This window comes from Opisthocomus hoazin, chromosome 10, assembly GCF_030867145.1.
Source record: "Opisthocomus hoazin isolate bOpiHoa1 chromosome 10, bOpiHoa1.hap1, whole genome shotgun sequence".
Classification (NCBI taxonomy): Eukaryota; Metazoa; Chordata; class Aves; order Opisthocomiformes; family Opisthocomidae; genus Opisthocomus; species Opisthocomus hoazin.
In genome coordinates, this window is record NC_134423.1 from 22881405 (window position 1) to 23025080 (window position 143676).

Genomic DNA, 143676 nt, shown 5'->3' on the forward strand with positions numbered 1-143676 from the left:
TAAGTGAAGATGATGGCTTTGACATTGTTACCCTGGAAATCCCATAACTGCTCTTGGGTCCAGCTGCACTTCTGTAATATCTCTAGGGACTAAACAGGTAAACTGAGATTGTAATTTGAGAATGGAATATCTGTCTTTGAACTCCAGTTGGGTTGTCTTTTGATCTTAGTTCTTTCAAAGGTCCTCAAGCTAAGAGGAGTTTCAGTGTTTTCACACAAACTTGGATGCTGTACAGCATCATTACCTGTCACTGGTTTCTATGGGGTTGAATGTTTTTAGCACAAGTTGCACAAGTTTCCTTTTTCAGTGTTTCCAAATATTTCTTCCCCCATCTGTTTTATGTACTTAAGGATCTGGAGGGATAATACTCTGTTTTTACAGAGATGACCAGAAAACTCAGTCATTTCTGAATTTTTACCTTGGAATTGGGATCAGTAATGTTGTGAAACTCCCAAGCAGGGAGATTTTGAAAAGGTCCCAGAGTTTAACTGCAGTGCTGGAAAGATGAGTAAAACTTAAACTGAAACTCCATGGGAATGGTCAAGCATGGAGAATATAGCCTACTGTTTGCCTGAATTTTCAGTAAGCAGAGTTCACCAACCCAGCTTTTTCCTGGATAAATGTTTGAAAAAGCAAAAATGATCCTATGGATTAAATGTGAGGCTTCCTATTACACACAGAGACCTGCCACTACAAGTTTTTCAGTAAAAGATTAATGTAATGCCTCATTTTATATTCAGTTAAAGGCAATTAGAATAAAATCCATAACTCCTGTAGTATTCCTTCAGAGTAAAACAAACCCCCAGTAGGTTTCTGGATTCAACAGGGCATATTGAAATGGGCAGATGGGTGTTCTGGCTGCTAAACGGCTTGCTGAGTTGAAAAGCAAAACCAAAACCCTCTTTGTGATATGAGTGAATGCTGGAGTTTTTAGAAGAGGCCATTGCAGGGGTCATGGGCAGAGGAGGATGCCACCAACTTGAGGGGTAAGCTCTCGAAGCCTGCTTTCTATTTTCTCTTAAAAAGCACTCTGCATCCTTCTGTCAGATGGGCTCTGAATTTGAGTCTCTTGCTGCTCGTTGTGCTTTTAGTGTTTGGTAGTAACTTTCAGATTACTTGTGTGATTCCAGCACTGGCAGTATTAGAGCTATAGAAATGTCAGGCTTAAATTGTCCCTTTGTTTTTTAGACTTCAGGCTTGCTTCTAACAAATGGAAGCAAAATTATTCTTCCTTGTTGACATGTTAAGATATGCTAGCTAATTAAATCTATGTAAATCATTAATGTTAGCATTTTAATGATTTTGGTAGTGCTATACAACCATCATATTAAAGGATACAGCTTTATTTGTGAAATGTAGTAATCTCTGGGAACTACCAACGATGTTAAGTCTTAACCTCTCCAGTGTGGCTCTTTCAAATGGAAACTAGGGCATCAGAAAGCCCCAGGAAAAGCCAGAAGGAACTTGCTACAGAGGGAGAAATAGCTGAGTTTCTCTCCCGTAGTTTTTAGATACCTAGCTTACATTCTCTGAGGCATTCAGGATGTTACTGTGTCAAAGCCTACTTTCTGGGTGTACGGGAATTTTCCTTAGTGAGATGTCTATCTCAACGTTTCTGCACACAACGCAAGTAAGCAGGCAGCTAATGGACTTTAGTAGATTGGCCTGACTAGAGGGGCACATATTCTGGTGAGCTAAGGCAGCAGAATCAGGCCCTCAATGCCGTGCCACTGGCCAAGATGCAAAGGAATAATACAATTAAGGAAATATATTTCAACTGACTTATTGTTGCCTTTAAATTATAAAATGGAAAGCACATTTTGCAGCAGGTCAAATAAAGTGGTGATGTGGGCGTGTTTGCAGTACACTCTGAGCATCAAAGCTTTAAGAGGCATTTCTGGCATTCACAATAGTTCCTCTGTTTGTTTTCCCAGCTGGAAAGAGGTGATAAGACTTTTAGTGGAGACATGTTTCTGGGCTGATACCTGTTCCTTTTGGTTGTTTGCTTTCACTTGATGAATGGTCTGACACAGAGAGAGGGCAGTAGGATGCTGCTTCTGTCCTGTGATCTACAAACCAAACAGGAAAGCCCTTCCAAGGCTGGTTGATTTAAGTATGGCACAGATAATTTAATATGTCAAAGGTCTAACATCCTCTATTTTATTGACTTCAGTATGAAAAATAATAAAATGTAGCACAGAAAAATTAAAATTATTATGGTCCATCCTTCTTAGGAAGCTGGAAATTGGAGCCCAAACCCTTTAGTCTCTATTGTGGCTGAGGTGTGTACAAGAGATGCTCAGATGGAGTTGGGACTAGCAAGTTCAGTTCGTGGAAAAAAACATGTCGTAAGTAGAATATGGCTAAGCGGTGTTTCCACCAATGATTTTTACTAGGTTTAAAAGTTATGGACATGTGACAAAAGGGGGAGTGAAAGGGGTGGTGCAGAATACAGCTGCCTGGTTTAACTGAACTCTGAATAGGGGCATTTCTTTACCGCTTTGATGCTCTTCTGTCTTGTGCTAATGGAATTCCCAGATTTCTGGGGAAGCTTCACCTAAGATACACCTGGGGCTCTGGGCTTTACTATTGGCTACATTTTGGAAATGCTGAGTTGTCTTTATCTGCTCATTCCTTGTCATGTAAAAAGTGTGGAGTGGATTACACCAAATGAACTTACTCCTTCAAAACTATAAAATCATGCAGGTAACTCTCAGACAATAAATAATGAGGCTTGTGACTATTTAGCCCTGTAGTTATTTAACTAAATTAGTATAGTACAATGGACAGAACTGTGATCATGGAAAAGTAAAATTTCTCAGCCACTGGCAATATTTTAGATTAACTCAGGGCAGAGGCAAAAAGCAGCCTGTGTTATTCTCTACAGGAAATTTATCAGAGAGCACTTAATGTTCTTTCTTGTCAGAGGCTGCAAATAAAAGTTAACTACAACAGACTATTGATTTATGTAAACGAAACCCTTGCTGCATTGTGCACAGAGCTATTAAGGAGAGAAAATACCAAGTTAGGAACAACTGAAAACTCTCTGTAAACTCTTCCTTTCTCTCCCACGTTCTGAGCATCAAATTATGGCCATAGAAACTATGCGTATCAAGTTTCCTTGGTCTGTTTTGCTCTATCTTAATAATGTCACCCAGAATACCCACAACTTCTGTGATGGAGAAGAACATTGGAAATTCACTTGACCATGTGTCAAGTTCTTCAGCTGCCGTGGCCCCAGAAAAACTTGGAGTAGTCTATTCCATCCCGACAACCCAACACCAGTATCACAGAGATGCTGACGGAGCAGTGGTGTTGAAGCTGACTATAGGAACTGTGTCAGGGGACTCTCCACCATGAAAATACGACTGCTGGCAAGCGCAGTATGTCAGCTGCCCAGAACTTCATCTTGTATTAAATTGGCAGATTACTTTTTGAGTAGATGTCAACTGAGTCAAAGCTAATGCCTACCGTATTTTGGTTGCGAGACATTCAAAACTGAAAACTGGTGTTTTACTATTGGTTTTATCATGCACATGAATACTTTGAGTGAATTAGGAAGTTCATGGTACGATGGTAGTTAAAGATGTAATAATACGTCAGTGTCGTACAATAGGCATTGAGTGCATCATTCCTGTGACATGCAGACATGCTATTCTTCTTTAAGGATGGGAAATGAGGCCTGCAGATGCAAGAATTTGCCCCAGGACATAGAGAAAGTGAGAGAGAGAATAGTTATTTACTACAGGGTTCTCAAGCTCACAGCACCAGTCCATCTGTTATCTTTTAAAGTAATTCTCTGTGTTAAATACACTTTTACTATCTACTAAATTAATTTTGTAATAAAGTTAGTTAAGTAGTAGAGCTGAAGAAATGGGAAATGAGCATGAGGTGGTAATGTTATCCAGTGTTCTAGCTCTAGAAATCCCCATTATTATGATCAATAACCTAAGCAATGCTTATCATAAATGTTAAAGATTATACAGTAACTAATGGAATTGAGCATAATTAAGATATCACAATTCTCAAGAAAAAGTGAATTGCTTGGTAATCTGTACTCATCTGTATAGCAGGTATTTTGATACCTCCAAAAGAAAAGCCGTGAATTTAGGAATAACAAATGGAGGTCATGTGGAGAGGTTGGGGCTGCCCAGGAAAGCAGAAGCCACACATTCTGTCAGGGCGAGGATCCACAAGTCCCGCAGCAGAATAATGTCGCATTTTTCTGTTAGTAAAGGCCAAAACGCAAACTTTCTTGCTTTGCTTGATCAAGACCTGAAAATCAAATCTAGAAAAGGAGGCAAGAGACCAGCATGGATGAACAAGGAGCTTCTAGCGGAGCTCAGGTGAAAGAGAAAGGTCCACGGAATGTGGAAAGAGGGACAGACCACTTGGGAAGAGTACAGGAATGTGGTCAGAGCATGCAGAGATGCAATGAGGAAGGCCAAGGCCCATATGGAATTGAATCTGGCAAGGGATGTCAGAAACAACAAGAAGGGCTTCTTCAAGTACATCAGTAGCAAATGGAAGACTAGGGACAATGTGGGGCCGCTGCTGAATGAGGTGGGTGTCCTTGTGACAGAGGATGCAGAGAAGGCAGAGCTACTGAATGCCTTCTTTGCTTCAGTCTTCAGTGCCAAGGCAGGCCCTCAGGAATGCCAGGCCCTGGAGGCAAGAGAGGAAGCCTACAGAGAGTATGATCTGGACGCCTACAAATCCACGGCCCCCGATGGAATGCACCCACTTGTGCTGAGGGAGCTGGCGGATGTCATTGCTGAGCCACTCTCCATCATCTTTGAAAGGTCCTGGAGGACAGGAGAGGTGCCCGAGAACTGGAGAAAAGCCAATGTCACTCCAATCTTCAAAAAGGGCAAGAAGGAGGACCCAGGAAACTACAGGCTGGTCAGCCTCGCCTCCATCCCAGGAAAGATGATGGAGCAACTCATTCTAGAGGTCATCAACAAGCAAGTGGAGGAAAAGAAGGTTATCAGTAGTCATCAACATGGATTCACCAAGGGGAAATCATGCTTGACCAATCTGTAGTCGTCAACATGGATTCACCAAGGGGAAATCATGCTTGACCAATCTGATAGCTTTCTACGATGGCATGACCGGCTGGGTAGATGAGGGGAGACCAGTGGATGTTGTCTACCTTGACTTCAGCAAGGCTTTCGACACTGTCTCCCATAACATCCTCCTAGGGAAGCTCAGGAAGTGTGGGCTGGACTGAGTGGTTGGTGAGGTGGATTGAGAACTGGCTGAATGGCAGAACTCAGAAGGTTGTCATCTCTGCTTGGAGGCCTGTAACTAGTGGGGTTCCCCAGGCGTCAGTACCTGGCCCGGTCTTGTTCAACTTCTTCATCAATGACCTGGATGAAGAGCTAGAGTGTACCCTCAGCAAGTTTGCTGATGACACCAAACTGGGAGGAGTGGTGGATACGCTAGCAGGCTATGCTGCCATTCAGCGAGACCTGGACAGGCTGGAGAGAGGAAGCTGATGAGGTTCAACAAGGGCAAGTGCAGGGTCCTGCACCTGGGGAGGAACAACCCCATGCATCAGTACAGGCGTGGGGCGGACCTGCTGCAGAGCAGCTCTGTGGAGAGAGACCTGGGTGTCCTGGTGGACGAGTTGACCATGAGCCAGCAGTGTGCCCTTGTTGCCAAGAAGGCCAGTGAGATCCTGGGATGCATCAAGAGGAGTGTGGCCAGCAGGTCGAGGGAGGTTCTCCTCCCCCTCTACTCTGACCTAGTGAGGCCCCATCTGCAGTACTGTGTCCAGTTCTGGGCTCCCCAGTTCAAGAATGATGAGGAGCTGCTGGAGAGAGTCCAGCAGAGGGCTACAAGGATGGTGAGGGGGACTGGAGCATCTCTCCTATGAGGAGAAGCTGAGGGAGCTGGGCTTGTTCAGCCTGAAGAAGAGAAAGCTGAGAGGGGACCTTATAAATGCTTATAAATATCTCAAGGGTGGGTGTCAGGAGGATGGGGCCAAACTCTTTTCAGTGGTGCCCAGCGACAGGACAAGGGGCAATGGGCACAAACTGAGGCACAGGAAGTTCCGTCTGAACATGAGGAAGAACTTCTTCCCTCTGAGGGTGACGGAGCCCTGGAACCGGCTGCCCAGGGAGGTTGTGGAGTCTCCTTCTCTGGAGATACTGAAGACCTGCCTGGACAAGGTCCTGTGCAGCAGCCTGCTGTAGGTGACCCTGCTTCGGCGGGGGGGTTGGACTAGATGACCCACAGAGGTCCCTTCCAAACCCAAACATTCTGTGATTCTGTGACCGTTCTCTCAAGCCCATGATGCAAAGATGTCAACAGCACGTCCTGCACATCCATGGGAAACCTCGCTCACAGCGGGATGGCACTTTGAGGGAATACCTCACCCGTGACAAGGGAAACTCGGCTTTGAATTAAGGCCTGCAGCGGGCTTGCCTTTGGGCTCTGCTCCCTCGCTCGCCTCTGGGCACCTTGCTTGGAAGCGCCGTGGCAGGGGCTGCCGCGCGCTGCCGCTTTAAGGCACTGCCAGGCAGTGGGTCTTGCCAGGCTGGAGCACCAGGCGCAGGCAGCAAGCCTCCACTCCGCAGGGCTCCCCGCCGCTCGCTGCTCTGCTCGCTGCTCTGCTCACTGCTTAATGACATTTGGCTGCTTACGAGACGTCTGACCGGCGAGCGAAAGGCTTCCTTCCAGCGCAGCAGAGTTTCACCTGGCGCGGGCGGCAGCAGCCACCATGGCAGCAGCAACGGGCTCTGCTGCGGCAAAAACCGCCAAGTCCTGCAAAAAGTATCGAACGGTGAAGCGGCACGCCGGCATCTACACCTACCGGGAGCCACCCCCCAGGTAAGAGACCCCCGCTCTCCCGACGTGCAAACCTGCCGTCTCTAGCACAGGAGCGGGATCTTCTGTTTCCACTTTCATTTAGACAGAGTGTGGTAACGTGGAAAGGAGCATGAGAAAAATCACTCTTCTCTACTTAGATGCATTTCAAACCTCTTCGCTTTTTTTATTTTCACCAAAGTCACATTTCGTACTGCAGCATAAACGCAGTGTGAGTCCAGCCAGTTCAGGCTCCAGCAGGGTAAGAAACGTCTCCGTACTTTTCCTGTGTAATCATACATTTCCCTTGAATGTCCCCTGCAACCAAGGTGACAGGACTGCGCACCGATCGACCGGTGGTCTGATGAAGAATGTCCTTTGAATGTTCTTACAAGGCGTGGTTGAGGTTATGATCTATTTCTAAGTGATTAAAAGGTGTTGCTTTTTCAGCAGAGTTGCAGGGACCTTTCCCAACAAGTACACAGCAATACAATCAGAAAACTTCCTAGCTGGCAGCTGCTGCGGTGCTTCGGATCTCATCAGTTCACTCAGGGGAAACAGTCACCACAAGTTTTTAGACCTAAGGCTCTGCAAGAATGAACAGTTCTGCTGTTTCATATACAATACCCTGTTTTGAACAGGCAATTGCAAGAGCTGTAGCTTAGCAAATGTGGTGACAGCATCAGAAAAGACACTTTAATAATCATCCACAGAAATCTGCATCGAAGTGCATGAATCTTTTTACAGAGACAAGTAATTCTTGGTGTGTGGGGTCCCATGGTCCTGTCCCCCTCAGCAGGGAACAGGAACAAAGGGCCACCGTGATCCAAGCATCTGTTCCCCCCATTCTAACAAGAAAATATTTTATCATTATTACAATCAAAATAAAAGACCAACAGCACATGGTGAATAAATGAATGTTAAGTGCTCTTGCTGGAAATGTTTAGACAGCACTTTGTTCCAGAAAAATAACCCGGGTGTCTTGCTAGCATGATGTACAAGCTCTGTGGCTGGAAACGCTCAGAGAGGAAAGATGGGGATTCGTGGTGGGGAGCGGGGATAATTTATGACTGAGCAGAAAGCGGTTGGGAGGAAAAGAGGCACATCCTGGAGATGGGGACATCATCCAATTTATTCATCCACTTTAAAACAGTAAGGTCAAGCTGTTATATTGCTGTAAAAGGTTGGATCCTGTGCAAATCAACAGTTTACTGGGGGTCTGAATGGGAATAATTTGTCTTGGTTTTACTCTCGCGGGGTGTGCGCGGGGCCACCAGCGACTCGGACGACGATATCAGTGAAGAAAAGGCTGAGGGCCATGACCCGGAGCAGATCTTTCAGAACATCCAGTACCAGAAGGAGATCATGTCCAACATCCGCTGCCGGCCGTGGCCGATGAGGCAGAAGCTGAGGGCACTCAGGTAACGGTGTTTGCACAGGAGCTTTCAGGCTCACTGGCTGTGACAGTGCGCCCAGCCTCAGAAGTTGTTCAGTGTAAACTGGAAGGGATTGTGCACAGAAGTTAGTAAGAGCCGCTAGGAAAGCGTGCCGTGAGGATGCTCTGACAAGATCCGAGAGCTGGCTGAAGGCAGCAGCCCCGGGGTGGGAAGTCTGCAGGTGGAGCTGTCTCCTGTGCATGCCTGTGGCTCCCTTTAGACGGTCACTGTACAGAAGAGAGAGCAAGAAATCATGCCGTGGCTATTTACCTATTAAAACAGCGTGTCAGCTATTCAGCGGTCTAAGGCACGGCTGTTGGTAATGCTCAGTAATACGTTTTTAACCTAAATTATTTCACTCTGTCCCAAAAAAGGAAAACACTTTGCTGTTTTCAAGCTAATTACATGTGACGATTGCATGGTATGAGAACAGAAGCTGGTCGTAATCTTCAGGTAGTATATTGTAAACAGCAGTAAATACTGGGCACTTGCAGGTTTAAAAGGTATGTTCACGGTAGTAATAACATGTTTCACAGCTTAAGATTGCAATTATTACATTAATAATTCCAAACATACAATGAAAGAGTGCGTGCCCAACTCTTTGGGCCACCTGTCTAAACTGCGCCAGGTCTTTCACAGCATGAATCTGTCTGGGGCTCGCTTTATTTTTCCTTTTTATCTGGCATCTTTCTCTAAAACCCCTGTATGATGCTAGGATGGCATTTTAGTCACGAGGAACCCCTACCAGCAGCAGAGCCCTTGTGTAATCTTGGAAACAAAGAGAGATTTTTCTCTCGGGCAGAGTCTGTGACTTGCTGCCTCCCTGCTTCTGTTGATGAGATTTTGGTGGTCTCCATCCGCCTTCTGCTGAGGTCAAAGACGGAGTATGACCAGATGAATATGCACCTCTGCATCTTACAGGAGTGCTACACCATATTTGCAGAAGAAGTGTTAGTATCCATATGAGATTAACCAGGCTGTACTGGGGATATTTTTATTTTACTCATCTGGATCGCACAATTTTCAAAGAAAGACCTTGAATCAAAAGGACAGAGAAAAAAATTAGAGGAACAGAAAAACCCTCCCTGCCGTCAAACTTTTGAATGCTGAGTTTTCTCAAACAAAATTCTCAGCGATTTTAAAGTGTCAATAAAAAACACAACAGGAAAAGAAAAAGCTTTGCCTGGACAAGGATTTTATGGTGAGACAGTCCACGGTTGTATTTCAGAGCATTTGACGACTTTGCTAGTCGCTGCTTGTGCAGAATAAGGGGTGTGAGTAACGGGACCAACGTAGAATGAATTTCCACCTTCTCGTGCAGACAGGCAAAGGAGATCGTGCTGAAGTATGAAGGGAGACTCACGAGAACAAGAGGTTACCAAGCCGCTGGTGCAGAGGTATGGCTGCTTTTTCTTAAGTTACAGCTCTTTTCTATACCAAGAGTCGTCTGCAGTTTTCATTCACAGACGCTTATGTTTGCTAGGTAGTCTTGATCTCTAACTCTGGAACTCTGCAGAGGGAGGAAAAAGCAGTTAAAAGCTTTTTTTTTTTTTTCTATTGTGAATTTAATAATTACATTTTTGCAGACTAATTTGATGTGTTGAGGGATGGATGTCCTTCTATTAATGCAGTATAAGCTTACTTCTCAAATAATCTACAAATATTGATGCCTGCTAGAGGGGGCGATGGCAATGGGATACCAACAACATGCTGCCAGTATTCTCTGAAGAGCTATTTCATTAGGCTCCGGGGCCACAGTTCGATAGCTTAGTATGAAAAGTGCATCTAGCTTTTAGTTTGGAAGACAATTCTACAATAGCTTATGGTAAATACGTTGTTAAAGAAGGTTTTTACTTGCATAATAGTCACAGAGTTTGAATCTAATCTTAGCAAATCTATTTACACCACTGAAAATAGACCCTGGCCCTAATTTCTGGAAATTAATAACGTGTAGGAAATTGTTCCTAATATGCAACCAACAAAGAAGAGATCTTTAGTCATCTCAGCAGTCAAGAATATTTTTGTCATCATAATGAGTACAGTTTTAATGAGTAAGTTATTTTAATTCAGAAAAGCAGGGTTCTAACAGTAAAATAGAACACCATGCATTGTGTTCACATGAGCAAGTGAGAGGCTGCATCTGTATCTGTTGTTCTGTTATGCTGGCCCACAGCAAAGGTTAAAAGTACATTTTTCCAAGGTAGGAAAGAGTAATTTTTCCTTGTTCTGCCTTTGCATGTTTGGAAAATGCAGTGGAAGTAACAAATGCTCTTTAAATACGTACTGGTTTTTGCCTTCAACTTGAGTGGAAGTAGGATGTTACCTAGAAAGAAGTGCTAAGGGTCTGCAATACATGTCAGTAAATCACAGATCGGACTTATTACTTGTTCATATTCCCCTTCCCATAAAAATACAGTGGCTTTCATCTTAGACTTTACAATGAATAAAAGTTTGTAACTAATTTAATTGCCTCTATTGTGTGTATTTTCTTTGAGATATTCAGCACAGGCATATAATTCAGTAGTTAATTAGCACCACTCCTTATGTGTAGGGGAACTGTATTCTTTTTTCCTACCACAAATTAGGGAATATAGCTTTTACATCAGGGGTAAATTTAGCAAATGCAACAGAATGAGCTGCATTTTTTTTTTTTTTAGTTGAAAGGGGTTCATTTTCACGTATTTTCTCAGAAAATAGCACGGTGACCACAGAGTGAAAAATTGTAGCAGAGCAAAAGAAGTACATCATCAAAATTAAGAACTCAGTGGTTGAACGTGTGCTAAGAACAAAATGCAGCTGTAACTGTATATGTTTTTAAAACTGGCAAAATACACACTGTTCCTTAATTGGACAATTTATGCTATTATTTATGAAAATTGAAGTGAAAATACCTTTCACTGTTTTAACACTGAAAGCATTTTTCCTTTTCAGTTCAATCATTTTATGTTTGCATTGGGGTTTTTTACATTTTGCAATTAATGCCAGATGCTCAAACTGTGGATTCTAAGACTATAAATGACCTGTTCAGGTATGCAGTAGGCAGGAAAAGAAGTGATAGCTACCTAATTATAATTTTAACAATACAACTCCCACATGGACAGCTTTGTATACTTTATAAATCTTCACTACAACTGGCACACGCTGCTTGATTCCTTTCTCAGCCTTGTGAACTGTTTTCAAGTGAATGTAGCAATCCATGCAATTCCCATGCAACTCCCGGCATCTACAATACCTTTGTTTAATTAAAATACTTCCCATTCATGCAATGAAATACCCATAGCACCATAAAAATTAATTAACTTCAGCCAAAGAGATTGATGATATATTCAGTAATTAAAATGTTATTTACTCCTCTTTGGTTTTAGGAGATTAGGTTGCATGATATAATATTGACACTGCTGCTGCCTAAAATATAGCGGGTTTTTTACTATCTAGCTGTACTAAAAGTACTTTATAATGCACTACATACAAATATTATTTTTCTGTTGATACTGTAAGGTTATAGCTCTAATTCAACAAACCAAAAACTGCCCTCAGTTGTGCACATGCAGGGTTTGTTTCTTCTCCCACATGTGTGTGCACAGCCCACAGTGTGCAGGAAGATGCCTTCCTCTGACCATGCAAAAAATGGAGGGTGAATAAAGACTCTACAAAACACAACCACAGGTTTTCTGCAGGTGGCGGCTGTAACACACAGAGCTGAGAATATAGCAGCTGAATTTGCTGCTGTTGAATACAAAAGCTTATCCTTCCCCTCTCAGAAAAACTGGCATTATGCTTCTCTTAAATTTGAAGTTAGCTGCCTGTTCATTTGTTTGTTGTAGAAATCAGATTTATTATGCGTAGTGCAGCGGGATTCCCTCATAAATTACATGGAGGCCAGGCGTCCCAGCAGTACCCAGCTTGGCTGACTTCTGCTGCCCAGAGCCGCTGCCTGGCCCCGCTCTGCAGTTCCTCCCCTCTGCAGCCCCCAGTCATGGAGGTGGAGATGGGGAGCAGCACCCCTCGCCTGCCTTCCGCGGGCTCCTCACCGTCTCTCTGTGAGAAAAAGGCAGGGTGGTGGGTCCCAACAGTACCTTCAGAGGTGTGTGAAGGGCGCTCCATCTCATCTTTGCCGCCATTTGGCTGGTAAGCGGAGTGAAGGACTCCTGGGCCCCCCACGTTTTGTCTGTTTCTAAACCCCACCACGGTTTGCTTTCCCCACCTAGCTCACAGACATGCTTTAAGATCTTAGTGATTAATGTTTATAATATTTGTTGTCATACAAGATAAAAGAGAAAGGAGTAAAATACTCTTCATTTCTGTTTTTATTTTTTTACATGCAGCAGTGTCCTATTTCTCATTTCTCTGCTTTTTTTCCCAGCTTTGGAGGAAGTTTATTCGACTTGCATATAATTTTGTTGTAATGTTTATTCCATGGGAAATGAGAATAAAGAAAATTGAGAGTAAGTATAAAGATTCAATGGTATTGAACAGTAAAGCGCTTGCTAAATTGCTAAGTCTGCAGGGTTTTTTTTTAATGTACTGAATTAAATAAATAATATTTGGGAGAGATTAACACAATCACTTTAGGCAGTGATGGTTTCAGTTAAAACTTTGCTTTTTCTTCTTTTCCTGCTGCCTTAGACACTGCACAGTTCTCATTTATGGTCTTCATGGGGGGGAAACTTTTAAAAAGTCAAATTTGTCCCACTGCGGTTCTGAAAATACAGTGAGATTTGGTTATAGTTTATCACAGTCCATGGGGCAGCGTCTTCAGGCCAGTGTCCCCAGATCTACCCTGGGTTAAGCGTGGTTGTAACCTGCGTCACCAGCTCCTGAGTCTCGGATTGGAATGAAAGCAGCCCTTAACATTACACCAGCAGTCAGGTCACACCTCTGTGCTTCAGCGGTGAAGGAAAACGGATGCATGACGTCACCCAGCATAGCAGCTTCTTGCGTAAATATTGCTGGTAATGATGAGAATTCCCCAACAGAGTTTGTGTTGGAATTGTATTTTCCTCAATGACATGTCAACATTTTGTCTACTTCACTGTATGCCCTGCATGAATAAGAAAGGTTTTTCTTTTGTTTTATTATTCAGATAATACTTCATGAATAAATGATATGCACTTTTATAGACTGCATAACTCAGATAACTGTTTTCTGTGGTTTAAGGTCATTTTGGGTCTGGAGTTGCCTCTTACTTCATCTTCTTGAGATGGCTATTTGGAGTCAATATTGTACTTACAATAATGACAGGAGCATTTGTAGTCTTACCAGAGGTAAGAACATGTTGTTGATATTTACAGAAAAATGCTGTTGCACTTTCCTGTCTGAATTAAACAAATGCCACTCTTAAAGGCATACATCAGTTTGAAATGTACAATTAAAAATGAATTATTTAAAATAAATTCCACTATTAAGACCTTTTTTCTGCCAAAGGATAAGAGAATTTTGCTATTAGCTTTAGAGAAGATATTTTGTCGACATAGTACTAATGCTTTTGCAGAATATGTTTGTTTCTGATTACTAAAACGGAGAACCAAATCCTAAAAGCTGTAGTTGGTGCTGAGTACACTCTAGACCTGTTAGTGCCATTTGCAGGCAGAACATCTCTCTCCAGACTATGGATTATTGTCCATTAGAAATCATTTTCTAGAAGTTCTGAACAGCCACAACTGTGTTTAGTTCTTCCATGCAGGTAAGGCTATGTGTTAATGTCGTTAAATTATTCATAAACATTTTCTTGCCTCACCTAACCTGTGCTTTAATAACATTATCAGAAAACATGGGAATATCTGATTTTTCGTCTCAGTGGCTATACTAAAAAAAATTAAGTACTCCCAAAACAAAAAAAGTAAACTGAAATAAAAAAGGTATTCACTTCTATTTTTTGCTTTTTTAAGGAAAAGTAGATCTAATCTTGAAGTACCATTTTGAGATCATACACTGCCATAATTAATTATAAAATGCTTAAATTAAACATAACTTTTAAAGCTATTTTGTTAATGGTTTCAGCTGATCTCTCTTTTCATTTCTCAGCCATTTCAAAGATGTCTACAGATCACTACATTTCCTCATAGGTAGACCACAAATGGTGAAAAATTGATCTGATTTAGTGGCAAATGAATGCAGGATTTCGGACGGAGTTTCTAGTTTAGGACAAGGGATGACCCAGTACTCGCTATCCTGACAGCATCATCCGCGCGGGCAGCTCGTGAGGGGTTCTGCTGTGCAGCCCCGGGTCAGAGGGGCTCACACAGCTTCTGAGACCTTCTCTCTCTTTCCCAGATACTGGCCGGAGCGCCGTTCGGCAGCACAGTCAGCAAGACCATTCCCAAGGAGCGTATCGCATCGGCTCAGGACCTGGACACCATCTGGTCACTAGGGGCAAGACTAAATCCACTCTTTATTGTTTCGCTATCGCTGTTCTGTTGTAACCGTTCGCTATTGCTCTTGCTTACAGGCTCTGGTCTTTTCAGGGCTACCTCCAGTACTCTGTTTTGTTTTATGGCTACTATGGTCATGAGAGGAAGATTGGGAAATCTGGGTACCGGCTGCCTCTTGCCTACTTCCTTGTTGGAATGGCAGTGTTTGCTTACAGCTTCATCATTCTCTTGAAAAAGTAAGACTTCCCCTTTATTGTTCTTCATAAGCTTGTGTGTTCAGGCAGTCATTAAAGGTGTATTTATCCCATTTCCTCTTTATTTATTCTGCCTAGTTCTGTTAACCTGTTCATGTCTGCTAATATCAGGGAGGCAGACTGAGCTTAATTCTAGCTTGCTCTTTATCTTGCCACCGCTTGTCTTTGCTCTCTCTTTGGTGTCCATAAAAGGGGGGCAGCACAGAAGATGATCTGTGTTCTTTGTGTTTGTGTAGTGTGAGCTCCGACCCTCATGGAAGTCCTTTCAGTTTTCCTCTCTTCTGGTATAAATATTACTATGACAGAAATCTATGTTTTAAGTGTAATGCTTTCAGCATTATTATTCCCATCTATTGAAGTATAAATATAAAAATGCCATCATAGATGTACTTTTCTTTGGTTTCAGCCAGTATGCAGCATCCCATTTGAATGTAAGTGTAAGTCCTTTGCTGTTGAAGGGAGAGGAGTAGGAGTTACTTAGCAGAGAGAGCAAGGCTGCTGGCACTGACTGTAAATCTGGGGATGCGCAATGCTTGGAGGGGGCAAGGTCACTCTGTCGTCTCCTGATTTGCTTTCCCTTCTCTTCTTGATACCTATTTATCTGGCACAGTGCAGTGCAGAGACATTTTTAGTGCTGCCTGTAATAACTCTGTTTTGAAGCCAAACCTTCCCTTTTCGTTTATTTTTATTCCACCCACTGGTTTGTGCCAAGGGTCACTGATAGGTTTGACACTGATCTACACATCTGCAGTTTCTGGGTATGATTAGCTCTTCTCCTTCTGACTTGGCTCACCGATTCTTTGCTTAGCTGCTTACAGCTCCCCTTTAACCTTGTCCTTTTGGATGCCCTTTGTTCAATAAGCTATTAATCTTCATTTCATTTCTTACACTTTGCAATGTTCTGACATCTTGCCTACCTGGTGTGAGTAGGTGGGGTTTTCTTTCTTTTTCCCAAGGTCTGCAAAACGGCACTGGGTTTCTATTTGACAATAACGAATATTTTGAGGGTGAAAACAATACAGAAAACAAACAGATCTTGTGCATGGTCACTTGTATTGCCAGACTAGCTTATAATCACAGTAATAGTGATCTTAGTGATAGTATCTTCCAGATGGATCCAGCCTGGAGATTGTAGAACTGAAATACATGTAAGTCCACCAGCTCTAGTGAGATCTGTTTGCTTTATTTGTCAGATATAAAGAATGTAAATACCAAAATGCCCTTCCACAGTGAATCGCTTCTGCACTACAACAAAAGTGAAGTTCATGCTCTGAACCTCACCCTGGTTTATTTTCTTCAGAAAGCTGCCAACAATGACACTAATTGCTGCAAACTTTTGGTATTTCTAAAGGTGTAGGCATCTGAAAACTAGGAACCAAACCAGTGATTTCCATCATATTCATCTTCACACATTAACAACAGTTGAATATTTGTTATTTTTTTACAGAATGGCAAAGAACTCACGAATGAGTTTAGCAAGTGCCTCTGATGAAAATTACACTTTCTGTTGGAGACTCTTCTGTGCTTGGGACTATTTAATAGGAAACCCCGAGGCTGCAGAGAGCAAAGCTGCTGCCATAGTTAATAGCATTCGGGTGAGCAACTGACCTTCCAATTGTTTAGAGTTGATTTGTTTGTTCATCTGTAAGTTATATATGTCTTTCCTCTCATTCCCTTCCATTTCCTATTGGGTTTTGGTATTCATTTACACATCTGTTTGCCCAGGGGAGGGCTGGTATCGCTTCTCTGTGTGGTGTCGCAGTCATGTCACACTTGCTGACACTGTCATTCTGTCCCAGCAAGACCATTGTGTTCTTCTTCGGAAGAGTTCTATTTAATGCCACTGTATGCGTGACAAGAAGACAGATCACTAGAAATAAATCTGCTTGTGATGCAGTTTCATTGAGTAATAGAATCATATTCATGTTAACAATGTGAAAACACTCATTTATTTCATTTCTCCATAACAAATGGTCCAGGGACGTCTTACAGCTCTCTCAGTATTATACAGTTGCTTTAAATACAGATGTTTTCCATTTAGAATTGAAGAAGTATGGGGTTTTCATCAAAACTAATTTTTATCTCAAATTTGGTGTATTTTCATTAAGTTATTGAACAAAATTACTTCAAATTGTTTCAAGGGTAAGTTAATAAGCTATGCTATTTAGTTATTTCAATGAATAAGGATAACTTTTGACAGTTCTGTTATTATATTACTGACACATGCATTCTATAGGGATGTCCTGCAAAAAGATCTGGTAGTGTAAACCTCTGGTTGTACCCCACTGAACCTGCATGACTGGAAGTGCACAAGTAATTGATTTCCTGAGAAACAAATACACAGTAATCTCCTTCACTTTTTAAGCTCACTTATCACTCTTAAAAAAGCTACGCAGGACAGAGAGGTATTTATCTACTTGCCCTTCCAGGATGTGATGGTTTATTATCAGTATACTTGATAGGTTCTGTGAAAGAGACGTTCCTTATTTTTGCTGAACGCTATGATAATAATGCTGTTTTTCTTTCAAGGAAGCTATATTGGAAGAGCAGGAAAAGAAGAAAAGCAAAAACTTGTATGTATATAAGATGAGAGATGCTTTTCAAAGCACTGTTTCATTGCAGATAGCAGTGTAAATCTGCTTGTCTTGTACTTCTAAGAACTGCTAAAAAAGACCCCTGGTGTTGTTAGACAACCTGCTGTATCGGCTGTGTCTTTTTTTCTTTTGTTTTTTTTCCTCCAAGGGCAGTGACCATAACCTTAAGAATTATTGCAAACATCCTTGTGCTTCTCTCGCTTGCTGGAAGTATTTACATCATATACTTTGTTGTGGATCGATCCCAAAGGTTAGAGCAGAACAAAAAGGAATTGACTCTTTGGGAAAAAAATGAGGTACACTGTCTTTACACTACCTCTGTGTTAGAAGCAGGATTATTGTCTCAGGGCTCTCGTAGCGATAGTATGCAGAGGTGTAAATCACAAGAGATTAGCCAGGCGCAATGAGGAAGGAGAGGGCAGAGGGGTGGTTACCTGGATCTGTATTCACACCCCTGCTCCCCCTGCTCGGTGTTAGCGGAGCTGAAGCGGGCAGGGGGATGCTGCAGGTCCTCATTTCACAGAGGCTGCAGTTCTCGCTGGCCCCTATTTGGTGAGGACAAAGCATAAACCCTACTGTCACAAATCTACTTTTGCACCCACGATTGAGCTGAGCGAACACTGGGCCAATGGACTAGAAAGGACCCAGCGTGGACAAAAGCGATTGATTTCAGCTGGGGGATACTAAATGTTCTGTGAATATTTCCGTTCAGAGGAATGAGTGGATACTGACAGTAGGAAGTGAACAGGTATGGAGGAGCTACTCGCCCATTTCAGAGGAAGATGATATATTATCATGTTTCATATGTCCTACAAGTTAAGTTTTTATTTTAATTAATAAAGTAGTAACTTTAAAGCTACAACGTCTGGAGTAAAGATTCCTGAGTGGTATTCCAGATCTATAATTTTCTGTCATAACTACTGTTATTACTAATGTCAATAATGACTTTATAAAGCACTCCCTCTAAGAAAAGCAACCACCAAAGCATGTGCATAAGCACTATTTCAGTCAGCACTGAAGGTGTCGGAAGATTTACATGAAAAGCTACAAAAATGCTGCGCCTTTCTGTTCTACAGGTAAGCGTAGTTGTGTCCCTGATTACAATGATTGCACCCTCTGCTTTTGAGCTTGTGGCAGCTCTGGAGATGTACCATCCAAGGACGACTCTTCGCTTCCAGCTAGCCAGGTATGGGCATTATGCAGTGTAGAAAATGTGTGGGGAGAAAGAAAGGAGGAGGAGAGGTGTGTTCTGCTCGCATGTTTTAGTCCAACCAAACCAGAGAATGCATGAGAAGTCAACAGGATAACAACGCCACTAACACATATCTTCTTGTTTTCAGGGTCCTTGTTCTATACCTGGGAAACCTCTACAGTTTAATCATTGCTCTCCTGGATAAAGTGAACAGTATGAGTGTCATTGTAAGTTTAACTTGATGTTTTCTGATGTGTAAAGCTAGTAGACTTTATAGATAGTGTTCCATTTATTGTGATACATATGAAGTCAGGTGAAAATTTGTTTGAAATTACAAAATAATCTTTACAATCCTATCAAACTGTAATATGCTTTAGTCAATGTTCATTTACAACTACTTGTAGTTTTTTTAGGATAACTGGATCCACAGTTGACATGATAAATAGATGTGCATTGCTTAACTATTTAAAAAAAAAAAAAAGAAAAGCCATCACTTTAGGCCAAATATTTCCAGCTACCTAAAATCAGCTTTCAGTACTGTCCTTACAGTTCCATCAGACTTCATACACTGACAGCTACTTAAGTCACCTAACTGCTGCTTGAAAATACGTGAAGAAATGCCTCTATGTGTGTACATTGTAGAAGGTACAGATATCTGCATGTATGTACAGTTGAAAAAGTAGCTTTTGGGACATTTATGATTTCAGAACTCCGTCATTAGCAAAAATGCAAGTAATTCTACCATCTTCTTGGAAACCCAAACACTTTCTAAAGAAGATAATTTATCTACAACTATTCCTGATGTACAAACTAAGAGAAACGGCATCATCACATCAGCAGAGAGTCACACTCACAGTGTGACAGTTTCTGACTCACTGGTTAACAGAACAGTTTCCTCTAACACCCAAAGCCCCCAGGATCAGTGTTGGGAGACATATGTTGGTCAAGTACGTAATTGTTTTATTATGTCATCAACTTTTTCCTAACCTGCGTTTGACAAAAAATTGAAATCATGTTGTGCTGAGTTCAATTTTAGAGATACTCTTGGTATAAATTCCAGAATTTAGCTAAGGATTGTGTAGAAAGAGTAAAGTACACAAAGTAATATGGCCACAGATACAAGCTTTGGGTTTTGTTCAGTATCTACAATGTGTTTAATGTTGTCCAAGTGTTCTTTTGCGAGGCTTCGGTCTCTGTCTTCAGCTCTGCACACACAGATCTCTACAGATGTGTGATACAGATCCTATTTTAACAGGCTACATCCTGTTAAACTCATATGGAGAAATGTAACTATAAAAACATCTAAGCAGTGACACGCACCCTGTGCAGATTCTGATTGCTGCCTGCATAACGGGCATGCAGACCTGAGCCGAGCATGAGACTGTGGTCTTGGTCATTTGTACAGTATCTCTGCAGTCTCTATTCATTCTGCCTCAGTAAATCACTACACAATCAAGCGTTCTTCACTTCTTCAGAGAGAAACAGGACAACAACAAAAGATTTCAAAATACTGTCGGTTCATAAGCATGGAGCCAGCTGGGTGGCAGTGCCATGTATGTGTCTTCCCATGGTTAGGTTGCAGAAAAGCTGCAGACTTAATATGACACTTTATGCTTCCCTATGTGTGGAGCAAACATCGCTTGTGGCCTTTACTTTGAGTGACAAGCAGTGGCACCGGCACATACAGAGAGAAATTTTAACTGTGCAAAATTGAAAAGATGTCATTTGATCCCAATGTACTTTTGTCTCTGTCAGCATTGCACTTGCGTCTAGGCCACTAGATCAAGAATGATGTTCGCGCGCTTCTGACTTGCTGAGCTCCTTGTTCCAGAGTGAGCAATATTAAAGGTCTTGTTTGATCATCTGGAGAAAAAGACCCCTCCTACGTTTATTGGCATGACTTCTATTCTTGTATGCCCCTCTCCCTACTGCACAGCCATCGGGAAATTTTTACAGTTGGTGTTCATGGGGGTTTTTGAGTGTTTGTTTATTCCCCAGAATGGGCTAGAGATGTTTGGAATTGACTCTTATCTAGTTAATTGTAGGTTTTTAAAGCTCAATCAAATATAGGATAACCCCATCCATTTCTAAGCATTAAACAGGTCTCTCTTATGGCTTGGTGATCCTACTGCCATTGGGTTTTGGTTTTGTATGAATAATAAGCATTTCTCATTGTGAAGCACTTAGCAAGTATGTATTGCAACAGTCAGTATAATAAAGGATTGGGTACAAAAGCAAACCAACCCGTTTCAGTTTATCTAGACAAATTTTCAGAACAGTCATTAAAAAGAATGCTTGAAGCCATTGTGACCAGTGTTTTATTGCTGCAAGCAATAGAAGGCATACTCCAAGCTTCATTATGTTTGTTCTCTTTGGTAGAACAAAGACAAGTAAGGGAGAAGTCATATAGGAAAAGCTTAAAAGGAAATAATTTATATATTCAAATTGTATTTATCAGGATACTAAGCTTGAGCCAAAATGTAAGTACAAATGCAAAAGAGCTGTATGCAGTCTATCTGCTTCCAGAATGACTCAGTATGTGTGAACAATCTGTATTTCAGGAGATGCTAAAGCTTTCAATTATCGACATGATATTCACAGTCGCAAGCATCCTACTAATTGATTTCTTCCGTGGACTGTGTGTCCGATATTTAAGTGATTGCTGGTGCTGGGATCTAGAAAGCAAGTTTGTAAGTACAGTCTTTATTTTATCAAACTAAGATGTTGAAGAGGGGTAGGCTCTTTCCCTTAGTACTCAACGTACTTAAAGCCTTTCAACAGATAAATAATTTCTTGGTAGCACACATCTACAAAGGCATAGCTCACGCTGAGTTTAAATTAGAGGGGACAGGGTAAATGCTGAGATTAGATATTTTTCTGAAGCCTACTCCCATGGCTGTGGTGCAGAAATCTTTCTTTCCCAAAATGAGATCATTGAGCAGTCCCAGAGTCAAAGATAAGACAGAGGGCATGGAATTGCTCCCCACATCCTCTCTTGTGTAGCTGTAACATCTATCCATAACGTAGATAGTGGCCCAAGAAACAATAAACATAATCATATAGCCCTTTAAGAAAATTACGATGGGTAATATTTGGTTAGCAAGAAGCTGTTGGCATGAAAGGCTGAGGACTGTTCTTTGTCCTTAACTAAATAAATGAAGTAAATGAGAGAGAAATTTGTTTATTTAATCCTCTGCCGCAGAGTAGGTTTTACTGTGTTCCCACCGCTTGCCAAAAGTTGGTATTTGATCTGGACTTTTCAGGCTATGTGCTGCCTGCCAACTGATTCAGTCAAATACTTCTAATAAATGGTCTGAAAAAAAGATTAAGACAAGGTATTCATCCTACACTGTGTTTCTTGTAGCCAGAATATGGAGAATTCAAAATTGCAGAGAATGTATTGCATTTGGTCTACAACCAAGGAATGATCTGGTACGTAGTCCCTAAACGATTTTTCTTGTCCTTTGCTGGCTGATTGCTAAGTCAATCTGATGATTTCCAAGGAAACCTATTCAAGTAGGATATTGGTAATGCAGTCTTTTATACTTTATCATAATAAGTGATTGTCTGTAGATAGTGAGCTGTTGTTTACTTGCTTTTTTCCTATGTTCTTTTGCTATTAAAATTGCTTCTGGCAACACTGAGCACTGAAATAATTTTTTTTCCAGGATGGGAGCTTTCTTTTCACCTTGCTTACCGGCATTCAATGTTCTCAAGTTGATTGGACTCATGTACCTGAGGAGCTGGGCTGTGTTAACGTGTAATGTACCTCATCAGCAGGTTTTCAGAGCATCTCGGTTAGTCAAAATAAGAACAAAAGATAAAGAATCAATCAAAAGCAGACAATGGAAATGTCTTATGTGCATAGGAACAAAACGACAGGCAATTTTAGCTCTGAAACTTTAAAATCAAATTTGACAGTAATACTGGTAGCAATACTGACAGCAAAGGTCTGTGAAAAAAACATAGCTACTGAGAAACTGGAGGGTTTGTGAAGCAGGGTAGTTAAAGATCTGCAAGAACTGAAAAATATGTCAGGGAATATTCCTAGACCAGTATATGTGGCCTAACACAAATGCTTCATTTCCATACAAATCCGATGGAGCACAATAACCTACATGTGTTAACTGTCACAAGTCCTATTTCTTGATGTTTCTTTGTCTGAAAGCTTTGAAGTATCTGCTTGTGTCTGCATCGCACAACAGATCTCCCCATTTTTCCTCTATCATGATGAATACCGCAATCATTTACTCAAAATGGAAATAATGTAGGGTATCTTTAACGCTTAAGAATCAGTTATTTCTAACATGTTTTGAAGATGAATCAACTTCTGCCACTGTTCTTTTTCTCCCCTGACACAACCAGGCAGCAAGGTCAGTTTTTACAGATGGGTGCTAGAAACCGTTCTCTGACTGCAGCAGTGGTATCTGGAAAGCAGCGCAAACAGGATTTTGGTCATTAAGAGGCTCTGTTCAGACTTTCTAATCATAGCAGAATGATTTTGATCTTTCAGAAATGTAGATCTTGAACTTGTTTGGTAGATACAGGCTTGCACCTTTCATGTTGCCTCTGTTTTTCTCTCTGATTAGTATAATCTGAAATGTGTTACGTCTTCTTGCAGATCCAATAATTTCTACTTGGCCATGTTGCTGTTCATGCTGTTCTTATGCATGTTACCAACAATTTTTGCTATTGCCCGATACAAGCCATCTTTAAGCTGTGGTCCTTTCAGGTAAGTTATATGAAAATTGCTAAGATTTTATTTCACCTTCTCACAATAAACCCATCATGTTCAGTAATACCCAGATTACAAACTAAAAAAAAAAAGTTTATAGACAGGACAATGTTTTTCTGCTGCCAGTGTTTTCCAGTTCAAGATTTAATTAGGTGAATACGTCAACATTCTGAGTGAGGCCCAACATTTTGCTTTATATATGCATGGTTCAGTAATTTTATGTTTATATAATGTAATGTGTTACCAAGCAATCTGGCACACATCACCGTCTTGTGTCTCTATTCAAGCACCCTCCAGGACTGGCCAATGCTTTTGTACTTTTGAAAAATTTGTTAAAAGGCAAATAATGAACAAGTTGCTTTTATCCTTTTTTAATCTTTTTTTTTTTTTTTTCCTTTCACTATATCATTCCAAAGTAGTTTAGGATGAAACTCCATGTTTATTCAGTGCCAATGCTGCTTAACAAACGGATATACCTAGGATTCCTGACAATTTAATTTTACCTTCTTTTGCTTTTTTCCCCTCTCATAGTGGACAAGAAAAAATATATGACATTGTTTCTGAAACAATTAAAAATGATTTTCCCACATGGTTCAACACAGTGATTACTTACATCAGCAGTCCCGTGGTTGTCCTCCCTGCACTACTACTTTTATTGTAAGTACTTTGTTTTTCACAGGCAGGTTAAATTGACTGTATTAATACTGGTCTTATCTCTGGAGAGTCAAATGTTGATACGGAGGAACAAACACAGCATTATTGTAATTTTATTAAGCATATCTGAAAAAAAAAAATCCAACTCATTGAATACATGGTATAGGGATCAGATGAGAATGAGAGTATGTTAAAAAGACTGTCATCACATTTTCAAGAGGAATTTCTTGTTCTGGGATTACCGTGTAAAAGCAAGTTCACTATATTGTGTCAAGGCTTGCAGTGCTGCTGGTTCCAGGAAGTCTTAAGGTCTTTCTTCCTTCTCAGGAGCGCCTCAGAAATTGATTTTCCATTTCCTCATGGTCATTAGTTCAGTTTATGACTGTGAACAGGGCTCGGTCTATCACTTAAAGAAGCTACCCAGTCATCTTGATTTCTGACAAGATAAATCAATTACGAAAGTCTGCTCTTAAGTGTTAATGTAATATAACTTGCTGCAGACTTTCCAGTGGAAGTCCTTTCTTACTCTCGTTTCTAAATAATTGTTCACAGCTGGGCATTAATATCTGCTTTGAGCTGTTTGACAATCACTTTGCTCTATGAAGCATCATTGGTCTTGCATGTAGCTTTGTATCATTTTTTTCCCTGTGAACTACAGATGAACGCAGAGTTTGTCCCACCAGTGGGCTTTTCAGACAAACCAGAGTGACCGAAGAAATACTGCCTATTTGTAACTTTTTCCTCTAAGGTCCCAGCCATGTAAATATGAACATATTTACAAGTTTAAGTAGTTCTAGTGACTGCTTCAAACGGATGGCTAAGGACACATGTAAATGTTTGTGGTATCAAGTCTAGCTGTAAGTCCTGACAGCATCTGAAAGCCAGTGTAATCCATTATGTCAGGCCAGGCCTGATCTCAGCTGTGCCAGTGTAAACAAGGTGTTAGTCCAGTCAACAAAATTGCGTTGGTATCAGTGTGCAAACTCAGCTGTAATTTTGGTGTCTCTGTTCCATAACCTTGGATTGGGAAAAGAAGACAAGAAAATATTTATCAAAATATTAATGTTGAGCACGTCCAGAATTTAAACAAAAAAAAGCTAGAAATGTGCACAGGGTTGCATGCACAACGAAGAGACCTGCGAAAAACACAGGCACAATTAGAACTGCTGTTAAATCTGTTTTCAGTGTCACTTCTTTCTTTCACATATATTCGCTTAAAAGAAGGCTGTGTTCTACTACCACGGTATAAAGGAAGTGCTACAAAGCAGCAACTGAACCTGTACATCATTTTAATGACCTATAAACCCTCAAAGAGAAAGCTGTCAAGAATGTTTGATGTGACTCATAATCACCTCTTTCACTTCTAGCATGCTGATCTATTACCTACAAAGTATTGCAAGATCATTAAAATACACCAACAATCAACTGAGAATGAAGATCCAAACAGTAAGTACAGTTCAAAGCACTTTTACAGGCAATTTGGTGGGTCTTCAGGAAGTACGAGCCTAATTAAATCTCTGAAGTCACTTTCAGCATTTCATAAAGTAAAACCAATCCTGTATTTATCATGCTGACACTGCAGTGAGTTACTCTCTGATCTCTACTCACCTACTGCTTCTTACTCCTCTGAATGTATTTTAGGAAAGAACTGAAGATAAGAAAAAGGTGGTTCAGATGGCAGTAGGTAAGTCAGTGAGCTTTCAAAATGCCACTATCAGTAAGCATTTAGATGCATAATCATTTTGATTTCTCGTACCTATAGGAAAGTTCACCTAAATTTTAAAATTAAAAAAAAAATCATATTTCCTGTAGAGTCCTCCTTTTAGATAGTTTTTGAGCTCGATTTGATTTAATCATGGCAGCACTGAAAGACAAGGTGTGTAGTTTATACGTAAACTCTGATGGGATCTTTGCACTGAGTATTTTCCTGCTTTTACTACCAACAGGGCAGGACCTGGGAGGCATCTCTGATGATTCAAATCGTGTCAGATCTTGTGCAAAATTCAGAGGGTAGTAGGCAGAGGAGGGGGAAGGGAATGCCCCCCATTCTTTTACCTGAGCAGGTTGAACATTTCACAGGTGATGAAAAAATTTCAGACTTGTCTACTGTACCTCAGGAAACTTGAATCTGCACCTTCCGCTTCTCGGATTTTAGCAGTGAGAAACCACAGAAAGGGTGCCATCCTTCTAATACCTCCCAGTGAAAGAAAAAGTGAAAATTTGCTAAGCCAAAGAGAAGACATGATTCTGTAGCCTTATGGCCAGATCTTTATCCTCCTGTGACTGCCGTACGGCTCGCCAGCAGACACATAAATGGTGAAATACCTGATATATAGCAATATAGCAATCAGGAGTGACTATTGAGGGCAATGAAGTATGTGTCCTAGTTCATTTCCCTTTGTTACAGAAATCAGATTCAGCTTTTGGCTGTGATCAGCACAGTCACTGGAGCCAGTCTGGTGAATTCGGCCGCCTTTGTATTGGTAGTGGTGTACGTTGTGAACTAAAATGGGGCTCTTGAAAAGAGACATTTGCCCATTTTGGAATCCTACAGTGCAATGTCCAGTGTTTTTTCTATGTTTCCCAATACTACGTCTGCCATGTACCGTATTATGCCCATCCACTCCTTTATCCATCCACTCCTTTATCACCATGTCTCCCAGTACGACACCAGTTTCTCTTTTCTGAACACAGTGGGGTTCTGTTAGCATTGGATCCCCTGACTGAAAGGTGAATTTGAGCCACTACATTTACACAGCAGCTTCTAAATTTAGAGGCCTGGACAGTTCCTGTCATAATTTCTGTTTTCTAGCCAGAATCCAAAATCTTGATGGGAATGACAAGAGACCAGAGCAAGAAAGTGATATTATCAGCCAGGAGTCTTCTGTTTGGTCCTCAACTCCCCGAAAGAATGGCAGCGTCTTGAACTTTGAATCTCCTGTGAGCAAAGGCACCAGAATACAAACCATTTCCCAGTCTGTGCCCCAGACTGTGCCCTCAACCGGTGCTGCAAGACCTGTCAACGCAACTCCCACAACTTCAATCTCTTTAACGCCAGCTGCCTCAGTACCAAGTGCACAGAAACCAAGGAACGATCATATCGCAAACAGGCAAGATGGCTTTGGTTTTGAAATGGCATTTATTCCAGCAGCTCCATGACATACCTCTTGTTTATTTACAAAATAGCTGTGTATTCAGGCTTTCTGGAGCAGTGAAACAGCTGAAGAATTTTTTAAAAGCAGATTCATTCATGAGCACTACTCAGAGTGATTATAAAACTTTTGAAATGATGTAGTTGGAGTTTACACACACCTTAAGAAAAGGTAAATACTAAGCTTCCCCTCAGGCACATAACTAAAATAGTTTGTGTGGGATACTGTTTCCATCAACAAGACAAATACAGGAGGAGTGAAGGAACTCTGTGTGGAATGCCTGTGCAGGTCTAGTTGCAGGACAACCAGTTTTGGACATCAGCAGACTGACACTTTAAGCTACCTGTTGGTTTTTTTCCCAAGTTATCAGATAAAGAGCTTTTTTGAAACAGTTCTCAGAATAACAAGAAAATAGAATGAGAACGTAACTTGAGAGCTCAATTGCCTGCTGCCTTTTCCCAGGGAAGAACAAATATATCTCCCGATTTGTAGGGTGTTTCTCAAATTGCTCCTAAAAATTTGGAACAATGGTGATCCTGTAATATCCACTCTCACAATCTAGTGTTTGACTTCCAGAACAATGAATTTTTTAGACATTTTAATCACATTAATTGATAAGTGTGTATCTCAATATTTCCTTTTTTCTCCTTCCTAAAGGTACCCAAGCGTTGTGCACGGGAGCGCAAGCGAGCTTTGTAAAACAAAGCCCTACACACCAGTCACTTTCAAAAAGCACGCTGAAGATGCTCATTCTGAGCCTCTCTTTAGAAAAGGCATTCGGCAGGTAAATCCAGATGCTCTCGGGGCAGAGGCTCCTGTTTTTGCGGGACGTAGACCATATGCTACCAGGTATTTTGTTGTTAATGAAAATGAGTCCCGCAAAAAATCGCTCCGTTCTAGCTCCCGACTGCAAAGGCACTTCAGAAAGGATGAACCGGGAGATGTTATTGAGTTGTATCCACGCAACGTCAGAAGATACGTGGTTCGAACACCACAACAGATGTATTCCCCTCACCCCAGTGAAGATGAGGCGGATGAAGAGCAGCTAGGGAGAGACTTCATGAACAGATCCCACCGCCCCCGCTCACTGTCTGATCTTCGCCCAGCACCACGATTTTACATTGGGGAACGTGCTGATGGCCACATTCTCATGAGCAAGGACCTAGCAAGAGTGCATTACAAATCCTGGGATGACGGGTTTGAGCTAGACGCAGACAGGCCTCCATACGCCTACAAGAAAGTGCACCTGAACTACCCTGAGCCACGCGTCAAACCAAAACAAAAGCAAAAGCTGGAGCAATCTCCAACAGAATCTGATTCCATTTCCATCGAATCCAGCAGCGATCCGCAGAACAGCGGCAATGACCAGTATATCCAAGTCATTCATAGCAAGGAAAAGTATCCGAAACCTGGGACAAAACTCACCAAAAAGAAATCAAAAAATGGTGTTGATCTAAATATGTCTGAGCCTAATGAACTGGTCTGCTCAAACGTCTGAGAAAGTGCCCCGGCCTTTTTGTGTTTTGAACAGGCTACCTGCGTTTGTTGTACTTGCTGGTTGAGGTCTGTCGGAATAACGACGACACAGACTTTGTAACAACAGTGTACATAGTCATTCGAGGTGGGAAAAGCATAGTTAGCCTTGTGGTTACTGTTAACGGTACCTTGCTTTACTATCATAACTGATACATTGCAAAATTTGGAAAATTATTCCAATTTCCTGCTTATTGTTGTGCTGTTAAAAACAAAAGAACAAAACAAAAAAAAAAAAAACACCAAAAAAAACAAATCCCCACCTACTGGAAAATCAAAAGCTATGTATTTGGGGAACTTTAATTAAACCAGTACAAAAATCTGTCAGATGAGGCTTTGTCTCTTTGATGCAGTCACAGCTAAAGATGCTTGCACTGAACAAATTGAGCAGGTAATCAGCTTCCTACAAAGAGCTGCTATTTACAGTGATTTATGACATCTTGATGTGCCTAGTTTGAGTATGGTGTAGCTCAAAGAAATCAGCAATAGGTTAATTCCAGAGAATAGTGAGTTTCTTGAGAGTGTACTGCCTGGGCAGTGGAGTTATTCGATCACAGCAGTGCATGCCAGCTTTCTGGATGAAATCCCAGATCTTCTATTAATTTTCTGGTCAGACTCCTCAGCCCAGCCCGAAGCTTCACTGGGGAAAACTTTCTATCCACAGCCTTTAAAAACCTTGCTTCATTACTCCTGATGTAATTCCCTCCAGTTTTTCACACGCCGTTGCAATTTTACACCTTCTGTAGATGCTGAAGATTGCTCTTTTTTCCCTTCACGTCACTCGGATGACACCGGGACAGAAGAATCCGCGGCCTCCGGCCCTGTGCCGCCTCGCCAAGGCCCGGCGGGCGGGCGGCCCGCCACGTCCCGCCGGCGGCCCCAGGCTGCACCACGGCTGGGCCGCCGGCGGCTGAGCTGGGGGAGGCCCCATCTTCGGGCAAGAGAACAGCACCGCCTCCGCCCCGGCTCCCCGCCGTTCCTGACGGCCGGGGGGGCGATCCGAGGGACGCTCCCTCACGGCTGCCGGAGAGGTGGCCACGGCCGGCCCCAGCCCCGCCGCCTCCGTGCTGGCGGGCGGGAGGCCTCGGCCCCTCAGGTGAGGGGCGGTGCTGCCATCGGCCCACGGGGGCGGGGCGCCGCGGCGCCCTCATAGGCGGCGGCCGAGCGGCGGCTCCGCCTGGGCGCGCCATGGACTACGCGGCGCTCGCCGAGGCGGCGGCCGAGAAGATGTGGCTGTACCGGGGGGACGCCGGCGGCTGGCGGGGCTGCCGGCGCACGGTGAGCGGGCGGGGCGGGGACGGGGGCGGCTGAGGAGGGGCGGGCGCGCCGGCCCGGCCCGGCGGGGCGGCTGAAAGCTCCCCCTTCTCCGCAGAGCGAGGTGTCGGTGTCTTGGAGACCCTCCGCGGAGTTCGCCGGTAACGTGTGAGTACGGCGGGCGGGTGCTGGGCTGGGGGTCGCCCCCCGCGGTGCATCCGCGGGGTAGAGCGGCGGGTCTGGGGGTCGTGTCGTCCCGCCGCAGGTACAGGGGAGAGGGGTTACTGCCCGCCAGCCCCCGGGACGTCTGGGAATGCATCAAGCCGGTGGCCGGCGGGCGCAGGACCAAGTGGGACCAAAACGTGAAGGACTTCGAGGCGGTGGAAGCCGTCAGCGATGTGAGTCCCTGCAGAGCAGCGGGGGGCGCGGCGCCGGGCTCTGCGCGGCCCGGGACGGCCCCGTCACCCGCGGGACGGGAGGTGCGCGGCCGCTCCGCGGCGTCGGGCGGGCGGCGCTGGGGTGAGGAGCCTCGGGGGGGGGGGGCGGTTCCTCTTCTTTAAATTGGATGTGTTCTCTTAACGGCGTATCTTTCTGAAGGGAACTACTAACGTGTTCTTGGCTAAATGCATTCTTAAAACGGTCAATGTATAACATTAAAGATTCCTGCACTGTATTGTTAATGCTGTAAATGAAGTGAAACATGATTAACAAGCTGTTTGTGAGGGAAGAGAGGGTTTAGAGACCACATAGACTTAGCGAAGCAGTGGAGCGTCCACGTCCTCGGCCGTTCCCTCGGGCCCGGTCTCTTTCCACGGCAGCACGCGATGCTCTGCGCTGCGCGTCGCACCCTGACCTTGGGAGCCAGTGCTTTGCCTCAGCGTCGCTGTCGTTACAATGGAGGTGCTGCACCTGCAGCATTACAGAGGAAAAGGGCTATGTATGGGCAGTAGTTTCTGCTGCTGTTATGCTGTTTAATTTCCAATTTTTTTTTAGTTTGAAGTTTAATTTTCAGTTTGAAGTATGTCAGAACGTTAGAAGAGCATTGGATTTAGATCCCCAAATCTCAAGTCGATGTAGGTGCTTGGAGGCAGCCAGGGTACAAACACAACCAGTGCTAGGAGTGTTTGTGGAAGTCTTAGGAAGATTATTTTTCTTGGGGGAACCTTACAGGCATTTAACATTAATTATAACCTTCAACTTTAGAAGTGCTGCAACCTGCCACTTGCAATTCATAAACCTTATAGGACTTGCCAGCACTTACCAGTGTGGTAGAAACCTCTGGTTTGGGGACCCTATCTATCACTATATAGCCCCTACAGAAGGGGACAGTAGCGTTAAGGTTAATGTAACAAATCTGGATATCAGATTCCCTGGAAAGGAGAAGCATTTTAACTGTCCAATTAGCATAGATGTGCCAGTAAGCACAGATATGCCAGATTTGCTTTTTGACATCCTTTGTGGTATCTGTCCTTAAACAACCTGGAAGCAACACGTGATTACTCTGGTTTTCTCCATTAAACTGTGCTTCATCAACACACTTTAGTGCCTTTTGGCTGTGGCGATTTGCGTTTTGTTCAGCAGAGGGTGTAATAGAACACCCTGGTACAGTGTAACTGAAAGAGTACCAGAAAGTACACGGATTTTTCCGCTGTACTTTTGAAAGCATCAACTGACATAACTCTGTTTTGTGATTTCTAGACTGTCTCTGTATGCAGAACCACAACCCCTTCAGCTTTCATGAGGATTATTTCACCAAGAGAATTTGTGGATGTGATACTAATGAAGCAATATGAAGACGGGACGATGCTGTCTGCTGGTAAGAGGCTACCGGAAATAAATTTAAAAGAAAAAGTAATTAACATGCTGTTTAGTAGTTGCTGGTCTGATATTGATCAGAAGATAAAATACTAGTGGTCTCTTTACATCATTGTGCTCAGAGTGTATAAATCATGTTAACGTTCAGGTAATGATGATGCTGTTGGACTGTGGTTTCTTCCCTTGCTAGGCTTTTAATATTGAATAAGTATTTAATTTACTGTTAAATTCTGGGGTTGTTTTTCTGTGTACTTTTCTTGTTATTTTTTAAGAATTTATAGAACTTTCTAAAAGGAGTCCTGTTTAGGCTAAGTCCTGTTTTGACATTTTCTGCAATGCCTTTGGATTTTGGTGAAGCCATTGAATAAATGTACCACTCCTGTATGTGGAAATAATTATTCTTATGAAACCAAATAGTGCTGATTTTCAAGGGGTTGCCACCGCATGAAAGGATGTGGTTTTGGGGTTTTTTTGCCTTTATCCTGTTGTTTACCTGTTACAAGTCAGTGCTTTTATTGCCCCGCTGTTCAGCTGTCCCGTTTTCCCATCCTGTTCAGGAATGCCTTGCCAAGAATTTACTCACTTGCTTGAGTGCAGCTTCTCGGCAGTCAAGTGGCATATAGCTCTGTGGCACAGGTTTGCTGGAAGCAACCTGAATGACCTCTCAAGCAGAGCAGTGTCCTTGCACAACATGGGTTCAGTGAAACTCCCTCAAAGCAGCTTGCTTGAAGTAACAAATATTTTTCTCTTTTAGTGAGTTTGCTTCTCAGCTGGTGCTTTGAGTACCAAGGACTCTGCTCTTTCCCATCCTCTGTGAATTTGACACTTTTCTTAAATATGATTTCTTATAGCCACCAATGTGGAACACCCACTGTGTCCTCTTCAACCAAATTTCGTGAGAGGTTTTAATTATCCCTGTGGCTGTTTCTGTCTACCTCTTCCAGGGTAAGAAGCGATCTATTTGAATATTATGTATTCTGAAGCCCTTCTTATTCATTGTGTGATGTGTTTATGTGCGTATGGCCACATGTGATCTGTCGCCTCTGGGCAGTAATTTGTTTCTGTCTTCCTTAGGCTGGTAACCATTATGACTGAGTGCCCTTTTTGTTCTCTTTTTTGTGCAATGTATCAGTCTCTCTTCCTAGCGGGACATCAGTAATGTTACGGGAACCATCCTTATGGTAGGATTCTTGCTGACCTCTTAAGCGGAGATTCAGCAGAACATACAAGTATGGTCTGAATTTTTGAGAAGGAGTATCTGGTTGTTTATTACATTGCCATAATTCATGAACAGAGTCGTGTACCTAATTAGGGCCTAGTTTAACTGCAGTCAGACTTGTGGGGATGGCCACGTTCATTGAAATTTGGAATTAGTGTCTGTTGTTTGTTTAAAAACAAAAGTACTTAGAAATAGCTATCACCAGTCAATACATAAGAGAGTCGTTGTAAAGTTCTTAAATGTTTTTAAACTGCTGGCTATAAAATCACTTGCATTGTCTTTGCAGGGAGCCAGACAGGACTCAACTCCTCAGTTTCTTTCAGACTGATCTTGGTGGCTATCTTCCCCAGACGGTGGTGGATTCCTTCTTTCCAGCTAGCATAGCTGGATTTTATAGCAACCTGACGAAAGCTGTTAAGACATTAAGAGTGTGAGAAGACCAATTGCTGATGTCACCAGCTGAGGGTAGGAAAAAACCTGGCAGCTTGAGGGTAGGAATAAGAAGTTGGCCTTACAGGATTTTACTACCAGCAAAGATACTTATGAAAGGTAGCAATGGACTAAGTAAATTTTTAAGACAGCGTTTTCTGCTTGTCTCTATTCAAAGCAATGCATTCTATTCTAGTATGATATGCTTCTTTTTCATGATTAGAAAAGTACCACACCAGAGGCGGGCAGAATCCTGGAGGCAGCACTGCTGCCTGTCTGCGGGGAGAAGATACATATACTAGATCAGTTCTTGGCCACGCTTTGTCAGTGTCCATGAGGAAGAGCATTGCTAAAATACGCTTAGCTCTACAGTGTTATCCAGGTGCAGGTCAATCCTGTTTTGTCTCTGAAGCTCCCCGTAGACTCCTGTGGAACACTGTTCCGTCCCCAAAAGAAGAGGTAGCTCTTTTGCTGCCAGCACTCGCTGCTAAGATGCTTCAAGTGGGTCCACGCCAGCAAGTGGTAAAAGCCAGAACAAACTGGATTGTGTAGAAGATCCCACTTGTTTGTTCCAGCAGACTTCAGTACTGATGGTAAATATGCCTTAAGTGCTTTTTTTTTGAAATCAAGGTTCAGCAGTGCAAATCAGTTCACAGGTCTGTGGGTTGGCAGATAGACACTCTTCCTTTCTCCCCTCTGTACCAAAAGCAGTGATTTCCACAGTGTCGTGAAACAAACTGCACTGGCGTAGTGGCAGTAAAGAGGATTAAGCACTTTACTTGCTGGTTTTTTAACTGTACTTGAAATGACCATTTTTAACTGCACTTGAATGATTTTCAGCCTCTTGTGGTGAGAGGTTTTAATCTTTTCTGTATCTTAGTCTTGACTTGACAGGTCATAAGGACATTGCGTTTTCTCTGAGACTGGTTTGCCTCACACTTGTCTTGGGACGTCAGCTCCTGATCTTGTGTGCAACGATGTGGCCAGCCTTAGAAAATATTTATGGTGCTGGTTACTGCAGGAATGTCAGACATTACTGTGGATTGCATATAGTTAACAAAAGGAAAAAGAATTGCTAAATTAGGAATTTAAATGCAGGTTGTGATTTTAATGCTGTGGCTTGATTATTTAACAAGGTTAATATGCTTTGCTTTCTGTCCCTGTATTTGTTTTATGTTTAGTGTAGGGCATAGACTTGCACACAAATTTTTCACTGTAAATCTCACGCTATGGAGTAGATTTTTCAAGGAATTGGTTTTTAATCTAGTCTCCTTTGTATACAAAGATCTAAAAACTTGTATGAGTGTGATGAAATAAATATTTTTCTGCTGCATCTTGCTGTTTTTCCTGAATCGTCCTTTAAAAATGGTTCCTCATGCACCTGCTTTGCCATCAAGGAAACGTAAGAGCCACTTGGACCTTCAGCATCTCTGAATTCAAGGCAGCAAGGCCTTCACTCCTGTTTACACCCGCTGCTATCAGAGCATAAAGGTGTTTCAGTGAGAACACTCACCCTCTTGACTTTTGTCCTTGGTTGGTTCTTATTTCCAATGTAGATTGCTGCTTTCTGTACTTACGAAGAGTAACAAATGTGCTGAGGAGAGATTTGGGCCCTGATCTTACAGAGGCTCATATATATTTTTCTAAATGTACCAAAGTTTTTAAGGCATGAAGTTCAGTATCTCGACAAGTCTTTGCAGGACTATGGTTAATTAGCAAAATATTCAAGGAGAAGGGCTCATGTCACTGCTTGTTATTCCTGCAAGTAAAACTTTTGCAGGCAATAGGGCTTTTTCTTAGCTATTTATTATGTATTTTTTTTTGTTTTTTATTGCTCTGAGCAATAAAGGTGGTAGGTGAGGCTTTTCTTTGGAATAACTTCAGGATCCTTTTTCTGAGTGCTCAACATGTTCTGTGCAGAAGGAATTTAGAGCGCTTAACATTCAGCCTTCTGCCCTGCCAAATGGGAGATGGAAATGTCTTGGCAAAGGTCATCTTGTAAGATGTCGGAGGACTCCCCAGTGAGACATGCTGCCTGTCACAGAGCATGTTTTGACTTCTTTTGATCTTGGCAGATGCCAGGAAATGCAGAGGCATGCAAAAACTGAAAAACTTTGACAGTGGAGCAAGAAGAGCACCTCCGGAAAAAAACAAGATCAAACCTGTCTTGGTGGTTCTATGTCAGTTCTTAAATTGATGAAATTAAATAGCTGTTTCATGTGAGGACACCTTCAGCAGATGGCATTGAAGTAATGAAGGCATTCTGTGCTATGGCTGTAGCTAGTCCAGTTTCTGTTGTTGAAGTTATGAAGCTGACCAAAAAGTGTGATCTGTCTTTTACAGAAAATAGCTTTAACAGTGCCAAAGAGTTGAGGCCTGCTTTTCTGTACAGAAATCATTCATGGTTTTCCTGTATTGGTGGTATGGGCAAGTGGGTTGGAAAAAATCTTAGAATCTTAGAATATGTACCAGGCATTTACTTAGACTTTGTCAAGCCTAAGACAATAATGCAGGTTAAGTTAAATAAAAGAAATTCTACAAAAAATGAAGAATTTGGAGAGTTTCAGGTAGGTACCTGTTAAAAATCTACATAAGATTCCCTCTCACATTTTTCTCTTACGGTGGTTGCTACCCAGTTCATAGAAATTTTGTTTTGAGGATTGTTTGGGTTTTGGAAAAGACAACTCAATTGGGAAGGGGTTTGGAAGTGTGGGGGCAGATGGCTTGGCAAGAATGTTCTTTCAACGGTGAACATAGAGTTGACTGGTGAAGCAAGTTACATGCCTGGATTCAATTAATACCTTCTGCTGTCTGTCCTACTTCCCTTCTCTCAGTTGCTGTTTCTGTGACATTGTGTTAAGTGCATGGAGAACAGCTTCTGAACTCCTGCAGTTTATGGTTGGGGGAAATTCATTGTAGAAGGGTGCAGCAAAATTCCTGACTATGGGAAGGTGAACAGCCGAGGACAATAATGAGTGGCTTTTGACTGGCGAGTTGCTACTTCCATCCTGATGTTGCATCTCTCGCTTTAGTGAAGTAGGGCAGAGAAGACCAAATGGGTGCACAAGACCATCTAGCCGTAAGGACACGTGCTGCTGCTGTTGGAATTCCATACAGAGCACACTGCCAAAATGCCGATAGCAGCATCTGAACCACGGATTTATCTCAAAGTTATTTAGTGTTTCCAGAACAAACATTTGCATTTAGAACTTTCAATTCCTAAATACTCTCACTGGTATTTCCCCTTAGAAAATTAACACAGACGCTTCAAAAAATACGTGTGGTTAGAAGATAAGACTTGGTTCTAAATGGCCTTGTTGCTCTTCTGCTCTCGTCCTTGGAGGCCTCTGGCCAGAGGAGGGTTAGGAAAACCTCTGTTATATTACTCTCAGCTGCCTGCCTCACCTTTACAATGCTGTAAGACACTCCTTTCCCCCAACCCCATGTCTGCCTGCTGGAGCTGAGATGGCTCTGTCAACTGCTAGTAGGAAGTTACCCTAGACAGGTTTTGACTGTTCCAGCTGTTCTATGGCTTGAATAGAAAGGCTGGAGTATTCCAGGACACGTTGTCATTTTGACACACAAAGTTGCATCCCTCTTGCTCTGCCTTTTGCGTGTTCTCTAAGGCTTTTTCTTTGCTGCAGTGTTTAGTTGTAGGCTTGCAGACACAGTTTTTCCTCCTGGAAAGGTAAGGCAGGGAGCAAGACTTGCAGAGTAGGACTGAAACACAGAATGCACTTCTGATAGTTGTTAAGTTAATGGCTTAAAATAGGAGACTACTATAGCTGACGCATAGTTTATTACAACCAGTATATTAGTAATAAAGTCATTATTTTATAATTCTACACTTTGTAACATCTGTTTCTGAATGTTGAAGTAAGAATCATGTACATTTTGTACACATCTTATTTTAGCCCAGGCAGCTTGCTCTGTAACTGGCAGTAAGATCATGCGTACTTTTCATATGTGCTTTCTGAGTATCTTGCTGTGCCAGCCAAATGGCTGCAAGTAATAAAATCCTTTTTTGTTTGTAATATTGGCAGTAGTCTAATTCCTTCTCTTACAAAGTTTCAGATGTTTTGGTGGTATCAGAGCTTGGGTTCTTCTTCTTGATGATAGCTGTGATGGGCCCATCAGGTAATGCCTTGATTATATTCCATGCTTCAAAACGAGTGAGTCCTTGCATGGCAGTTGTGTGCACTTGTAGTAGCTCATCACCAGGCTGAACAGGGCTGCTTTGTTCTAATGCAGTCCCTGGTGAAAGAAAATGAATTTCCATTAATTCTTTGTGTGCAGGAGTCTTAAATGGATCTTTCACTTCTTAAGGATCACCAGCATGTTTGGTATAAACCACCTGGTCTCAGTAGGCAACAAATTACTAGAACTGCACGGGATAACGCTGCATTTACAAAAAATACAATTTTTGTGGATATAAATCAGCAGTCAGTTATGAACTGCATGAATTTGAATCAGCTGAGAACCTGCCATGTGCACATTTAAATATGTTTACCTTTAAATATCCTATTGATGATGATGGGTTTATCTCCATGAACAGAGCCCTTCCCTCCTTCCAGACTGAATCCTAAGCCAGCAGGTGTTTTTTCTAGAGTTACAGTGCAGATTGTGTCTTCAGTTGCTGGAAACAAAGGGAAAGTTAGCAGATGGGCACCACATAGTCTGAAAAGCTAAAATATCTGTTACAAAAAATGAACTTCTGTTTTGTTTGCAAGGAAACATAATCTGCCAAATAAAAGAGAAAACTATAACTTTTAATTCCTCTTTTTGTCATTGTAAGGCCCGCTGGGGAGAGAAAGTTGTGCCTGAATTCATAGCAGAATGGAAATATAAAAATCAAAGCTGGTGACATTTACTAGATTTAGAAAATCTGTTCAATGAACCAAATTTAAGGTAAACATATTTGGCTTCATGATAGTTATGAAATTGTTATTGACTACAAAGCTGCTAATGCTTATTTGCAGTATGTAAATAAAGCTACAGATCTCCAGATTATGCTTTAGAAAATAAAGATACAAAAATGTCTTAAGAATGTGAAAGGTTCTGCAAAAATCTGACCTTGCTATGTTTCAGATGTAGCCACCTGCTGTATCAAACAATAGCACATTGTTTGTTCAAACTGAAATTCTCTTTCACAGAGAAAAAGTCTTATAAACTAGAATCTAATAATATTAGAATAAAGAATCACTGTTCACTGAGTTGTCATTATACCTTCAATTAAATCTGTTACTACAATAATAATCTTTGTATGTCTACAGAAATCCTTACAGAGGATCACACTTGGAGTTTCTTTTAAGAGGGTTCCATTATTTCTTTCCCTTTCCAGCAAAGTTATTTCATATGTCTGCTTCAGGAATGTTTCATTAACCATGTTGTCTTTAATTCGTGGTTCTTGGATTTACACAGCCAATGCTGAGCTCCTTTATGAAGACCCAGGATTTCAGGTGATGAGTAAATACTTAGCAGGTGGGGGCTGCAAGGTAATGCTGCTGAACTTACTCACCAGACTCTCGTGAGGCATCACTTGCTACTGAAGATGTACTAGAGTTGATTGAAACATTGAGATTTTTTTCTCCCTCTTTAGTTTTTCTAGTGACAACAACAGCTTGTCTGGGTTGTCGAGCCTGTCGCAGAATTGCTGAGGCATCATTATGAGTCACACCTTTAAGAGACTTTCCGTTAATGGATAGTACTTCATCTCCTTTCTGAATAGTTCCTTCCTGAGACGCTAATCCATTGGGAAACACTTTGTGAACCTATTGAAGAGCCCATCACCACACATAAACACAAGGAAAGAGGAAAATAAGGACAAATCACTCAGTTAATACATAGTACCTTGTGCATTTTCCATTGTTTGCCAGGAACAAGTTGCTTCTAGCACGTTTTAGGACTAAGGGCTGAATAGATTTGTACAGAGTTCTTCTGGGCACAGCCCTCCTCAAGCAGCTAGGCAATCTGTCTAGCCCTGGTTACCAGATGGCCAAGGCCTTGCTGCCCATGGTATGTACCTTGCCAATGCCGATTCCTGACCCTCTCACTGCTCTGCTAGTGGGAGGGTGAAGGTGTGAAGCTAGTCTCTAGCTTCCAAACCCATTGCATGTCCATTCGCTCACCTCATTTCTCCTGACCACCCTGCATGGTCTTCTATAAGCATGTGAATCTGGTGTTGGTTACTTCCTGCTGAGGGCTGTGTGTTATTCTGCATTTGCCTTCAGAGCTGTTGGGGAGTATGGTGACCAAGCAAACAGGACACCACAGCCAATCACCTGGAGAGGGCAGCTCTGTGCACGAGGAGCCTGTTTTCACCCATTAAGACCATGATTCTGCTGACCCTATCAGTACAGCTGCCTTCTTTGATTATGCCAAAAGGCAACCTCCGTAATAGAAAGCTACAGAGTAAGTTATGTATTTTTAGGCAGAGTAGTTGGTTCTGGAGTATTTTTTAAGAAAGATGGTACTTACTGTTACCACTTTGTTTTCTAGATCAATGCCCCCAGCCAGGCTGAATCCAAGCCCGGTATCTTCTTCTTTATGCAAAATTGTAACATGAATATCATCAAATTCCTAGGCAGAGAAAGAAATAATGTCAAGAACTTCCCAATGGATATGTCAAGATAATTGGAAAATTATCATGTTTTCTTTTTGTCTGTTGTGCATTTTATAAGGAGACTTAGTGGCATAAGCATAATACCAATGCAAGTTTAGTGTTTGGTTTTGATCAAATTTATGTAACGGTTGCCTATTTTATAAAATGCTATTCTGTGTCTAAAATTGTTCTGGTTTGGTAAACAGGTTATAAGTTGGATCTGGACCATAAACTGAATTATATTAAAGAGTATAGATATGTACTGTAGAAACAGAAAATATTGTTGGATCATGTTAGAGGACCTTTTCACTGAAAAAGTGGAAAAAGAATTTGGCATACAACTCACATGGATATAAGTGTCAGAGCTTAAAAAAATTGCTTCTCAGTCTTATTTTTATTTTTTTAACAATGTTCTAGTAAGTTGTCTGTGACTGTGTTATCCCAAAGATGAGTTTTTATAGGGTAACAACCTAGTTTCCTAAGGAAACATGGCTTTCTTGGCCACAATTTCACAATCATGTTCTGTATGTGAGCAATCCTTTGATATTGTGTCGTTTCCTTCCAGAATTGAATCCACTGGCCAGCTGCAACCAGGCAGAAGGTACATGCTGCTCAGAGACTGTGCTGAAAATTGCATGAAAACAGATGTCTTGATATGAGAGGCGCTAACGTTGAGGGCACATTACTCCTAATCAGACCAAAAATACCCAAGTGGGATATTGACAGGAAACACAAATTGATGCAAAACTTTGCTTTCATAGATTCTGCTTGCCGAACATTGTTGATTGCAACATACTAGCAAAGTTTGATGCAGTCAGTAAGAATTTGCATCTGACATGAAGTAAGAATTTGTGTCTGACATGAGATATGTCTACCTAGTATTCTGAAAGGCAGACATGAATTCTCTAGCCATGCTCCATGCAGTACAGACACAAACCAGGACTAACCTGGGAGACATGCCACTGCAGTTAGCTAAGAGGCAAAAACTGTATTAGGTTAGGTTCATTGGTGCGTTAATGCAGTTACGCTGCTTTTGCACAGCTTGGAGTGTCTTAACACAGCAAGCATGTAGCTACCAACAGAAGCTGAACTGTTTTCAGTGCAGAGCTAAGGATGTAACCTGCTTTTTCTTTGAGTGTAAGCAGTCTTTAAAAGCCTTTACAGTTCTGGAATGCATACCTTTAACCTTGATTTTGACTTATTCTGAGCTTTCTCATAACTCTGGATTAATCCAGTAAGACTAAAGGTTGCTCAGTGTCCCAAAAATGAGGTGTTTGGGTATCTCAGACTGGCAACCCAAATAAAAAGAAAGACATCTGAAATATCAATGCCTACTTCTGCATACACTGACCTTACCTGCTGAATAACTGTTATCCCATTAGTTAAATGGGTATAACACTTGCTTAGTTATCTTTGAAGACTCCTTCAAGATTTTTGATCAAAAGAGCTAAACATGACTACTGGTACATATTGAGATGACTGTTTTATCTGTTCTAATTTCAAGTTGCAAAGATTAACCAGGCACTTCCACTCCACAGCTTTCTGAAAATCATGCACAAAAAGAAACAGCAGATTTACCTTTAAGGTTGCTTCATCTAGCGATTTGACTTCCTCTATGAGCTTCGCTAACTCTTCAGGGGAGAGCAGAGAGATGACAGACTGCCCTGACACACCGGATGCTTGAGGTGAGCCATGTTCCTGTTTCTCTTCCTCCTTCTCGTTGTCAGCTAGGCTCACAGTATATTCTCTCAACTCGGAGAGGCTGTCCCATTGTGACAGGAATAAAAAAGAAACGTTGAGTTATGAAAGAACATGCCCACAAAAGCATAGCACAGACATATTTTGACCTTATCAGCATTTAATTGGGGTGATAGCTCCTATAATAAGTGTTGTAAATACAAATGTAAATTAATCACATTAGCTTAACAGAACTAAGATCCATCACAAAAAAGAATAGGAATAATCTCTTGGCCCCAGCGAAAATAGACTTACATCTCCTTTATCATGGAGATGCTAGAAATATTCCTCCGTAAGCAGGAGGAAGTGTGCAATATACATGCGCTTATATAGTACAAATTGAAAACAAGTGTGACAGTCATGTGAGTCATACAACCTTTGTGCTCTAAAAAGTTCGTGCTACTAATTTAGACTGTTAATCTGTCAGCAGATCAACACAGATGCTCACCTGTGCTGATGTGCAAATCTGATTGTTAAATATGGTATCTTACTTCAGCGAAAACCCAGTGTCCAGGTGATGATTCTCACTTGCGGGTGAGAGAGAAGTCCCGTCTTCCTCCGCAGAGGACTGAGACAAGGTGTCCAGAGTTTCCCACGCACTATTTCCGGAGGAGACTGGAGACTGAGGAAGGCAGAGCAAAGATCTCATCAAAGCAGATGACACCTGGCTACTGATGGAATAGATTTTGCTACACTTTTCATCGTATGGCTTCATCATCTCACAAGACTGGGTAGCAGTAAGTGGAAAGCTTCGTGACCTTAAACTGTGCGCTTTTGCTACTGACACAAGAGGGTAAGTTGCAATGTCTTCTGTAGTTAAGAGACCTGAGGAATTTTCAGTGTTGGCATTGTTGTTTTTCTGTGAACTAGCCGCAAGGACCTCCCTGGCAGAGGAATATCTATCTAGGCTCTTTGTACCTGTGACCACAGGTGACTTGGACTGTTGTTGGCTAGTTTCACAAGGCTGGAGAAAGGCTTGGTTTAAATGGGCTGGAGTCACTTCTGACCCCGTTGCAGTGGGAGAGTGTTCTTTCTGGACTGATGGTTTCAGGCTAAGCCTTCGGTGTAACTTTTCGGGTGACTGCGGAGCACTCAAGGATTCAAATGAGCTTATTCTTTGTTTTATCGATGATCCCCTGGTAGAGACACGGGATAAGCTAGACTGCAGTTCTTTGCTGGAAATACTCTGAAGGTCAGGAGGACTTTGATTTGCCTGTGCTTTTAGATCTGAATTTGCTTTCCTCAATCCTTTCAGACTTTGGCGAAACCAGGCTGGCTTAGGTGCAACAGGAGGACCCTTTTTCACATTGTCATTTTCATCTGATTTTAGCACTTTTGAACTGACTGTTTCTGATTCTGAGTTCTTCAGAACTGTCTCTGAGCTGCTTTGATTTTGATTCTCTTTCTTTGTGTCGATGCCAGGTTGCAAATCTAAGTGGACATTGTCTTCACTCATGGTGGGATTAAATAAGCTTTTAATGCAGTCAGAAATCTTAACCCAAGGGTCTTCTGTTGTTGTATCAAGACTATAATCTACACGTGCTTGTCTTTTAAGTATGGGCCTTTGTATTGATGAAAGTGGATACCCTGTATTAGAGAAACATCGATTATAAACAAGCCTACTTCTCCATCCCTTATCTATGCATTGCTATTAATTCATTAAATTTGAATTTTAGTTAAGCCCCTAATAGGTATTTTTCAAGGTTTCTAAAAATTTTAAACTTTTTTAAAATTCACAACTCTTGATCTACAAGTTCCAATTTCTGACACTGAAATTAACTGAAAAACAAGGCTCTTCTGTGCTTATACACAAGATCCGTTTTCTGAAGGACCCGCAATTTCTATAGGTAACCTGAAATTCTGAGGTGCTGAAGTCATGATACAGGCTATAACAGTTAAAATAGAAGGCTAAAATTGCAATGTTTGCAGCCTAGTGAAAAAGCTGGTGTTACAGTGATTTTTAAAAAATCATTTTGCTTTCCTGCCTTTATAAGTATATCCCATTCTAAAAAGAAACTCCCATGAAGATCTTTGATTAATATTTATGCTTCTTTAAATTTATGAAGGCATTTCCAGTTGTATTTTTCTAGTAAGTAAAAACTCAATTCTGAAGTAGGAATATTTTTTACATCGCAGACTGATAAAGCATTTTAATGTTAGACATGGTAGACCTGAATGGCAGCAAACTTTTTTTTGTGCAGTTACACACTTACTGTTATCTGCTTCAATGTAAATAAAAATATATTTTTTAAGGTACCATTAGTTTTTTAATGATCTGAGCCAGAAATTACAGAACTACAGAATGGTTTAGGTTGTGAGAGACCTCTTGAGATTGTCTAGTTCCCTTAATACTAAGTTTCCTTCATTCTAACTAGCACAACAAGATACTAATTTATTATCAGTGGCTTGTACCATTGCAACACATGAGCCTTGAAACTACGCATAAAAATGTCCTTTAGAAATGCTAGAACTAACTTTTAATATTAAATTTTCAATATAAATAAGCAGTTTCATCTCAAGAAATACAGCAATAGTGTACCTGTCCATTAACAGTTTTTTACAATAAATCATCTATTATGGTTCTTTTGATATAGTTTCCCCATTTTTTTAAAGATTAATCAATACTTTGAAATTTCATCTCTTCACCCCAAAATTTACAAATATGGGTTGAAGTCTACTTTTAAAGAGAAAGGTGAAGTCACCTTGATACCCATTTTGGAATCCAAACTCAATGCTACGTTCAGCTGCAAAAAAAAGTTCATGGAATTAAACATACCTAAGTTTGCTTTCCTTTCTTGATCTCTGCCCACTGGAACAGCAGTTGTGTGTTCAGTATCACATGCTGCAGGAGAAGTGGTAAAGGCACCGTGGGTTACATCAGTTTGATGTCCCTCTAGCATTGGTTCTCCAACTTCCTGCTGAACAAACAGGAAGTAGAAGTGTGTCAGCATGTAGTTATACAAACCACACTACATATGAATCTGGAAAAAAAACATATTTTCATTTGGTTTTAATCTGAAAACAAATATTAAATACAAATCAAGCTTTCACTTCTGCTTGGGATGTAATCCTCGTAGGACTTTATTTATCCTATATTTCAAGAGTGCTGGCATGGTATTTTATGGTTACATTTGTAAACAGACTGAAAAAATGCAATTAACACTTCAAAAATTTAGTAATAAACTTTATAGTAAACTAAAAGACTTCCTACTATAATTTTTTATTTTTGTAAAATCAGCCGTTCAGTAGACCTTTGCAAACCAGTCAAGCAAATTTCCTCTAACTTCATATTTAACTCTCTTGCCTATTGCCCTTAAGCACAAGTTAGACAAGCTAAATTATTACTGCAGTTTCAGAGCTCTCCCTTTCTTGTTTTTGGCTGGAAATGTAGGGTGAGAGGATTAGTTTGAGGTTGCAGTAAATGTCACTCTCAACATCATGCTCTGGAATTTCTTGATTCTTTTGTAACCAATGATACCGAGTTACCATCTCCTTTGCTGTGATGCTGGAAGTGCTCTCTGCTATGCAGTTAAGCTCCAGGAATGCTAACAGGTACAAAACCAAACAGGACAGAGAGTGAAGGTCTAGAAACAAATGAGATTGTCCTGAAAAAATCAGTAACTGAACAATTTCTTAGCTTTTCTGTAGTGGGGTGGTGTTTGTGATGCCACTTCCTTGTTCCAAGAAAACCTTTCTCCATCCCCTGCTTACTAGGGTCCTTTTTGAAAGTCGTGCTTGTGTTCTGCTGCTGTTAGATGTGGACATCAGATGTTCAGGAAGTGATGTAGCCAGTTTGGAAGCACTATGAACATACAGTTTGATCTTACTCTTTACTGATGGTAGTCATACCTACCTTTTTACTAACGCAGCTTAAAGCACAGTCGAAAATATCTGTAAGCTTTCTTTGTTATGAAAAAGCAACTTTACAGTCTGCAGAAACCCCGTATAAAACTGTGGTATGCAGGCCTCAAAGTGGCTAATACAAAATGTTTGGGGGATAAAGGTTAAAAAAAAATTCAAAAGCAGTAATAAAACCTTCTCTTAATGATGTGAAATACATTCTGACAAGAAATCCTCTCTCCTCGGGACTTAAAGGAGCTATTGCCCTGAGATATACAGCCTGTCTTACTAGAAGAAGTTATCTTCATTAACAGAGCTTGTCTTTTCATTGATGTTATTGATCTTAAGTTTTATTTTTTTCTCCTTATCATTTAGCATAACTGAGTACTGAAGAATGATAAGTTCCATGCAGGGATAAGTTCAACAAATACTTATTTCCCTAAATTTCACTTCTGAACCGTGATTTCCTAGTAGCTGTTGATGAATATGTTTCTGCTGCTCTCTTCTTAGGGGATGATAAAAGAATGAAATTACATGAGGTGCTGAATTGAAACTTTCTTGGATATTAACTTTATACATGGACTTCAGTCTGAGCTGTATCATTTTATTTTAATCTCTTCATCTTGGGAACTGTGGGGTGGGGTTTTTGGCATTGTATTGAGATCTGCTCGTTTCTGCTGGTATGTTACTAAACCCAGGGGAAAGAGGTTTCATTTTTAAACAAACCACAACTTTGTTTCAAAATGCAGATCTTACAATCTCTCACACTCATGCAAATGTGGAACACTCTGTTTCTGTTCTGTCTTAGATGAGAGGGAACTGAAATTTAGTAACATATAAATATACACTCAGTTTTCAAATACTGTATCTCATCAACAAATACGTGTCTCTCACAATTTAAATAAGTTTGTTTAGTGCCTCCTGGTCTCATGAAATGTGTATGAGCCCAAGATTACCTGCTGTACATAATATTAGTGCCTTCTTCCAATAAAAATCCACTATTGAAACAAATAAATTCTGTCACAACTTCTCTACTTCATAAATTATTTGACTCTGTAAGTGTGGAGGTTAGGACCAACCATACCAAGCTGACATCAGAGCCTGTGCAAACTTCTCCAGTCCCAGACCACAGCACGTCGCTGTTCCAGTTGCGCTGGAACCAGAGAGTGCTCGATACCACCGGTGGCACATGTTCGCAAGGAACGACAGTGAAGGGTTCAAATTCATTGTTGCTGTTGCTCTCACTGGGATTTTAACTCAGATTCCTTGGTAAAGAAGAAAATTTCATTCAGATGCTTCTCTGCCTTCTGACCTTGGTTTGAACATCACGTTTTGAACCAAACTGAGATACATATGTCATTTTCAAAACAGAAGAGCCTGCTCCCCTTTCCCCAGTCCTCACATAGGTACGCACACTTTCTCTTTCTTCCTGCCATCATACCCAGTCACTTTGCTTTCCTCCTTCCCGTGTCTCAAAAATCTGCAAACGTAAGAAGAATTTTGCAAATTTTGTTTTACCTGAACACTTGCAGAAGGTGATACAGCCACTTCTGATACAAGCTTTTCTTTTCCGTCTGCGTTACACTGGTCATTACATGTACAGTCCTGCTTAAAATATTTCCTTGGTGGAGGCTTGGGCTTTGATGATTTAGGTTTTCTAACGAGGATCTCTGATGATTTCTTAGTGTTTTGCAAGGGTCGACATCCCTCACTGTAAGTAGGAGGGGAATTTCTCTCTGAATTGTTACCGGACAATGAGTAGAGCAGGCCAGGTTGTCTGGTAATTGGTACATCAATGCTATGTACTCTTGCTTTCAAGTCAGTCACTTGGTATGCAGCACCATCACTACATGAGGACCTAGGGTTGTAGCTGCTGTCACTGCTGGAGCGGGTCATTATCTTCTGTGTCCTGCGGTTGCAATGAGCAGCATTCCTTTCAATATGTTTTTCACATGGGTGTCTTCCATGCCAGCTAGTTTCTAGTTTTTTAACACCTGTATCAGGAACATGTTCAAAATGTCTATTCAGATACATGCAAAGTGCTCACTTCTAAGATTCAGCTTATTAAATTTGCAGCTAAATACTATCATCGGTTGATGCAAAGGTATGATTTATGCACTAAAGTCTTGTAAATTGAACAGTCAACAGTTACACTCTTGAACAGCAAAGTAATATTATGATTTCCCTATACATATATATCAGCAGTATAGTTTTACTGAGGATGGTTCTGTTACTTCTGGCCCTCTAAGAGAAATGAGGACACTAAAAGGAGTATCATTGCAACATGTTACTGTGGGAGGATGTCAGAGCTGAAATGGGTAAGTAGCTCTAACCATGACTTCATATGTCTTCCCTCACAAGGGGATTAACAAGCCATTTGTCCCCAGGACATCAACTGCATTGTGCAGTTCCTTGCTATCACAGTCCTGTCACCTGCTGACAGTTGTTTGAAAAGCTTTAAGCAGAAGTTATGATTTGGAAAGGATAAGCAAGAGCAAGAGAAAATTTTCACAGAAATTTTTGCTGGCAGTCAGACAGATGTGGTCTTTCCTCATCTCTCGGCTAACATAACTTAGGAGGCATGTTAGGAGCACTGTCCTGTGATGTTTCCTCCTCTTCCTTTCTGCTCCAGGTTAATTCTCTGTTAGCAAGGATTCTAATACAGCATGTACTCATCCTATATACCTTCTAGGTCAAAATTACTATGTCTCAATGAACACACTTATTCCCTTACCTTCAGTACTCCATTGGTGTCTCTCCTTTCCAAATCTGTTGTTTTCCACAGCTTGTGCAACAGCTTCTTTTAGCTGTTGCTCTGATACCTAGGAAATATCATGCCATTATACTTTCATGAGATTGCTGTGGGGTGAGTAACATTGAAACATTTGTTCCTTTCACAAAGATTTTTAAGTCCTGCAAGTCATCTAATGGAAATGAATAGACCTAGTTATATCACGTATTGCTTAATTTTAAAGCTAAGTGAGAGCACACCATTATATTTGTATATATTCCAGTATAGCTGAAGTATATCTACGGATGTGCTGTTTATATTGGTTATTTAGGTAAAATGGGATCTTTCAAATATAAATGTTCTTTTGCGTATTTCACTAGAGGTGGAGTTCTGGATTTACTGGTATAAGATAATTTAATACTCTGTTTTTATGATAATTTATCACAGAATCACAGAATAGTAGGGGTTGGAAGGGACCTCTGTGGGTCATCTAGTCCAACCCCCCCGCCGAAGCAGGGTCACCTACAGCAGGCTGCACAGGACCTTATCCAGGCGGGTCTTGAATATCTCCAGAGAAGGAGACTCCACAACCTCCCTGGGCAGCCTGTTCCAGTGCTCCGTCACCCTCAGAGAGAAGAAGTTCCTCCTCATGTTCAGACGGAACTTCCTGTGCCTCAGTTTGTGCCCATTGCCCCTTGTCCTGTCACTGGGCACCACTGAAAAGAGCTTGGCCCCATCCTCCTGACACCCACCCTTCAGATATTTGTAGGCATTTATAAGGTACCCTCGCAGCCTTCTCTTCTTCAGGCTGAAATTTATGCAACAATTTAAATTCGATAATAATTTATATAGTATTTGGTGTTAGTAAGCATTTTGTAGAAAAATCTTGCAAGAATAAAATATTTTAATTATAAATATTGACTGGGCAAGACCTAAATTTTACTTACTGAAAGATGGGTGTATAAACATTTCTTTCTTTTGTGAGACTATGTTCCCTCTTTCAAATTATTTTCTTGGGAATTCTTTCTTGAATAAGAAATGTATTTTTTGTTATTCCTTAAATGTTGCTTCTGTAGTTTCCTTATTCACATACAGAAACTCATGCAAGGCTGTCTCCAATGATCTTCAAATCTTACATAAATTTATTAAAGATAGCATGTATCTCAGGTTAGTTTGTGTGCAGCGACACTTGTAAAGAAATCAGCGTATTTGTCATCAACTTTTTTCCACCTGTTTTAGATTAGTACCTGCTCCCTCACTTAGTCTTAGTTCTCAATATGTGCTCTACTGAAAGTCAGAAAGAATACAGAGTGTATTACCTGTGGTTCAGGGTGTCTGCTAATAATGATTTGCACTGCACCAGGGTCGCAATGGCTTAGCACAGCATAAACTTCATTAAGAGTTGTATTTTGTACTGAAGCTTCATTAATTTCAATAATTTCATCTCCACACCTACAGAGATGTTAAAAAAAGAGAGAAGTTGTAAACAAAAAAATTTTCTTTTTCTCCCAACCTTGTCACCCATGTGAAAGCAAAAAGCAAACTCATGTTGTTGACCTCTAATTTGATCACAGATTAAATCATTGTGTCTCTCTGTTCCTTTTACAGAAAATGGAATGGGCATGACTTAGATGTCAAGGTCTTTTTGATCTGTCTTGTTGCGTGCAACCTTTGAGCTTTCTTTATGTTCAGCTATGCACACTTTGTGTCTGTGATCTTTCTGCTGTACACAGCTCAGCTGCTGCTTCCACCTACATCTTCCTTCCTTCCTTTCAAGTTAACACTTCACTTTTCACATCTTTATGGTCTGCCAGTGTTATTTAAGGTCAGAAAGGATGTTGTGGTTCTGCTACATATGAATAACTTGTGAAAAGAAAAATTCTAGTGATAAACCATTGTAATCCTGCCGACTGCTAGACTGAATCTTTCTAGATGAAATCCAAATGTGGCCCACATGGAAACTGAGACTGCCCTTCTCTGCTGTACTGCAAATACCCACATGCACACATTAAGAAGCTGACTGAAGGCACTGATTTGTATCATACAAACTTTCAAATAGTGTAAGACCACAGTTCTTTCAGCTAGAGTCTTAGGCATGTAGAGAGGAGGATTGCACAGCACCTGAAGTTAAATCAAAAAGCCTTCACTGAAAATGCTGTGTTCTGTTCAATTCTAAATATGTTCAACACTACTAATTGGTCATAAATTCTACAAAGTTAATTTCTATCCTTCCACTAAAGCTCATTTCTGCAAATCTGGGCAAGACAGGATAGAATTTGAGGAGCTTGTGTCAGGAAAAAATGGTGCTCAAACTATCCAGAATATGCCATGTTTGGTTTTTTTCCAGATACTTTCTCACTGGGAAATCTCCTCCAGGAAGAATGCTATATACTTGTCTAAGACCTCCAAAGCTAGCCCAGCCTAGACAAGAGACAATAATTCCACTGGGTTGCTGTATATTTGGAAGCACAACATATCCTAAATATGCATGGTCAAACCCTCAGAATAGCATATATGGTTTAAACCCAAAACTCCCAGAAAGCACTATGACGTCCTGTCCAAACAGGTCAAAAATAAACCCATAAAACAGAGCACTGAAAAACTTGTGGCAGAAGACAGATACTCTTTCTTGACCTACCTGAGTCTCCCATCCATATGTGCCACTGAACCTGGTGAGAGGGTGTGAATAAAAATCCCTGAAATACACTGGAAGTAAGGGATGCTACATAATCCAATTCCAAGGCCAACACCTGGCTCTGAAAGAATTAATAATAAAAATATACATAAGAAGCAGTTAAAACAAACTATTAGAGACACCTTTTTCAAAAGGTCTGTCTTCAATTTAATTTGTTTTTTCTATACAAAGAGAACCAGTGTGTTGTGTTCATGACTGTTTCACATTCAATATTTGCTGCTGTTCCTACTGCTTTTTTCCTTTTTTTCTTTTTTTTTTTTTTTTTTCCCCCCCCATCTTGATTAAAGTAATTGCACACCAGTATTGCTTGTGGGGTTCCAAGGTCTGGTTTGAAATTCATTACTGGTATGTCACATACACAATGCAATGCAGGTTCTTCTTACAGAAGAATTCAAATGCCTTTATAGGGAGACAGAATAGGAAAAAAAAAAGAATAAAAATTGAAGGGGGAAAAAAACAACCAAAAATTATGGATGTGTGGCTATTGTGTGCTGTATCATCTCAATCCCCTTTCTGTTTTATATAATAAAGCTTAAGATTTTTGTGAATTTACCCTCTTGGCTCTGGACAATCACTCTAATGTCAGATCCCATACCATGGGTTTGGTAAGTCATACTGTTACCTCGTAGAGACTTTGCCTTTTTCGTTGCTTTGATGTTCCCATATTTAAAAGTTTATTTTATTTTGCTAGTGCTGTTTATAAACATATGGTGAAAGTTGGAGAGGAGGTGAAAGAACTACAAGAAGATACAGATATGTATTTTATTTGTCTGTAAGCCTTTTCAAGAATGGAATGAACTGCTTGCATAATTATGGGTAAGGGTTGCATAATCTGCTTAATAATTGGTAGCTGCTGCCAAGAGGTTTACTTTTTCATGTGAAGGATATGAGTGTGACTAATGCTTGAATGAAAACAAAATTAATGGTTGGCTCTTGAGGACAGATGGTGTTCAGAATCCTGCTGTTGATAGATAGTTGTTAGCACTAAGACAGGCACCAAGATCTAATTTAATTTATTAAAAAAACTTAGTTCAGAAAAAGAATCAAGTTAGTGAGGACAGACATTCAGCGAGAAAATGAAGAGTGTTTTGTGAATCAGTGTCTTGTTTGCCAGTGCTCAGTTAATTTTAACACTTACCTTTGTTTAGGGTAACTTCCATTATGACCCTGTCATTGGGCTTTGTAGCATTTAAGGAGAATGCTGCACTTTCTGAACTGAAAGAGCTGTTTTCTTTGGTTATGCATGTACTAGAGCTCAGTGACTGACACAAGTGGGGTGACAGACAGCTGGAAGCAGAATGAGGTGGGCTGAAGCTTGTCCTGACTGTAAGTGTCAGAAGACCCTTTTTGGCCTGCTAGAAAGAAAAGATAAGGAATGAATGGGTTGAGTTCACATGCATGTTGTGTGTAAAGACAGAAATTGTGCTGGAAGGAGACTACATAACCTTGAATTTTTGTAAAGCATCATAATGCGTTAATCCATGCATGGATTCTCCATTCAATTCCAGGATTTCATCTCCTGTTTTTAAAAAGGAAAATAGTACGATGTTACTATTGCTGTATTGTGCAATAAGTTACATGATACATACATTTACACAAAGGAGTCTTGCAAATGCAATAATGGATGCAGGTGTAAGTAATTTAGGGCTCATTTCAGCTTCACTTTAATCTGCCTTTAGGTATCATTCTTTGGGAATCTGGAATGGGAAAAGGGAAAGAAGAGGAATTTCCCACCTTCTTGTAGCCTTCCATCAGCAGCAGCAGCTCCACCAGGAAAGATGGTTTTCACATAAATGCCTATTGGTCCATAGATGCTGTCTTTCCCTCCAACAATACTGAAGCCTAAACCCTAATTTATGGAAGAAAAACTGTGTGAGAGCCAATGCTCAGTTCTCATGATAATTCATTTGCAGTTTCATCTGCCTGAGCTACATGGGCAGTACTATCTAATGGAGTAGTATAATACATGAAAAAATAGTTAACCACATGCCCGTAGTAAAAGCAAAAGAAAATTCCAGCTGAATACCCTTATAATATGCTTTCTGTTTCTTGCCATCAATCCATTCACTATTATAAGCACACAGGAAGGTGTCTAAATTCTTTTAGTTTGCCCCTAAACCAATAAGCAATCTTGAGAGATCCATTTATCCTGAGAGATCCATTTATCCATTCTCCTTAATTTCCTCTCCCATAAATGAGATTGATAAAATGTTGTATAAGATCTTGATATTACTACTAACCTCAGACACATAGATGGAGATCTTATGGAGATACCTCTCTCTTACCATCTACCATACACAGTTAATATGTGCTGTAAGTTTAAGCAACACCAATAGACCTTTGTAGGTAGATACTTCTTATTTACTTATTCTTTGCCCTTCCTCCCCTTATATAAAAGTCAAACACTACCTGCTACCCTTAGAAGGATGTTACAGGACTAATTCACACCTCTGAAGCCATTTACCATCCCTCAAATGAAAAGTGAAAGTCCTGTGCTGGTGACATACTCATAGACTCCCAAAATACAGACAACAAAATACTGTTTTGTAAATGAGGATGATCATACTTCATGCAACGATTTCTGAGAGTCATCTCACAGCTTAAATAGTTATAAATAAAATATTAACTATTTTAACTTATAAAGTTATTAATGAACAAATTCAGATCCTTATTCAACAAGCTCAAAAGCTATGTGCTCAAGTTCATAGCTTCTGTATTCTATTTTTAAGCATCTTCAGTGACATTACTTTTGTAGATACAACTATTTTCTGTCTTTCTGCAGACTTTACTGTGGCTTTTGCAAACGTTTATTGGTTTTCACTGAGGTCCTGCATGTTCCTGGTAGCTTTTGTTTTCCTTCTCAACAGAACTGTCTCTATGGTTCAACTCTGACTTTAGGAAGCTCTAAGGTTGCTGTGCTAGTGCAACGTAAGGATGACACAGATCCGATGATTTCAAGCCAAAAACAGTAGCAGTGAATGTCCATGTTGGTATTGCTAGGTTGGTGTGGAAGTGTTATTAGAACCTGAATACTATGCTTCAGCAAAGAGATACTTCAGCAGGTTAAGAAGCAAGGGAATGATAACTAATCACTCTTGGTAAAGCCTGGATATGAATTGGCAGCCCAGAAGTAGCAGCCTTAATACCTGAAGTCATTTCCCTGCACTTTGCAGCTTACATTTGCGAAATGAAGTAAAACCCTCTGGTAAATCAACAGAGCTAGTCTCACCTTCCCTTGTCCTTTCATCAACACGATGTTTGAAATTACTGAAGCCTGTGAGCCACAGGAGGTGTACACCAGCTGTGCTGTACTTAGTGATCTAGATGGCCTTGAAATTGCCTGTGAACACAAAAAAACAAACAAACAAAAAACAAAACCAAACCAAACAAACAAAAAAAACCACAACAAAAAACGAAAACATTTTAATGCAGAACCAGAAATTCTTGAACATACATGAAGACAACTTGTTTATTTCAAAATTTCCTCTTTGTAACTGATGGTACTCAATTTTTTTTTTTAAATCAATTATCTCTGGTTTTCAGAAGCCACTTGTTATTCGGACAATCACTGCACACTGAAATTATCCTGCAGTAACTAAATTAGAGGGAAACTAGAATGTTGGCCCTTGAAGTGGTGCAATGGTGTAGAAAGATATATTTGTGCTCTCATTTGATTCTCCATGCTACAATCCCATTTGTGGCCATTAGGGGTCCTAAATAAGTATTATCGCATTTGCCTTTAAGAACTGACCTAAGAAACAAGACATTCTAACACCTTCTCTCATCTTGTCACTAAATAACTTTATCTTGGGACATACAGAACCTGTTTTCAGCATTTCCCCCAAAATGTGATTTAGTGCCCACAAAAGTTCTTCAGGCTGTGAACTGCCCTGCGCTGCCTCTGATAAGCCACCACATAGGCTTCTTTCTACAGCTGAAAGAGGTGAAGCACATCCTTTTTGCTTAATAACCAAGGCAAGAAATTTCTCAGTGCTTTTCCTCCCTCTTTTCCACAGACAGTGGATTTCTGAACTCCAGCCCCTGAGATTTGACCCATTTTATTGAACCTTTAATGAAATATTTCATGAAAACCTCTTGTTTGAACATGGAATTGGGTATTAGAAGCTAATTTAAGCACTGACAGAAGCCATTACCAAAAGCTAACCATGCATGAAGTTCAGCAGGGCCTGAGTTAACTGCACTCATTACGAGTCCAAGAGAGTTCAACACCTTTTTTTTTCATGCAACAAAGTGAAACTAACAGGTGTTTGAAGTGTGTGGGACATCAGCCAAAATTTCAGCTTCTGCATATGTGAGAAAATAAATCTCATTTTTGACGTGAAAACAAGATTATTTATTCAACATGGGGTTGGGAACATGATTAAGAGGGAAAAGTCTGTGCAACACCAAAAAGCATACTCTCTGAAAAGTATACCTCTGCCAGATCTGGGTGATCGCTTATTCCATTGTGGTGGATCTTCTGCATCTGAAATCGGAAGTTTTCAAATTTCTTTTGCTTCTGTGTGAGGGGGTATATTTTGTATTTCTGTGTGTGGTGGGTAACGATACCGAAAGCCAGGATGCCAGTGAAAAGCCGATGGGCAGCCTCTGCCAGGCAGGACCTTCAAGCAGGAGGAAGCCCAGCCGATCTCTGAGGGTCTGCCCATCTGCACGGCTGTTGTTTGGTTGGGGTTTGTGCTCTGGTTTGCCACCTCCTCAACCCCCTAAAGCCGCAGGTCAGGCTGTGGTGCCTGCAGGGTGAGGGGCTGGCCGGGAGAAGGCAGGGGAGCAGCGGCGAGTCCCCAGTCAGGCCTCGGGCAGGGCGGGAGGTGGCAGCTGGGGGTAAGGAGCTTCACCTCCATCTCCCCACTCCAGGCTTGAGCCTGGGGACCTTCAGCCGTAAATACACACACCCTCTCTACCCTGCCCAGCCTCCACTCTCCCAGCCTGTGGTGAATCACTTGGCATCCATCTGGAAAGCAAGAGACTGGCAGTCTCTAGGCTATGCTAATAGAGTTGTTTAAATATGTCTGATGCACTGTGGGGCAGAAAGCGGGATGGCTCACGAAGCCAGCACGGACGGGACAGCAACTGCCAGCCACGAGGCGAGTCCATACCTGCTTGTGGCCACGGCTGGGCCAACGGACGTGACTTGGGAGGCTCGAGGCGGTGGGGCCCAAAGCTCAGGCAGGGTTTTATCGGCCACGTGCACAGGGCATCCCCACAGCCAGCAGTGCGGAGATGCCTGGGAAGGGCCCCTCAGCGGTGAGCTCTGAGGTGGCTCCGGGCAGCTGCCAAGGTGGTGTGAATCCCCCAAAAGGGAATTTACACAGGCTGTAAAACCTGCTGGGCAGCGGGGACGGAGAAGCTGCTGAAGAAATGGGGTTTTGCTGGCACCGAGCCTTTCCTGTTCTCCTATTCCTCACAGAGAAGGGATGGGGTTCAAAAGTGGAGGAGGCAGGCATGGGCCATCTTCCCTGACAGGGCCTGCAAGGAAGGCAGGTTTTGGCAAGAAACGTGACTGTCAAGGTCATTGAGAGATGATTAATGGAGAGAGTTTTGTCTGTTTTTCAGGTGATTTCCTGCAGCACTTACTGGGGTTCTCCCTCCAGAGCAGTCCAGCTGTTGGGAAAGGGATTTGCGGCTGGTGTGGAGGGCATGGGGCTGCCGGTCTCTGAAGGGCAGGGCTCTCCGCGGCGCCGCGCTGTTCATCTCCCCGATCCAGTACGGGTTTGCACCTGTCAGATGCGGAGACAGAGGCTGGGTCGTTTCTCAAGCATTGGACATCTCTGCATGTTCATTTTGTAAGGTAAACGATACTTAGAAATTTTCTTCCTCTTGTAAATCTTTCTGTGAAAGGAGTGATGTTTTCAGCCCTCACTGTGGGGATAGCCGTTAATGTTAAATATAGTAAAAAGCAAACATTCCCTGCCAAAAGAGCACTGGCCTACTTAGAATAACCTTAAAAGCCGTAAAATAGAATGCTTATGCACAAAACCACTGATTGTAGGATATTGTGAATATAAAAGCTGATGCTTTTATGCATCAGCAATTCTCAGCTGAGGATCACAGACTAAATTGGACAGTCGCTGCAGTTTCTGTCAACACTGCAGTACCATCACGCAATGAAGTGCTGTGCTGTGCACTCCCCGAATATTACAGGAGACAGGATTACTTCTTTGCAACTTACTGGTTGAGTTACTGCGAGTCCGTTGACAAGCAGCTTTACCATGCAGAAAACCATTTTGTATTTCCAAAGGCCTTTCCTTACAGGCTGATGCTTCCTGAAAAAAAAAAAAAAAAAAAGAGTAAGTCTATTGCAAGAAATTCTCAAATATGTTCTAAACTTAAAAATAAAATTTCTCCTAATTTGACTTGCACAAATTTCAGCCTGAATCAAGAAACATGGAGCAAAACTAATTATTTAAAATAACTAGAATTATAAAGGAGAATGTAGCTCAAAACTTTGCTATAAATATGATTATAACTTGCCAAAATAATAAGAGAGAAATAGATGCTGCTCTTTAGTCAAAATGGACAGAAAATTAATTGAATACCCCTAGCTGGTTCAGACAAATATTTTAATGTTTGGGTAAACTGTAGCTATGCTTGTCTAATTCCTGGACAGATCTGGCACTTCTGGGTATGCCATTTCCATCACATTAGAAGGGTGTTATTTTAAAAATGAAAATGCTTAGGCCCAGCTTTGCAATGGTGGATAGGTGTCTAACTTCTGCTGATTTCAGAGGGGTCATTTTTGGTCAAAACACAGTCCAGGTATTTAAAAACCTGTGGCTTAGGCTTTAGTGTTTTCAAAAAATTCAGCCCCTTCCACTTGGAAACTTTTAGTTGCTTTTTAAAATATGGCCACTAATTCTAGCATTTAAAAACTTGTAGATAAAACACTGAGGTTTCTAAATGCAAATTTTTAGAACAGTTTGAAAATAAATAAATGTTCACATCTGAGTAAGAGTTGATGTTAGGTATAATGTCTGGATGTGTATCATTCCTGAAAGTCCTGCTGCTTTTGTGACACAGGGAATGCCATTGATCCTGAGGGAATCACAGTTAAAGAACATTGCTAAATACAGACAGCATATGGAAACTGATGGAAAGATAGTAAAACTCCAAACAGAAAAGGGTTTTTGCTTAGCGAAATTCTTCGGGGGCTAAGAAAGCCACAAGCGCAGCATCAGAGCAAGATCTATATGTTCTAATCTGTCTGGAACCAACTAAGACAAACACTTTCTTCCAGAAGCCTGATTTGGTAGTGCCGTTTGGAGATACCTCTAAGAACCAATAAATGATCATTTTCCTCTTCCACAGCAGGTGGAGCCATTGCCAAGTAGCAAAATCTACTAGGGCTTCCCAGCCACTTCCCCTAGAGAACTGCAGAGAAGATCCTTAAAGAGGCGTTCTGAAAATGATTTTGCAGTGTTTCTCTTACCAAGCTATCTAACTTTAAAAGCCTTTGATATTAACCCTTAATTAATTTGGTGCAGGCTTCTCTTTTAATGCACAGTTCACCTGGCTGCTTCTTGGGTGGTACGGTGCTACAGAAGCTTAATGTAGTTCATCTCTGGCCACTTAGGCATTTAGAGGAGAGAAAATAAACAAAAATCTTGGCAGAATCCAGCAGACATCTGGGGAGACAGTTCACTGCTGTCCTAGAAAGAGATGCACTCTACTCAGACCTGATAGCAGCTCCAGTCAGGGGTGTTTTCTCAGTCTAGGATTACATCAGAGCTTTCTGTGGGACCCTATTGCAGATAACAAGAAGTGCCTTTTTTCCTTGAGTATCAAGATCTGAAGCCTGCAACAAATCTCTGGCTGATCTCTATTGTGTTGAAAGTGGTAAATGTGTGTTAGGGGACTAACCCTGTCCAGTCATCTTCCTCAGATTTCTTCCAGAATTTGCAAGTGAAAAGCCTTTGGTGCCATCTAGTTTGGGGTGAGGATGAGAGGACAAGAAGCCTGAAATGAAATGTTACTAATCCAATGAAACGGTCTCTGTGAAAGAAAGATCAAAAGGGTTTTCCACTGAAAGATTTTGTGGTAATTCAGGGTTGCTGAGCTGTTAATGCTGCCTCCTGTTCCCCCATCTCCGTAGCAGACTCTAGTAACATTCACCATGGGAATTTCCTAGCTATAAATTCTAGACCCACAAAACAACTTCAGTACAGGGCCTACTCTCTGGCTTTTGGATTCATGGATCTTCCCTTAAATCCGTCTCTGCCTTTGCTCAGCTTCCAAATGGAAAATTAACATTGGCAAGTTATGTGTTTCTAAAAGGAGGGGTTATACAGCTCTTGCAAGAATTTCCCAGGGCCTTGGCCGCCCCATAGCCTCTGTTTATCTGGGAAAAAGCTATGCTGAAAGTCACTAGCGTCTGACCACAAGAGGTTTGGAGTTTTGTCAGGAAGAGCAAAACCGTGCACTTCAAATGTCTGATGCACAAATTTCCCTTCTTTCTCAAGTAAATGTTGTCAAATCACCCCACCGTTGTGGGAGGGCACCACAACTTGCATGCTTACTTTGCTAGCCATCATCATGTTCATCAGCCGTGTTGTTGGGTGAATGAGAGATTCAGTCTCCTTGCTGGACAGATCTTTAAGTGATTGTCCATTTAGTGTTAACAGTTCATCCCTCAGGCTCAGACAGCCATCCCTTAAAAAAAGAAAAAAGGAACATACTTTCATATTGTTTTATAAAGAATAACATGGCATTACTGTGCTACATGTCTCCCTAACTGAGGAGTTGGCTGCAGTCCTCCCTTTGCCTTGACCAGAGCTGCCATGAGATGTTTTGATATGTGATGCACCTCATCCCCTGCTAGGATTTTTTTCCTGTTACTGCTCTCTTCTGGTCAGTCCTGGTGATTAATGACCACCTTTCCACACACAGCTTACATCCAGGCTAAGATGACAGCATAGAATAGCCCAAGTCAGGCAAAATATTCCTACTCTCTCACCATCTTGCATTTGCAAGCTGATCAAAGACTACACACTTCACTCCTTTTCAGGAGCTTTGGCTCGCATTTCTTTCCCATAGCCTTGCTAGGCTGGTGACATCCTACATTGCCCTTTAATAGGGCAACTAGGAAAACACTGTTTGAAAATTTGATCTTAAGTACAATCACTCATTTTTTTCAGGGTTTATTTCTCAGTGTAATTGAGAAGAATTAGATCCCTGAGTGGTCACAGTTTTATTCTTCTCGAATCTTGACCTGTGTCTCCAACTGGAAGCGTTGTAAGAAATGATTCCCAAACATCACTGCCTTTCTCTGAAACTGAGCTTCAAGGCCTAGCTTGTCACAGAAAGCTGGTCATGCAAAATCCGTGCAGACAAATGGCTCCCTAATGAGCTTGCTGACTCCATGTGTACTGTACCTGTTTGCTGTGTCTCCAGCAGGCACAGGGCTGCCTGTGAACCCTTTCCAGAGAGATGCACAGTTCCGACTCCTAGAGAGCTTGATTCCTGAGCTGCTGTTCCCTGTGGTTGTACACAACCTGCAGATGCAGCTGTCCTGATTCAGAAGATGAAAGGTTGCATGAAAGTAAATGTACCAAGGATGTTAAACGTTACTTAGAGTTATCCTGAGCCTTTTTAAGAAATGCAGAAATTGTTCTTGAAACCAGGTTGCCTCCAAGTAGAACAGGAACAGGCCTTTTACACTGTGCAGTTATGAAAGAAGAATTGTATCATAGAGTCAGTGTTTAAAAAAGTTGTTTTCCTTAGGACTTCAGTGGCTTCTGGCTACAAATTGGAATAGAGTGGCCCTTAGCATAGAGGGGAAGTGAACAGATAATAGACTTTTCATAGTAACTGCATAAATTTTGTCTATGCTAACTATTATAAGAAAAGACAGGGAGGAAAATAAACATATGCCAGAAAAAGAAATACTCTGGAAAACAGAAGACGTCTGAATGGAAAATAAGTGTATACAAAACACGAGAAGCTCCACCCCTGCTTCTGGCTTGCTAAGCAGGGGCAGGGGAGCAGAGGGGAGTGCAACACTGGAAGATTCTTTGTCCACTCCAGACTGGTTGAGGTAGCTGTAGCCTGTGTGTTGCATCTGGAAGGCTCATTGTAAGCACATTTTTAATACAGTTATGAATCATTAACATATGGCCATAAAGAAAGATAAACAGTGTCTGAAGTCATATGAGTAAGTAAAGCAAAGAATGGATTGACTAAGCACACGAAGGACAACACATTTGTCTAGAAAATATACTCCTGCAGCACAAATGTGTGAATACTTCAAAATTCTAAAGAGACAAGGAAAGCTGGAAAGTTAGCATACAATTTCTTCTCCGTTTCCTTTGCAAATCTTCTAATTCAAGTATTCATTCATTCTGCTCCCAGCTGAACCCACCTCCTCTGCCCTCGTCAGCCTCTCCATATTCCACAAAGTGAAGAGGGCTCTCACTGTATCCTGGATCCAGGCTTGTTCCCAAGAGATTTGTATGACTGAGGTATAGATTTCTGAAGGGGAGGCAAATTTCATATGTTAGGACAGGCCACAAAACATAGCAGTGGTCAACTGTCTGTATTGCTTCTGCGTCCCCTGGTCAGAGTGGCAGATTATTTCCAGTAATCTGTAGTCCTCTGACAGCACAAGGAAAGCTGCGTAACCACCTTCTTCACCATCAGTAGCGCTTCATTTCTTCCCTAAGCAGAGTTCATCTAGCCCTGAGGGTTAGAATCATTATGCCCTTTCACCACAAATCAATAGGGATCACATCATACCTGACTGACAGCAAACACAAACTCCAAATTCACAGCAGTGTCAATAAAGGTCATTATCTTCCAGGCTGACTGTTGAAGCCTGGCTCCAGTTCTCAAACCTGCCAGGGTAAATCTAAGGCTGTGAATGAATGAAGTATTTAGCTTCGAGCCCTAGGCTTACTGCAAGCTGAATTCAGTAGGTAACGGATAAGGGCTATACTTGCATTGACTGAGTTGTTAACTCTGTGGGCTTCTTGCATTCCAGATCGTCTGCCATTAATGAAGAGTATCTGAATTTTACGAAGCCTCTTTTGTACATGAAAAGTGCTTCTGGTGAGTAACAGGTATGCGTATAAGCACGGACAGAATTCTATTTTAAACCAGTTTGTTTGAACTCCAGTGTTAGTCTTGGAGCATCTATATTTACTTTTCACCCAAGGTAAATATCTTGGGAAATACATACTTGAAATCAGGACTACATTATGTTCTTTTATCTTATGGAAGTGCTTTGAAGTCTTCAGCATGGTAAGAAAATAAAGATTAGAATTCTGATGTCTTAAAATTTCAGGTTTTTAGTAGCAAAAAGTGTGAGCTACCTTTTCTGTTTTATTTACATTAGTCCTTTGGTTTAGGTATCAGTAAGAAATTACAGGCCATATTCTGCATACATGAAGCATCCATTAAACTCACATGGTTTTCAATAGGGTAGTGTGCTAATTCTAAAACATGAGAAATGTAAGATAGGTAACAAAGGTAGGAAATTATTCTGCCAGTTGGCTAAGTATTTTGAGACCTCAGCTGATCATGGATTGGGGCTGTTGTGAGAGAGTAATTGTATTATAGAGTCAGTATTTTTAAAAAAGTTGTCGTCTTTTTTTTTTGTAGTCAGAATTCAAGTTTGGACTTGCTAACTTCTGTTCTTAGGAGTCCCTACTCTTGTGCACTGCTCCCTTGAAATAGTTATATATCTTCTCACAGACGCTGGCCAGACACACACAGAGAATGTCGCATAGCTGTTCTCCACGCTTCATTTTGTTCTTGATTTTCAACTTAACGGTGGGCCTTTCCTGACTGTCCCCAGCTCATCTCTGTTAAGAGCGCAGTCATGCTTATGCCCTTCCAGTAATTTGTTCACCATGTACAGCTGCTGCGTTCATGGTATTTATAAAAATCTTTGTTATTAATTGTCCAAAAATCATTTGACTCTCATCAGTTTCACAGGACATCACAGAGTGCAGTAGGTTTGGCACTGAGGTTTTGAATTGCAGCACCATCTAAGTCCTTTGGGGAAGACATTGTATTTTGTACAATGGGACACATGCCAGGCTAGAAAATTCTGGGTTGTGTTGGGACATACATGTGAAATGACACCAAATAAAAAGTGATATGAATATTCTTTCCAAGAGTTACAAGTTGCTTGCAGTTAGTCATAAGGAAAGTAGATGTTAAATCCATGGTACACTGCAGAAAAATCTTGGAAACAATTGTTGTTTAAATCTGTAGACATCTTACCAAGTTGGGCTACATTTCAAATAAGCTTTGTGTGTCAATCATTTCTGCAATTCCTTTATATGAATTACTTAAAAAAATTTAAAAAGAGGTTTTATTGGGCTGTAGGGACATGTGGCAAATATCTGTATGTTGTCAGCATCTGGACTTTTTGGGGTCCTGGATATAGTTCACTATATTCAGATCCAAGTAATTGCAACATGACAGAAAATTAATAAAAGCTGTTCTTTAGAAAAATAAACATTTGACCAACTCATGTGCCAGCAGTCAATTTGCTTTGGGTTTTGTTCTTTAATATCTTTTGTTTCCTGTCTCACTTAATATTTTATGCATAGAAATACTGCTGGTGGTTCCAAGAGTATAGGCAGTGTTTATTTTGCATCCTCCTCCTTTTTAAGGTGTCCTGCTCATTTTGAAAGGTGATTCAGAGCTCTGAATGTAGTGAATGCTGAAAATTTTCTAACATAAGGTTGGCAGGTTTGGTGTGTGGGCAGGTGAATTCCAAGATCAATCTTGCCTACTCATTATTACAAGATATGTTTAAATGCATCTTTGCTGCCAGTGAACAAAATCTCTCTGCTTTTGAGGGGCTTTGCCACTAAGCACTTCAAGACTGGGAAAACTTGTATCTGCATTGTAATATCCACTCATTGCTGTGAAAACAAAATTATGAAAGTAAGTGGGAGTGCATTACAAGCAAAATTTGTCTTTAAACTGAATCTGCTTGGCTGAAAGATGAAAATCAAAGGTAGAGTTCAAGAGCCTTCTTGAATGCATTTTTGTCACAGGTGAGAGTAGATTAATTTTTCATGTGTTTACTTCTGGAAAAGTAATTTGCATATGCAGGCCAACTCTCTGCTCCTGCTCTCCTTTTTTGTCAGGCAAAATGCAAAGCTTCTGAGGATGTTTTTCTATCTGCCATTTAAAAGACTTCTTTTTACTTCATGCTCTCATTCGACATTTCTAGCCCAGAGTCTCATCTCAAAACATTTCATTCCAGATGTTGTTTAGAAATAAGGGTAACCATGGCATCTGTGGAAAACTGAAAAACTTTTGTGCACTCTTAACATAAGAAACAGTAGTTAGATTGTCTGAAATGAAGTGTTATACAAGGCTAGTTCAAGTAAGGTCTTTGACTCAGTAAACCAAGTGTATGACAACGAGCTGACTGACTATTGTTTTTAAAAAAGCAAAAAAAAAACCAAAACAAAACAAAAAAAAATCTAACAACCGTACAATAATGTATTTAAATATTTAGCTTTTCTGGCCTCCTGACTGTGAAATGTCTGGGATTTCGAAGTGGAAGATGAAGTGAATACAGTCTTTGGGGATTTTCTTCAATAAGCATTTTTTTCTGCATCAGTTCTAACAAAGAAAGGGCCAGAGTCTCTCTGGCATAAACTGATGTGACTCCACCAATTCTGAGATACCCTAGCCAATGCCTTGGTCTTTTCAAAATATTTATAGTAGATGTAATTAACTTTCCCAGTAGCATATTCCCTTTTTAATTAATAAAATGGCAGAAGCTAGAAAGTCTTTGGATGATGCAAGAAGCAGGGCATGGGATTCAGGTTCTGCCGTAGATAGAAGATTCAGCACATCAGATGTTACAGACAGACCTTTCCACCCATCATCTGGCTTTTGGTATGTTTTTCTGGGAGCCTTTGCCCTGGCCTGCATTTTGCAGCACACACTGCCTTAATATAACAGCTTCTTTCCCAACTTGCTCTGGGGATAATATGGCCCTGATGTCACAAAAGCAAGAAGGTTGGGAAGACAGAAAGAGAGAAGTAAGAAAAGGGAGGAGAACACATTAATGTCTAAATAAATGCAATCTCCTCTCCTGGCTTTGTTTTTCCATCCTGCCTATAGGCTCCAGTTGGAGACATCACAGTCTTGCCAGAACGTTTGCCCTGGTACCAAAGGGCCAGCTAACTGCTGTTTGCACAAAGGCGAGTTAATAAAAACATAATCTGGTGATGACCAAAGGAGAAAAATGACATTTTGCTTTTTTATTTCTGTAAGTAGAGGATCAGGGACCAGAGGAAGCAAGTATGGAGACATTTCTAGAAATGAGTGGAGCCATGCAGTTAGATCAGCTTGGATCCTCTGCGTAGTCAGCCCTTCCCTGTTACAGTTTCTTCTAGATGCTGTTTCAACCCTGCTACCACTCCCTCTGGCTGGTTACTTTCGGTGCTTCCCAGGGTGTTGGTGGTGCAGGAAAGAGGTGATGGAATGCTTCTTGAAGGAGCTCTGAAACCCAGCAGAGACTGCAGTTCTCTGAAGAATAGGAATTTGTATTTTCTGGTCCTGTCTGTTATCCCTACAACTGGCATAGTTTCAGACTTTGTAATGGCACGAGCAGGTGAGGCCATCTTTCACAGTATTTGCTGTGTCAGTGGACAAGGTATCAAACATTGCTTACAATTTTTTTTGTTTTCTTTTCCTTGTAGGCCACCTGAAAATTGCTGATTGTATGAGAAGCAAACTATAAAGCAGATCTGCTTGTTTATATACTGACAAGCTGGCTTCCCAGCTCTGTCTATACCAGATTAATTGTACCTTATCTTGGAAGCTAAGTGGTCCGGGAAACTGGGTGAACAGATGACGCCCAGGTAATCCTGGGTGCTCTAGACACAATGAGCGATAGTCAATATGAGTGAATATTGGAACACCGAAACCAAATGAATTAAGAGAACTATTCATCTGCTCTCATCATTGCTGACAGTAGATTGGAGAAGGGGAAAAAAAATCCTTGCTATTTAGAATATATAATGAAAGGAGATGCTTTGAAAAGGATGTAGAGATTGATGGATCAGACTGGGACATTCTTTCCCATACTGTCTCACAAAGCAGAAGTTGTTGTGCACTATAAGATTTTGATACAGCTTTTTTATTTGCCTGGGTGTTCATGGTGATGTGTTATTTGCTTCTACTGCTTCCTGTGCTGGTTGCCAGGTAGAAGGAGAATGATGGCGGGGAAGTTTATAAAGTGATAGTCCTTAGTGTGAATAACTCTGCTTGCCCTTCTGCTGAGAAACGTGTAGGTGAATGACGCTGCTGTTGGAGCACACAAAACGTGCTGAGGACACAGAGAAGAAAAGAAGGAAGAATGTGGCCTTTGATAGGAAGTGGAGAGTAGTTAGGTGATGTACTTTTCTGCAAATGTAATTCCTTCACTGCTCCTGACTGTTGCTTTCTCTTCCCCTTACTTCACTTACTTTAAAGAATTCTGTAGTCAATTGTTTCCTCTTTTCCTGTCTTTGTAATTTCACACTCTCTCTTCCCTATTTCCCTTTTCCCAGGTTATCTCCTGTTTTCTTCCATTTTCTGTATGTCATGGAAGCAGCTTTTCTGCGACAAAACAATGACAAGAAACAGGACTCCAGCAGGGAATTGAGGTATCTGTGGCAGTAGGGTAGGCTGAGGTCAAAGAAGGACGTAACTGCTAAGGACTGTTACACAGGGCCCTATGTGACATGTAGCGGCCATGTCTTGGCAGGATATAAAAGACCATCTGGTCATCCAAATGTCTGAGGTAACTGCATAGTTCATATGGACATAGCACTGACTGAATTTTTTGCCCTGAGTTTAACCACCAAATAGTTGTTGATGGGCTGCTATTTAAGTCCTCTCAACCTAGTTTCCTTCCACCTGTTATAACTGCTGCACAGATGAAAGGTCAATCCCTGCAGCTGTACATGTTGAGCGTGCCACCATGCCATATACTGTTGGAAAGAAGTTGCCTAGAAGATGCAGTTACGAACTGAAACCCCTATCGTCTGGTAATGCCCACATGTCATCACCGTAAGAGTAGTAGGCAGCATCACAGTTAAATAATGTCAATCCTCTGCGCTTTTGGTGCACTAGTGGTGTAAATGCAGATTATGGATGCTTCGGTTAAACACAAAAATACCTGCACAGGTACAAATCTGGTTTTTGCATCTGGGCCCAACCTTTTCAATACTCCTCACAAGAGCCAAATTTACCCGAAACACAAGTCTGTGGTCCTTCACACATACATGCTAGCACTGTGCTCGGAGTTAGATGATAGAGGAGCAGTGACATCAATTCACAGTCCCATCCTAATCAGTGTAGTGCTATTGGCACCTGTGCATATTCTGTTGAAAAGAATGAACAAAAGCTGGCATCATCAGAGTTTCAGCCTTCTGAAAGTCTCTGGTGTATAATAAGATTTGAGTTCCAGCCCAAAGTCTTTTCTACAGGTAATGCAATTAGAACAAACTGTTTTTATGGGAATTCTATGGAGTCCAGTGTAAGTTAGGCTCATAGAATCATAGAATGGTTTGGGTTGGAAGGGACCTTATAGATCATCTAATTCCAACCCCTCTGCCATGGGCAGGGACACCTTCCACTACACCAGGTTTCTCAAAGCCTCATCCAACTCTGCCTTAAACAATTCCAGGGAGGGGGCATCCACAACTTCTCTGGGCAGCCTGTGCCAGTGTTTGACCACCCTCATAGTAAAGAATTTCTTCCTTATATCTGATCTAAATCTACTACCTTTCAGTTTTAAAGCCATCATCCCTTGTAAAAGTGCCTCTTCAGCTTTCTTCTAGGCCCCTTCAGGTACTGGAAGGCTCCTATAAGGTCTCCCCACAGCCTTCTCGTCTCCAGGCTGAACAAGCCCACTCTCTCAGCCTTTGCTCATAGGATAGGTGTTCCAGCCTGCTGATCATTTCTGTGGCCCTCATGCTGTAGTTCTTTCCTCAGTGGCTACAGCAACATTTTCTATTGAAGACTGAAGCGAAATGAATTGATGTCATGATGCATAGATGCCCTCTCCTCAGAAATCTTCCTCTTACCTCTCATTACCTTGTTGTAAGTAGCACTTAGTTTCTCAGACTGTTAGTAATGTGACACAGGACTCTTTGGGGATTCTAAAGATTTTGAAATCAGGAAAGCATACCTCTAAATACATGTGCAGATAGTCCTGAAACACTGTTTGATTTGCTCATGATTTACTCAATAGTGAATCCCATGCTGTTGGCAGAGTACAGCTCAGAGAAATGCTTAAGTTTTTGAACAGAAGAGAGGAACTAGCATTTGGAATACTGATGTTCCAGGTTCCCCCTTAGCTCTGGAGAAGAAGAAATGCAGAGGGAGCATTAAATCATGCAGGACTTTTAAACATTCTTCTCTCCTTTCAATGTGACAGTAAAAGCTCAGTTGTTCAGTTCTGTGGGAGATATTAGCACCTTCGGAGTCATTCTTACGGCTGCAGACACTGGAAAGCAGAACAGTAGAATATCCTCAGCAACACCACAGAAAGAAAATGGAATAAATTTCCTTGAACAAAGACAAGGATCCTTCAGCTATGAGTCACACATCATGAATTTCTGAAGTGTCACATGGAGATGGAGAGAGTGAGTGTTACACTGGGACTTGAAAAACACTTGTTGAGTCTCTTTTAAAGAGACAGGGTTTAAGCTTAAGCTCTGTAAGACGCATGGTACAGGAAGATTGTTATGATAGGCTTGTGCCATATGGAAGATAGACATCACTGCTTTCATAACATAGGGCAGAGCCTCAGCATCAGTAATACAAGATAAGGTCAATGTAGCTGTTACCAAAGTTCATACTATTTAGCATGCTGAGATAAGACCTTTTTCAGAACCAGCCACTGATCCATGACTGTGAAAGGTGTGGAAGATTAGCAAGTAGCATCTGAAGAGGTTTATATTGCTATGAGAGCTCTGGGGAGGGAATTTAATGTACCTGTTGTCTACAAAGGCACTAAGCAACCCAAACGCTGCTGTAAGCGACTGGATTGCCAACTAATTTGTGTCATCATCCATCCAGGCTCCTGACCCATCCTGTTAGTGACACTAACACTTCAGCCTAAGACTGGATTTGTACCCTTAGCAATTATGTTTCATCTGTGCAATGGCATTAGTTATGAGACTTACTCTGTTCCCCAGATCCCTATTTGAGCTGCTTGCCAGCTATAAAAGCAAATCATGTAAACTTACAGTCTGCAATAAGATACTGAGTAGTTTCATATGGGTATGGATCACAACAGTTATTGGAGCCCTACATATTTTGGAGGTATGCAAACAAGTAGACTGTGGCAGCAGACACACACCTAAGAAAGTACTTCAGCTTTGTTAAAAGAGGTGGGAGTCCACACAGGTCAGCCCCTTCTTCACTCACAGAAGGAAATCGGCACAGTGCATATGGACTGTTTCCAACAGGAAGGAGGTGGTATGGTTTGGAGGTGACTGAGTGTATTTTGGGACTTGGGTCAGAGTCACCTATTTATGTTTTCTGTCAGAATGCAATAGAAAATTTGCTTGGTTTTGTCCTCATGCTGGGACTTTGCCAGGAGCTGAAACACCTCACATCCAGAACTCTGTCCTGCTGCAGTCTTTGCAATACTGGGCGGCATGCTGTGAGAGTTAGCAAGAAAAATCAAGGAGTAAGGGGACATTCTGATTCTCAGTACCATGGTGCCACTGTGTGTTTAGATGTAGATGTCTAGTTTTAGCCAATTTCTACTGGAGGTGTGTAAAATAAACTAGAATATGTAAGAATTAAATATTTTAGATGAAAGAATCAGTTCTTTCACACAAGCCACTATTTGCACAGGTAAAAGGCATATAATAAGGGAGATGCTAAGAGGATGAAAACTGTATTAAAAGAGATGTCATACTTGCAGTGGGGTCCCATTTATACATCACACCAACAGGTAGAGAGAAAGTGGAATAATTAGGATCTGTCACTGAAAAGGAACTTTCTAAAGGCATCTAGAATTTATTGCTCAGACTGAAAAATAGTTCAGATCATTAGGGTTAACATAGTTACCTGTTGATTAAAGAATAACATTCTAATATGATGCTGTTAAGAGTTTTACATGTCTAGGAAAAAGTGACATCTCTGGTGGTTTTTAGAGCCATCACTACCTCCTTTCTGAATCAGAGAGAACGAACATCTGCCTGCTGAATCTCCTGTGACTTTCATAGTATTAATATAATTCATACTTGCATAGCTTGTGAAATATCATGGTATCACACTCTACAAATGTGCTTTACTATAGTGACAGTTTTATATTTTGAGCTGAACGCTGTATTGCAGGTAGAAAGCACCAGCTGTGCTAGTCTGAATACACTGAGTGACCTAGCAGTCACTGATTTCAGCAGAACGTCAATCAGCAGAGTGCAACAGCACAGCAGGGAAGCTAGTACATTTTCATGCTGTTTATACAGAGCAGGAACACTGCAGGCTCATAGGCTCTGAAAAATCCAAGTAGTATCCCGTGTTCCTGAGAAACATTAATTAATCCATTTAGGAACTATTGCAATAGGAAATATTACAACATACTGCACCGAGCTGCCTACCTTGGTGAGTAACTTTCTTCTCATGCTGTTGCAGTTCTCATTTGCTGCAGCTTTGGACTGGACCATGCTGGTGATCACACGCGGAGGATCAGGTGGACTGTCTTCTGTCTCTGATGTGTACGGCAGTTGTGTTCTAGGACAGCAGTCAAAATCCTCTTGACCCCAATTTGTAGAGATCTCAAAGGAATCAGGGCATTTCTCATCAGGACTTGACCCATCATCACTGTTTTTGCCATTGCACAGTATAAGTGATCTTGAAATGGAGCGAAACTTTCTTGACTTCCTGTTCCCAGCATTGCTCTTTCGATCCATCTTCAGAGAGCTGGTGGTGCTGGTCTTTTTCCTATCATTCTCCCATTTATGTGGCATGATACTTTCAATAACTTTCTCCACTTCTCTGGTGCTAAATATCCTCCAGGAAAGGAAATATAAAAAGTAAGTTGTAACGTACCCCACTTTCTCCCACTTAATAACCTACACTACTGCAAAGCCCTAATGAATAAATCGAATCAACAGAGCCTTTCAGTCTGCTAACAGCCACGTGGTATCTCATGACTGGCTAATTCTGTTTCTGTGCAGTGCACTACTAAATTCTCCTTCACCTTTTCATTCTCTTCCCATGCTCCCCAAGTACAATGGAGTGCTTTTAATAAATGTTTCTGATGCTTCCATTCTGCTGCTTCGTCTGGGCTTCTGCTGAATTTGCAGGTTGAAATCCCAAATTGAAAAGGAACATACTTTAAAAGCATTATTCTATCCTCCTAACATTATTTGGAAAGAGGAAGCTCCTTCTGAAGTTTGATTCATGAAACCGCTACAATTCAAAGAAGATTAATCAAATCGTTGAGGTGAAGTTCTCCACCTGGCACATCTGATTTGTAAAGTGGTTTAGCAAACGTAGAGCTTAGCCATGAGCAAGTAAGGAATGTCAGGCTGCTGTAAAACTCCTACCTTTGCAGATCAGAACTCACTTAAGACCATGCATTTAACAGTAACAGAGACATCCAGTGAAGCACTTAAGATGTGAATATCTGATTAGGGACTGAAGTCTATAAAGGAATACAGGTCCAATACATCAATGTCCCATTACAGAAATGGTTTGTTTCAGCGTATGAGTCAGCATACAAAATTAAGAGAAAATGGAGGAAATGCTTTACGAGCAAAATGCAGCAAAAGTTCAAGCTTTTGTAAAATGAGTAAGGAGCATGTTATGATAACAAAGGGGAGCTTTGTTAAACTGTTTCCTTTTACTCTCAGAAAAAGTTTTTTAGAAATATTTTGGTAGGTATATGTCAGTGCTGAAAATTCAACAAGAGAAAGTCTAAATTAATTACTTTGACTTTCTCACTTAATTTTTATTATCATACTAAATACACAAACTTTTCTATTCTCTTCACATTACCTAATTGATACTGTATGCTGCCATTCTAGAGAAAATACCTATTGAAACTACAAGATTTGCATTAATCAATGATGCTATAGGTGTTATACACAAAATTGAATATCCACATAATTTGAAAAGCACTTCTTAAGTATACTGTTGAAAGAAAAAATTTCTACCTTGTGCTCTAAGCTGAGTTGTTGTGTGTGTTTGGTTTTTGTTTTTTCCCTGCTTCTATGCAGAATTAGGTAGGTGTGTATGGGCTTTGTACCTGAAATGCCACTGGTGACATAGAAATAGAAGGCGGCAGATTTTCTAAGGGCTGCTTACAGCCACAGCAGTAAACACAGGTCTGCAAGTTCTGACCAAGCCAGATTCATGTAACAAATCCAAGCCAGCCTTATAATAAATGTGCAGGATTATTTTTCTTTCCCCACCCTCATACAAATAACCAGGAAAACCAAAAACAAATGATAAACACTATGCCATTGAGTATCTGTCTAAAGGAGCTATATGGCATTGCTGGAGAAATACACAATTCAGTGTGAATCTGAATTTGTTTGGATTAGTAAAAGAAAAAAAATGCATGTAGATTTTTCAGGAGCAGCCAAGAGGCCCCTTCATCTCCCAGGGAGAAGGTTGTTTATTTGTGCAGTCCTTTCTGGCATTTTTTATAGGTAATGCTCCTACGGTCTTCCATCATGACTTCTTTTCCATCATACCAGTCCTAATATTGCTCTGCTCCCTGATGTCTCTTTTCTAAAACAAAATCCCTGACACTTCAGAAAGTCGTGCCCTGAGTATTGGAACTTGTCGGGTTTCCTAGCAGGACACTATTCCAGGGCAAAGTTTAAGTTTGAAAGTATTCAGAGAACATGTTAAGTTCTACAATGCTGGTGTGTTTTCTGCCCCTCTCCTGTGTGCCTTTGGGGTCCTCTCTGCTCCTGTGGGAGAGTCTGACCCCACCATATAGGAACATTGGATCGGAAGTCACTGGGCTCCCAGCCTCCACCACGCTGGCATGAGGGAAACTGTCAGGGTCAAACTGAACTAGCATATTCTCTGTTCCCTTCAGTACACAAAATGTTCTACTTTTTTCTTTTTTCATACTCGCCTCTCTTCTTATGAACAAGATTTGCAACCATGGCTGAATGCAGCACTGGTGTGGATGGAGGAACTGCCCAACAGCACAGCCAAGCTCCCTTCCTGTGACGCAGAGCACATGCTGAATTAGAGGATATCTAAGCCTATGCGTAAGGATACAGAGGCCAGAGGGGATGGGGAAAGGTGTGGCATAGATGGAGCTCACCTTTACCAGGTAGACTTTGTGGTTGACATGGGGTCTTCTTTCTCTAGGATTAATCTCCCTTCCTGCACTATTGAGACAAGCTACTTTTCAGAACCTCTTTGCAGTAATTTATTTTGAAGTACAGAGGTGAAAAGTGCTATGAATTATATTAGAAAAATAATTTTGAGAGCTGAAATAAGTAGTTGGTGGTGGTGTAATTCAACATCACAAGTTTGCAATTTTTTTGTTGATTACATTAGTTAAAAGATGACTGACACTTATCCCTACTAGTACATAAAGACTTTCCAAAGTTTGGAGATCTTGTTTGTTTGTTTTAAAAAAGACACTTTTCAGTGTTTTGGTAAGCCTAAAGCTTTAGTCTACTGTAATATGTATGTACCTAATTGCAATTTTTGAGTTGGAAAATCCCTATTAGCGGTCCCAGTGTATTAGGAAATTAATCCTGTAAAGCTTGATGTTACTTTTTCTGTATGTCTGAAGGTAGGCAAAAATGCAATCTGGCCAATTAGACCGGAAAGTGGAGTTGAAAAAGCGATAGGATGGGTAGGAGAGGGGAACTTCTGCAAGTACCTCCCCTCAGCACCTTGGCAGGAAGCAACGGAGCTAACTTGCTGAAGGTGTGTGGAATGAACATCACTTTAAAGTCTGCAACAGGGATTGTTGCTCCTTCTGTGATTCTGGCAATTGCTGTTAGGCGCTAGCAATAAGAATATCAGAAATGAGCCCAAGTTGCACATTCAGACCTAAACAATCTTTTGTCTATGGGGGAAAATTAGAAGAAATAGCACTTTTCATTCAAGGATTTCAATGTTACACAAACATCACTGCACTCTTCCTTCCCCAAAGAGAAAGAATTGGAAAAGAGCTATTAAGCACATGGGTAAGCAGAGGACTTGAGAGCATAATGGTCAAAACACAGATCTCCGGAGACTGGCATGCTAGAGTGAAGGATGGAGAGATGCAGGATCCCTTTCTCGCTCTGCCTGAAGCTGTGGAGCACTGCCGTCAGTACTAAATGCTCCAAGAGGTGCGTCGCTGACGACGCTAAAAATCTGGGATGCAGAGAACACGCAGAAGCACCTGTTGAAACAATGAAGGAAACATTGTTTTAAGTGCATTCTGCTACCCCACCCTCCTGCAATGCTCCTGAGAAATTTTACCTTAGGCAGAGAGAACACCTCTTTTGCCCTGCTGCATCAGCTATTTCCTCTTCCCCCACCCCAGCAGAGCTCCATCAGCTCAAAGACCAAGTTTAACCCTGAATGACTTACCTAGTATCTCAAAGCAAGCCAGTAGCTGAGGTGAAAATAAACCCAGAAGATCTGAAGACTTCCAGTTAAATACTTGCTCTAAGTATTAGATCACAGCCCAAGTGTTAACTAAGGCAACATCCTTTCCAGAGCTGCTGATTCAGGGTTGCATAAGTGACAGAAATACTGGAGGTACCAAAAACATAGTCTATAAGTTTTCCAGTAAAAATATCCATAAATGTTATTTTACACAGAAAATAATATCACAAACGCCAAAGAAGCTTTATGATCCATTGCCATCTTCCACCTAATTTAATTCAAGGTATGGACAATTACTTCAAAGTCAATTCTTCATACCATTCATCTTTTCCTCCAGTGCACTCACTGATTGTCATTTTCTCTTGCCATTCTTATACCTCCAGCGCGCCTGATGGAAGTTGTCTGTGGTTTGTAATGCAAACCAAATGTTCCTTCTCTGTTCCTTTTTTTTTTTCTCCAAGCTTTGTTTTTCCAGCTTTAAGTCTAAAAAGCCCTAACTCAGTCTGTCTTCTACAAACAAAATACATTATTTGAGCTGTGCCCATTTGGTTCAAATTTTTGATTGGATATTAAAACCAGCATTTACAAGATGCAAATAATTTGGTGTAGCTCCCAGACTGAATGCGAATACTCTGCTGTTAACCAGACAGTAGGAAAGATAGAACTTTACTAGCAAGAACAAGATGAGTTTTACACTACCAAGTGCTAATAGCATATCTTGCATCTGATTTTAATCTAGATCTTGTGATCTTTGTCAGATTCATTACTGAACAGTACTATTAGCACTGAGTTATTGCAGATGTCTAGGATTTCCAGGCAGTAGGAAGAGCTAGAGATTTGGAAGTTTTCTAGTAAATAGTAAGAAACTCTTGGAAAGTTGAATTTACTGTTAAAAAATTTTTTAAAATTTAAAAATCCCTAATTGTGAAATAAAAATTCAAAAGGAGGAACTTACAACAGCGAGGCAGACAAACCTGACTCCTGCAGAAGGCTGTTCCTCTTCATAGGCCTGGCAAAAAAAGACAGAGTGAATAATTGAAAACACACTCTCATGGTGTCACGTGGCTTGGTTTCAGTAATTCTGCTCAGTACATTGGAACGGAGCTATTGTTTCCTAATTGAAGAAAATGTCAGCAAGGATAGATAAACAAAAGCAATGGGATGCAGTATTGGGGAAACTGTTTCCAGCAGGCTGCCAGCTACCCAGAGAAGGTAAGTCCATTTAAGGAGTTTGTGTCATTTGTTTTCACCCATCACTCTCTGGTCCTACGATTGATGGCGTTCAGGCATATTAAACCTACTTGGGGGGGGGGAGCAGCCAGAATCCGTGCTAATCAAGTGCAGGATTTCCTGCTGGAGGCTGAGATGGCAAGCGTGTTTCTCGTAATTTTTAGCAGATATTTTAAACATTAAGCTAGTAAGAATTTCATAGGCCGTTTCTACTCCAAGAACAAAACATAATAGGGGCTACTTTTGCATGCCAAGCCCTTGTACTGTTCATCATGAAGTGGCATGGTCTCTTTAACCTACTAATTCTTGAATATTCTTCCCTTTATGGGCTAGACTGCAACTTTGTGATCCAAACTGATCGAGGACTCAGAAAATTGTTGCATTTTCCATATAGCATCTGGGAAATGAGAACTATGCCATGGATTCTCAACTACCTTAATTACACGTCATTTGCTGCAAAGTAAATGGTTCACAGTTTATTCTACTATTGTGGCAACTACCCCCACAAAACACTGCTTGAGTGGCATCTACCATCAATTGTGGGAGCAGGCAGCCACTGTTCTGCCATGTCCCTAGGCACACTTTGCTGTTTTTCATCAGTCACACAGATCGATGTGTCAGTCCCCACCTGTCAAACCTCAGTTCTGCTTACACTGACAAATAACAAACTTGCTGCAGAAACCTACTTTCTCTCAATGAATTTGTGTGAGAAGATACATAGGGAGTTTGTAACTTAAAAAAAAAAAGTTCTATAACAGAAAGAATTGTCTCTAAAACAGTTTGTTTATTGAAATAGCAAGGCTTCTTTGGAATGTTCTCACAAGCTATAAATACTATACTTTTCAGGAAAATGTAAACAGAAACCTAAATTTTACACCTGGCCCTGTCTGGTCGTGGAAATTGTCAACAAGTGCTTAGACACCTGCTGCCCTCTGTTTTGTAGCTTGAAGGTCCTGGTTTTATTGGTCTGTCACTAAGCTCACAAAAGAGAAAGGGAAACTGTAAGTTTAAAATATTGCACTGATGTGGTCTCATGTTTATTGATCCTATGACTTATAGATAAAACATGGACTGTGAAGACGAGCATCTGCCCCATGAGAATGATGTACATGCTGAGAGAAAAAGTGAAGATGGAATCTGCTCTGCACAGCATCTACAGGAGCCTCAAAACACTGTCCCTGATGATACAGTTGTTGCTAATTTATTTTTTCAATGTTTACAAAAAGAAGAGAATTTGACTTTATTTTCCTAACAATTAAGTTTTCAGGATATTAGTTCCCCAAAGGAAATCTGTTGTAAAGGACGCAGTTTTTATCTGGATCACTTCATGACAATAAACGTGGAGCATTACCTAACTCTTTTAAATTCTAACCTTGTAGAAGAACCGTGATTTGACACTAAGTAGTGAGCAACAGTTATCAAGTAGCCCTCCTGGAAAGGAGGAGAAATAGGGAGCTGACTGTGTTTTGGGAAACAGTTTCTCACTGTGTATTGTATTGTGCATAAAATGGGGTTTTACAGTGCTAGTACTGTAAAAATGAAATATCAGTGAGGAAGCAAAGCCACATACTGTTTACCACTGAACTGTGCTACACTGTACCACACACATGTTTTTGTTTAGCAATAAAGAACTCATTCACACAAAATCTCAGCAGCCCTGACTTTCGATCCAAACTGATCAAGCTAGAAGCTCAAAAGCATTGGAAAGCTTTTTTTTTTTTGCTTTTTTTTTTTTATTTCTTCCCATTGTCACATGCTATTGCATTTCCTGACTATGGGCTAAATACTGTAGTCCCTAAGCCACTGGGAGTTCTGTTCATTCAGAATCTGGACTTCTGCCAGGGCCAGCAGCAGAAACATAAATATTACAGGGAGGGGCTGTTTTTTCATGTTGTTTCACTCTAACCTTTTGCAGTTTTTTCCGTCTTCTCTGCACAGCAATTGTTCAGTGCCCAGTCGTGAACAGAAAGCACATTTTTAGAAGCCATAAGGGAGAGGAGGAAGAGAGAACCTCTGCTGCCTCTGCCATGTTGTACTAATGGTATGCTTTGATATTGGATACTGTGGTCAATCTTCATTACTTAGCTCAAAGGTATTGTGCCAGGAAAAGGGCAATGAACACTGATCAGAGGCTGGAATTTCATATTAAAAGATTGAAATTATGTGGACTCTTTGCAGACAGGAGCTGCATTGATAAAGGTTTATGAGATAATAGATGCTGTAAGGAAAATCATCTGGGTTTCTTTACTGACTTCTCATGAGAGAGACAGGAAAAGAAGAATGCAGTAAAATAAGGACAGTTCAAACACGTAAAAGGAAACACTTGAAACCTAAAGTATAATAAATGTGTGGAACAAGAAGATAGCAGAAATCATAAGCATTTTGAAGTTAGCTGTTTTTCCTTTGATTTCAGTGGGACAGAGATTTCACCCCACGAGGACAGTTGATGCAAATAGTATCTGCAGTTAAAGGGAGTAACATGCAGAAGGAGCAGCACCTCTTGCTTCAGAATAAAAGTCAAACAGTACCATTCACAGGTGGAGTGATACATCTGCCCTGGGACAGGGTCCTATTTACCATAAAATGGAGGAACTTTTCTGATGTCTGGAGGTGGGAAAAGGAAAGAGGAGCCACTGAATTTATTTTTTATGACAGTTCTTCTCTTTTGCTGACTAAAATCATGATGTGTCTGGAACCATAGCAGATACAGGAGCTAATCCCTCTTTTCCCCAAATCGTTTTCCATATCCAAAGGTTTCGATTCTAGTGGACAAATATGCAGACTATTCAGTACTAAATATTTTGCCTGTTGCTACTAGTGATAACCTTTTCCAAAAAGGAGCATATAAATTTAAACAGAACATTAGTACTGGGCAAAGCAAATCTAAGTAATGGTGGAACTTAGCCTCAGTCCTGATCTCCACCCGACTCCAAATACTACTTGTGTTAATAAAAAAGAAAGCCAATAGTTTGGCTGTTCTAGTTTTTGTCCTGTCCTTAGATTGCTCAGCAAACTGATTAATTACTTTTTCCTTAAGCTCAGTCACAATTTTCACAGTTCGGTGTATTCCAGACAACATTTCTGTTTCACAGGATAATCTGTCCCCTTATTGCTGCTCAGCCAGGACTGGATTAGTCATCTCTGTCTTGGGTTTCGCAACTTTCACTCTGCTCTTCCATCCATCAAAACATAGCAACATGGCACGTTGCGTCACCCTATAAGCACAGTTCATCCAGTCTCCTTCGCCAGCACTGGCTAATAGCAATTGCTTCAAATGATTTACCTTGCAAAAAAAAATAAAAAAGAAGTGAGAGCGAGCTTGCTTTCAGGAAGAGTTTCTTCTGTGTACCTTATTGGTAAGAGTAGGCTGGCACTCTGAAGTTTTGTACATATTCCAAAATCATTGGAGCTTTTTACGTTATGATTGGACAGTCTTGTTTTAACAGAAGGTATAGCTGCCCCATAATGGATAAGTATTGCATTATGTCAAATTAGGTAAATCTATTTCTAATCCCTTTCATCACTTAGCACCTAAATTTTGCCAGGAAGCACAAAGAATTTTTTTTTTCTTCTGCAGGTGAAATGAATCCTGTGTAGTGTAACTGTAGTTTATCCGTTTGTGGCTCCCATTAAGCTTTTGATTTCAAGAGTATCCAGAGGCAATGAGTTTCATGTGTTACATAAAAATGTACTTCCTTGTAACTGTTTTAAATGCACTGCCTCTAAGGTTTGTTCAGTTCTTGTACTAGGAAAAATGTCCTCATCTTCAAGTGCCTATAGAATCCTTTTCTCATTGATCTCTGTACTGATGTCATCCTCTATATTCTACATACTTTTGTCTTTTCTTCTTCTGCCCCTCCTTTCTCTCAGCTTCATGCTGCTTTTGTATGTTTGTATCCCCTCCTTTTTCTTCAGATCCTTTTTTAAAAATCCACCTCCTTTTGTGAACTTTTTTACCTGACTCTTTCATAATAGTATCCAGCTCTGCAACCTTCTAGACTGTTTTCAAGTGAATTGCTTTCCTGTGAGTTAATAAAAGTTCCTAGACCTTGTCTTCCCAAATACATTTGTGTTGCACGACATGTACTCACACTCTGCATGATTACTAACCTTATTCTGGTGCCCTTACTTGTTACAGTGCCTTAGAGATAACTGGTTACATAGTTTCATGTAAGAGGGTCTAACACTAAGTTGTCTTTTTACCTCATCTTGAGAACTATCCTGGAACTCTATGAAAAATACGTTACTGTATGCATACAATGCTTTGTGTACAGAAAGAGTAGCCCATGTGATCTACGTAAGTATTGTGTTAAGAGCGTGTGATTGAAAAATAACAGCACTATTGACATAAAGAGCATTGACTGTAGTCATGATGTGGTATGTGAGGCATAGCAAGACTGGTAACCTTTTGACAAAGAATTGTGGGTGGTGGTTGTTATGTTAACATTTTTGTACTGGGTACATAGACTATGTGTAAGCAATTATGCTGGGCTTAGAGAAACACTACAGAATATTTGTGTCAGCTATGAAGTTGCTAAATATCTGGTACTGAAGAAAAGGTCAATCAATTTTTTTTTAAAGCCATTGACCAATACACAGTTTATAACTTACTGCAGCACCAGAGTAGTAAAAACACTGCGTGCTCCCCTGTATGGTGTCATTCTAGTTTAAAACAAACATTTTAAAAAGTTATGACTTTACCTCCTCTTTCCACATTTCCAGTCACATAATGTTCCTTTTTCATCTGACTTTGCATTCCTTTTGATTTATATTCCCCTGAACTGTAGGCTGACGTAAGGGGCCCTTTAGGTTGAATGAAAGGAGAATTATCAATTGCAAAAACTATGATTTATCCGGAAAAAAAAAGTAAAGGGCAAAAGAAAAATGAACTTACTCTACAAACAAAAATAATATGAAATTTTTCTCTGCATTTTTCATGAGTTCACTATAAAAGGTGTATTTAGACCTGTCTGGTTTTACATTTTATTGTGAGTCCATGCTGGATTCTGTTATATTCATTGCTACTGTCTTCTCCTTCACTCCTTGAACAGCCAGATATGAATGAATGGAAGGTACTGAAAAGGTGAATAAATTTAATCTGTCTGAGTACCAGTGTCAGAATTTGCTCCATGTTTTACACTGTGGTACAGGCACCGCTTTCTGCAGCAGCCTGATCTCCGTCTTGCTGAAGTCCGGGGCTTGTTATATGTTAGCATTTCACAGATAACATGCATGGTGGTCCTGTCTTGGCTGCTGGGTTCATTGGTTTGGGGTATTGGGGGGGGGGGGGGGGGTGGGGAGTGGAGTGGATAGTTTTGGGGGTTGAGTTGGTTTTTTGTTTTTTCGGTTTTTTTTTTTTTTTAATTAACATTGTCATTGATTGATGAGGAATTATGCAGCCTCTTTTCTTGGATATCTATGCCTGAATAAGATGACTTTACTACATTTTTAAGTACAGTTGTCATTTCAACTGTAAGGCTTTAGCAGTACCTGCTTCTGAGTATTTGTCATTCCTGGTGCCTGGCAGAGGCAAAGCTACTTAATACAGGCTGCTGCTTAACTCTGCACTAAGTAAAAGTCTTGAGGACCTTTCACATTTCTGCTGCTTTACTTTATCTCTAAGGCTGTGACAATCAGAATGAAGCTGAGCAGTTGCTTTTTATTTGTGGTGTTGAAGATAACAGTATAAAGCTGCAATGGCAACTCTGTTGCTCTTAACTTCTGCAGATACTGTAGCTTTTAACACCAACTTCAGTCCTAATGCACACCATGTAAGTTACTCACTAGCGTTCTGGTTGACAGCAAGATGAGACTAGATTATTCTACAGGTTTCCCATGAGTGAAACAGTATAATCTGTCACATGAATAGCTCCCTGGTAAGACACAAAACACAATACTTCCGTGGTTTCATGAGATCTGAGGACACCCTGCTCATAGGTGTGATAGGTGGTGCTGGAGTCAGCTGTCAGATCCTAAACAGTCTGGGATCAAGTGTCCTAGGGGGTGACTTTTCTTCCATATTTTGAAATCAGCCTGCATTAGCTTGGAACTAGTAACTGAGAGATCTCAGCTGAGGATTCCTGATCTTGGGTTTTGTTTTTCCTACAAAATCACAGATTTCAAGCCTAGAAGAAGATGCTCTAATTAGCTAGTATAACTGACCTGTCAAAGAGAAAAGATTAACCTGTAATTCCTGTATTGATAGCAATAACTTCTGCTCCAGCTAAAGCATATCTTATAAAATTAGCACCAGATCTGAATATAGAAACATTATTCCACCAATCTTGAAAACCTGCTATACCCTCAAATAGATTGTTACACTGGTTAGTTACCATTTCTTGTAAACGTTGCTGTGTCCTAATGCTTACTTGCTTTTATTTCTGCGTGTGTCAGAAAGAGCTTGGCTATTACTGTTACGGCACTGTAAAGGCCCATGATCTGTTCCCCAGCATTTTTTATAACGATCAATAAAAGGGACCATGGGGTGGGAGGTGTCATGGAATTTTATTTCATGACCTAATATTTGATTGCTTTGGGGGTTTTGTGATGACCTCAGTTTAAACATTGGCAAAACGTTAGGTCTACAGTTCCTGTAGTCCAGGGCTACTAGACAGTAAGTATTTAAGCTCCATAGTGTTAGGGAGGGATACCTTAATCTATAAGAAATTGGTATAACTCAGATCACAGATACTGTATTTATTTTGAAGCTGATGGAGGGGACAAAAGCAGCTATACAATTGGATTGTCTGACAGATTGTCTGCCTCCAGATACATAGCTATCTTGTGAATAGACTATCCGGAAAGGCTGCCTGGATATGCACAAAAAGCCAGTGTACCTGTGACTGTGTAAAGCATCATGTTGAGACACACAATGCCGTGTACTACAGTAGGCTTGGTCCTGAGGGCAGCCACTGAATGACCCTGACACTGGAGATGAGATGCGCTCAGGGAGATCAAATTTTCCAGTGTCCTTTCCTTATGTATGCTCATTTTTGATCCAGAGAATACCTAATCATCTCTCCAGAAGAATTAATACTATATCCTTTGTCTCAGTTTGGGTTTCCCAAAAGACATAGCCTCTTCTCAAATTTAAGTCCCAAATAATTGTCCAAAATCATGTCCCAAGACAACCATACAACCACCAACATATCCCAAGATTTTTCGTTCTGGTTCTTTCCTTTTTTTTCAACGTCTTTTAAACTGACTATAAATATTGTCTTTTAATTCATGAAGTGAATCTTTGAAGACTTGACTCAAATAAACATTCAACAGGTAAGAATAGCCATACCTTTCGGCTTGCATACAAGAAAAGGAGTTTTTAAGTTTTTTTCCTATTTCTGGCTAAAAGGATCCTAAATGCATAAAATTAGTAGAATAAAAGAGTTGAGCTTTTGACAATATCACTTTACGTTCTGCATCTTGGACAAAGGCATAAACTACCTATAAATGAACCTTACCAACAACATCTAACACACATCCCTCACTATAAAGCAGTAACAATCTGCCCCAGCAGCATTGTGTTGGACAGAACATTGTACTGAGTCTGGAGATCTCCTTCCAGCTCTAATAGTGACCTGCTGGTTTGACCTTAAATAGGTTTATCCTTCCTCATTTCTGAATCCTTGTCCTTATCATGAAAATGGGTTGTGGCTGTCACCTTCTTTCTTGGATGGGTGGGGTGGAGATTTCTCTGATGAAAAGTACTATAAGATTGTTTAATGGTGTTTTTTTAAATGAACAAAACGATTAACAACTACTCTTTGAGAAGAATAAGAATTTGCTGGTGTCAAGTAACGATATCCTACACCAACCCATCTCGTATTATGCAGAATCTATCTATACAAAGTTTATGCTATATTATAAAGCATGCAAGTTATTTTGCAGTGTACAGTATGTGTCATACTGTAATATAGACAGCATAAATATTCTAACAGCACTAGGCAAGTAAAAGCAGCAGGTCATGTCACTGGAACTATCTAATAACAGAAACCTGTGGCAGTGATGAAGAGGCCATCATCTGTTGGGTCAGTCCTTCAGCATGCACTGCAGCAGTTTAACAGCCCCACAGCTTTCTGTCATCTGCTCGCAGCCAGAGGCCGGCGCAGTGGGGAAGCGGGGAGTGTTCTGGCCCTGTCTCAACCCCGACAGCAATCCCCCTGCAGAGGAGCAGTGAGGGGTGCTCCGCAAGCCCCTGCCCCGGCCGCGTCTCCCAAGGGGCTGCTTGCCAGGAGGTATGTGCTCAGCTCGGAGCATACCAGCTCCACAGCAGATGAGGCTGCCTGGCAGGGTGGATGATAGATCATCAACACATGTGTGCTATACTAGCCTGTGTGCTTTTTCTGTAGGCTCATACTGTACCAATCAGTTACTAATGAGGCTCATAATACAGGGTACTATTAAGCGAACACTGCATTAATAATGCTGGTAAGGTTTCAAGTCTACAGATGTTATTTATAGTATATGACTAAACAAATATGTATCCCCTTTGAGGCTGAGACTCTGAAGCAATTTACTGATTTCCTGTATAGGCTAGTTCCTACAGAGATTCGAGTAAATAGTGCATTTAGATGTCTTGCTTGGAACTATGCTCTGAAACTGTAGTAGATAATCACAATAATGTTTAATTTTAAAATGGTTTGGATATGTGTATGTGTTTTCAGAGGATTAGATACTACTCCTATACAGTTCTCACAGAGAAACGCATTTTTCTGCATTGCTTCTTTAAAGAAAAATAAAATACTTAAAGAATATAGCCTGCAGTTACACAGCAGAGTTCAAATGAGTAGAAAGATCAGAAACAATTCTGGAAAAAAATAGACTTAGCAAAAGTTAAAAAAAATAATCCCATATCCTCTCCTTTTCATCCAGTTTTAAAATTAATTAATTTCTCTGATTTATGAAGAATAATTGCCAGTGAGAGAGATTTTGTAGATTTAAAATGTTTATGAGTGATGAATCATTTGATTTGTGATTTTGTTTCTTTTCTGCCTCTTATAATACTGCAGGTTTAGAAAGGCCTTCAAATCTGAAGAAAACTACGAACACACTAAAGTCTGGTCCACTCTGCTGGCTTTTATGTGTGTCAGGAGAAATAATTTATGGCAAACTAAAAGTGTTCTAAATCAAGGTACGTCCATGTGGAGCATCTCTGTTTTAAGTCATAATGCTGATTATTCAATAATTGCTTCAAATTTCTCACATAATTTAAAATCAAAAGAGCAATGACAGTGAAGAGAGACAAAAACACAGTTTGTGAAACACCTCTGATTTTTGCTTTTATCTGGCTACTCTTCTCTTTTAAATTCTCAAATTAAAGCAGTAGAAAATGATAAACACTGACATGTAAATACAGCTGACTGTATGATGCCTAAATAATTTGCTATAAAAACATCACTTACCATTGCCAAGTATCTTCTTATTTAAGTCCACTGTTATCATGCCTTCTTGGATATGAAACAGGCAGCAGAGTCGATTCCCAGTGTGTTAAATACTTGACAAAATAACAAATGCAGTGTAACTCCACAGTGTTTGGATATTTGACTGTAACTCCCAAGCATTCAAAGTGACTGCTCAATATAACAACTTTTCCTCTGCAGAAAATGCCTTGCTGTTTGCCAGCAGATCTTTAATGCTTTAGATTGGGTATTTCCAGCTACCGCCCTACTTGCTAGGCAGATGTGTATAAAAGAGATGTTATTTCACTGAATCAACCACTGAGATCGTAACCCTTTTCCTGTACCACAAACAGAAATGTAAAACCTCAGACTTTCCTTTTGGACTTTTACTGACTTGTGTCTGTTGTAAGAAAGCAAAACACAACTAGTCCAAGGGCTAATATATGGAAAATGTGTTAAAATGTTTTAGATCATCTCATTGCTTCTCATTCCTTCAATTCATTGGTTAACTGGCTCGTTCTGTGTTTATGTAGTTGCATGGTACAAATACAACACCTAAACTTCTTTCCCAAAGTTGAAATGATTCATTTATTACTTTTTACCCCCACCAAAAAAAAAAAAAAAAAAAAGAAGAAAGAAAACACACAGTGCTCATTTAACCCAAGTGAGTGAAAACGCCTTTCATAAGGTCTGCAAGGGCTTTGGGAGGTTTTTCTTCGGTGAATAAAGTCTGTGTAGGGGAGGCAATAGCTTTGTCTGAGGATGGCAGAAATCAAGCTAAAGCAAACAGACACAAACTAGGATGCTTTGGCCGTGTGAAAACAAGATAATAGTAAAGGAGGTGCAAATGTTATTCATATCAGATGACTTGAGAAGGATTCATTGTTCTGGGGAAGTGAGTGGAGGCAGGAGGAGGGAGGAGGTATTTTTGTGAGGGTTTGTAAGACTTTGCTAGCGCTTTGCTCTCTGAAATTACATCATTGGTTAAAGTTTATTTATGTCTTTTTGTGAGGTGATTACTCCCCCTAAATAGATAATGTGTAGGCTTTCCATCTTCTGGGTGCTTATAAATATTAGTTAATTAAGTGTTATAGCCACAGTGGGGAAAGCACAACTAAAATCATGAGTGAGGGCCATACTAAGAAGTGGAAAACAGGACAGAGTAAAGACATTTCCTCTGTTCCTTTTCTATACTGGAGAGAACAGGCCTACGTGGTAAGTCACTATTCCCTAGGATGTACCACCCTTATTTCTGACACTGGCTGTGGATCCAGCCACTGTTAGAAAGAGAGGATTACAATGGGCAACCCTTGTTCTCCTGCTTGTGTCCCAGCCATGATATATGCACCTCTAGAACAACTCTGACGGGACAGTGTTATTCTGCCTTCGTTCATCAACCTCTCCAGATGGGTATTAGACTAAATCAGATTCTAGTCCTAACAGCTTGTTTCAGGGCCACAGCTGGAATCAGCATGTCTAGACTAGCACTGATTTATTCCTGGCTCTCAGACCTGTGTGCATGCTACTATTCCATATGCTTCCTGTTAGAGAGGTAATAATGCCATTTCACATCATAACTTTAATTTTTCTTTTTTCCTCCCCTTTTTATTGTAATTAGAATTTATTTTGCTTATGTGGGAAAATGTCCTGCCCCTGCTCTGGACCAGACTACTGCCAATTCTGCTGGAACAGAGAAAAATTCCAGACAAACAAAATAAAGTTCACAAAGGAAACAGTTAAATTTTCTGACTGCCTTCACTGTCACAGAAAATGCTAAACACATTTGTAAGTTATATAAAACTGCTTCAGTTCATATTTTCCCCTCCTGGTTTCACAGCCCAGAACAGCAAAAGGACCTTGTGACATCTCTAGGCTCTCAAGAGTTTAGTAATAAAAATAAAAATCTTCAGCAGAAAACAACACTCCCCACCCTCCCACTTGGGCAAAAGAGTTTCCCATTTTCCTCACTTATCCTCAGACTAAACAGTGTTAAATTTACAAATCTGACATCTATTTATAGCAAGCATTCTACCCTAGGAACTACAGAGGTTGGTGTATATCATTGTCCGTAATCCACAGGACAGCTTTCAGCCTGGCATATGAAGTGGTTAGGAGAGAAACTTCCTGCCTTAATTAATATCTAAGCGATCTATGCACTGAGGCATGCCATAGCCCTAAGCTGGGTGGTGTGCTTGGGGAAGGATGTTCCTCTGCTGTAAATTAACCTCTGATTTTAGTTTTTCTCATTTATCATGAATGGAAATTGATAATGTCATGAGCATCATGCACTGCTACCAGTGGTCTGAAGAAGATGGGGAAGTGGCCTGCTGTGTAGGTACTGCAGGGGAGGCAAATTAACGGATGTCCGACGGCACTGATAATCCGGACAGCAGACACTGAAGGAACTGAGCGGGTGAGCTGTGCCTGCCGTGAGGGGCAAGTGGGCTAGAAATCCATGTCGGGAGCAGTGGGCTAACTGGTGTGAGACTGTGGAAGCAGCAGAGGGTAGTTCAGGTATGGAAGTGCAGGGCATGAGGGGACGGGAGGGATTAAAGGAAGAAAGGTCTCAATTTAGGGTGCTAGGCTGGATTTGAGGAAGTGTGTAAAGATTGAATAGAAGGTGATGGCTGTAGGCGTCAGCTGAGCCTAAACTGCATAAGACATGGTGCTGGACTGGGCCCTGTGGACCGGGCTTGGGGGAGAGCAGAGAAGAGGTTTGGTGAGGAACTGACCCTTTGCTTTTTTCTCTGGAGCAGCAGGGAAACAATACTGAGGCCTTGTGCTCGGAAGCAGCTGCTCCGCAGTCTGTAAGCCCCTGTTCATCCATTCGTCTCAGTGGATACGACAAAGGTCAGTGGCTCCCGCTATCCTTGTTTACAAACTGAGCAGCAGAGAAGTTCTTTAGAGAAAAAAAACTTAATTTGAAGAATGTTATGATTCTGATATCCTTCAAAAATCTTTCGCGTTATAGCAGTTTATCTATGCCCCTATATCCCTTTTAATTGCCTTTTCCAGATAATTCCTATTGCTTTTCAGACAAAGAAATCAAAATAAGTTAATCTTAAAACAAAGAATACTTTATTGATGTATTTGATGGTATTGCTACTATTTCCAGTATTATTCTCCAAACCATCTTTAATATAGCCTGACATCTTGCTTGCTTTTTTGACTACTGCTGTGCAGTGAGTAGAAGTTTCCATTAAGCTGTCCACAGTAACGCCTAGATCTTTTCCTTGAGTGATTTTGCAAACCATCAGTGTATATGAATAGTTCAAATTGTTCCTTTCAATACACATTACATCACACTTACCTACACTAAATTCCAGCTTCCATCTTGTCTGGTCCCTTCCTTTAGAGTTGTTTGGGTTTTTTTTAAAGTTGTGGTTTTTCTAAACAATTACGTATAATTTCCCAATTATGCTGTCTCTGCTATTGCATGCTTGCTTTCCAGATGACTAGTAAATATATTAAATTAACCCCATTTTTGGTGTAGGACTTGGGATCTCCCCTTGTTAATATCCTTCCCAGCTGAAAATAACCATTAAATTGTACTTTTTATTCGGTCTTCACTACTTTCTGAGTCGTAATATTTTTCTTAGTCCTCAGCTATTCTTTACCCTAAAACACCTTATGCCATTTAAAATATACAGCTAGGTTATACCTCTGAAATTATACTTTCATGCATTATTATAATGTCTTTATTCAAGAATTTTATGGCAATTGACTGTTAAAACTGCATGATCAAGTATAGCCAGTGTAGCTATAGGCAAGGCTAGCATTTACCTAGAGCAGCAGAATGGCAGGAGAGAGAAAATCGTAATCTCCGTGCACAGGAAGTGTCCCTTCCAGTCTCCCAAGAGCAGTGTGGATTAACTCACCAACAGCTGAACTCAGTAAAGCAGCTCCCAGGTGTTCTCAGCCTAACTACTGAGCCCAAACACGCTCTTTCGTGCATCCAGTCTCACTTCTCCATCTTCCCCTCCTTGCTTCCTTGGCTCAGGGAACAGCTTGGGCTGGTCTCAGACAGCTCAATCAAGGAGAGATGAGAATAGGAGGGGGGTTGGAGGATGCAACTCTTTTCTTGAGCTAGCCCCAGGCCACCCACCCTCACTGCAGCCTTGGATGCAGCCTTGAAAACGGGTGCATGTGTCAAAAAGCATCATGGAGGAACAGTATCCTTACTACTGAAGAAAGCATTAAAAGAGCCGCTCTGTGTCCAATTCTGGAATCCACTCTTTTTAGCACAGATGATAACAAGGTGGGAAGAGTTCAGAAGACAATTATAAGAAGTCTGAGAAGCGTGTTTTGCAGTAAGAGACTAAAGAACTTGTTTTCTTCTTCTACCAGCAGATTGTGGCAAAGTGATTTCTTTGCTGTCTGTATTCATACCATCGCAAGACAGAATTCAGAGGACTGGGATGTGAAGGCAGATGCATTTGAATCAGAAATACGGTTAAACGAAAGTTCGTCATTAAGGTAATTAGAACTTCCTGGAATGTTTATTCTGCTCTATGCAATTTACCACAGCAGCAATGTACTGTTTGGGGCACAGTGGTTAATCTCATTTCAACAGTTAATACTCTCATAACCAATTTTGGGAACTGTGTGTCTCTTTAGTTCTTTTTTTCAAAAGCCTGCCCAGCCATTTGTATTTTGCATTAATGTTCTTCTGGTTTGGAAGAATGTAATATAGTAATTGGCAAAACCAAGTAAAATAGAATCACCTTACTAATGATTTGTTTGCTGCACCTAAGCGAAGGTATTAATTATAACTTGTTAGGTGTTGCCCTGAATGTACTCAACATGAAAAGTTACATAGATTAATGAATTTTGGGAAGTAAATCCAATACACTTTTTATTCCATAACCAGTGGCTTTATCATACCAGGACCTTTTTGCAGTAACAGGAACTATGTAAGACAAACTGTTTTGAAATGTGGCAAAGATTTTTTTTTTTTTTTGGTCTCTAAAATACTCAAGCAAACTTTATTAACTTCGATCAACAAGGAAGAAATGTATCAAGATAAAACTTCATAGTCTGTTACTGAAGAATATAACTATGGCTATGCTTGACTACTAAATTGTAAAGTTGATTATTGTTTATTTCTTTGGGAAAAATAACCTATGTTCACCTGCAGAAGCTTAACGTCATATTGGATTCTCCCCAGGGGTCAGATAGCTCTGCAAGTTTAAATGTCCTTTGAACAGCTTTAGTTTGTGATCTTTTTCTCTGTAATTTTGTTTTCATGGATGTGCTTTCCGAACTCTTTAAGAACTCCTTCCATTGCCTATCAGTTCAGTTTCAACTTCATTGACCCACCCTCAGGAAGCCTGTCTCAGCCATCAGTGCTGCTGTGTTGCAGGCACAAGAACTCTAGGTGATGAATACTCTCTTCACGATAGTTATGCGGGAGGATTGCACTCACATAATTACACAGTTCATTTGGAAAAACTGCTGCCCTACCCCAGCATGTTAAGAAGTTCTTTTTTGTAGAATAGCTTCAAATACATTTGAAAAATCATTATTCAGCATTTATACCAATTCTGACAACATCCTTCTTTACAATACGAACCTTGCCTTACTGCAGAAAACCTAAATTTGGTATAGGTCACATGGGCTGATCGAAAAACCTTCACCACTTGTTGGTTTATATGAAATGCTTAACTTCTGAAACCAAACAGCTAATGGTTGTGTTGTGTAACAGGCCAAATATGTGGTATAAATCAACTTTGCATCAATTCTTTGAGATGAATGAACATTCTGTTCTCAGAAATAATTGCTTAGATGAAAAGGTTGCACACATTAACCGTATAGTGCTAATGGTTGCTCCCCAAATCCTTGTTTAGCTAATTTCATAGGAAGCAGGAATTTGTGTTGGTGTTTCTGAATGCTGTTTAAAGCCTAGTGCTCAGTAGAAACCTTTCACTTGTCCAAAGTGTGATGCTGTTTGAAATCAGTTAGCACTTAACAACAAAATTCCATAACCGCCTAACATGGCACAATCAGTTGATATACAGTTAGATATTAATTAGCATGGGACCGAGGAAAATGTTGAATTACAAATACTTCTGGAAGCATCAAAAACTTCAATGAGCAGCGAGAAAAATAATCTATGTTGTCTCAAAGGTCATACATTGTAATTATTGAGATAGCTACACGGATCCCTTGTAAACAAATTGCCATTTCTGTCTGAAAAAGCAATGTGAGGAAAAGAGAATAGATCCAGAGAATTTTTGTCTGGATAAATTGATAACTTAAAATTTATAACTTCATTAATTCAACTTGTGAAATTTGGTGCCATTTGAGACCAAATATATGCAGACAAATTTTATGGTAAATTTTAGAATGCCAAGACACTTAATGACAATGAAAACATTTTCTGTGTAATATTTCTGTGTTGTTCTTATAAGCACCTTGTAAAGATCCACAAAATACTTCTTGCTGTCTTCCTTTAGGAAAGAGTTATACTGCTTTAACAGGGAGGGATGCTGATGCACAGATACAGTAAATGAGGGGTGAAAAGGCACATGATACCAGTATAACAAAGTGCAGAATAGAATGACACTACCTGTACTAGCTAGGGAAATGGAAGGAGTTTTGTCTTTGTTTGAAACAGTGATCAGAGACACAAAGCTGAAACACATGGGATTTTTGGCCTGGGTATTATCTTTGCTCTTTACCTCTGCCTACTATGATCACCGATCTACAACAGTGCCATAAAAACAAAAGACAGAGTTAGTTACTGTCCCTCACCAGAGCTGCATCAATTTACCATGTACATAAAATATTAGTCCACTTCCCATTTTTGTAATTATGATTTATTATACATTTTACTTCACAATAGGGAGACGCAAGGATTTGTAATACTGTGCACCTATGTGACCACCTAATCCCTGGGAGACTGCCTCACCCTCTGATGCTTGTCTCGGTGCTCACCATAGCTGACCACTTTCTTCAAGAACTTGCTAGGCCAGAGTTAACTGCACCAAGTCTATCAGCTTTGCAGCTTCATACTCAGACCTTCCCCTTTATCCCGGTTGGCTTCCCCTCTCTAGACAACGAGGTGGGAGGAACTCTTTAGTTACATTTCAAGCTGCCCATTCTGTTAAAGAGTTTGAACACTGATGGATTCAACTATGCCTTCTTGAGACTCCCAAAAAAATGTTTTACCAGTACCAGAGCAACCTGCTCAAATTATTAGAATTTGTTCAATTTAAGGTCTAAAAATGTTTTATTGGTCATAAGTATTTCTGTACAATATGGTGTTTTCTGCGAGAATTCTTGGTCTGGTCCAAAGCTGGTGTTTCAATAAGAAAGTTTTGAGAAGCAAATTTCAACTGCCCTTTTGGCAGCAAATTCAGAAAACTCAGTAAAATGGATTAGGAGCTTATCACAGAACTTGTGCCACCAAGGATAAAACTTGCTTTTGTTGTAATTATGAGTTATTGACCACACAGTAAAGTGACTTAGGTCCTCTACTCAATGTGTTCTAGAAAAAAATATCACACTGACTGCCTTAGGAGGAGCAAAGAGCACGGCTCCTAAGCTGGCCCATCTCTAGGCAACTTTTTCGTTTCTCTGTGAGACCGCGAGTGGAACCTGAGGTCAGCTGGATTTGAGGACACAATTGTGCAGCAGGCAGAAAGAGGAATGATGATGAATCGGAAAAAAGGGGGCATGGTGAAGCAGTAAGTGTAGCTAGAGTGTTATTCTGGATTACCATGTGATGCCTTGGAGCCATTTATAATCAGACCTAAGTATGTTCCTGACCGTTTAAGATTACACTGAAAGAACTAATTAGTTCAGGCAGTTTCAGAAAAACCCCAGTTACTATTTTTAGATTAGGAAAGATTGTTCTCCTGCATATGCTGAACTACATGTTATTTCTGTGTCAGCATTAAAGTACCTTGTGTGTGTATATGTATGTAGTGCCAATTCATTTTTATTTCTGTATATATGTATATAGATACATATATATGTATATTTATATGGCAAAATATGCCTCTTTTCATGGTCAGTTAAATTCACTGGTTATTTGCAAGACTATAATACATCTTGGGTGTTCTGGCTAAACTAATGCTGCCAAAATTGTCAGCAAAAGGACCGGAAAAGCTGATGAACCTTAAACTTTTCCCCAAACAACTGCTCAGTTGTTTCTTCAGGATACAGAAGAGGCAGAAAGCCCAGGCAAGCGGACTGGTAACCAGGGAGGAAGGATAGAAATTGCTGTCTGATGTGAATTTCACAAACTGCTGTGTTTAATCTTTTAGAGACCCTATAATGATAATCCATGCTAATTAGCATTTTAGGAGTTTTAAGAGGTTTGGCCCATAAAGGAAAGATAACTCACACTTTAATTCAGTGCTTTGCTTATTCAGTAGTTTCTTGATTCTGTTTTGCTTGGGATTTAATGATTTTGTAAATTCTACAAGGTAACATATTTGGAAACAGTTAAACGCCATTTTTTAAAGTAATTTTCTTAGTCAGACTAAGATCTCCAAAGGTATCTACAACCTAATTCCTGACAGTTTTAACATGAAGAAGCTGCAGAAATAACTCTTCAATCTTTCAGGACCAGTGTCACTTCGTAAATGGGACTTACGCTAACAGTTGGTTAGGTATTTTTAACTAGTATGCCATATAATTAAATAACTAAATAGATACGTATAAAAAAATAAACCGCCATGTATAATTTTTATTCCCCTCGGTGGGTTTGTCAGACCCACAGGGACAGTGCTGTGGTTTGTGGGCTCCTCTCCTAGCAACTCCTATTAACGTCAGAATTACTTGGGCAGCTGCATCTTCATACCCCACACTAAGAGTTTACTATTTGGCACTGGTTTTTGTGTAAATTTCCTATGCCTGTATCTCTGGTTACTTGCACCAGGTCTACTTCAATTTCTTGTCATCTTACAACCACTTTTCATAACAGCTCTATGCTATTACTTACTGAACTCCACTGCTGTAGTTGTTCGTATTTGGAAAAAAAGATGAAGGTATGGTCCCTGCCCCAAGGAGCCTATAATTAAAACAAGACCAGCATTATAGAAACTTATATACTATCTAGCCTGTAAGTGGATGGTCTGTTTACTTTTGTTTTGACGTACTGTACGAAGCAGCATTTAACAGATGTTGGGAAATTAGCTCTCTGAGGTTCTCATATAAACATACAGCAGAGATGTATGTGTATGAATTAATTTCATCATCAAATGTGGGTATTAAGGTCATCAGGCTTTTTTTTTATTGTTTGTGCCTATACTACTGCACTTTGAGTCCTCCTTGCCAAAAAATATAGAAATTTCTCCAGAGAAAGCTAAATGATTCTGTTGTAGCAGTGCTTTCTAGTGCAGTACTGATGATTCTCTTCTCTTGCATGAAAGACCTTGCCTTATACAAGCCCCCCAGTGAAAAAAAATGAAGAAAAGTGGCCGTTGTTTCATTACACACCCTCCATACACAGTGTTGACAAAAAAAGAAACCAAACCAACCAAAATGGGTGGGTCTCCCTCGGTCTCCATGGCAACTTGTGCCTCTCGTTGTAAGTAATGCTAACCCGTCACGCAGATCATGTGGTTGACATCATTACGGCTGCTCATATCCCTGCTGAAACAGGAACATCCAGCAAGGCAACAGGTCTTTCTACTCCTCCCCTTACCCAGGGGAATGCAGTATAGAGGATTAGATTCCGTTTTACAGCTTCCAGGATGAAGTCAAACCAGCATGAAAAGGGGAGCTAGCAAACGGTGGCTTGCCCCTCTCTGTACTGCGTACAGGCAAGGGAATATGGTGGGTCAGGTGGAGAATGGAGGCAAGACCTGGGACAAAGCCTGAAACAGAACAGAATTAGAAGAGAGGTGTAGCTGACAAAATGATGTAGATGTTTCCAAATTTTCACTTGTATTTAATGTATTTTGCATTTCATATCTGTATTTTTATTTTGTGGCCCCCTTAGTTTAGTACTCATGCATTAAAAATTCTTCAGTGTTTCTAAAGCAACAGCTATGGTATTGAAAGTACACTCCTCCTACCCCCCCAATTGCAACAGACATGCAATATTGATTTAGGACGAATGGGCACAGATGTTATCAAAATCACCCTCTTATCTGGCAACTCTGTCAAATTTTCCAGCACTTGGATATTTTCCTCCATTGCTATGTGGAAGTTTTTATTGTAATGTTGTCTTTGCCTTTTTTTTTTTTTTTTCTGCACATGGCCTCCTCCTCTGACGAGCAGAGTTAAAAGATACTTCATGACAATCACTGAAAGAAAAAGCAGCCTCTGAAGATACTGATGTGATTAGGGTGAGGGGCCAGGGACTTGTCATGAGTGCTAGAAGAGCACTTTATAACCACAGCAAATCAGTAAGTTTGGGCTACATGACATAGCAGAGGAGAAGTGATGTGATGTGAAATATGAGTTGGGGAAGCATGTAAAAGGGAGGGAAGTGATTTAAAGAGAGGGAAGGCAGATTTAAAACTGGATTTTTATTTTCGAGTGTTATCAATGTGTGAGTTAACTAGGAGGATGATGATTTTCTTTGCTGAGTCTTTGAATTCTCTGTACCTTTACTTCAGTGTTGTGCTGCTAACACATGTCCGCACAGCAAAATGTGCAGATGTGAGTTCTCTGTGTGCCTCAGGCCTATGAAAAGCTGTATTAGCACAGCACTAAATCTAGCCTAATGCACCCTATCCCTCAGCAAGGACTAATAACTCAGGGGCAGCTTCATGCCAACAGCTTTTGAGCTGCCTGGAATTGGAGGCAAAGTGAGTTTTATCTTCCCACAACGTACTTCGTAGAGCTATCCATATTGGGTGTAATATGGCAGAAGGATTAAAAGCTTTCTTAACATATGATTTTGCTTTTTGCTGGTATATGTCAAAGTGCTTTGCAAACGGGGCAAGCATCCCTGTCCGTATTTCATGATATGCAATACCAGGACAAGCAAAATATAGTGCTTACCCCTAGTTACAGGTCAGGTCAGGTCTGGAGCGTGGTTCAGATCTCCATTACCCTATCCATGGCTTCACCAAGGGCAAGTCCTGCCTGACCAACCTAGTGGCTTTCTATGAGTGGACTTCTTTTCAAGAGTGGACAAGGGAAAACCAATGGACGTCATCTATCTGGATTTTTGTAAAGCCTTTGACACGGGCCCCCACAACATCCTTCTCTCTAAATTGGAGAGCCATGGATTTGATGGGTGGACTGTTCGGTGAATAAGGAATTGGTTGGATGGTTGCAGCCAAAGGATAGTGGTCAACGGCCCAATGTCCAGATGGAGACCGGTGACAAGTGGAGTCCCTCAGGGGTCCGTACTGGGACCGGTGCTGTTCAATATATTTATCAATGACATGGACAGCGACATCGAGTGTACCCTCAGCAAGTTTGCAGATGACACCAAGCTGAGTGGTACGGTTGATACACCAGAAGGATGGGATGCCATCCAGAGGGACCTGGACAAGCTGGAGAGGTGGGCCTGTGTGAACCTCATGAGGTTCAACAAGGCCAAGTGCAAGGTCCTACACCTGGGTCGAGGTAATCCCCACTATCAATACAGGCTGGGGGATGAAAGGATCGAGAGCAGCCCTGCTGAGAGGGACTTGGGGGTACTGATAGACGAAAGGCTGGACATGAGCCGGCAATGTGCGCTGGCAGCCCAGAGGGCCAACCGTGTCCTGGGCTGCATCAAGAGAAGCGTGGCCAGCAGGTCGAGAGAGGTGATTCTGCCCCTCTACTCTGCTCTGGTGAGACCTCACCTGGAGTACTGCATTCAGCTCTGCAGCCCTCAGCACAAGAAGGACATGGAACTGTTGGAGCGGGTCCAAAGGAGGGCTACAAAAATGATCCAAGGGCTGGAGCACCTCTCCTATGAGGACAGGCTGAGAGAGTTGGGCTTGTTCAGCCTGGAGAAGAGAAGGCTGCGGGGAGACCTGATGGCAGCCTTTCAGTACTTAAAGGGAGCCTATAGGAAAGATGGGGACAATCTTTTTAGTAGAGACAGCAGTGACAGGATGAGGGGTAATGGTTTTAAACCAAAACAGGGTAGGTTTAGGCTAGATATAAGGAAGAAATTCTTTACAATGAGGGTGGTGAAACACTGGAACAGGTTGCCCAGAGAGGTAGTGGAGGCCCCATCCCTGGAAAGATTGAAGGCCAGGTTGGACAGGGCTCTGAGCAACCTGATCTAGTTAGTGGTGTCCCTGCTCGCTGCGGGGGGGTTGGACTAGTTGACCTCTAGGAGTCCCTTCCAACCCAAAACTTTCTATGATTCTATGATTCTATCCACTAGACCATAGTGTGTGTCTAACTGCCAGTTGCAGGATTGTTCGGATTCTGCACTAATATTCAGCTCCATAACTCCTTATATTAAATCCTGTCCACAACAGTCAAAATGTCCACAACAGTCAAATCAGAAACACTGCAGTGCATTCTACACAGTCTGATTTTTTTCTAGTTTAATACCTACAAAATCAAAGCAAAATTATGTCAATCTATTGTGAACATGTGCAGAATTTTGATCTCTGTATGTTGGAGTAAGTAATAACAGTGCCGCTATAAAAACAGGCATCGATTGTCACACATGAGGTTTCATATCTTTACATAGAAAACTAAGGAAAAGCTCCTAAAGCTAATTTCTTCTAAGTATTTTTTGGTTACAAATTAATTAATATTCTAATTAGCTTTAAGAAGTTGATTGTATGCTAGACACAATGTTCTACATTCTTCTATCTACCTTTGTGGCTGAACTTCATTTTCCGAAAACGTGATAAAACATTAATGACACTTCCCAGCCCAGAATTTAAGCCTGATTTAACTTGGTTAGCTTCTGGGGCATTGTATCAGGGACTCATTTGGATTTACATATTTCAGGTTGTTTTACATATGTAGCAAGAACTGTGCTGTTTAGAAAAATGTGGTGCCATCATGTGGACAATATTAAGAAGTGTAAAAAACAGTTTTTAAAAGAAAAACTAGGTAACAGATAGATATTTGTATTGGGTATCACAACTCAGCTGAATTATAAATATGTGTTATGTGATACAAGAACCTATGCACAAATCCATACTTTTCAAATTTATTAGATAAGAAGAAAAATTGATAATGGAATCTGGAATTGTTGATTCAATCCTGTTTACTTTCCAGTAGCTCGGCAAGTCTTTTCCCATGAGCACAGACCGATCAAAACACGCACAAGAGTCTCCAAACCACTTCTAATCAGCACTAATTCCAACATCATCTACTTCTGTACTCTTTTCTGTATCTGTTTATCTCTTGGTTTTCCTCTAAGACTTTACAGCACTTGTTTTTGTTCAGCCTGCGTTTCTTCTCCCCCACACAAATGCACACACGCTCACACAAACACTCCTATCCATAACACTAGCCGGCCAAGGCTCTCTGCCCACACAGTTCTCATTCCTGCAGGAGTTCACATGAAGCTTTGTTTCAGCAATGGTTTTGGTTTCAGGCCTCTCCTTATTTCTCACATATAATCCAGAGGAAAAAGACTTTGCTGGATTCAAAACAGCTATCCGCAATACCAATAAATGTCCACAACAGTCAAATTAGAAACACTGCTGTGTACTCACACAGCCTAAGTTTTTCCTAGTTTAATACCTAAAAAATCAAAGCAGAATTACATCAGCCTATTGTTAAAATGTGTAGTTTTTTAATCTCTGTAAGCTGGAGTAATAAAAATGCCTCTATAAAAACAGGCATCGTTAGCCACACGTCAGGTTTTATAACTTTACATAGGAAGTGAAAGAAAAACCTTTCTAAACATAATTTCCTCTATAATACCCCATCTATATCAGACCTGTAAAAGCTTGCACATGAAGAGTGCGATTCTAAAACCATCCTCTGTGATACGCTCCCCCCAAGCAAACCTGCCCGTCACGGAACTGTAATCTGTCTCCTGCTCCGAGACCCTGTACGCCAAGTGGTAGTTAGCCAGTCCTGCTGTCTGCTGATTTAATTGATACTGAATAAAGGCAAGAACTTTCAAAGCCTTGCTGGTGGGTTTGAAACCAATACTCTGCTTGGGACAGAACTTGAAGATGCGTTTGGATCAGTCCCTTCTGTGTAAGTTTAGTGGTTTTGTTTTGGTAAAACTTAAAAAGTTTTATTGGACCTTCATGAACATTGAAGATCTTTGGAATCCTTTTTGAGAATGGAGATTCATGTAGTATTTTACTCAGAAATCCACTTTGTGCAGAAAGAGCCCGCTCTTGTGGGACAGTGAAAACTTGAATATGTACACGTGTAGCTTTACTAAAAGGATACAATGGAATGTCATACATTTACAAGATTCTCTGTGGTGCTGTGTCAGCTTCCATATAAAGACAGGTAACTATGAAGTAATGACATCTGTTTTCCATGTCTTTGCATCTCATGCTTGGTTGGTTTTGTTGTTTAAGCAAATGTGAGTTCCAGCTGAAATTTTTACCCTTCTTGTGGTATTTTTTTCATGCGCATTACCTCATGTCTAATCAGCTATGAACATAGACTACAATACTTTTCTTATTGGATAACCTTACAGTGTCTCTTATTCTTTTCCTACTTTTGCATTTATTTTCACGAAACTTGTGGGGGCTTAATTTTCTTTTGACAATTTTACCTCGCTGTCACACTTGGTAGAAATTATTATGGATTGAGAAATTCTGTGGGTGAGATGCAAATGGAATATGGTGATGCATGGAAAAGGCTGTTGGAAGTCTCTAGTCTGTAACACTGTGCTCATGTTCTTGATTACTTGGCACTTCAATGTTTAGAATACCTGGAAAAAGGTAAAAAACTCAATTTATACCTTTTTTACCTAATTCCTATAAATCTGAAGCCAATGTCAAGATAAAGAGACCTCACTTGTAATTTTTTAATAATTTGCAACATTGAGCTAGACAGAGGGTGGAACAAGCTCAACAACCATCTTTCTTTCCAATTAACTTTAAATGTCAAGATATCCCATGATAGCTTGGATGAGTTTGGTTTTCAGTGTTTTGGAAACCGTACACTCACCCTTTTAAAAAGTGTGGCACTGGTTGGGTTTGGGAATAATTGGTTAAATACACTCTGAAAGCCAGTAATTTAGTGAAAATATATTAGATTTTCTGGATTCTGACAGACATCTTTTGCCATTAGTGAATGTGAAAATGAACCCTTCCCGATTCATGAATTTTTGATGTTGTGCACGGTTCATCAAATGTTATTACTTGTTTCTCACTGTATAACCTCAATGAGTTACATGAGATTATGCAATATTACTAATGGTAGACTTTCATTTCCATTTTTAAGACAAACATCTCTAAAACTAAAAACTGAACAAAAACAAAAAAAAAGAATCAGAATCTCATCAACCTCTGTCGGCTGTAGTCTGGGATCTTTATATTCTATGTCTCCTCACAAAACTCCTTCTTTCTGATCCCCCTCCGGGCGAGGGTCAGGTCTATCAATCATTGTACGGTCCTCATCGCTGTGATTTCCTGTAACTACTTCCCAGTGATTCTTATCTTCTTCAGCTTTATGGGAGTCCAGATAAGTGTGACAAATTACTTCATATTCTTTTCCAAAATAAGACCTGCAAAGTAAAAGAAAAGGGGATGGGCAGGGGGAATTATTAAACTCAGCTAATCTGCATTATCTGTGAATTTTTCAAGGTTTTCTCATATTTCTCTCGGCTTGCTCAGAAATATCACCATGCATTTTCAAATATCAGAACTTTACAAGAAACGCAATAGCCCACTTTGTTTCCTACGAATAATTTAGGAATGTGAAATCAAAGGGAAATGCCACCTTTCTGGCTTCAGTGGTAAAGCAGCCCATCGGTATAACGCACTGATACACCAGCTCAATACGTACAAGCTGGTTAGGTTCACCCCACCATTCACATCACCATTTCTCTCTGACTGAGGATGACTCTGGCTACTTATTAACTCTTTCAGCCTCAAACTTTCAGACCTTGTTTCGTCCTCAGAAACCGGATACAAATCCTCAGTCAGATCCTGCTCAGAATTTAATGGGAAACAATTGGCTTGCTCCTTAACAATGCTTAAGCAATATTAGTTTAATGCATGCATATTAACTGGAATTGTTGGATTAACTTCAGTTTGTTGAGATTGATTCATGTGGATATAAGTAATATACAGTTTTATGCAGTGTGTTTTTATTTAGTTCTCTACTCTTTACACTTCTCAGTATACCATTTTTTTCTTTGAAATAACCCAAACAACTGTAATTGCTTGAGATATTCAAAGGGAGAACCACCAAGAAACTAGAGAAGCCTAGAAGCATGACGTGATATGAATTAAAAAGAAAACAAATAAGACTGAGTTGATTGTCTACAGCATCACAGTGGCACACACTGAAGCCCAGAAAGAAAATAAAGGAGAATGTGCATTTTGCGTTCTTTTCCATTTCCTCAGTGTGTTCCTAAAGCAAACATCTACTTCTTACAGTAATTCTTGATGTTGGCACATCACTATGCACATCCCTGCCAGTTACAAATTATTTTTACCTTGTCCAAAAGTTCCTTGGAACAGCTAAGCTCCGATTAGTATAGCAATGAGTAATAATAATTTTAGTGTTTGCCTGGGAAAAAAACAACAAGGGAAGACACTTGACACACATTTTTACACTAATTTTACCTATTCTTATTCAAATTAAATGCTTTTATTTCCTGCCTAGTGTAAGCCCGCATTGCTCTGTATCACTCCGAGACTGCTGTGCATTTATAGTGAGACATTTTACACCCTGTCAGTTCTCAACACAACTGTCTTAACAGCACAAACCAGCCAAATGTTTATCCCTCAGGCCAGACATATTCTCCTGCCCAATACATTCCATCCCACTCCCTTGAGCTGAGCACTTTGGGGAAAGAAAAAAAAAAGTCAAGCAAGTAGTAGCGAGTCATTCCAGTGGCCTGTACCATCAGGGTAATTCCTGTTGCAATTGATCTTTGCCAGAAACAGATCTTTATATTTTACCAATTTGCAATTTTTTATATATAAGAATTAATTTTTACTCACCCTCATATATAGCAATACTGTGAATAAAGAATGTTGTCTTTGACAATTACATAATTTTGACTGTGTTTATTAGTGTAGTATTAGTTTATTAGCTGACTCATGTAAACAAGTCACTGTTCAAGGCTGCACGGGAACAGTTATGCTTGTGATATTTTGCTATACATCCAGCACTTCAGGAATCCCAGCAGTTATGTGGAACAGGAAAATACTGCATCTGCTTAACGTATTTACAAAAGGTTAAAAACCACATTTGGAAAAGCATCAACTTATTCAGATGCCTTGGGGGTTTTTTTTACTATTTCTTAATTTATCGTACAGGAGTTCTTAATTAATCACAGCTCCTGATATTGGAAATGGAATTTAGTGCTCAGAAGTCCTGAAAAGCAGATTCCAAGTACTGCATCCTCAGAACATGATAATGTTGACCTTTAAAAAATTCTGATGAGAAAAACTGAGCAAGTCAACCTCAAGATGAACACTAGAACCTAGCAGTCATATATGCAGATGCTTTGGTTAAAGAGGTTGTTCCTTCCCTCTCCCCATTCTTAAAATTACAGGTCAGAACTTACATAAGAAAAACACGTGAATGAAATGGACATAACTTTTTGCTAAGTACTCCATCTACTGTTTCAATTAAATCTTCATAACATTTTCTACATTTTTAATTTCTTACAGGAACTGGAAATCCTTCATATTCAAGACGCAGCTGTGGATCCAAGCAGGTAGCTTGCCAGCAAGTCAAATAGGAAAGCTGATCTGTCAAAAATACTTGCTGAAGGTAAGATTTTTTAGCAAATCTTATAAATGATTTATGGTCACTTGCTAGATAGAACTGTAAATAAAAATATATATTAAGGACACTACAAATAGAAAAGAAGCAAGATACATAATATTAAAAAATATCTTTCAACACAAAAAATTTTCTCTTAGCTCCTGAAAAATCAGCCTGCCAAGCTAAAGCTACATGTACAAAACCCATAACATAGCTTCTATACTGTTGATAAACTCATTAAGTAGCAGTTCTATATGCAGACTGGTGAATACTAATTTAAAATGTAATTTACATTCCAAACATTCTCTTTCACTGAAGTGGTTGTTAAGAGGGGATATTTTTTCAAAGCTGTGGTGATTTATTTTGAGTGCATATGTAACATGTGATGTCTTACTTGCTTCTAACTTGCAGAGGAAAACGTTAACATTTAATAGAAATCTGCTCTCTCAGAATGATAGAATAGTATGTTGCTTCATATACCTATTACAGATTTGTCTTCATAAGAAATGAAATCTTTTCATTTTGGACTAATTTAAAGTAAAAACAATACCTCCCTCTAGTGATGAATTCTTTCATGATTCACAAACTAATTTTAATTTCTTTTTTTCTTTCCTTTTTTAAAATCTCCTTTATCCAGTCATTCTGGCTGACAGCCCTCTTTGTCTGCACACCTGATCTCAGGCAAGTTGCATAAACTTTCTAAATAGGTATTGCTTATCTTCATCTATATATGATTCTGAATCTGTTCTGTAAATCTAAGATGTTGAACCACTGGGCAGCTTTATGTATATAGTAATTAAGTGCACGCTATCAGTATATGCTACCATTGCCATTTGCAACTTTATTGCGTTACCATTTGGTCAGAAAATGCTCCTGTTGTCCCAAGACGAAAGTTTTGCCCAAATCTAATCGGTTCACCTACTGTGACTCCATCAACACTGTGAAAATTGTAAAAAGGAAGAAAGAGACATTCAAATAAACAGCTTTACTATTCTTCTTTATTGTTGTTTTGGTCTATAGTTAGGTCTTGTGGCAACACTTTGTATTAAGTTTACCTTTAAAAATAGGTATGTTTAAAGTTTACCTTTAAAAATAGGTGAAAAGACATTTCATACTTGACTTACTGGTTAAAATATTAAACAGAGTATAAACTGTATTGATTACTTTTTATGCTAGAAGACTGTATTGATTACTTTTTATGATGTATTCATTAATAAGCAGGATGGAAAGATAACATCCAATGAAAAGTCAATGGGAATTCAGCACTGAGGCTCACTTTAAAATATACTTGCACATCTGAAAAGTCACAGACTAAAAGCAGAACAGTGTGTGTGTTTGTCCATAACTTAACATATGTTGCTAATAATAAATGTAACTGATGTTCAGTAACTTGGTTTGTTACATCAACATACATGCTGGTATATCGCTATTTCCAGAACGATTTCTGTATTTTACATTAAAGAATAACTAAATTAAGTGCTAGGCTTCCTAAGTTTATCCAGTATAAAAAACTTCTGTAGCTGATGAACTTGGTAGTCAGTTAATGAGGAACTTGATAGCATTCAGTGCCAATGACTCTTAGATCAGATAGCAGCTCAGCAAAAATATTTCGGTTGCAGTTCTAGAAGGTTTAAATTATGGTCTTGGCATCAAAACTCTTTCTTAGGTCTAACCCGAAGTGTTTTGTTCAATCAGGATTATATGCGTTAGTCTGTACTCTTATGCATTACTATGGTTGTTAAATGCACTCAGGCAGGGCCTTGTGGCCCTGAGCAGGACTCTGTTCTTCTGTTTCTTCTCCCACCAACAGCTGGAATTGAATATGTCTTTGAGAGAGAGAACATGCTGTTTTGTTAGGGGGTTTTTTAGGACGAGAGAAACACTGTCCACTTCATGTACAGCAAAAGCATTGACAAATTTCTGCTTCAGAGACCTTATTCACAGCGGAATGAATAATAATACTAAGCGATACTTGGACATGTTTTGTATTCTACAGCTGAAATACGACTGCCTTAAAAACAGCTGCAGAGTTTACCAAATGATGCAGTGCACTTGATTCTGTTTTCACACCAGTTCTAAGCCGATTCATACGTCCTTGGAATTATTCACAGTAACATGCGGAGCAGAATCAAGCTTAATGCATGAGCTAAGTTAAAGAGTCTTTCTTAGATAAATCGATCTTACACAAATTCATTTGTATGTTAGCAAACATTGCGTATTTCTCAAAACAATATATTGAAAGCTCGAACAGTAATGGAAAACCACACAGAATGAAGTATCAAACCTTAAAACACAGAAAGCGTTTCGGCCCACGGGGTCTGTGCTCTCGACTGCGCTGACTTCGCGAGGGGCTGGCGGGGGTCCGGCCGCGCATGGCCACGTCTCGCCCAGGCTGGCGGCCAAGGCCAGGCTGCCGCACGTGCCGGGGCCGTTCCCCACCCGGGATTCGTTGACTGGGTTCAAAAGCATCACGGTGTCTCCAAAATGAACGAACCCATCCTTGGACACCGAAAGCTGTATCTGAATTAAAATAGACATAATGTTTTACAGAATTACTCGAACCTAGCGACAGAAGTATTTGGTGTATAAAATGCTAATCCACAGCATTCTTAATGCCTAAGGAACACTAACAACAGCTATGCCATTCTGTGTGGCCACAGAGGATTGACATAACCTTTCTCAAAGAATTACCTTCTTTAAAAGCTTATCTTGCATTTTGTTTATTTTCTGTATTAAAAGTTCTCCTCGTTCCCTTTTACGCATAAAATCCCTCAAGCGGTCCTGCAGGAAAGGAGAGAGGGTGCAGACATGTTATCCAGCGCGCTCAGCCTGGGGTTGTTTAAAGAGCCGGGGGGAGCACGGAGCGGCGGAGAGCCCGGCGAGGCGAGGGGCCCGGCCCGCCGCTACCTCCTCCCGCAGCGCCTCCTCGGCCCAGTTCCCGATCAGCACGCCCGGGCTGTAGGCGGCCATGGCTGGCGCCGGGGCCGCGCTGAGTCCACCCGTCGCCATGGCGACCGCTGCAGCTGCCGATTGGGCGCGGGGCAGGCAGAGCCCGCCAATGAGCGGCAGGCAGCATGGGCGGAGGGGCGGGCTCTTTCTGCCCGGCGGCGGCGCGGCCCAGAAGCTGAGGGGGGGGGATGTCTTCGGGGGATCCCGAGGGGAAAAAACAGCAATAAATGTTCAGCCCAGTTCAGATAAGCCGGCTGCCCCTCCTGAGCCAAGCTATAGTCTTAGCGTGGGGCTCGCTTTACAGCCAAGTGGCCTTTCAGACTCTGCTGGTCAGGAGCTGCATCAGCGTAACGCAGCCAGCCGGCTCCCGAAGCCAGCACCGCAGCACCGGTGAGGGCTGTGAGGGCTCCAGGTGAATGTTGTGATTACAAACATTTGTGTTTGTTACTGTTTTAGTTTTTAAATCTACTGTGGCAAGATCTACTAAGCGAATATGCTGTATGTTTACCTTCCAGAGAGCTTAAGCCAACGGTTCTCAGCGATGGTGTCCATCCTCGCACAGGACATTTAATCCCTTTACAGCTGCCATGGTTTTCTTGCAGGCTGGCTATTACACGGTTTCAATGCTGGACAACTTCAAAAGCTTAAAAGAAAATGTTTTTTTTGTATGCGCAGCTGGGCTATATGTCATCATCAGCCAGTTTCTGCAACAATTCACATGAAACCTGGCTCTTTTGAGGGTTGTTTGTTAAACCAAAGGCTATTATTACACAAAAGGTTAGTCAGCACATCCCAAACATTTTAAGAACGAAATAAAATCCATTTTTGTTTAAATAGCACCACTTTGTGGTCAGTTCTGGTAAGTGATGTTTTCCTACACCCAGTCGTGCTGGAAGCAATGCTGAAATTGTTTGAAATGGGGAGGAAACTTTGCTCATCTCCGCCGAATATCAAATACTTTTGGAAGTATCAGGTCTGATTTGAAATATGAAGTGTGTTCAGCAAAAGGGAATTAAATTTCTGTGTTGCTAGTAATTTCTACTTAGCACTTAAAATTACGCTTGTGCTTTTCACAGAGCTAAGGTTTTGACTGGGGTGACTGGTTAAACCGACTGGTACGCAAATGATAGTGAATTTATCACACTTCTGTTCAAAGGTGCATAATGTATTTGCACTTGAACAACTTGCTTATCTCAATGTGCAATGTATAAGAAGTTTCAAACATTTTTTTATCTTTTTATTTTTTAATTAAGCTACTTTTAAACCAATATTCAGTAATAAATCATTGTTATAAAACTATATATGACACTCAGCTGTATTATTAAGAACACATACAATTTGTCTCACTGTGCATATAGCTAATATATACAGTCCACAGAAAAATTCCACAGTTTGTAGCCTTATGCACCGTCTGTACTTGGTTACATATAGATTCTGATGCAAATATTAGATAGAAAGAGGTATATGTACTCGAAATGTCTCTGTGCATGTCTCAGGAGGATTTTGCTGTGACTGTTCTTGTCACCTGGAAGTCTTTCATTTCTGATTGAGCAGTATTCCATGAAAACAAACAAAAAGATCTGTCTATAAATGTGCTTGTAAATTGAACATCTTTCCTGCAGTAAAGGTTACAGATCTATTCAACTCATCTCAGTCTCCTTCTGAGCAGATAAAATCTATGTTTACTCCTAACAGTTGTTTTCATTATTAAATAGTGTGAAGAAAAGCTGTACTTGTGAAAGAACTGGTCCATGGTTTGTGTCCTAACTTAAGCCAGCATACAAACTGACCAGACTGAAAGGTATACTTTATTTACTGGGAAGATTAGTATTTCTATTTTTCCTTTGAAGTCGTTGTTAGATAAAAATTATAGTTATTGTACTTTCAGAGACACTTCCCCTACTATTCTAGAGTTACAGCTCTTTTCCCCTTTCCTTTTTCTTTTTTTTTAATGAAAGAGAACTAGATGTGAAGACCCAAAACAGCACATAGAGCTAAGCCATTAATTTACATAAAAGGCTGGGCTGGTTAGGCTTTTAATTGCCTTGTCAGTGGTGTGTGAGATAGAGCATGTTTTAAACACTTTAATTTATAAAAGCACTTGTATGTATCAGTAGTACAAATTATTATTTTCGGTCAAATCTGGCAAACAGGGCAAGATCTGAATGTATATGAACATAAATAAAGTCAAAGAGTAAGGTATGCCATCTTTATTTAGAGGAAGTAGCAGAGTACTAGGTTTTTCTGTGAGCTCTTCCATTCAAATACCTGCTTATTTCATGGTGGAAAACATGATTTTTACTTGTATCTGCTGTTTGGCAATTTATGAAGTCCTATTCATACAGAAAAAAATACTAAAATAATGTTGAATCATATGCAGGTTGGATGAGAATATTTTTAATACCTGCCTTTACTGCCTTGGGAGTGTATCTAGGTTTTTTCCTGTTTTCCTTTGTTTTTCGTGTTGAAAAATATGAATGCGCGAAATGTGATTAGCAATACAGACTAAATAATACTGCACAGGAGTAAAGCATATGTTCATTGGGATGGTTTGTCTCCTTTCATTTTATTTCACAGTAGCATTATTCTGACACATGCTATGAATCAGAGCATAGCTATAATTTTTCTTTGCTGTTATCAGGCTTCTGGCTATTAAAATGATTAATCTGCTTGTTAATGTAACTTCAGTTTCTTATTGTAACCTACTCTGCAAACACTCATCTGTTCACAGCGCAAAAAAATTTAAGTAGCTTGTGCGATAAGATTTAAGAATTGTCGTTTTATCAGATGCTTGTACTGACGTCTCCCATTTTGGCTGTGAATTTCAGTGTGGAGTTTTCCTGTGATGCTTGTTGCTGGGGAGCAATCAACCTGTTCATGGTATAGTAATATTTCTGAAACGTAGTAACCCATTAAACAGGCCTCTCCGTCTGCCTTTTACAAGCAAGGGGAGCAGGATGCTTGCATGTTGTACTGGCAGTAAGTTTGCTGACGTAGGTACGCAAGTGGAAAGTTTCCCAATATTAGATCTGGTTGAAGACATCTAAAATTGCTATGATTGCTCATTTGGTGTTTCATAATCAAAAGATTCTGCTAGAGAGAGGGAGGGGGAGGGAATCGTTTGCAATGCATCTAAGACCGCCAAATGCTTGCCAGTTAAACTTTGGATTGAGTTATCCACATCTCCATGGTATTTTCATTCTACTGGTCTGTAAATTAGCCTTGTACAGAGCATGACCTTTTGAGAAATTGTTGTATAATGGAACATTTTCTCTTCAAATTGAGCTGTTTCATCATGACTGATCACGCTAGCTATTTGAGGATTTTTCTCCTTTGCCTGGCTGAATCTTACTCAGGAGGTGGGCTCGAAAAGCCACTAGAGCTCTGAATCCCTCAGAAAAATGTTGTCATTTCAGGAGCAGTAACTTTTGAAAAGAATATAGAAACATTAAAGTATGTCTCCAAGGACTAACATTGTATTTTGCAAAGAGATCCATATGAACTCTGAAGCAGCTAGAATATTTTCATCAGCAAGAAACAGCTCAGCTGAGAACTATTGTGTTTATTAGCGCGAGCAGAAACCCCACTAACAAAGCTATATTACTTCTTATGTTTATCTCTTCATGGGACTGTAAGCTGGGTATGTCTACCCTCAGGCAATTTAAAAATTCTTATTTTTCAAGCTATGGAGTATTTGTCCAAGGTATCATGACCAGAACAATGAGACTGGCCATGTCATTGGCTAGGCAAAAGGTTTATATTTCATTTGCTGTATTTATTGTACATGATACAACATCAGCTGGCTTCTTTTAAGTACTGCTTGCCAGGGACCTACTTGAAGAGACTTTTGTTAAGTGATGTTCCACCCTACTTCCAATATATTGAGTGCATTGCATTTACTGAACTACAAAGTTCTGTCATCGCCCACAGGCACTGACACAAAATCATTGTGGGTGGGGCGTGGTCCTATTTATAAAGGGTGGAAACCAGGTCAGTGTCTCTCTTGTTTACTGATCTGTTTAAACTCTGGTTTCCATGAATACCCGTGCTTGAGATTTTGAAATTTGCTTTTTGTTAGCAAATTTTGTATATAAAAAGCAATTGCATGATTGTCTGTAGGGGAAAAAAAAAAAAAAAGCCCTATACTGCCTGACTTTAGCTGACTTTGACTGTGGGGGTTGTTCAAGCATACAGTCCTGCCGGTGTGAACCTGCTGCTCCTGAAACTGAAATGCAACATTTTTGCACGACCTCTTGTGAACCCAGCTCATTCTGTTTCTTCCCACTTTCGGGCTAACTATAGATAGTGCTTAGGGTTGCCTTTTCTTCCCTGTTCAGCCTTGCCTGCATCGTGATCCTTATCTTCTATTGCCTATGTGCATCAATCATTGCCAGTTAAGTCACTTCTCTCCTTTTGCATTTTACTTCCATATGATGATAATGTGAAGATAGAAAACAGACTGTTCCCTTAGTTTTCCATAGTGGAAATATCTGCTTCAGTCTCTTGGAGCAAAGTAGTGTCGTTTACAAGTAACGCTAGAGATGCATGTCAGTCCATCTTCAAACCTTTGCTAAAATTGCTTGTTAAAAGCTATATCCCACTGGACGCGCATCAGAAGTTTATTTGTGGTAGTCAAGGTTTAGAGATAAAGAAATGTTAGAGGTCATAATACTTTACTTTGGTTAAAATTAATCTGTATGTTACATAAAATGAACTGTTAAGAAACAGGAACAGAAACCGACTTATGTATTTATACCACAAAACATGAATCAGTTAAATATTTCTGGCATAACAAAAAGGAACATGATGAGAATCTTTTGTCCTAAGGGGAAACGAACATGTGTATTGTAATTGTTTTTAACATTTTCTGCCACCATTCCACTATTTATGGTTCTGACTTGGATGACCTTACTCCGGCAGTGTATTTATGTCAGACATCACGGCCTGCAGAAAATATTTTATACGTCTGAAGACCCTGGCAACTGTTCTAATTTGAGACTCTGAACATTTTGGTATTTCTTTGTCACTTTTGGTTAGCAAATTAGCACTTTTTCGTTGGTAGCTTTTCTTTGAGCTGTGGGAGAGAAATGGTATTTCAATATAACGCTGAGGACTCAATTAACAGACAGAGCATGAATAATGTAATAAATAACACCATTAACAAATGGTCATTGCAATGTACAGTCTATTCGCTCGTCCATTCCTTCTTTCAACACCTGCTCTGGGCAGAAATCACTTTCTTGCTGGAATAACTTCTAAGTATTGCTACGTGTCCTCCTGTTTGCACTTTTCAGTGGAATGGAATGATACAGAATCGGCCATTTTTCTCTGAGTGTTACCTGGATTCCCCTGACAAAAAGGGGATTAGTGTAAAAGCAAGGGTTGTGGCTCTTTAGAAAGCAGGCAGAGTATCTATCCACAGGAACAGCGTTTTGTGCTCAGAGCTGGGAGCGCTGGTCCGTGGGTGTGTGTCTTGCTCGTAAAGGACACGGGGCAGCTTCCACGAGGGGGTGTCTGTACTCCCTGCTTACTAACGAGAGCCGCTGAAAGGACCGCTGAATTGCATTTCTGTCCCATCAGATGCAGGGAACTCTTGAAAAAGGTTCACTTCAGGATAAAAGGTGTTTAAAGTGACTGCATCAGAGACTTTTCAGTCACATGTTAGTGACTACATCAGTGGACAAGGGAAGAGCTATGGATGTCATCTATCTGGAATTCTGTTAAGCCTTCAACATGGTTCCCCACAACATTCTTCCCTCTAAATTGGGGAGATACAGATATGATGGGTGGACTGTTCAGTGGATAAGGAATTGGTTGGATGATTGCAGCCAGAGGGTAGTGGTCAATGGCTTGATATCCAAATGGATGACGGTGACAAGTGATTTCCCTCAGGGGTCCGTACTGGGACTGGTGCTGTTTAACATTTTCATCAATGACATAGGCAGCGAGATCGAGTGCACCCTCAGCAAGTTTGCAGACAACACCAAGCTGAGTGGTGCAGTTGACACATCAGAAGGACGGGATGCTATCCAGAGGGACCTGGACAAGCTTGAGAAGCGGGCCTGTGTGAACCTCATGAGGTTCAACAAGGCCAAGTGCAAGCTCCTGCACATGGGTGAGGGCAACCCCCAGTATCAATATAGGCTGGGGAATGAAGGGATTGAGAGCAGCCCTGTTGAGAAGGACTTGAGGGTACTGGTGGATGAAAAGCTGGACATGACCTGGCAGCGTGCGCTCGCAGCCCAGAAGGCCACCCGTATCCTGGCCTGCATCCCCAGCAGCATGGGCAGCAGGGCGAGGGAGGGGATTCTGCCCCTCTGCTCCGCTCTGGTGAGACCTCATCTGGAGTCCTGCATCCAGCTCTGGAGCCCTCAGCACAGGACAGACATGGACCTGTTGGAGCATGGCCAGAGGAGGCCACAAAAATGATCTGAGGGCTGGAGCACCTCTGCTGTGAGGAAAGGCTGAGCGAATTGGGGCTTTCAGCCTGGAGAAGAGAAGGCTTTGGGGAGACCTGATTGCAGCCTTTCAGTATTTTAAGGGGGCTTATAGGAAAGAGGGGGACAATCTTTTTAGCAGGGCCAGTTGTGATAGGACAAGGGGCAATAGCAATGGTTTTAAACTAAAAGAGGGTAGATTTAGACTGGATATAAGGAAGATATTTTTTACAATGAGAGTGGTAAAACACGGGGCAGGTTTCCCAGAGAGGTGGTCAATGCCCCGTCCCTAGAAACGTTCAAGGCTGGGTTGAATGGGGCTCTGAGCAACCTGGTCAAGTTGAAGATGTTCCTGCTCGCTACAGGCGGGGTTGAGCAAGATGACCTCTAAAGGTCCCTTCCAGCCCTAAGAATTCTGTGATTCTATGATTCTAAAACCTGTTCTTTATGTTCATTGAGAAAATGAAAGTGCAGTTTTCCTGCCTCCTTCAATAATGGCTCCGATAGCAGAAAGCTATTTTCAGTGATACATGCAGAACTAATTAGAAGATAAGGATACATTATGAAGATCACCAGGCCATATGCTTTGCTGTTATTTGAATTTGTGGGAATCTGTCTAGGGGGCAGGAAGCAGATATACAAAAAGAATGCACAGAGTCATTCTAATGCATGCAATCTGCTCGTACCTCACACGGTCCCTATGAAAATTCGTTTAATCTTAGTAGAAATTACTGAGGAGTAAAGTAATATCAAATAAATGCAGAAGTTTCAATTCTATTTAGCTTTTTGATTAGTGCTTTCACATGGAAAGTGTAACCCTGCTTATCTTTGAGCAACCTTAAGCAGTAGTAGCTATAGGAAACAAGAAATGAAGGAACAAAATTAGTGATGTAGAAACTAATGGGCTATATTCAATAAGAGAAAAAGCTGACAGATTTTTCTTCTTGTTCCGAACACACCACTGAAGTAAATGGACTTATATTTTGCATAAGATGGCAATCAAAGAGAGAATAATTTGCATTTAACTCCATTTTACATGTCCTTTGACATTAAAAATTTTGTCTCATACAGAGGTAATGCGGGGATGGAGTTCTTTATGGAGAACAATCGCTAAATCCACAAAGCACTTCTTAATCTCTGTTGATCCTGGCGGCAGCAGTCTTTGGCAAAACTTAAAGCAGCAATGGTGTCTTACAGAAAACTGGCATGATTTCCCTTGATGTAACAGGGTATGTAAATGATTCAGTAGAGTCAATTTTGAGATAAAAAATTTCTGAATAGAAAAAATGGTCATGCAGGAACGTAAATTCCAGGCTTAAGAGTACAAATATGCAATTAGGATGATGATGCAGGCTTTTATGTCAAAATATTAGTGAATGTGCAAAATAAGAAACATCAGAGAACTAGTTAAGTTAACCAAGAAGTTTCCTGTAATAATCTAGGCCACTTGCATATGATATGCCTTTGGGAAACTGAGAATAAATTCAGAGAGGAGAAAGGTGAGTTAACCTTGGGAGACCAGCTGGATCTGAACACTGGCAGTAAGGAGAGAGAAAGGTTTGCCTCTTAGTGGCTGAATGGCAGAATAAGTGGCATTCTTCTGATTCTTTCAGATTCAGGGCATGAAGAAAAAATCTAATCTGACCATGTGGTTCTGGTTGATAAGGAATGCAATAGTGTTATCATGACAGAGAAGGAAGCTTTAGAATAAACATTCCCCCCCGCCTTCTCTTTTCTTCCATTGTTCTGCTCCTCTCAAAATCCATTTTATTTACTTTTGCTGCCTCTCAATTTATTTTCTTCATTCATTTTGTTTCTTCTTCCTAATCCCCTATTTCATACAATCTATCAAAGCTGCTTAATCCCTTGAGAGTTCAGAGGCACTTCAGATGAGGCTCTACTGTTACAGGTATTTTTGCTGATATGAATTCCTGCAGGTACTTATTGAGTACCATGCATATTCTTGTTATTTTGGCCATTATTTTTTGTAGTCACTGTTCTCTTCCTCTCCTCTTGTGCTTATTTGTTATACCTTGTCTAAAATCTAGGCCACAGTAAAATTGAAGGGCAGTGTCTTAATCTGTTCTGAAAGGTATATTGAAAATCCTATGGTTTCTTACATACATTTTATAAATATATCCCATTTGAGATTGTATTTGTAACATTATTTCTGTAGCAAGTGTCTCCAGCTAGCTGCATCAGATGTATTATGAAGCATGAAAGTGACTAAAAATGACAATAAGTTGTGGAAATTAGGTGTGGTCTTTCCCAAGTTAGAGGTACATCCCATGGTTGGGTGAAGTCTGGCTAGTTTTTTTCATAACAAGGTTACATACTTTCCTACTTTCAGTTAGAATCTTTCTAGTATACAGACTCCACTGACTTACAATAATGATTTTTAAATCTGTTTTTCTTCCCCAAAAATATTTGTAAAGTCTCTCCAAGAAAAATAAAAAAAGTCAGAAAACAAACAAACTGAATAAACATCTGTCTGAAAGAAGAAATGGGTGCACCAGAGAATGTGTCTGAGTCTTGTTTCTGTGCATACCTAGGAAGTGCAAAACCAAGATCTGCAAAAGAAGTTGTTAGGAATAGCCCTGGCCCTTGTAAACTTCTAGCAGAAGCTGATCAAAGTAACGAGCTTCAGTCTGTAAAATAATGAGGGATGATTCTGTTTCCATAAGCAGGAAAATATTCTGGAAGCCTGGCAGCATCTGTAACTTCTAATTTTTTTTGCATGTCATATTTTGTGCTGTTAGGAATCCTGCATGAATCTCGTTAAACTTGTAAAGCTGGGGGACAGCTTTGCTTTAATAACTTCTGCTGCTCCTGTAAAATGGTTATATTTGCATGCCTGTTTAGCATGCTTAATTTACTACTGAGGTTTACTGTTCTCATTGTTTCACATATCCTGGCATTGACCAGTCACTCAATTTATTGTTTCATTAGCCTATGTGCAGCTGGTGAGCTGGTAATCCTAGCAAAGTCTATCAAATGTGCCAAAAATTGAACTAGATTTTTCTTCAAGAAGTAGTAAATAAGATATCTAACTACTCTATAATATCCTTCTCACTTTAATGACAGATAAATCTAATAATAATCTGTTTATAGTGCATAGCTGTGTTTACTTCAAAGTAAGCTCAGCTAGAGGAACTTCAGCAGCTCAGGAAGACAGCTATTTGTTCTTTCCAGGTAGAGAAATCAAGGTAGGGGTTGAGCAGCTACCTCATCTGAGCTGATCATGAACTTTGAATTTCTATGCTTGAGAATACAGAGTCCCAACAGGATTTGAAGGCTCTCCAGCTAGAGATTCTCTGCCTTCTCAGTATGTTAAGTGATAAAAGCACTTAATAACTCTCCAGCATTGCCTCACATTACCCTGGAATACTTAGGTGCAGTTATAAACAAATTTTCAATTGTCTATGGAAATATAAATACGTAAATAATATTTTAATCATTCCCTCAGTTTTGCCTATTCTCACTAATAAATGCTTCACTTTAGTTCTGTGTTCAGTGTTCTTTTCCCTTTGCATCTCTACCCAGCCTTTTCCCCTATGTATTTCATAACATGTCCTCCTTTATTGTGTCTTCCTCTAACAATAACATGCCAGTGAGATGTGTAATCCTTCAGAGTGGGGAAATAGTTTTTACAACTCAGAAATTACAAGTTGGAAAATATGGAGGAAATGTGATGCATATTGAAAACTCCGGGAGCTTGGGGACCACAGACCAAGCTACCAAACTCCGATGAATGTTCTCTTAGCATTCAGCCACTTTGATGTTTTCAAACTGAGGTCGGGCAGCGTAGCGGACCAACTCTGGGTTGTCATCTTTACATACTTAAGTCAGCTTTTATAGCTGGAAAAACTTCCAGCAGGAGCTTCAGCCTTCCTCACATCTGAGACAAAAAACAGGGTATTGGATACACTGGATAATACATATTATCCCTGGGAGGCACGTGAAAGCATGGAGTTTGCCGATTTTGTTGGCAATTACTGTAATGATTGTTTGAACAGGCTGATAAAATTTGCATTTTTTGGTGAGGTATAATTAATTAACTTCTTCTATGTTACCATTTTCATTGTTAAGATTACTTGCAGGCTTGGAAGAGAAGTGAACTTCTGAGAAGGGCAGTTTTCTTCCAGTACAGTTCATAATCGCTTAATGCTTTAAGATAGGCATTTTGGTACAGGATGTCTAAGTGGTACCCAGACATGTCCAGATCTTTTGCGTTACAGCTGGAGTAACATTGCTTATATGCTTATACCAGTCATCAGTGCAAAAAGGAAACAAGGCAATTCAAAGCACAGGAATTAAAAGCCATCATCCTTATAGTAATTTTTGTTGTCCAGACTGTTATCTGTAGTGTTTTCATGCTTGTCGCTAGAAGTTTGCTGGTAGCAGATGGAATCTTGTAGTGGTCTTTCCATTCTTTTCAGTGACATGTTACTCTCATGTATTCCTCTGTTGTCCTAATCCCCAGGCTCTGATATGGTAGTATCCTGAATAACATATTTCTATATTTTCTGAAAAAAGTACTGAGGTGCATATTTTCCCTCAGCTGTCTAGACAGCACAAACGTCTAGAGACAATGCAGTCACTGGAGGCGGTGACAGGGATGTTGTATGGACATGACGGGTTAAGACAGGAAGCTTGGAAAAGGGAAGTTGGAACCTGTAAATGAGATTCAAAGATGAGATGAAATACGGTAAATGTCAGGCAAAGTAAATGATAATTCCAGCAACCTTGTGGATACACTGGAGAACAAGGCAAGGATTTCAGGAAGGAAGAGGAGGCAGTGAGACAGAATGATTTTTCTCAATGTCATCAAGAGCAAATAATGCCTTGGTGCTTTTTTATAACAGTAGATATAGTCCTTGGAAATTCATTTGTGCTGCAGGTTACACTGCTTATTTACAGAGATTTGCTGAAGGTAGGAGTACAAAAATATTTTTCAGTGGCAGTCAGTCCTGCACATAAGTGTTATGGCACCACTATGTAATTAATGCCAAAAGTGTCAGCATGCCTTAGTCACTGAAAGGAATTTAGGATGGGTGCCTGTTTTCTCAGTGAATAAAATACCATTTCACCCTAATTAGACTCATTTTTACTGACGACAGTGGTTTAATTATATTAACAATACATCCCCCTTCAATATTGTGACAAAGAGAACAGAACGTATAATAAATTTTACACAAAAAAGAAGAATCCATCTGAAGTGATTTTAATTCTTTGTTGGATGATCAAGTGAAAAACAAGTTCTGTTGAGTAGCTAACAATGAAGATATTCAATGTGCCATTGTCTTCAATGGATAACTGGTAGTTTTGTTTGATGATTGTTACGCACAAATGCTTCCCATCATTGTTAATAGCAGGGCAGTTCCTGGTAGAAGGTCCACCATAAAGCTTCTCTGCCTGTGAACATGTTTACTCTGTCTTTTAGACCCTCTGTAAGTTAGTGAAGCATGTGCAGTTGCACAGTCTCCTCTCAGTTTGCACCAGCTTTTGCTTCATTGAGGTTGGCAAGGTGGGTAATGAAAAAGGTCTGAGGTATGTGGAAGTTGTTGTTTCATATCTCAGATCAGTCTGATGTGGTAACACCATTTTTAGAATAAAAAAAGTAAGCCTATTTATTAATACTGCATCCCTCCAACTTTTTCTTCCTGAAAAGTGATAACTCCCTGCATTCAGTGATTCTCAGAAATTGGGGCTATGGGTAATCAACATATTATGTTTTCTTTGTTGTGTATATTGCTTTAGACATGACATTTTATTTTGTGAAAGCATCCAGAGTCTTAGGCCGCATTGAAATGGTCAGTGAGCTCACAAGCAGTGGAGGAATACTAGCCCAATAAGAAGTGAGCATAAATATCTTTAAAGCTTGTAGCCTTGCAAATTTATGGAATAAACATTTGTTTCAAGCCTCCAAAAAGCAGAACTGAGCTAGTTCATGCAATTTCTATGTGTTTTGTAAGACCTGACTAGACCTCAGCATTCAGAACAGTAAGAACAAAACTAGAAGACTTGCATACTCTGACTTGTATTATGCCTTTCTGGTTTTCTGTTTAAATTTTCACTTGTAATGTCAAAATCATACATTCTTGAAGTTGGAGAGGAAGATAATTTTGTTAACTTGTTTTTTAAGTTAGTTTGAAAATGCTGGCATCAGTGACCATTTGATAAGCATGAGCACTGAACAAACTAAGAGTTTTAAAACCCACAATCTTGTTAAGTTTTGGTAAAACTTCTGTAAGCCACTGAGCTTTCCCCAGAGTAACTCACGAACAGGCCTCTCCAGTTTGCAGATCATTTTACTTTAGGATTGTTGAGCATTCTCAGCTAGTTTTAGTGATAATAAAATAAGTTTAGTGAAAGCAATATCTTCTGTTAAATCCTCCTGGTACCTTACTGTAGATATTTTGTCCATTGCTTTTTTCATGTGGGGAATGAAGTATAGTTCGTCCACGAGTTGTATGCCTATCATCTAGCTCCAGTCCTGCATGTACCTTCTGTATTTTTCTTCCAGGTTTTGGAATAAAGGTGCTGTAGGCTAATTTATGAGCTAGACAATAGGCCTATTATCCTGCTAGTGTTTGCAATTATACAAAATACAGCTGACACAGGTGTAAGAGTGATAGTTGGACCAGAAAATTGTACTACGCAGCCATATCTAAACCCAAAGCAATTTATAGGATTGACAGCAGACTACATGGTGCATATATCAATTCCACGTGCCATTCAGTTCCTTGTGACTGTTTCACAGTCTTTGCATGGTCATTACTTCAGTTTTGGGTCCAGTCCAAAAACAGAAGTCAGGCTGGTATCATGTTAATTTGTGGGCTTTGAAAAATGGGTTGCTGTGAACAGTCCACTTCCCAGAGGGTAGCCTTGCAACAAACTATCAGTTCTGGCATTCTTGATGATAATCTCAGTGAAGAGGGACAGAATGGATTGGGAGGTAAAATTCCATCAGGCCAGGACTGGACTCTTCATGGAACAATGTTGTGGAAGAAACTTCATTGCCTTTTCCGCTTGTGTTAAAAGAGGACTTGGCTTCTAATGTTATACTGCCATGAACTGTTAATTCATTTGGAAAGCTAAAACCACAGACAGTTCTGAATAAGCCAATGTAAAGAAATGGCTGTTTACTTTCTATGTTCCATCGTATTACAACAGCGTAGGTTTGATAAAGCTGCACAGCAATTTATTTTTTTATATTTAAAAAAAAAAATTCTAGTTTAGATTGAAAAAGTACACGCAAGTGCTCATCCTTTGACTTGGAACCCTTGAAGGGAGCCTCTTGCAAGGGTTGGCAAGGTCTAACAACAAGACCTGCCAAGCAAGGACCCCAGTTCCTGGAGTTTCCTACTGCCCAGGAAGAGGCTCACTGGAGAAGAAGTGAGAGCGCATTGTGGGAGAGGACGTGGTAAGAGATGAACTGATACAGGTTTTTGAATGAAAATCAAATGTCTAAAAACTGCCATTAGGTGATGATATAGTGTGTGAGAACAAAGGGGTCTAAGAGGAGAGTTATCTACATTAGCGTTTTGGTTTGAAGATATAGCATTGTTTTGAGGCAAATCCCAGCGCACTGAATCAGTTTGCAGAACAGTTTTGGCACATGTGAGCTAGAGTGTTCTTGGAGAAAACGAAACAAGATACTTCACGCTAGGTTTGCACCTCATTTGCTCCATTTGCCCTGATGGGGACATTGCAGCCTGTACCAACGACTGGTCCTTTGGCTGATGTAAAACCGTACATGTGGGAGACATTTAATCTGGGGACCAGACTAAATCTAGTCCAAAGTGAAACCCAGATTGTGTAAGCATAAAGACCTGAGAACTAATTGTTTTGGTGTACTGACCATTCCTATCGTGCCCAGATTACTTGCTAATGTAGACATAACATACGTTAAGAAACTGGCAATCCTTCAATTCAGTTTTCATCTTTTACTCTGAGAACTACTCCAAAGCTTTACAGCTTTATGGTAGAAAAACAACAGCTGCATCTGTTTCTGCAGATCGGACTGGCCATGCATTTGCACTTTAGCAGGAAGTCTCCAGTAGACAGATTTTGGAGCCTCCCACCCAGCCATAGATGCAGGAAAGGACATGCTGAACCTGCCCTAAAATCCTGGAAGAAAGTGTTTGTTTTGTAATTTTACAGCTGGAATGACTAACACCGCAAAGACGCAATGGAACTGTGTCATCCTCGAGATTCCCATACATATCACTCATTCCCCTACTCATCAGTCCCTTTTCCCTCACATTTTCTGGTGTAAAGGTGATTCATTTAAACAGACAGCAGAGAAGAAAATACCAGTAGGCAGAAATCAATCTGTCTGCACAGAAGCTATTTTTAAAGCTGTTTAGAATAGCACACACTTTTTCCTGAAATGTGTTCAAAGATCATCATTCATACGACAGAATGGGGTGTGTGCTCATGTGATTTCTGTTGGATATTTCAGTTTTCAAAGAAAACAGGAGCTGCCTGAGAGCAAAGAATTGCTAAAATGATCAAAATGCTATCATCTGAACTCTTGAAAATGCCCATAAAAGTGACATGTCAGTAGTGGATTAACATTAAAAACTCTGGTGTATAACAGGAAATTATGCTTAAATCTGGGAAGAACAATAGGCAGTAAGAGCTTTTGTATCTGGGAAGGATTTCCTTATTTTATATTTGCTTGTAAACATGGCATGAGTTATACTGAAACGTGGGTAGTTTTAATGATTTACATGTCCAAGAACTTTCCCTGGTGACAAAAATAGCAGGAACTTTATTTTTAAAACTTAAATAAAATGCTACCTAACCTGATTGCAGGGACTACAGAAATTTCTATTTCTATCCACAGCACTCAAATCTGTTAAACTGTAATATTACCCAATCAGATGTGTAAAAATGCTTCTGGTTTTCAAAGCCAAATGAAGCATACAGAGATGGCATACCAACCAGGTCTCGAGGGGCTGGCCTGCTTTCTTACTTCTAAAGAAAATTAATTATTATTTTAAATCTTATTCCCAAGATTAATCTGGGTGTGTCAGAACAACAGCAGTGGTGTGAGTAGAAGTTCTAATTGTTAAATCTTAATTCCATCTGTCTGTGGGTACTGACTGAAATACTTCGGATACGTCATCTATTTTCATTGAAACTATTCATCTGAAATTCTTTTCTAGTACAGCCTTGAATTTACTGTTCATGACTATTTCCTAGCAGTGCTGTACTGTCATTAACATTCTGTCTTTTCTGTTTGGCTACTGCAGAAATAGCTGAACTGGCCAGACCCCTCTGGGTGACAGCTGACAGCAACATGAAAAGAACCGAAATTCTGAAATTAATGCCCTAGAATGGGGAAATCAACAGATTGCCCAGAATCGCACCTGAGCCATGCAGGGGTCAGCCAAAGGTTTGAAAACTCTGGTGTGACTGAGTTTTACCTAGGGGATGTTTTCTAAACATTCATTTTTCACATACATATTGTTATAAATTTATGTTAATGAGAATTACTGTGGAGAAGCCAAGGCCTCCAGGACTAGCTGTCTTTTTCTGTTTGCCATCCTGGCAAAAAAGAAAATTGAAATTCTCTTTTAAATTTTTCAGAATTCATGTTTTCTTACCCAGTGGTACAAGTACTTCTAGCCTTTTAAACCTGCTTTGTGGTTTATACTTTGTTTCAACAAGAAACTGATTTATTTATTAATGATTGGAGACATTTAATAATGCAGGATTTCTTTGAGCTTTGCCAGCTTGGGTCCTACCACCTCAGAGCAAAATGTTATATCATCTGAAAAATAATGCTTGCAACAAGTACTGGAAGTGAATTAGTGATTTGGATGCCAAGGTCAGTAGTACTTTTTTGTGCCTAGACACCTATTGGTGCTTGGCACTGCTGGCTGAAGACATGATGCTGCTGGGAAATTAATCAATTCTTTTAGTCCTCTCATAATTAGGTTTGCAGCCTTCAGGGAAGGGTTAGGAAGATAGAGAACAAGTGCTTCTAGAAGAAGGGGAAAAAAAAAGCCAGCCTTGAAACTCTTTCAAAAATATGTCCAAGGAAAAATAGCCATTCATTTATAAGCTTAATATCTAAATATAAATGCCAATCTAGCCTCTCTCTGCAGTCTAAATACTCACTTTACTGTATTTCGTCTGCTGGTAAGAACTGGCGGCCTTCGTGGCAGCTGCTAGACAGGCATTTTCGTGCCACTGTTTCCCAGTGAGGGCTCGTTTGCCTAATGGAACCCGAAAGCTCCCAAAAACTCTACACCCATTTCCAGGTTACACTTTCACAAGGAAGCGAAAAAACGTCTCAGAAAAAACCCACATCAGAATGTCCAATTTATACGCCTCAGGCTGGACACAAAATGATGAGAAGACACGGTGGGTCTGTTACACGGGCTCCTCTTCATGCAGAAGATTTCGAAGGATTTATGCAAGCTCCAGAAAGCCCGATTTCCTCAGGGTGCAGAGCAGTCCGGTTTGCATTCATCTAGCAGGGCAGGGTCAGCAGCCTTGCAAGCTTGCCAGACAGTATTTCCCAAATTAGAAGTTGAGTGTGCCAATAGTAGGTTTCCTGGTTAATTCTGAACTGTAAATTGAGGGAGAGCCAGGTGCCTTGGCCTCATCCAGAGTCAAGATAGGGCTAATCAGCGAGTCTCTGGTATCTCGCTGCCGTCAAATTCAGCAGGAGCTGCGAACCCCTGGTTGCCATACACGGGGTGTGAGTCACTGGTCACAGGACCCCAGAAGTCAACCCCTCTATTACAGCACCTAAGTTTAAAAAGAAAGCTTTGCTTTTCAAAAATCTAGGTGATTAAAAAAAAAAGAAAAAAAACCCAGCGCTGTGGGTGTGTGCAATATCAAGAGGGAAAATGTATGCAATAGTTCAAAATACTTTCTCGCTTTGACAACTCTTTCAATTATGAAAAAAGAAGCAAATTAATCCTAATACTTCTCTACTATCAGATTGAAACATCAGCAAAGTATCTTTTTCAGTTCTTGATAGTCCTTCAGTACTCGTGTGACAGATCTCCTCTGCCCAGTCCCCATCAGACACTCGTTTGTTTTGTACGTGCATAAAATGATGGCTCACAGTGTTTGGGGGTAAGGACTCAGTGTTACACGTCGCATGGCTGGATTCTGCTGCTAAGATTAGAGCAGAATGAACAGCTCACTTCCTGGAGGCATCCGCAAGCTTTATTTGCAAATTTTTTCAGTGGTATCAGACATGTGGAATAAATTATCATAAATTGCTTGTGATTAAATGTAAAGTACCAGGAGGATTTCCAATAGTTAATCCCTTTATTTCTGGGGTCTGTGAAGAGCAAATTAAGCTCAAGACTGATACGTAACTGGTTTTCGTTAAAACTAATGCTCTTATGTTATAGCATTGTTTTGTTTAATTATGGAATATAATTTTAGAAATTATAAGATTTAGGAATAAAGCAGTTAGCAATGTGTAATGGCCTATAACTGCTGTTATTCTGTATAAACCGCAAGTAGCAAAAGTGATATTATTAAGACTTACTCCAACATTTCATAATATACTAAATCTTACTTTGTACTGATATATTACATGGCTCTGGCCAAAAGCAGAATTGCCTTCTAAATTCTGCTGAAAGATAATCTTCTATTTCCATACATTTTGATTTCAATAAAGTTTTGGGAAACAGTTTCGCTTTCCATTTAACTAAAATAGATGAATTTCTGACATCTGAAAGGATTTCCTGAGGTAAATGTGAGTCTACATTTAAAAAAAAAAAACCAACCACCACCTCAAACACCATTAAGTGAAATTTTCTGAGCATGCAAAAGAAATTACTGTCTTTTCTGGGAAGCTGTGCTCCTTAGTACTTTTTAAAGGCACATTTGTTTGGAAATCAGTCCTTCTGCAACGTTACATACTACACATTAAGATGACTTTACCTGAAAATGGCTCACTGGAATTACTGTAGGTTGTGTGCCCAGTGTGTGGCGAGGAGCGAGACAAACGCGAAAGACATCAAGAGAACCAGTACGGTGTGGAGATAATGTGCTATGGTGTGCTTAGGTGCGCACTCATTCATCCAGATGTCAGAAGAACATCTGTTTCCTGGTTTTTAATTATTATTTCAGCTTTCGTTCACTTCCAAAGATCATGAAATAGCAATAGTTTCTCTATGGCCATCTCTGTGTATTTTAGTTACTGCCTGTTTCAGGGAGAGACAGCTGAATGGAGTGGGAGGACCAGAGAACAGCTGTTGAGCGTTGTATTACTCCAAACTGGCCCGGTTTTTAGGGCTATTTTTTTGTTTTGTTCTTGTTAGTGAGAAGTGAAACCCTGAAGTAATCCTTTCACAATTTATTTAAAGTAAATTTTCTTCATTGTTACCATTTCTAATGCTGAAATGTGACTTAAAGATGAACAAAAAGAGAAAGCAAGCAGAGAAAAGCAGATACACTTAGTTTCTCCTTTGATTCCTTCTGTCTTTCTTCTTCTTCTCCTTTTAGGTGTCTACCCAAGGTGCAGCCCCCCCAGTGTCTGGAATGTAAATGCAGCCATGTCTTGAGATCTGGACAAAAGGTGCTGTCAAGATGGTGGTCTCTGCTTCAGTGGCCAAGAAGGGAGTTATGAATTGCTGGTAAGTTCTCTGGGTTCATACAGCAGTCCAATACTGATAGATAAGCACATTCTTTCCCCATAGTCCCTGTAAAGATGCTAGGTGAAATGGATCATCTACAGGGCTACAAGAGTTTACAAGTAAACCTCTAAACTTGGGGTTCCATGAGGCAAGGCGAGCTGATCTGGAGCTTACCACTGCTGAGAGGATAATCTTCTTCCTTTGCTCCCAGGTAACCACACCCAGCGCTTACTCTGTGTCTGGTCTAGCCTTTGACAGGCTCCTCTGTGCGCCACTTCAACCTGTTTGCCCAGCATGAAAAGGGCAGGATTTTCTGGAGTTAATAAGCTGAATTATTTCCTGCAAATATTTGATTAGTGTCATGGCTGGGGCAAGGGTGGGACCACAGCGGAGAAGGGAGGAATGGCATAAGAGAGAATGGAAAAAGAATCTTTCCACTTCTTTTTTTTTGTTTTGCTCAGATTCTTGTGAAACTGCACCATGAGATATAGCTGTTTTTTAGTTGTTTTTTTATTGAGGAGGAAAATAGAAGGGTTAATTCAGATAACTGGAAAATACTCTGTTGTTAAAGGGAAAGCAAAAAGTAGTGCCAGAGCATTGGGGGATGCTTTGGGTTGGTACTTGTTCTTCTAGTTTGCTCTGTTCATAGTAAACATTCTTTCTAAATAGATGCCAAGCTAATTAGGCAAGGTCTTCAACTGAATGGCATTTCTGTGTGTGTCACATGGTATCTTTGAAACACTGACTTCTCTATGGAAGGACCAGAAGGCTGGTGTAGAAAAAGGGGAGAATGTGTGCTCCCGTCCCTCTTGACAAGGGAGTGCACTGGGATTGCAAGGAATCTCTGAATTAGGGTCCGATTGGTCTGATTTCCCTTTGTATGCCTCCTTTTTCCATCTGGAAATTTGTTTGCTGGAGGAATTTGAGCCTTTTCTACATTTGTCCAGGATTTATGGGTGTTCAGTAGATTAGGCAGAGACACTGCAGCTTTGAGATGCCAGATACGTTCATGTTACATGTTCAGAACAAACACGGAGCGCATTTGCAGGAAGTCAGATGGTTTTTGGGCAGCATCACAGAAGCCTGCTGTGGAGCTAACACGAGTATTCTCAGTAATTCCAACGTAATCCAGAAGCACTGGACTTAGGTATTTTATAATAAGCATGTAGTTTTCACTGTCCGTGAAACCTTGCGAAACATGACAGCCAGACCCTGCTGTAGAGGGAGTGTGGCACGCAGCAACACAAAAGAGTGGAAACAAAACTTGTAGTATCAGTACGTGCAGCAAGCCTGGCCAAAACACAAAACCTGCCACTTTTTGTACACAGAACTTGTCAGGGGTGCGTTGAAGGCTGTGAACATCACTTCAACAGAAAGCAGCATTTCCTGGAAGGTAGGATTTTTTTCTGCTTTTCCACAGATTTTGCCCTGTTGGCTGTCCCTTCTTTTTGGCAGGTGCACCGCATGGTCAAGCACTGGTATGCAGTTCGGTGTGTCTAAACCCTGGGGAACAATACTGCTGAAAGTTTTTGCCGCACAGTTTCTGTTCCACGGCACTTCACACATCCTTCCCCCCAGGACCCGCCCTGTCTTACTGCTGAAGGTGGTACAGAATCAGTAGCGGTCTCCTTCGGTCAGCTGGGTGTGCTAATAAGCTAAAGACAACAGGCAAAGGAAATACTATTCAGAGGCCTTGAGGTCCCTAGGGCTATGACTCAGATTTGGGACAGGGTGCAAGGAATTGCTTTATTTGGTATCTGTTGCCTTCTCAAGCTCAGTGTCACTGTTGAAAGTGAGAGACCGATGTGCTCAATCCTTTTCTGCTTGTTTTTAGGGCTGAGGTATGCGGATCGTACTCCTGTTAAACAAACAGAGTCATACAAGGTTTTCCATGTTCTAGATGTAACTTGACAAAGGCTGAGGAATCCAGAGTTAAGTCTGCTGTTGCAGACAGAATTAACTTCAGTGCCATTACGTGTAATACAGCTACATGGTTCCACATGGGCTGTCCAGTGCCTACCCAGTTCCGTGTAGTGGGTTCAGAATACTAGTTCAGGTGTTCCGATTTAGCACAGGACTGTATAAATACCTCACATCATCTGAAAAATTTCTAAGAATGTGGCGTTTACAAGATAGCAAAGTAGAAGTGCATGCCCTAACTGCAACTGTAGGAGAAATCACCAGTGTAATGTGACATGAGAAGAGTAATCAGAGTAAAATGATAATTATAATCCTCTGACCTGGCACTGATCTGCAGTATTGTGGCAGATGTTTCTGAATTCTTGGCAGATAATTCTGTGCATCCTAAAACCATTCCTTCAGTCAGATACTACATGCTTTAAGTTTTAGGTTATGTAAAAGACTTCTTCATTTGATTCGGTCTTCGGTTAATTTTATAATGAAGGAGACAAGAGTTCATGAACAAAAAAAAGCAAAGTTTTTATGCTCCGCGGTTCTCCAGCTAGCGAACCTTACAAGAGGTAAATCACATACGTGAGGTTTGCGAGTATCAGCATACCACATGTGTTGCTGTACTGTTACTAATTGTGAGCAGGAGTTACTGAACAAACTCAAGGCAGGGACTGTGCATTCAGTTTCTTATACTGCTCGCATGCACTAATGATCCAAATGGAATACTGGGAATGCTGCATTTAAACCGAGTCTGACAGGAAGGATTAACTGGGGCAAGCACTGAGTTGCAGTTGACCTTGAATATTTCTGAAATATGCAAGTAAGAGAAGGTAAATACTGAATGTGAGGGACGTCCTGATCCTTTTTTCTGAGCCCAGTACACAGCAGGAAGGAGGGGAAGTTACTTTTACTTTTTGTGAATGCCTAGGATCTGAGCATGCTCTGTCGAGCAGGATACAGAGCAGACTGCAGCTCTGTTCTGTGTCTGTTAAGGAAATGAGCCCCACCTCAGCTAAAATGGGCAAAACATCCTTGGTAAACAGAGCATTGGGCAGAGCTTACACAATTAGCAATTACTCCATGAAACCCAGGCTGGCTACTGCCCAACTTTAACTGAACTTTTATCCTCCCACAACATTTTGTTTAGAAACTATTTTTATTTTTAAACAACAATACTCACTAGCAACTCCCATCCTGGAGGACATCAACTGCTCTGACAGCCATCCCAACTCCTGCTTACATTTGGAACAGCAAATGCCATCTCTTCTAACAGAAATGATGAAAAGTCAGTGACTAGCACTTAATGTCCTATACATCTTCATTAATGAAAGGGAAACAAATTGCTCCTACAGCACTGTATTGTTAAACTCGGTCCTGCACAAAGGGTTCCTTACAGTCGTTGTGACAATGTGATCTTCATGATGGAAAGTGAATATGCCGGAAAGCTGTCGATTGGGGAACAGGCTGAAACCCCTAAAATCATCTCTGTCCTCAGATTGGATTCAAACTGTGCTAGAGACAAAAAGTATTTTGCTGATTCCAGTTTATGTGAGCAAGATTATGCCTTAGTTTCCTTTCAACAATCAATCTCATTTTATAATTTGACAAAATATTGAACCTTTAGTCCTGTGCTACTTCTAATAATGGCTTAGAGCAGCTCCTGGGGGTGGCCAGCGAGTGTTAGCAAAGTAACTGCTTGCTCTGGGATAGTTCCGGAGTTCAGAGTAGCTGGGGGCTTGCCCAGAGTTACTTGAAAAAATATTAACCACTGATGGTTCGCCAAATCAAGTACCCCCTACCCACCCCACCAGCATATTCAGCTCTTTGCAATCCATGCGCTTCCCAGCACTGTTAACTGGGTGGTTACACTGGAAGTCTAGTTATGTTGCAGCCATGGCCTCCTCTTTTGGAAATAGAATCGAAAGCACCTCATATCAATAGGAAGTGATGCAGAGAAAACACGAGGATAGAATATACTTCTGTTTCACAATCCAATCACTTGGGACACCCTGAATCAATGGGGCTATTCCAGCTCTGAGAATAAGGCCTGCTCTTGTGAATACGTGCTTGGAATCTCAAGCTCTGCCAATTCACGCTGGCATGACTAAAGGAATTCCTGCTTCCAGCTCTCTGCCTGTTCTCCTGCTAGATGCTATCAGGCCAGTGGGAGGGGTGGCTAGCTGGGCAGCGTTCCTCTCCTGAGAGGCCGAAGCCTGATGTAGCAGAGCAAACTGCCACAAAGTTCAGTTGTTACTTTGCTGTGAGCGGCGGTTGCTGAAGGCTCTGATTCCCAGTCCTTGATAGAGTTTGACTTCAGCGGCTGAAAAGGTTACTACCCCACCATCACTCCTAACTCCAACAAAAATTGTAATCAGAGCCTCCAATCTAATCACTGGGGGTTAAACTCTGTTCTGCAAAGCTGTGAGCAGTATGGATCTGTCAAAGTCATTGCTTACATCCAAGGTCAGTAACGTCAACCAGCCAATGTGTATTTATACACATATACACACACATGCTTTTAAACACACTGCTGCCAGATAACTGTGATCTCCCAGTGAGTGTTTGATTCCTATATGGTTCTAAAATCAAGCTGGTTTTGTCAGCAGTTTGTCAAATCGTATACTGATGTTTTTCTACACCAAGTGGAGTAGTAGCAGACCAGCATTACAGGAAAAGTGATTTATTGCACACATGTTATAAAGGAAGTTGCTCTGAAGAATATTTTTATTTATGATTCAAATGAGATCATCTGGGTTTTTTTTCTCAAGAATGGAATAATAAGAAAAATTTGAATGGTTCCAGTTCTGTGTTGGTGTGAGGAGCAATCTTGATTTTTTTGTGTGAATGTATAAAAAAAAAAAACTATGAGTCTGATTTAGAAAAATACTTTAAGAGCTATTTTGGGAGTATAGTCTCCAAATTCCTACCCTTTGGGTGTAAAGCAGGCAAATGTCTGGATTTGCTGAATAAAAAAGTTATGCCAGTAGATAACTGGAATTATTTTGATTGCAGCCAGCAAATATATCTCATCACTATGGTTGCAAAAACAAACACTCCCCAAAGAACTGTATCTGACACAGAGAAAATAATTAAGGGAAATGGAACAATTCGCAGCCTGTATTAAATTCTTCACGTTCCCTCACACAAATCAGTAGTTAAAGAGGGGTGAACTCTGACCTTGATGTGGATATTCTGTTTGAGTTCTTGCCACTCTGACAGCAGCAAGTAGGGTGAACATTACTTAAAAATAGAAAGACACTTGAGATGTATCTTCCTACTCAGAACCATTCCATCCCACGTTTTTGATGATGGATTAGAGGAGTTTAGAATCACATCTCTTGATTTGGATTCAAGAGTATAGTTTTGCTTTTGAGTCCAAATTGAAAATAATTTGTTTTTTACCTCTGGTTTGGATATAGTTAAAGATGACAGAACTTCCCAAAAGTGCCTTACTCTTGAGAGTTCTGCCAGTTCAAGTTTAATGGGATCAATCCATAGTTAAGCAAGTAATGCAGTTTTATACTACTAACATAAATAATTTCCTATAAAATGTATTAATGTTTTTAGTCCCAAATATTTTTAACTAAAAATAACTACAATGAAAGGAAGAAAAGAAAAGGTTATATATCCAGGGTTAGAGATCCATAAAAGGAATATAAAAGCAGCACAGATGTTTAGTACGAGGGGCACAGTTCACATTGGAATGGGTGCTGTCCTTCCTTGTTGATGTGTGGTGCGGCTGCTGAACCGTCAGCATTTAGAGCCAGACTGAATCCAAAATTGAGGCTACTTTATCTGAGAATGGTTGGTTGTAAATAGCCATTCATCATCATCTCTTGCAGGACCTGAGCTGACCCTTCTTAGCAGGGCAATCTTGGAGAGACAAGAAGCCAGAATAATAAATAGTGCAGCTGTCCTGAAATAAGGCACCAGCTTTCATGAATATAAGCTCTAAGATGAAGATGGCACCCTCTCTCTCTTGAAAAAAAAACAGCAAAAAAACCCCACTCTGTGGATAAGAACCTCAGTTGCCCAATCACTTACCTATGTTTTCCGTCTCAAGACTGAGCTCAGTGAATGGCTGTTCACTTTACCACAAGTGATTCTATGAATACATGCTATACCAGCAATTGTAATGTCCTTCCTCCTCCTCCTCTCCCTCTGGGAAGATCCAGTTTCTCTTAAAGATGAGTGGACATCCATGGGGCGTACATGCCACTCTCTGCTAAGAGGATGCAATGATGAAATAATACATATAAAACTTCAAACTGTATAAATTCTTCCTTCAGAAAAATTTGAGTGTTCCTTCCCCACATCCCACTATTTATTTGGAGAAACTGAATGAGGAAGGCTGAGACATGTGAACCCATATCAGTAGAAGAGTTGACTGTAATAAATTCCTGATAAGATGCTTATTATTCCAGACTATCGCATCCAAAGAAAAACACTACCTTACTTAACAGAGCTTACATTGAAACCAAATGATATGTCCGTACTTATAAATTTACTGTAGAATTAAGTAATACAATGGTGCACTTCAGAAATCTTTTTGACATCGTCTTATTTAAAATTGAAGGTAGATTTCCATATTTAAATTGCAGTTCCTGGATAGCCACAAACTTCACAGCAAACATTTCCTAGCTGGGAAAGGCATGAGGATATAGTTCTACCTTACCTCTTCGAATGTATTTTGCACCAGAAAATAGGTTGGAATATGCTGAAATTAACAATTTTCAAAGAGTTTCTGTACTTTGCCTATGTATTTTAGAAAAGTAAATCATATAAAGGCTTCCCCCCCGCCCCGTCCCGTCCCTCGTCCCCCCGCCCCCTCCATCCCCATCAGCAGTGAGAGTGACATCACTTAAAGGGAATGTACACAATGCTGCAAGTGTCCTGCTGGTTTGTATTAGCCTCCCTGGTCAGGCACAGCCTGTGGAGCACTAGTTCAGCTTTACCCGTCTGAAAAGAGACAGTCTATTTGGACAAAGAGTGAACAAAGAATTCACTGTGGAGAGAAGCTTCCCCGCACCCAGCAAAACAAGAGCAAAGCTTTTAGGAACATGTCAGAGGTGGATGCGTAGTCATTCCTGTCAGATACAAATTGGTCAGCGCTCTTTTGGTACAAATTTAACCCCTCCTCCCCCTCAAAAATAGTCACACAGTAAAGAGCAGAATGAGAGATAAAAGAGATGAAAGTTATTATAGTCTTTCTAAATGACCCCCTTCATCCAGACAAATGTTGACATACTTCCCAAAACAGATGGAGAACCTGACCTGGAAACTAAGGAGACAGTGGGTCCTTAGGCAAGGAGGGAAAAAGAAATGATATTGTGTGTTTAGAACAAACGGTGGGCCATGTTCTGGCCTGATAAAAGGGACTTCTTACAAGGTTTGCTTCTGTGGGTTCTCTGCAGCTGCTGTTACACCAATGTGAGCAATAAAAAGACCTGTTTCGTGTTATTAGCTGGAAAAAGTTCATTTTGCGAAGATGTATTTGAAAACCTCTGTGGCATTCCTTCGCTGGATACAAGTTCAGCTTCTGATATTGTTAGTAGCAGCTGCATGCGTAACTGCAGACCTGCTAAAGATGAAATGAAACTTCAATATGTTTTCCTTTTACTTCCTGAAATTCAGCAGCTATATAATCCGTCCTGAAATATGTGTATGCTACAATAGTAGCTAACGAACTTCTATTTTCATTTCACAAGGTGCTGTTTGACTTAATGCTGGACACAGCCGAAAGAACTTTCTATTAAGTCTCTTACAGAATCCCTTCTTGAATCTCTTGAAAGATTAATGTTTTAAAAACATAATCTTATCCTAAATTTCTAATTCTTTTGTCAAAAGTTTGAGCAACACTGTGTGTTTCTGGGTGAGGCATCAGACAGCCATTTAATGGTAACTCATGTAGTGTGTGTGTGTATTACTTATGTCTCTATAGTAGCAAATTAAAACTGAGCTGATGTCCAGCTGCTGCTGATAATAAAGGTAGTAGTATCATTGTAGTTAATCAATGGCTGCTTTGAAAATTGAAGTCCTAAGGAAGATTAAAGAACAGGAAAAAAAAGCAACCTTGTATTTGAACTGTGTATTTACTGAACCATCTCAACCCACTAGTAGGAGGCATACGGAGCAGATGGGTTGGCAGAGACACACAGACAGCTGGTTTTGTCTGGCACACAGGTGTTTAACTTGGCTGTTTGCATATTAGCTACTAGATGCCAAGTTTTTTGAGGGGATCACCTTGTTTAAGAAAAAGTGGCTCTTGTCCATTCCTATAGCAAGTTCAGTGAATGAGCCAGAGCGGTTATTTTCACTTCCTCCCTACTCACCGCTTCCACACTGTCCAAAAACCCCATTCAACTTCTGCCAGAGGTGGATTGAGATGGGAGAGAAAACAGTCTTTGCAGTTACAGTAGTGTGGTTTTGCCTTTTCTTGTGGTAGAAACAGACGATGGAGCAAACCCAGATGTTGCTGTGTTCAATATTCAAACAATGTTTTGTCATTCTTCAGAGAATTCTTTTTGGTTTGTTTTTGATAGACTGGCAAACATTAGCTGAGCTCTGTGTGCCTTTATTGGAGAGAATGGTTTTCAGTAGTTCCAAGATGAGCTAGTACTTGACTGTAAGTATATTGGGATTCAGTGCTGTGAAATTTTGGGGGGTTGTCCAAAAGTTAGACTGCAGAAATAGCTGTATAACATCAGCAAAGCCAGTTTGCTGTTTTCCAAGTTGTAGTGAGCCATAAAGTAAATGTACTTTATGTACTGGTGATATACGTCATCTGAGAATCTTCAACAATGGTGTCAGATACACATGATTTATGAAATGCTGTCTACTAGAACACTGAATGTCAAATGCAGACTTAGTATAAGTAGGTTAAACAAATTTGCGCCGAGCAGAATATTGTTATTGGTGTACTTTTCTTCTGATGCGAAGTGTGATTGCAGCTAAAATGATCTGAGACTGCTGTTGAAGCCTAAGTTCTCCTGTTGCGTTTTTGTCTGGTATTCCAACCGGAGTGCCCTGTCAAGAGCAATCACTTGATTCCTTTTGCAACATCTGTCTTTCTTGTACAGAATCAGATCTGTGAGAGGCTGAGAAACCTCACTTAAATTCAGGCATAAATTTCTGACCATTGTAAAAGGACAGTAGTCAAATGTTAATCTGACTTCGTTATCTTTAATCAAGAAATATGAACATATGTAGAATGGAATATTTTGTTCTTGGTGCACAATAAAGGCTAGTTTTCATTTCTTTAAGTTATAAACACTCAAAATGCTATTCAAACACTCTAATACTGTGCTTTATGAATGCAAGTTGTGCAGTCAACTTCCTGAGCAGTGTATGCTTTCTTTTTTTAAAAAAGGATTTTTTTTTTTTTTTTAGAAAGGAGGAGGTGTCAGATAACTGCAGAAAAAGTAATGCATTTATATTTGGGATGAGCAATCCTGTTATGCTATTTCCAAGTCTACTTTAATGCAGCATGTTTTCATTATGTTTGAGAGAGGTGGCAAAAAAGGGAAAAAAAAAAATCAATGAAAATGCAGAGCCAAGTAAGAGTGAAATAAAAAATGAATCGAGAGACGCCTGTGTGTAAAGAAGCAAAGTGAGAAAATGAAAATTTTAATGCAAATAATTATCCATGCCAGTCTACTTTTTAGAGACTACTCCGTTTCAATGGAAGTTCAGTTAGTAGAAAAGCAGGAAAATGGAGTCATTCTTTGAAAGTAATATGAATTCAACTGATGGAAGAAACAGGTCCACAAACTGTAACAAGTTTTATGAACACTAAATATAGTTTGAGAAGTTTGAACCACTCTTTTAACTCTTTAATATCTTGGTTTCTACTGCAAACTTGTAAATCATGACAGTTCCTCAGTTATGAGATGTGTAGCTTCATGGATTTCTTCTAAAAGTGCAATGCTGATTTTTTTTTAAGTGTTCTGCGTATTCATATTCCTTCCCATGTGATATGATGCACTAAAACCTTACCACTTAATGATGTCTCTCAAGAAATGTTGTGGCATCTCCTGACCTGTTTTGAGACAGTCCAGTAGGGTTAGCATATTTAGCTATGACACTTCTGAAGTATTTCAGCTTCTGCCTTTCGAACAGGCACGTAGCTGAAAAGGAAGTACGGTCGTTGGGTTGCATTGTAGACATGTGCTTTGTCCGAATTCATCAATCTGCTTATATGACATGCTTAGTTACAGCCATGTTACTGTTTTCTATAGGTGTGGTAGGTGTGAAGCTATTAGATGGTAGCCTACGACTCCAGACCAGTCATTAGAATACCATATGGAACCTGGATGGAGTGGTAAAGCTATTATACAAATATATTGGGTATTTTTGTGTGGTTCTATTGATTTTTCTTTAGTGGATGGCTATTAGAAATGAAATTTGGAAAATAAGACTGCAGGTCTGGACAAACAATCTCCCAAGTGAGCAATGCTGTTGTTAGGACAGTGGCCTGCCTCCAGCCCGAATCTATATGGGTGCCAGGAGTCAGCAAACCAGGGGTTCGAAAGAATCAAAGGGTAATTGTCATTTGAAAGGCAAATTGTAAAATGATTGGCATGTTCTTTTCATAGCTGGCAGTGGAGACTTATCCCAGTGAAGCCCCTCAGAAGACCGGCGTGCTGGAAAAAGTACAGCTCTGGGAGACTGTAAGGAGAACCAGCTTCTCACCACAGTCCAGCCCTTTGGAGGAGTTTGCAAGAGTCTGTCACAGCTGGAGCTTGTACTCTCAGCCTGAGGTAAATCATGGTCCTGAAGAGTCATTTTTCTGGGTGCCTCTAAATCAGTTCTTGCAGTCATGCCAGCCAACAAGTTGACAGTCAGTCAGCTTAACTTAAATGAGAGAGTGCAAGTTTCACTGTCCTCAGTCCTATGTGGCTATTCTGGAAGAGATGGTGTCTGCTCCACTCTCGCTCCCTGGGGTACTGCAGCTCCCCATAGAACCCTAACTGATGGCTGAGCACCACAAGTTACATTTCTGGATGTGTCATTACTGCTGTTTTACTGTAGTGACTGATTTATTGTGCAAGTCTGTGGTTGCACTGTAATCAAAAATCCATATGGCTTGAGGGATACACAATAGGGTACCCAACATTAGTGTAGGGTGGATTTGAACCCTTAGGCGTTGAGTTGTCACCAAAATATTTGGATTCTCTTTAATGTACTACACAGTAGATTGCCTTCTTATTCTAAGCAAAAAACTGATATTGAAATAAAAGACCTTGTTGTATATTAAAAAAACCCAAAAGACTTAAAAGAGGGGAGCAAAAGGGCAGTCATATGGAATGTGATATCTGAAACAAGAGCCAAGCTGAAAAATGATTAGCTGTTTACTGGCCAAAGAAAACAAGTCTCTGTTAGATTTAACCTGCCTACTCCTCTCTTAAGGCTCACACCCAACACATGGGAGCTCTACAGTAGAAATTTACATTTAATTCTGTTTTGTTTTACTTGATGATGGTATTCTTCCAACCCTCTTGATTTCAGCATTCAATATTTTAATGCTGCATCTCAGTAAAAGATATCTAAGAGCACAGTCAATCAGTCTGGCAAAATAATACAAATATCACTTCCGCTTAATGACATGTGGCATTATTCCCAGTGACTGGCCCAGAATAAAAGGTTCTTTTGCAATATACTTGACCCACGAAGATCTAATTTCATGTCCCCATAATAGATACATGAAAAATGTAGGAAATATCAGTCATTAACTGACTGTTACAACTATGATCTTAATTCTTGATTTGGAATCCATCCATTCATTAATGAACTTGTGCTAATACAGCATTTTTGTGTTTGCAGTTTTTTGGGGTAAGGTGACCCATGATTTAGTTTTTTTAGAAAATAACAATGGCCTTACAACCCACGGGTCCATCTAGTCCAACATCGTGTCTCCAAAAGTGGAGACAAATCTGTCATCATTCCTGGATGGGCAAAACAGCAATATCAAAAGCTGGCATAAAGTCATTTTGCCATCCAAGGTTGTGGGCCAATGTTAGACACATATGGTACTGAGGAGAAAAGATTTGCCTTACCAAGAGAGCACGGGACCTGACAGAAGATAAGGATCAGCATATTTTCACCAGTAGGCAGAACTCCCAGCAGCACAGGATCCCTAGTTTGTGCCTCATCAGGCAGAAGGATGGCAAGGATGGCAAACAATAAGATTATGGCTAATGGGTAGACAATACATTGCATGAACAGTGGACGCAGATGGAGAAAATCCAGGAGTGTTGAGAACATTACTACTTCAGGAGCTGTATCACTGAACATTAGTGTGTCCAATGTCGGCAAAAAAGACCTATTGAAAAATAAGCAACAGGAAAGAGTAAGAACAGAACGAGAATATATGATACTTCTGCCATGTACTCCTGCATTTCAGTTATTTTTAGTTCAGGGGATTTCCTGAACCTGTGGTGGGTTGTCTGTAGAGGGACCTTAATGGATTTATTTTCCAGGTACTTGTTCATACTTGTCACAAACTCACATAAATTTCTTGCATCCATGATATCCTTTAAAAATGAGTTTCACTACTGCCTGTTGCATGAAGAAAATCTACACTTTTGAGCCTGGCTCTTTGCGTCTTGATTTGTTTGTGCCTGGCTCTTGTGTTGAAAGATACAGCAAATAGTTACTCTTTATCTAACTCCTTTATGTCATGAATGATTTTGCAGCCGTCTCCTCTTTATCCAGTCTGAAGATTCCCAGCCTGCCTAGTAATTTTTATATGAAAGCTCTAACAAATCTTTAATCATCGTTCTTACTTTTCTCAGAATATTGGCCAGTTTTAAAACATCTTTTTAAGATGAGGAGAACAGAACTGCACACAGTTTTTAGGGTGTGGATGAGTCATGTATTTATATGGTGGCAAAAAGATATTTCTTCTTTTGTTCTCTATTCATTCCTGATTCGTCTTTCTTAGACTTTTCTATGTGAATTTATTCTAAGAGATACGTTATTCGAGTTTTTTCCAAAGAAAAAAGTGAGAAAACAGGTGAGTATTTTGGGCTTACTTTGAAAGTCTTTGAGCATAATAAGACTTAGATACCCTTATTAGCCATGTATTCTTCAGAAACCACACAGCTTTCTTTCTCAAGCATATAATTTATTTGGAATTGTGGGTCCAATTTTCTAACAGGCATCTGTACTTGAATATGTGTATTTCCAGCGTCTGTTCATTGATACATACAAATCTTTTAACAAAATGCTTTTCGCTTTCAGCGGAATTGGTTTCTCCCCTAAAGAAATGTCACATACATTTTAAACCTCTAGCATTAAATAGAAATGTAATGCAGACCATAGGCATTATGCTTGGGAAATCTGTGTACTTAATATGCTGGCTAACGTGTGGCTTATGCAGCTCTCTTAGCTCCCTCGTGTAATGACAAAAAAAAAAAAAAAAGGGTAAGATTTTCTTTTAACATGTTCATTGCATTCCACAGGATGTTCGGGAATAGGGAAACAATATATTATTCTAATCAATGCTCTAAGTTTTCTTCCATAATCTCTGCTGCTACTGGGCCCTCTTGGTGAAATCATGTCTATTGCCACTTCCTATGTCTTTTTATGTTCTTTTCTCTTGTCCCTGTTTCTCTCTGACAAACCTAATTTTTATCATGGTATTTGCTTAAATAAGATTGTCTTCACTGCAGTCATTTCTTCAGAGCATAAACATTCAAGCTAGGTTTACCTAGTTAGCTTATTTAAGAGTAAGAGTTTAGAGATGGAGTAAAGACTTTGGCAGACTAATTTCCACAGCGAATCACAGCTTTGACTAGACCTTGACCAACCCCTAGCAAGCCAATTTAGGACTGGTTTGGGGTATGTCTACACTATTCTATGAATGTATACTTGGATAGATTTTCTGTAGCTTTGAAAGTCTGGCCTCTGTTTTATAGAGTTCACATTTCTTCAGTTGTAAAAACAGAAGAAAATGATCTAGTATTTACCTTGCTCCCTCATATGCCAAATATCTCAAATTGAAATAATTTCTGTATTGTAGTGACTCAGTCAGAGAAACTTAATGTACCTTACTCACATGAATGTTTTAGCCATCATAATACTTTTGTGAACTAGTTAAGTGTTATTAACCCCATTTTACAGCTGAAAGATGCAGCGATAATAGAGACTAGACACTACACTTTCAAAAATTACCTATAAAAAACATAAGCGAAAAATTCAGGAGCCACTTTTTGAATTTGGATATCAGTCTTTTTGCCAGTGTTACCTAGGAAATTAAGCAATGTTGGCAACACATCTTCTGAATCTTGCTTTGCAGTTTTATTTGCATCTTAAACATATTGTTTCAAAATGAAAATAAAAGTATACTTTACTTCACTAACAGTCAGATCTACCAAGAATAAATAACACAACAGTGACTTCATCGTCCTAGTAAATGCTATGCTCCAGCCGTTTATTTAATAGTGAAGTTATTTATAGAAAGCTCCTTCATGTGATGTTGTTGCCAGTAACACAGATGTCCCTTGAATGCATTCTATTTTAAAGAAAGGTGAAAGGCTAAGGAAAATATAAGAGAACCCACCTTTAATATTTGAATTCAACAATAACAAGCAGGGTGTGGCCATTCTGAAACCGTGGCTTGTCGGACGCCTGGGAGAAGGGAAGGGTGGGAAAGCTCTCTGCTTACCAGTTCCACAGTCTCGTTAGTAAAAACACATCTGACACCAGCGATTGTGGCCTCAAAGATAGAGTGAGAATGGGTGGTGCTTTCAATTATTGCAATGAATAAAGTGTCTTGCTAGTACCTGGAATGTAGCCATGGAATAAGCAGTTTTACGGGCATTAATGCACTTAATGTTTGGGAAGTTGTGAATGAAAGCTCAAAAACTGTCGCCTGCATGTATTAAAAAAGAAAAAAAAAGGTTACCTCGTTCGACTGCTTTTCCCCCCCCCAAGGAGACTGTGAGGCTCTTCACATAAAGCTTATCCTGAAAGCTGCTGCTTCTTCATGCTCAATTTGCTGCACTTGAACCAGATACTCTGATATTTTCAGTGTTTAAAATGAGCCTTACAGGCTGTTATTTACAGAAAATTCTGTCTCATTTGACGGTGGTTTGATAGTAAATGAAATTCACAGGAATGTGGGTAGGTCAGAGACAGAAAAAAGCATATTTTGCACATGGATAATCCTCCCTTGAATAACATGAAATTTCTGTTTGTTTTTTGTTGTGGTTTGTTGTTGCTTTAGGGTTTGGGGTTGTTTTTGGTTTGTTTTGTTTTGTTTTAATAAGAAAGTAACAATCTGAAGCTTCTGTGAACTGAAACTTTAAGGATTAAATAATATGTATTTATCTGAAATCAACCTAGTAGAAGCTAGAGGCATCCTAGCCCTAGAAAAAAAAATCACATATATTTCCACCCAGAATAGACTTCCAGTAACCCACAATCACCCAGAACTTGCTCTCCAACATATGAGGTCACCTGGAACAGGCACTTGATTTTTTGAATTCTCCTTTTATTGGGGTTTATTCATTTAGTTCTGATTCAAGAGGAGTTAAAGCCTAAGAAAAAATATTAGTGCTGTATAAAATCACAGCCAATGTGCTTTGCTGTTCCAGACAACTCTACCAAATAACTTCCACTCTGTCTTATCTAGCTATGAAGAATTTTATTCTGAGAAAAGGGAGTATTTTTCAGAGTGTGTAGCATGGTTGAGTGTCTGCCATAAAACAGACTGTTCACTCCTCCAAAAATGATACAAGCAGCTTGCAGTGAGCCTAGCATCAAGACAGAATTTGTCTGGGCTCATTCAGCACATGGAAAAAGTATTTCACCTCATTTCTTCACAAGCTGACACCACAAAGCCATTTCATTTATTTTTCCTGACCTGCATGTCGTCTCCCCTGACTTTGGAACAAGCTGGTAAGGTTGAGCAAAAGTCTTTATTCTTCACAGTTACAAGGAAAAATTAGATCATAAAAGAGAAAGTTAACTACCAAATAATGATTGGGCTCCCTGTACAGCAACATCAAGCACACCTGAAGTAAATGACTTTGCTAAGGCTTACTAGCCAGATATTATGCAGATATTTTTGCTGCTTCCTATACCCTGCAAAGGTACGGCAAAAAAAAAAAAAAAAGGCCTCCTACAATAAATTCTCACCTAGTGTCGCGCTGCCAACTTGAGAGGATCAGCAATGCTGCTAATGGCACAAATAACACCACTTCCCCATCTGTGCCATCTTCTAATCAAAGCAGGAAAAGATTGAACCCCTTTCCAAAGATAAGCAGCACTAATAAACTTGCAGGGGAAACTAAATATTACAACTTTTTGTTCCTGCAGCTCCCATTGGGGGGGGGGGGGGGGGAAGACCTGCAGCCAGCTTAGAGAAGTTTATAGCAGTTCTGAACTGAATGGCAAGTGCACGGACATAAAACCTATTGCTGTCTTAGACAGAAGCCAGGCTTTACTTCAACAAGAAGAAACCTCTTTCAGAGTTCAATATTAGTTGAACTACGAAGGTAAAAGAAGAACAAGTTGCATTTAAAGATGTTCAAAAGGTGCAAAAATACCACTATTTTTTTGTCTCTGTTGTTCTCTTCAATCTGGCACCTATGTTAGCAGCTAGGAATCAAGGAAACTTTTTACACTGATGTTTTCTTATCAGTTTGTTCAAATTACTGCATAAGTAGCAACTGAGAAAGGAAGTAGGGACACATCTAACAAAAAAAATAGATCAATGATGGGAAGTTCTGGAAATGCAACGATGACAGGATCCTGATATAGTGAGAGCAGAAAACCTGCAAGCAGAAGCAAGTCCATCATAAATGTGAGACCACCGGGGCTCCCTCTTCCAGTGGAGCCTCCTTTGAAGGTGTTAGCAAATAATTTATTTTAAGACTACAGCTCTTCTTGTGTCAAGGACTAACTGTAAAGCAGTCACAGTTCCCCTGAATTTACAGCTAGCAAATCAAAGGTCTTTTCAAATGTCTCTTATCAGAACTGGGACTGCTGCTTGCTTGCGACTGACTCATCCGAGTGGCATGGAATTACAGATCTTCTCTTATGTCTTATATCACCTTTTGTGAATCAAGATGTCTGCAGATGCTTAGGTGTCTGGGCCTCAAAATTAATTTCTACAAACAAGAATGCCAGTGCAATGTGACCACTTAAATGATTCTCAGAAACTTCACACAAAGGGAAGAGGAGGTGGATGATCTCTGATAACTGAAACCTATACTATTGTTAATCAACCATGAGTTAGCTGTGAGTCACAGCACGTCAGGGGTGCAACCATGGGCCTCAGGAGATCTGAGCTTAGTTTCCTCCTCTGCCACAGGTTTCACTCTTGGAAGCTGGGCAGGTAATTTAATCACTTTTGGCCATCCCCAACATGGGACTGAATAATTTCCAACATTTTGCCTCCGTTGTCTCTCCAGACTAAAGGCTCCTAAGAGGTGGCAGTCTGTCACTGCAGTGCCTATGTTCTGTACAGCCTGATTAGATATGGGGCCCCTTGCACGCTATCTTCTGGCAAACACCATAACACAGTTCATACATAATGATATTTTACAATAGCCCTTTTCTTCAGTGCCCAAGGAGAAGACATAACATATTGTGTTAAAGGAACAGCTCTCATCTGGGAATATTAAAAATGTTCTGAACAGCTCTCTAGTCACCCCAGAAGTCAGATGAAGTCGTAAAATCCCTTTCAGCAAGTTGGTGTGACTTTAACATGAATTCAGGTCTGAGCTTGGAAATGCTTCCTCTGAAGAGAGTTCCTTCGAACAACTATGGTGTGAAATGAAGCTTTCAAAATTATCATGGGTCTTTGAGGGTTTCAGGTTTTGTTCCAGTATTTATCAATGTCTTTTGGTGTGCTAGAGACTTTCTAGCTTGAATTCGTAATTTAAGAGGGGAGGAAAAATTCGGCTATTACAAGTACATTAATGCAAGGTGATTTATTGCATGTGCACTGCAAAATGACAGCAATGACTCTCCGAACAGGGGAGCTGTTTCTGTCAAATACTTATGGTATGACTAGACACATGCTCAGACTAAGATCTTTGTTTAGTAAATATTGACTATTCCCTAGTCCTTTATATCCTGTGGTCATTTCCTTTGTACAGCTTGCAGCTGTAGTTTCAACCCAATGTACGAAAGTCGTTGGTTAGGCAGAGCTTCATAAATGTGTTTAACCATGTAACACAGATATTTTCTGAGGGTTTTTCATCTCAGAAGAGTTCTTGGAGTTCTGTAGCCTGCACCCAAACTAGTCTACACCGACATCTTCTGTGTATAAGTTGTAATCAGTAGATTAATTCGTTACCCATTTAAGAAGTATGAATATACTGTAATACACATATAAATGTATAAATACAAATATAGATGTATAAATACATATTAAAAAGCAGCAAACTTGGTTGAAATGTAGTCACTTTGTGACTTTGGAAAACCACAGGCTCCAGGGTGGAAATAGCCATTGTATTACATTAGCTATTTTCTCACAGTTTAAGCAGCAGCTGAAAACACTGTGGTTCAGACAGCAAAAATACCCAGCGGTAAAGCAGTTCCTTCACGTAGGCCCATGTGTCCCACCAGGACTCTGAAAAGAAGTGGGTGGAAGGGGATGTTGGCTAATTCATGATTGGTCACAGGGCCCCGTGTGTTGGGCAGGAATGGGAATGGGAAAAGGGGGAAATTGTGCAGTGGTGAAGCCCTGTGATAAGGGATGTACA

The 143676-nt window shown here is 40.4% G+C and overlaps 4 protein-coding genes and 2 long non-coding RNA genes across 14 annotated transcripts; 4 read left to right on the forward strand and 2 right to left on the reverse strand.

Moving 5' to 3' along the window:
* Nucleotides 1–6724: 6724 nt before the first annotated feature.
* Nucleotides 6725–28854, forward strand: TMC3 (transmembrane channel like 3). Its single transcript, XM_075431751.1, has 22 exons — nucleotides 6725–6834; nucleotides 8088–8231; nucleotides 9568–9643; nucleotides 12610–12691; nucleotides 13404–13510; nucleotides 14520–14618; nucleotides 14711–14853; nucleotides 16319–16466; nucleotides 17401–17444; nucleotides 17614–17761; nucleotides 18542–18651; nucleotides 18806–18884; nucleotides 19365–19604; nucleotides 21219–21347; nucleotides 22022–22089; nucleotides 22326–22454; nucleotides 23279–23389; nucleotides 23924–24049; nucleotides 25414–25492; nucleotides 25688–25730; nucleotides 26859–27156; nucleotides 27856–28854. The coding sequence occupies exons 1-22, from the start codon at nucleotides 6725–6727 to the stop codon at nucleotides 28694–28696; spliced, it is 3354 nt and encodes a 1117-aa protein (XP_075287866.1). The 3' UTR covers nucleotides 28697–28854.
* Nucleotides 28855–29887: 1033 nt separating this feature from the next.
* Nucleotides 29888–34774, forward strand: STARD5 (StAR related lipid transfer domain containing 5). Its single transcript, XM_075432098.1, has 6 exons — nucleotides 29888–30009; nucleotides 30104–30153; nucleotides 30251–30383; nucleotides 31684–31801; nucleotides 32652–32745; nucleotides 33306–34774. The coding sequence occupies exons 1-6, from the start codon at nucleotides 29920–29922 to the stop codon at nucleotides 33451–33453; spliced, it is 633 nt and encodes a 210-aa protein (XP_075288213.1). The 5' UTR covers nucleotides 29888–29919; the 3' UTR covers nucleotides 33454–34774.
* Nucleotides 34775–37246: 2472 nt separating this feature from the next.
* Nucleotides 37247–75631, reverse strand: IL16 (interleukin 16). Of its 4 annotated transcripts, none has more exons than XM_009943703.2 (21): nucleotides 75582–75631; nucleotides 70648–71059; nucleotides 60442–60578; nucleotides 59587–59719; nucleotides 57243–57336; nucleotides 56648–56790; nucleotides 54282–54392; nucleotides 52787–52901; nucleotides 52498–52571; nucleotides 52191–52404; nucleotides 50996–51113; nucleotides 49677–49809; nucleotides 48361–48448; nucleotides 47145–47620; nucleotides 44563–44701; nucleotides 42278–43373; nucleotides 41628–41811; nucleotides 39926–40027; nucleotides 38967–39219; nucleotides 37959–38084; nucleotides 37247–37702 (listed from the first exon to the last, which is right to left on the reverse strand). In XM_009943703.2, exons 1-21 carry the CDS (start codon nucleotides 75629–75631, stop codon nucleotides 37509–37511), a joined length of 4392 nt encoding a protein of 1463 aa, XP_009942005.2. In that variant the 3' UTR covers nucleotides 37247–37508. The 4 variants fall into 4 exon arrangements, with proteins under 4 accessions (XP_009942005.2, XP_075288108.1, XP_075288107.1 ...); XM_075431993.1 differs by having other exon boundaries at nucleotides 44563–44704; XM_075431992.1 differs by having other exon boundaries at nucleotides 44563–44704; nucleotides 52191–52407.
* Nucleotides 39210–42365, forward strand: LOC142362596 (uncharacterized). Its single transcript, XR_012765181.1, has 4 exons — nucleotides 39210–39859; nucleotides 40615–40650; nucleotides 41588–41734; nucleotides 42283–42365. It is a non-coding gene; the product is annotated as an uncharacterized LOC142362596 (long non-coding RNA).
* LOC142362595 (uncharacterized) lies at nucleotides 56721–77461 on the forward strand. The gene is made up of 4 exons (XR_012765180.1): nucleotides 56721–56861; nucleotides 62046–62113; nucleotides 75703–75838; nucleotides 76916–77461. It is a non-coding gene; the product is annotated as an uncharacterized LOC142362595 (long non-coding RNA).
* A 17519-nt stretch (nucleotides 77462–94980) lies between these two features.
* CFAP161 (cilia and flagella associated protein 161) lies at nucleotides 94981–137098 on the reverse strand. Of its 6 annotated transcripts, none has more exons than XM_075431663.1 (8): nucleotides 105949–106037; nucleotides 105733–105822; nucleotides 105326–105561; nucleotides 103895–103979; nucleotides 102943–103101; nucleotides 101759–101832; nucleotides 100603–100822; nucleotides 94981–95078 (listed from the first exon to the last, which is right to left on the reverse strand). In XM_075431663.1, the coding sequence occupies exons 1-7, from the start codon at nucleotides 106009–106011 to the stop codon at nucleotides 100645–100647; spliced, it is 885 nt and encodes a 294-aa protein (XP_075287778.1). In that variant the 5' UTR covers nucleotides 106012–106037; the 3' UTR covers nucleotides 94981–95078; nucleotides 100603–100644. The 6 variants fall into 6 exon arrangements, with proteins under 6 accessions (XP_075287778.1, XP_075287780.1, XP_075287779.1 ...); XM_075431665.1 differs by lacking the exons at nucleotides 94981–95078; nucleotides 105949–106037 and adding exons at nucleotides 106499–106633; nucleotides 137014–137098 and having other exon boundaries at nucleotides 98384–100822; XM_075431664.1 differs by lacking the exons at nucleotides 94981–95078; nucleotides 105949–106037 and adding exons at nucleotides 106499–106633; nucleotides 131003–131079 and having other exon boundaries at nucleotides 98384–100822.
* Nucleotides 137099–143676: the final 6578 nt, after the last annotated feature.

Bases quoted from the DNA above. Each gene is read 5' to 3' on its own strand.
- STARD5 (XM_075432098.1), top strand. From the start codon at position 29,920: ATGGACTACGCGGCGCTCGCCGAGGCGGCGGCCGAGAAGATGTGGCTG. The intron at 30,154-30,250 runs GTGAGTACGGCG...GTCCCGCCGCAG, and splicing joins GCGGAGTTCGCCGGTAACGT to GTACAGGGGAGAGGGGTTAC. The intron at 31,802-32,651 runs GTAAGAGGCTAC...GATTTCTTATAG, and splicing joins CGGGACGATGCTGTCTGCTG to CCACCAATGTGGAACACCCA.
- TMC3 (XM_075431751.1), top strand. From the start codon at position 6,725: ATGGCAGCAGCAACGGGCTCTGCTGCGGCAAAAACCGCCAAGTCCTGC. The intron at 21,348-22,021 runs GTAAGTACAGTC...TGTTTCTTGTAG, and splicing joins GGGATCTAGAAAGCAAGTTT to CCAGAATATGGAGAATTCAA. The intron at 22,455-23,278 runs GTTAGTCAAAAT...GTCTTCTTGCAG, and splicing joins CAGGTTTTCAGAGCATCTCG to ATCCAATAATTTCTACTTGG.
- CFAP161 (XM_075431663.1), bottom strand. From the start codon at position 106,011: ATGGCCGCCTACAGCCCGGGCGTGCTGATCGGGAACTGGGCCGAGGAG. The intron at 103,980-105,325 runs GTTTGATACTTC...CAATTTTCACAG, and splicing joins AACGCTTTCTGTGTTTTAAG to TGTTGATGGAGTCACAGTAG. The intron at 101,833-102,942 runs GTAAGAAATTAA...TTTTTTTCCCAG, and splicing joins ATGAAGGATTTCCAGTTCCT to GCAAACACTAAAATTATTAT.
- IL16 (XM_075431992.1), bottom strand. From the start codon at position 75,631: ATGAAGAGGAACAGCCTTCTGCAGGAGTCAGGTTTGTCTGCCTCGCTG. The intron at 52,572-52,786 runs GTGGGAAATTCC...TTTTAAAAACAG, and splicing joins TGATGGAAGGCTACAAGAAG to GAGATGAAATCCTGGAATTG. The intron at 49,810-50,995 runs GTAGGTCAAGAA...ACATCTCTGTAG, and splicing joins CATATGGATGGGAGACTCAG to GTGTGGAGATGAAATTATTG.